This window comes from Anser brachyrhynchus, assembly GCF_964034855.1.
Source record: "Anser brachyrhynchus genome assembly, chromosome: Z".
Lineage (NCBI taxonomy): Eukaryota > Metazoa > Chordata > Aves > Anseriformes > Anatidae > Anser > Anser brachyrhynchus.
The window spans coordinates 38808795-38952973 of NC_137697.1; the positions used below are offsets into that span (position 1 = coordinate 38808795).

At 40.4% G+C, this 144179-nt stretch overlaps 2 protein-coding genes across 7 annotated transcripts; both read right to left on the bottom strand.

Annotated features, from left to right (window-relative positions):
- Positions 1-4083: 4083 nt before the first annotated feature.
- Positions 4084-12011, bottom strand: ISCA1 (iron-sulfur cluster assembly 1). Its single transcript, XM_080572632.1, has 4 exons — positions 11851-12011; positions 10834-10887; positions 8842-8947; positions 4084-6577 (listed from the first exon to the last, which is right to left on the bottom strand). The coding sequence occupies exons 1-4, from the start codon at positions 11929-11931 to the stop codon at positions 6429-6431; spliced, it is 390 nt and encodes a 129-aa protein (XP_080428758.1). The 5' UTR covers positions 11932-12011; the 3' UTR covers positions 4084-6428.
- A 3947-nt stretch (positions 12012-15958) lies between these two features.
- Positions 15959-51164, bottom strand: TUT7 (terminal uridylyl transferase 7). 6 transcript variants are annotated; one of them, XM_080572630.1, is made up of 29 exons: positions 50979-51158; positions 48729-49252; positions 43511-43689; positions 42839-42955; positions 41558-41735; positions 41035-41123; positions 39994-40045; positions 37099-37168; positions 36073-36199; positions 35214-35333; positions 34078-34209; positions 31994-32174; positions 30467-31593; positions 30191-30341; positions 29442-29528; positions 28079-28179; positions 27512-27569; positions 26711-26814; positions 25547-25636; positions 25346-25459; positions 25162-25239; positions 24316-24493; positions 23073-23120; positions 22871-22962; positions 22171-22286; positions 20222-20547; positions 18436-18512; positions 18199-18262; positions 15959-17022 (listed from the first exon to the last, which is right to left on the bottom strand). In XM_080572630.1, exons 2-29 carry the CDS (start codon positions 49219-49221, stop codon positions 16955-16957), a joined length of 4617 nt encoding a protein of 1538 aa, XP_080428756.1. In that variant the 5' UTR covers positions 49222-49252; positions 50979-51158; the 3' UTR covers positions 15959-16954. The 6 variants fall into 6 exon arrangements, with proteins under 6 accessions (XP_080428756.1, XP_080428755.1, XP_080428757.1 ...); XM_080572629.1 differs by lacking the exon at positions 15959-17022 and adding an exon at positions 17071-17460 and having other exon boundaries at positions 50979-51161; XM_080572631.1 differs by lacking the exon at positions 15959-17022 and adding an exon at positions 17467-17843 and having other exon boundaries at positions 50979-51160.
- Positions 51165-144179: the final 93015 nt, after the last annotated feature.

Below are 144179 nucleotides of genomic sequence, written 5' to 3' on the forward strand. Positions count from 1 at the left end.
TGACAGTTCCACTATACATACCAAAAAGCATTTTGAACAAATACTAATTTGGTACTGTAGAGGTACCTAGGCAATTGTTTTTGGAAAAACAAAACAAAACAAACCCCACCAACACTGAAGATATAAGGAAGTAGACACAGAAAGCCTACAAATGGGTTTTATACTGTTACAGTTCTTACTTTACAACCAAAAGAGAAAGACTGTTTCTTCTGCTCTGGATCTTCTGGCACTATATCATTCCCAGTTTGATCCATTGTGGCCTCACTCTGCTGAAAAAAATGAAAGACGTTTTAATTAAAATACCTGAAAATGATAGGTTTAAAAGGGGAAAAGTTTAATAGGAAAAATACAAATGCCCAAAAGGGACCCAATTCCACGTTTCTCAGCATCCTGTGAACTAACAGTGGTATTTCTGTATTACGCATCTGTACTGTGTCTGGCTGGGATGTTAACTTTCCCTGCAGCAGCCCATACAGCGCTGGGCGCTGCACTTGCAGCTAGGACAGCACTGGTATCACCCCAGTGTTGTGTCTGCTGCTGAGCAGTGCTGGCACAGCATCAGGACTGCTCCCCAGAGCCAGCAGGCTGGGGGTGGGCAAGAGGGGAGGAAGGGACATCACCAGGGCAGCTGACCTGAACCAGCCAAAGGGATATTGCGTGCCAGGTGATGTCACACTCAGCAATAACGGGTGGGAAAGGAAAAGGCGGAGGGGGCGGTGGAAGCTCTCATTATGAAGACATCTGTTCACCCAAACAACCGCTATGCATATTGAGGCCCTGCGTGCCAGGACATGGCCAAACATTGCTTATTGATGGGAATTAGAGAGTAATTTTTTTTTCCTCTCTCTCTTTCTCTGTGCTTATTCATGACATTGCCTTTTTTTCTTTTTTTTTTTTTTTTTTCTCTTCCTTTTCCCTTTAATTAAATTATCCTTAACTCAACCCGTAAGCTTTTTTCTTTCCAGCACACTTTTTTCTCCCCCCTCTTCTAAGGGAGGGGAGTGAGAGAGCGGAGAGCGGTTGTGGTAGAGTTCAGCTGCCCAGCAGGGTACAGCCACCACAGCATCACAGTACTTTGCCCACCAGTGTATAAAACCCTCTCTAAAATGGCAGGATTTCTCCCTTTCCTTGGGAGACGATTGCCAGTGCCAAAACACCCGAGGGGGCCTCGCCCTTTGGCCTGCTGGGGATCCACCACGGAGGCCACAGCTTGGCCTCCCTTGGCCCTCAGAGAGGCTCAGAGCAGGGAGCGCCAGGGAGTGCTGAGGCACTGCCGGGGGCCGGGGGGGAAGATGGCGGCTGGGGGAAGATGGCGGCTGGGGGAAGATGGCCGCCACCAGTGGGGCCTTGACCTGCTGGTGGTGTTTAATTTTTATTTGGCTAAATTTTACTAAATATTTTACCTGGGGTGAAAAAATTCTCTTTCCTGCCTGCTTTCACTCTCCTCCCACCTCCTGCCCCAAAGGCCGCTTTGGGGAGTGAGAAGTGCCGTGAGCTGTGGCAGGCTTTCTTCAGGCAGCAGGTGACTATGCAGGCAGGTTTCTTGAGCTAGCAGGGCCGGAGGTGTCAGCAGACAGAAAAAAAGCCACTGCCTTTGCAATGCACCAAAACATTCTCTGTTCAAAACTCAGCTCGGGCCGATTCCCACCGGAGTACTATTTTCCAGGAAATATTTTTCAAATTAATAATGAACCAAGGGTTCTGTTTTTAGAATTGCGTGCATGCAAAACCTCTTTATTGAGGCACATGGGCCTAATTATAACACGAGGCTGTTCTAACCAGCTTTGCGACAGCCCTGGCTGCACTGATTTCATTAAGACAAAGGATGGCACATACACAGATTAAATGTGAATAGCTTTCTTTGTAAGGACCCAAACCTGGAATTCATGACAGTTGTTCCGAGTCCAGCATAACTGCTTCACAGTTCTGTTACGGGCAATGCCTGTAAGATGAGAACGGTGAAGATCCTTGTTAAATGTCTAACAGCCTTTGGATTTGTGGATTGCATGAGCATTCTGAAATTCTAAGTTAATTGTAGAAAACAGATTCTTCATGAAAAGAATATTGTGGGAGGCAACTGACAATAACCTTGCGGCAAGTAGTTGAGGCTCCCTAGGACATAGGCATGTGATCTCTAGCTCATCTTAATAGGGTAGTTTAAGTAACATACACTCACTATAGCTATCACTGCACTATGGTTTTTCCGTATTTCAGCAAAAGAAAATAGGTTCCTCTCTTAAAGCATTGAAATGCACAATGCAACATGTTAACATAAACTCAGCTTCACTAGCTTAGATTCAAGCACTTGTTTCACTAATCTGCTTGAATCTTAGTTCATAGCTTGAATAGTAAAGGCAGAAATTCAGAAGATATATCTCAGGGAGAAGCAGTATGATTTCTAAACAAAGCTTCCAAACATCAGATTTACATTATCACTATTTACACCCAAGTATTGGATTTTCTATTTATTTATTTATTTTTGTGGAGGGTGGAATATTCATTAGATATTCACTAGAGAACCAATTTTTACTATACACTTAAACCAAATCTAATTTGCAAACAGGAGGATCACACGCTGTAAATTTCTTGTGAAAATGGAGGTTGACAGGAGGGACTATTTCCCATTCCCTAGTACCTGTGTTCTTCGTAACATCCCACCACATTAATCTTGCCTTTTCTCCTTATTTGAATACTTGCTTGTATTTAAGCTTCTGATGTGAAACAAGTGCAAAGAAGGAAAGAGTGTAATTAACAGCAAAACAATCTAATTTAAATACAGTTTTGCTACCCCATACAACTATTTAGCATTGAATCAGAAGGAATACTGTGCTTAGGAATGAAAGGTCTGCGTGAATGACTCACCATGAACAAATTACAGACTATGGATGAAAAAGGAAGTGGCTGGCTGGAAATCTCTGTGAAATGAATTCTACTATTCCATTTCAAGTTTCAGAGGCTCTCTTATTTCACTAGCCAGTTAAGGGGAACTTATTCCCGCTATCTAGATTTAGTTTCAGTAAGCTATGGAAGGAATTCTTCACTAAAATGTAGTAAAATCACTATGCAGTCAGTAAAAACCCAGATGAGTAAGGTGTAGGGGATGAGAGCATTCATTTGCAGTAATTCAGAGTTAGATACAACATAAATGAAGTACATTATCACACTACTAGTAAGGGGAAAAACAGTGAAAAATCCAATGTTTTAATAGCAAAAGCTGGCAAGCAAGCTATGCTTTGCACTTTGTTACTCTTCGCATCAGGAGGTCTTACAGGGATGTGGCATTTTGCATTTCTGTAGCCATCTGCCATCCTTCAGAAAGAGGCAGAAAGCACAGAACAGAATAAAAGGGCAAACAACACAACAGTTTCGAACAGTATAAGCAAGAGCACTCTGGTATTCATGAAATAAAACAGGAAACAGAACGTGAGAATCAAGGCAGAGGCGGTTCTCATTTTGAAATGAGTGGACTGTAAGCTTGCTGCCATCCTGTGGCAGCAGGTATGCGTTCCCACGAACTAGGAATCTGGGTTGAGTTCATGGAAAAGCAAGACAGGCCTCATCTAGGAAAGCGGGTTCCACAGTTTGAGGATCTTGTGGAGCTCTGCTACCAGTTAAGATGCACACAGGTTAAGAAATGACCCACTGAAAGGGGCTGTAAGAGATGAGGGCAAAGAGCTAGCTTCAAGTCAGCAGATAGACTTCCCTTACTGTATCTCTCTTTAAGAAACATGACAGCTACTGCTTAAAAAATTACAATTCAAATGCTGCTCAAACCCAAATGCATGTGGAACTGTGCTAAATATTTGCATTTTAGCTTTCCTTGTCAAAGCAGCATATTTTGCAAGTGGTAATAAAAATAGAGCAGGACAAACTGCTTGCTGTATGGCCAGTCAATACAGACAAAGAGCATGTATCAGTAATCTCTAGCATTTTCTCCAAAATTTGGTAGTATTTCTAAGAGTTATTAATTCAGGTAACAGTAGCATTGTATCTAGTTTTTAAAGGCACACAAACATAATTCCCTTCCACCCCCTCTGCCCCATCCTCCTTTGTTACTCTTAACAGAATTTCAAGATCAGAATCTTTCATGTTTACGAACAGGCAGTATTTATTGTTATAACTGAGAACTCTACATACAGTATTGCACAAAATTATAATGTATCAACTGACAAAACCATGTTCCTATATAACTGTTAATAGCACTTTACAGAAGCTTACTTTAACACACTGTGCGTTAAGTGTCAGTAAATTGATCATTCTTAGAGGATTATTTCATGGGTGTATGGAAGTGCAAACTCTCATTCAAGGCATATACACAAAACACATGAAAAGGATTGCTGTGAGCACCACAGGTCCAAAAAAAAATATTTAACTACCAACAAAAAAAACAACCCTCCCTCCCAAAACAAAACAAATGCACACTGAAACAAGCTGAGTAAATAACAGCATTCTTAGGAAACACCAGTGCTACTACATTCATAGTCTTATCCCCTAGCAAGAAGCATAGAAATGTAATCTGAAGAGATGCCCTTAACTCAGAGTTTTAGACATACTAATTCAGCTGTATCACATTAACTGGATTTTTGTTTGGCAAGACCAAAGGACATACAGCCCTATAAATTCAGCTAACCAGTGTACTACCAGTTATTCCTGAATTACTGTATAAAATAAAGTAACTGTGTACAATAGTTGACCACTGCAGGGAAAAGTGTTTTTGCATCAAAAGGTGATACAGTATACAACTAAAATTCAAGTACTTAATATTAACTATAGCTGTGGAAATCCTGGCCTTCTTTTCTTACGCAGTACATCTTGAGAATTTTTCATTTTTATTTTTCTCTGTACAACTTTTCTCAAACTGGATCTACCCAGCTGCAATCCCACAACTTCAGCACATTGCTGCTGTAAAGTTGTTCACAGGCACATGGTATGACTCTAAGAGCCTTACTCCTCTTGTCCTCTGCTTCCGATTTCCAGCCTTTTGACTAACTGCTCAGGTCAGTTTCCCAGGCAGACAAGTTACCATCTCTCTTCTACGCAACTAAGTAGCTCAGCTGCACAGTGTCCTCTTTGGACAATCAGGGAAATTAGAGATACATTAGAATGGAACAGTACTTTTTTTCCTACCACCTTTGGGAAGGTCTGGAGAAACATTTACACTTCTGCCTGAGCTCCAGTAGAAGAAGTACTGAAGACAATCGGCTTGAAAAACACTGTCTTAAAAAAGGAATAATCTGATTAAAAGAAAGTACATTAATCCCAAAGAAAAAATAGCATCCTGTAAGTATAATTGTTTTAATTAATGACTAGATTATTTTTAAACAATTATTAAATACAAGTTTTTTGTTTTTAAATCACAAACATTTCCTGTTAGTAAATTGACCTCAACATGGGAATTAAATAGAAGTTACCGTAAAGTTTTGTAAGGGAAGAATCCTAGTACCTACGCAGTCATTACAGAGAATTCAAATTCTAACAAGATTAGTAGCACACATGTCTACAAAAAGAAAAAAGTACTTTTTTTTTTTCCTCTCAAGAAACCCCATGCATATAGCTTTGGTGCACAGACAGCATATGAGAGCATATACATGTTCCGTGACCACTGGAAATCTGAATTCTGAGCAGTGTTATCGACTTTGCAATTTAAGTCAAGAACGATGAGGACAAACAGCAGAAATGTGAGAAACAAGACCTGCTTTACTCCTGCTTTAGCACTCCATTGCCTGAACGTGTTTCAAGTTGTTGAAACACAAACAACATAAGCTCTGCCTTCAACAAGGCAAGGAGCAGGATTAAAATTGGATTAGCATATTTTGAAGTATTTCTACAAACAGTGCTCTAACAGCCTACTACATTAATACATTAACTTCTTTTCGGACTTCCTTGGATTTACAGGAAAATAGGATACCAGAAAACCTACACATAAAAAACATGAAACCATCAGAAATCTAAGAACATAAAGTAAGCATCTACATAATCCGTGAACTTTGAAGCTGAAGACCATAGATGGGTGTATATAAACAAACACCTATAAATGTTGGTTTTCGTTATTTCCTTCCCCCCCAAATCAAATCAGAATATATTTCTGATAATTGCATGGGTTTTGGATGGGGAATTGTGAGTACACTGGACAAAGAAAATGGCAAAGGAAAGGAACAGTGAGGTTTATTTCCTTGGCATGTGAGAGTACAGAGATGTTGCTATAGCACTTACTGTTCTTACCTTTTGGATCCCAACTCATCACAAAAACAGCATGACTATACCAGTGCTGGAATATAACACACAATTTAGAATTTCAACATGCTTTATTTTCCTTAATGGCATCCACACTTGACACAGCTTAAGAACCTGAAGAAAATTCATTTGCTTCTGAAAGAAAAACAGCAAGTGTTTCGTGGTGTTCAAAGTCAAAAAATTAGTCCTAAGTTTCAGATGTTAAAGCTTTCTCCACAGCCACATGTTCCTTTGATGTTTGGGTTATTGAAGACAAATTCACTGGACAGTTTGTCTTCTACATAGTCCATTTCAGTTCCTAGAAGCGTCAGCTGTGCTTTCTTCTCAATAAACACTCTAACCCCTTGAAGACAAAGAAAAAACATTTACATACAGCAAAATCATTCATCACTTACCTTGAAATTCTGTTTCAACTAGAATAGAACTGGATAAACTTTCTGTTTCAACCTTGATAAAAATGGAAGCAAAATTTCAAGACTATCATTAAAACATGTTTTCCCTTGACCAACTTGCAACACTTTGATTTTATTTTTTACCCTACTATAACACTCTAATAACAGCCTAGCACTGTTATTCGTGTGTATATGTGGATGCATACATTTTTTTGTTTGGAATTAGAAACACAATAACCAGGGAAATAAGTTGTAGAATTTGGGAACGAATATCAGCTTTGATACTTCTCATGCATTATAGTTGTTAACCCATTTCCTACCATTCTTAAAAGTCTGACAACATCTGACCAACAAGAGGTCAAAAAAAGTTCTTCTCTCACACGGGAATGTCCTTTGTTCTACCAAAATTATTAGGTCTACATGAACTATTAGCAGTATTGAATCCTATACCAAGCCAAATGTGTGGCCTTTCAAAGATACAGTAACTTTTAAGGACTAAGAATTAGTAGTTCATCTTAGGAATCAGAAAGGGATCACTTTTCTAAAGCACGCAAAGTATCAGCCTGCAAAGATACTGAACTTTAAATCTCCAAGTCCAATACAAAGACACGAGTGAATTGCCTTAGCTATCTACAGACTAGGGAATAACAAAAAGAAAAATTTAAAGTTGCATCAGTAAACAGCAACAAGAACTGGTTAAGTTATACGAGAGATTGATGGAAAGCCGTTCTATCACGGTCAAAATACAAAACATATTGCTAACAACACAAGCCTGGGGGCAACTGAGTTGAATTTGCCCCAAATACATTTTTGGGGAGGGCTAAATCTAATGAAAGAGTTTATGGACTTGATCCATGAAGCAGCCACTTGCTACCTAAATGCCAGAAAATTTGGGCTGGTATCCAAAGCCACCAGCTCACAGAGTATAGAGCTATATAAAAGTCAAAGCCTTCAGTGGAAGTCTGCCTCCAATGGATAAAAGCCTAGCCAAAGAAAACTGCACAGACACATCCAAAATGCTGTTTGGCTTTGGAGTTGCAGGTCTCTGTCTTGACTCAGGGAAACTGCTTTTACCCTCCTCAAGATTGAAATCAGGAAATGCATTCTGAAAAATGCATTTTCATCCCTATAAAGTCAGAGCAGCTCTCTAAGTCAAGCAGAAGATGTAATACCAGAAGCAAGCTAAGTTTGAAATCAAGAGGCATTTGCAGAACAGTGTGGCACTCTCAATCTCATGCGTTCCAGTTCAAACTAATCATTTGCTGAAGCCCCTACTACTTCTTTTTTTTAAAATAATAAAATGTATGGGTTGGTCACAGATATTTCCAAGACAGCTGGAAGAATGGGCTCTGCCTAGCAGCATACCTTTTAAAAGAAAGTAACTGTGATACTGCATTCTTATTCTAATCTCCTACTTCTCTGTTAGATTAAACGTAATTATCCCGAATGCAAATACAAGAGAGTTCAATAAAGCTTAAAAACAAAACAAAGCAAAAACTCCAAACACAAAATAAATATTTTAGGAACTTTTATAAAAGGAGAATTATTATGCTTCTGTAAAAAAAAAAAAAAAAATCCATATTTGACGGGAAGACCAAAAAGAAATTCTTATAAACATGGAAAAAATTAATGGAAGTTTCAGTACTTTAGCAACAGACCTGTGATGGGACACACAATGAAATTATCAGGAATCAAGCTTAAACACCAGCATATGAAAAAAAATAAAAAAATGCTTAATTCAAATTGTAGAAGTGTTGTTACAAAACATTTCAAAGATCAAAAGCATAAACAGGTTAAAAACAAATTACCTATCAATGAAGCATAAGACTAATCAGAGAAAATAGCTGCTAAATCTTTTTGCAAGTAAAATCTTTATTTTGCCAAGCCTTGCTTTAGGCATGCTGATAAAGAATCCCTTTATACACTCATGGTTCTGTATTTTCTCTAAATATCTGCAGTCAGCCACCTCCAAAGACGTGAGTGACAGGCTATATGACTTACGCAGTAGTCTCTGAACCAGAGACTGCAAAGCTGCAGATTTTAACGGTAACTTCAACACAGAAAACAATGCAACAGTAATCCCAGCATCGGAAAGCTAGAACCTCTTGCTGTAACTTGCTACTTCAAGGAATTTCTAACCTGTCCCTTCAAATCTGTAATTAGGTTCTTCTCCCCCATCACCACACAAGTTTGCTGTACTGCATCAGAAACTCACCATCTTGAACTACTTCTTCATCAGAGTCTCCTTTAGACTTTGTATATTCTAATGTGTAAGAGAGTCCATTGCATCCTCTTGTACGAACACCTACTTTCACACCTACCTGAAAAAAACACAACCCAGAAACATAGAAAAAAGTCATTCTTAAGCCTGTTCTGCAGTACCGAGATAAAACATAGAACACAAAATGCTGATATCTGTCCTCCACTACCCCAAAGGCAGTGCTAAACCAGAAGTGCGTTAGTATTATAGATTAAGAGGTAACACTTTTTCCCTTTTACAAAATTGACTACTAAGGTAAGGATAAGTATCAGATGATTACAACTGTGGACCAAGCTCTAAATCATTTTTAAAAAAAGTCTTGAAGTACAATAGAAGTAACAATAAACTATTGCCTCTCCTGTAGGTGCCTCCTCTCATAAAGACGGTGAAATTTTAAACATGTTTTTGTGACTTCAAGTTAAAGATTATTCAGATGCTAATTCAGGCACTATTCTAAGATTATTTACAGTAATTTATTTATGAAGCTGTGAGGCCAGGCCAAGGGCAGTGGCTAGATTTTTACATTCCTCCTCTAATGACCATCAGAAAACTTTTACTTCAATACAAAGTTCTGAAAGAAATTACTTTAATTTCTTCATTACCCCTACTGCCATTCACCTGTAAAGCTCAATCCCTTCCTTACACCAAACACGTCCATTTGTTTCATGCTTTAATCCTTGTTGAAAGCCAACACAGATGGTATATTTGTAACCACTGACAGCTATCCAACACAGCCTTCTATGTCTGACCAAAAGGGTATCTGTGCAGGTAAAAAACTAAGGTAAGGTGGCACGGAACCAGAAAACTACATGTGCACAAGAATCTTTCAAAAGTGGCTGTTCCATTTTCAGCACACAACCGCTTCATAATTAAATTGGAAAAATATGCCGTCTATCCACATATTCAATGTTATGATAAAAATGGATCAAAACATTATCACTCGCCACCAAGCGGGATTTCAGACAAACAGTGTATGATCTGTCCAGACTAAACAGCTCTCTCTGCAGGAGCTACTAGATAAAAATATGCTGGAAAACAGGAACACCATCTGTAACAAGGAGGTGACTGACCAGCTAAGCTGTGGGCTTTGGGCTTCCTCATGATGGTTTAAAGTGTTAGAACAAAGAGTCTAGATAGGTGCAGATGTACAGGAAGCAAGAGAAACAATGGGCCTTGTACCAAAGTTGGAAAAGAAATATACTTCTTGAAATAGTACTTGCTGTGAAGCAGAAAACCTAACGCTTGTTTTTATAACGGTTAGAAAGCAAAACTGTGTTTTTTTCCTATGAAGAAAAAGATGACAAGCTCAGTTACATTGTAAAATGGTGATTATTTATACATAAAGACTCTCTCTCTCTAAAATATATGAATATATATACATATTATATATATATTCACACAAATATATAATATTTATAATATATTACGACATAAATCATACATATACACAATATATATGTTTAAATATAAATAATATATAAAAATATATGTCTATATTTTTTATATATACATATATATAAAGAAAAATGCATTTTCTGTCAAGTTTCTCAAGAATTGTATGTTTTCCAATGGGTATTAATCTAGCTTTGTAATTATTTACTTCATAGTGAGAATTCCTACAAAAACTAATTGGTAACATCCTAATATTAACAGCTGAAGATCTCTGGTTCTACCAGAAGTCATGACTATGCCACATTAGAAAATTTAATTAAAAAATAGCTTAAAAATACTTTGAAGCTTAATCTTTTTCTTCACTTTTATCTATCTCAAAAGTAACTGTACAATGAAATGTCATTATAGTTATTTCCTGCATTTTATAAAAAAAAGACACTGAATAAACAAGCTTACACATTCCCCTCCAAACAAAAGACACCAACATCTCTAAATTCCTTAGCACATTCCTTAATACCTCAGCACTATCTATCGGGTGGCCTTGTTTACACTTACATGCTCAGGTTTATCTTTAAGAAGTTGTTTTATCTTCTGCACGGCTGATGGGGTCTGAAAAAGAAAAATATGCTCATCAATTTGAAATGCTCCTTTTTATTTGTAGTGAACGCCTGCACATACTAAGAAGCATGTAACATACTTACACGTATTGTAAAATTTTCTGACTTTGTGTGCAACCTAATTTTGTCTCACGTTTTAGCTTCTTTTTCTATCTGAGACGTCCACCTTCGGCACCAGCCATCTGTCAGTACTGACTAGCCTATGGGAGCGTGAGATACACTTATGGGAGTGTAGTGATAGGACAAGGGCAATGGCTTCAAACTAAAGGACAGGAGGTTTAGACTAGATATTGGGAGGAAACTCATTACCATGAGGGCGGTGAGGCCCTGGCACAGGCTGCCCGGAGAAGCTGTGGATGCCCCATCCCTGAGGTGTTCAAGACCAGGCTGGATGGGGCTTTGGGCAGCCTGGTCTGGTGAGAGGTGTCCCTGCCCATGGCAGGGGGGTGGGACTAGGGGATCATTAAGGTCCCTTCCAACCCAAACCACCCTGTGCTCTACTTGCACCTGATGCCTGATCCCAAGACGTTTACCCCCCGTAAGGCTGCTGAGCCTACCCCACGCAGCGCACAACGCCTGTTTACTTCCTTCCCCACGCACGCTGCCAGCCAACAGGCACCTCAACAACTTCACCCCGTGACAGCAGCTTGCTGTCCCAAGGTCACTGCTACAACTCACTACGTTAACTCTGCTCGCCCGGAACTTTTACCCAACGCACATTACAGACAAGGATGAACTACGCACAGAAAATTTACGGACCTCTTCCTCCCCCCCCCCCCCCCCCAACCCCTCCAACGCCCGCCGTGCCCGCAGCGGGCCGATCCCAGCCCCCCTTCCCCCCAACCCCCCCCCCCCCCCATGGCCGTTAAGGGCTCGCCCCCCCGGCCGTTAACGGCTGGCCCCCCGCCGCGCCCGCCCCGTACCCCCGCCCCGCCGGCTGCCGCCGGGCACTGACCAGCGTGAGGGCGGCGCGCGTGGCCTGCAGCTTCCTCTTGCTGACGGCGCGCACCGTGGCCCGCACCACCGACGAGGCCATGGCCCCCCCGCGCTGCCCTCGGCCATGGGCACCGCCGACGTCACGCCGTGACGGGGCCGCCGCGCCGCGCCCTGACGGCGGCCGCCCCCATTGGCCGAGGGGCTGTGATGGGCGCGGGGAGGACCCGCCCCTCCGGCCGCGCCCCGCCCTCCGCGGCCGTGCTGCGCCACCGGGGCCTCGCTGAGGCGGTGGGCGGGTGCTGGCGGCGATAGGCGGCGATAGGCGGCGATAGGCGGCGATAGGCGGTGCCCGGCGCTCCCATCCCCCCCCGGGGAGGAGCGCAGTAGCAGGGAGGGCGGCGGCTGAGCGGCTCTTGGTGGAGGCGCAGGGCAGCGTTTCGCGATAGCTCCCGGGCGCTCCGCCAGCCCCGGCAGAGCGGGGACGACACAGCCGTGGCTTTCGGTGCCGTGACGGCTGCCGGCTTCTCGCCTCCGGGACAGCCCTGCGTACCGTCACTGTGCAAAGCCCAGACACAGGCACCGTGCCCCACCGTGCCTCGTCACCACATCTCCTTCAGGCACCTGGCGCTCCGACCGCCAGCTTCAGAAGTTTTAAATGGCTTTAAAATACTTATTTTTTTTAAGTGTATTTATTTATTATTTCATACACGATTGTACCTGTTCTCTCCAACACTAGAACTAAGGCACAGCACTTGCTACCTCAACTACGAAAGCAGATACCAAGTGTAAAAAATTGCATTTTCTTTAGCTACACAAAACTCGGGCACACATCCTCACCTAAAACACACCCACCTGTGGGCGCGGGGGCTCATATTAGTCCATTATTAGGACTTATATTATTATTATTATCATTATTAGTCCAAAGCTTCAGTCAGCAAGACGAGTGCTTCCAAGCTGTAAAGTTGTGTACAAATGCACACCCACCATTACCATCCACCATGCGGGCATAAATTGCTTCGCCTTCTTGTATTTCCCCAGGGAGCTTCCAATCACCATTGAGCAGAAAGGTGACTGAAGTATCTCAGCGTATAAAACTGAGCATAGGCTAGAAAAACAGCCTTTTGTTAAGGTGTTTTTTATCATCAGTACAACGCCAAAAGAAGATAAAGGTAAAATCGGTATTAAAATCTAAGTAGTTCAAGCAAACAATAAGAAATATTATTGATAACTTCATTACGATAGGAAAAAGTATATTCTTCACTAGCAAGGCCATTTTTGATGCAGTTTCTGCAGGTCTTATAAGACTGTGATTGGTTTAAAAAAGGAAGTATTGTGTACTAAAGATGTTTAAATAAAATATTAAATGAATGACAAACCTGTTTTAAATACATCTATAAAGCAACTCTCACAAGAACAACTGGATTGGAAAAGCTGGCTCTGTAGTCTGAACACTTTCTTTTAAAAGGAACTATGAATTAAGGTAGGTATCTAGATAACTATTAAACTAAGATTAAATTGCTGATTTAAGGAAGACAGTTAGCTCTGCTGTATACCTGAGAGAGAACTTCTTCTTTCATCTTTATTCAGCACTTATAACTAAGTAATCATAGCACAAGACATTTTCCAACTGTGGAAACAAGAATGTCAAGAGCACAACAGCACTTTGAAACAAAAAAATCACAGCAAACAGCACAGTGGACAGTGTTCATTGTGTAGTCTTTAGGGAGACTGAATATAACAGAGGTACTGAACATACAAGTGGTAAAGAAGAAATCTTCTAAACTATTAGTTTATTAATATTTATTACATTCTATATTAGTATTCAGCTGTAAACTAATAGTTCAGTTTATTACTATGAGTTTTGATGCTGTTTTTTTTTTTTAGAAGCTTTTTATTGATGCAGTGCATCTCTTTTTTTTTTTTTCTATATATGTGAAAAGTCACTCTCTTGAGAATATACTCCCAATAAGGCAAGAAGGCTCTTGGATAAAAAGAAAGTTATTGAGAACCTAACTTTTATTTTACTTTGATTTCCAGTCATAGAAGGGTTTGGGTGTGAAGGGGCCTTAAAGACCATCCAGTTCCAACCCCCTGCCATGGGCAGGGACACCTCCCACCACACCAGGCTGCCCAAAGCCCCATCCAGCCTGGCCTTGAGCACCTCCAGGGATGGGGCATCCACAGCTTCTCTGGGCAGCCTGTGCCAGTGCCTCGCCACCCTCTGCGTGAAGAATTTCTTCCTTACATCTAGTCTAAACCTACTGTCTTTTAGTTTAAAGCCATTACTCCTTGTCCTGTCACTACACCCCCTGATGAAGAGTCCCTCCCCAGATTTCCTGTAGGCCCCCTTTAGGTACTGGAAGGCCGCTGTAAAGTCTCCCCAGAGCCTTCTCTTCTCCAGGCTGAACAACCCCAACTCCCTCAGCCTGTCTTCATAGGAGAGGTGCTCCAGCCCTCTGATCATTCTTGTGGCCCTCCTCTGGACTTGCTCTAGCAGGTCCACGTCCTTCTTGTGCTGGAGGTCCCAGAGCTGAACACAGTGCTCCAGGCGGGGTCTCACGAGAGCAGAGTAGGGGGGGAGAATCCCCTTCCCTCACCCTGCTGGCCACGCTGCTTTTGATGCAGTCCAGGATGCGGTTGGCTTTCTGGGCTGCAAGTGCACGTTGAGCTTCTGATTAACCAACACCCCCAGGTCCTTGACTGCAGGGCTGGTCTCAGTCCATTCGCTGCCCAGCCTGTATTTGTGCTTGGGACAGCCCCAGCCCAGATGCAGGACCTTGCACTTGGCCTTGTTGAACTTCATGAGGTTCACACAGGCACACCTCTCAGGCCTGTCCAGGTCCCTCTGGATGGCATCCCTTCCCTCGAGTGTGTTGACTGCAACCCACAGCTCAGTGTCATCAGGAAACTTGCTGAGGGTGCACTCCATCCCACTGTCCATGTCACTGACACGAAGTTAAACTGTGCTGGTCCCAGTACCGACCCCTGAGGAACACCACTCATTCCTGAACTCCACGTGGACACTGAGCAATTGACCACAACTCTGAGTGAGATCACCCAACCAATTCCTTACCCACCAAGTGGTCCATCCACCAAATCCATGTCTCTCCCATTTAGAGACAAGGATGGCATGTGGGGACAATGTCAAATGCTTCACTGAAGTCCAGGTAATTACAAATCCCTTCACTAAATTTTACAACATACAAATCCAGTAGATATGCTCATCATCATCGACAGCCTCATCATCTGTGTTTATTCTCTGTAATGCATCATTGTGTTAGTAAGTTATGACTGTGCTCTTTAACTATAGTTTAGGCAAAGACATTTACTAGTCATTTGTGTAATGCCTGTACTGTGCAGCCCAACTTTAGAGGTTTTATTCTAGGGCTGTGCCATTGGTAAGTATACAGACTTAGTAGTCGTGTAAGGAAGCAGCAGCTTCAAAGTGACAAGACTGGTAATCTACGGAACAGTTTGCAATTGGATGTGAGTTTAGAATCTCACATTTTTTAAGTTTTACTGTTAAACTACAAAATATCACAACGGGAAGAGGGTGAGTATGTATAAATATTATTTATTTCATTTTAAAAATACCTTCTATTTGTGAGATTGTGCCTTAGTCTCTTGAAGGTTTATACAGGTAATTCCCATCAGCAAAAAATGGAGTCTCAACAGAGTACTAAAACCATACAGAAGCCATGTCAGCCTTTCTACTTTTTGGGGTATGAATGAAAAAGTACAGAAAAAACATTTTTTTAGAGGAAAAAATGGCTTAATTTTATATGAAGACAGAAGTTACAGAAAAAAAGAAACTATTGTTTGTTGCTGGCTAAGATTGAAAATTTGTCAAGGAAATTTTTTTTTTTTTTGAAAAGTTGCAATCTAGAAGTTTATAAATAGCCAGTTACAGATGGATGCAAATCAAAATAGGATCTCAGCTTCTTGAAGTCACTTTAGAAATTCTAGCTTTCACCTTTAGTTTAAAATTAGATAGGTAGGGAAAAAAGATTTAAACATGACATTTCAAAAAACAGATTATTCTAACAAGTTAATCATTAATCTTACATTTAAGTAAAGGAATACTGAAAACTACAACCTAAGAAGAAATATAGAAACTTAAGTCTGAATTTCTTTTTTTTTTTTTTTAATTTATTTAAAAGTCATAAATAACAGTGGTTTCAACTTTATGACATAACTAATCCTTTCCTGAACAAGATAGAGAGTACATTACCAGCTCTGGAAGGACTTCAAGTAAAGCTCAAGTTGATAATACTACTTAAATTCTTGGCTGGTCCAAGGATTCCATTCACATTTTACGAAAATGGACGTGTTTTCCCCAGTTGCCATATATCATTTCTCTGTTACATAAAGCAGTTATGTCTGTATCCCCAAGGTCATGAAAAAGATTCTTAGCAGCATCAAACAGGACTGACCTGTTTCATAGTCCGTTTTTTTTTTTTTTCTTCTTTTTCCCCTCTTGTACACAAGCACAGCAGCAAATGAATTCCCATAAAATCACAGGAGAAAAAACAAAACAAAAACCTTAATGGCACTGCTTATTTGCAGAGACTTTTACATATGTTTCCTAGTGTCCATGTTTTCAGTTCTGTACATGGGGGAAAAGAAAACACCACAAAAACCTGTTTGCAAACACAGCTGTAGCAGTCTACAAACATTTCATACAATTTTACACAAGGATTCAGTAAACAATCAACATTTATAAATATTTGCTCTTTCAAAAATTAGTTTTTGAAGAAAATACATATTTGGCTTGCACACAATTTTAGTGCATTTTAAAATGGTCAGGCTGAATGACAAAACCTTGGTCCATTTTTAGTACTTGCCCTTATCTATATGATTTACCTAGTAAACAAATACAAAATGTGGTGGCTTTCTGTTAAAATGCTTAAAAACAACCTATTTAAGAGCAGGGGTCCATGGTATGAGACCATATTAAAATCCAGTTTCTTTTACTAGCAATTTGTATTAAATTTAAAGAGATATGGGTATTTTAAGTTGAAGATTGTTTATGCTGCTGTCCTGTGAATCCAGATGCTTTAGCCAAAGTAAGTTTTTAAGTGAATGAAGGGCCTGTATTGCAATTTAACAGTGCTTCATATCCCTCATGATTCTTGTTGGGTCCTCTTCTGTGAGGCTTTTCCCTGAGTCATATATTTATTGGAAAGGCTGCCTGAGATTGGGGGGGAAAAAAAAGCATCACACTTTAAAGGTTTAAAGGTTTCAAATAATATTAAAAAAAAAAAAACACAGACATAAAGCAAATGAAACAACCAGACAGGAGGAAAATACCGTTAAGTCAAACTACAAAGAAATCACACACAGATCAACTTTATAACATCAGCTCCTGGAGAACAGTAGGAAATACTAAAATAGAAACAAGGAAGACTTTTTTTTTTCCAACTAAACACCTAATGTCAAACTGCTTTGTGCTTTAAATCCCCAAACTTAGATTTGAAAGAGTCTTGCAATTCAAACAGGAAGTACTATCCCCACCCCACAAAAAACTGAGACTCTAATGAGGTACTTAATAGCAGTTTAGTCTTCAGAAGTTTGTGAATACTACTCAAATCCCCCTTCAGGTGCCCCAGAAGAGACTTATATATATTTCCTGGAAAAAGAAAACAAACAAGCTGCTAAATGGTTTGCAGTCGCATTCAAAACTCAAGTTAAAAAAAAAAAAAAAAGCAGTTGCTTTTAAAATCTTCATTGTACCAGTTAATAAGTTAAGTGTGTGAAATTACTGTAAGGAAGCTGCAGCGGCAACCATGCATCTAACACAACGCACAAAACATCTCTGATCCAGAGAGAGTACATAAAGGCCTTTATGTCATCATCTGACTGCTACTTGTAAGTGTAATTTTAACTTTCTTGCATTTTGGCAGCTCAGACAAAGGATGTGCTTTCATAGTCTCTCCTAAGTTAGCTGATCATATGGAATTCTAGACGATTACTCTGAGGAAGCCTCACAAGAAAGTGCTCCACATGTCGTCCCTGAAGAGAAACACAGAACCCCATGTATGCCAAAACAGAGGGAGAGAAGAGAAAGATTGATAAAAACACCATATCCTTCTGCAAAATAAATCTATCAGAGTTAAATAAAGAACAAATGGCTGACAGAATTAACATGCCTTATGTGTTCTGCTCCCGAAACACAACTGAGAAAAAATGCACATTTCCAGCTTGAAAAAAAAAAACTGTTTTCACTTCAGAATTATCTAGCAACCTGTCCAGACTACTGCTGCGTTCAGCAAATTGGGCAGAGTTCCCGTTAGGACTGATGGAGAAAGCAAGTTAAAAATGCATGCTTTTACACAGAAGTTCTGAATTGAAATTAAGACATACAAACCTGACTGGGGACTCAAAAATACTTTTCCTTTTTGTTTCTTTTTTTCTTCATGTATAAGCATTCCCTATAAATAACACATATGTATTGATGAACGAACAAAACTGAATTATAACAATAACCCCCCACCCCCAAAGGTTCTCCTCGAAAGCTTAAGTAAAGCTATTTTTAGTTACTTTGCATGGGCTTCAGAATATTTAAAGATAAAAAGATCCAGGAAAAGGAACATATAGTGTTTACCTGATTTAATCGACCACCATGTTTGGCAACAGTTGGTAAAGAAGGGGATCCACACAATGCTTCCAGCTTTGATCCTCCTGAAAAGGTCATCATATAACCAAGATTTACTAATTTGAAACTAGTTTCCATTTCAGGTTTCATAACATAAAAAAAAATACATAGATACTTGCATCTACTTTCATAGCACAGAAAACACGTGACATTGCTATTTTCCTCCATTTCATAATATGGAAAGTGGGCACAATGAAATGAGATGCATCTATAGATAAGCATCTAAGGAATCTTCTCCCAGATCTACAGAGAAAGACTGGGATCTTCAGAGAACAAATGAAGACATGGGGTTAAGAGAATTGTCCAAAGTCCCATAGAATGTTTGTAGCACAGCAAGGAACAAAAATCAGATCTTCTGGGTCTGCTCCTTCTTAGTCTTCTACTCAACTACAGAGAACACTTCAGGCACTAAGCAAGCAAAAAACAAAAGCCCAACCTAGATCAATTCTCCTCCTCTTCAAATTCAAATATAGTAATTCACAAAATACCCATCATTCCCATCAGTGACTACAGAACAGTCAGACATACTGACTTTCACCACAGCAAAACTCAACATGATGGCAAATTAAATGGTAGCAAGAAATGCTCAAAGATAAAGAAACTCAAAAGTTAAGTTTAAACTTGACATGCACCTTCAAAACATCAGAAGCTGGATGGCCTTACTTTATAAACATCTTTTTTGTCCACCTAATACTTCTAGTGGTTTATCAAATGAAGAATACTTCCAAATACCCTGAAAGTTCTGGATATATTTGCAACCATTTTCCTCCCACTTCCAGTATTTTGCTAGTACAGTCTTATGCCCTCTTCTGCTAAATACAGCTGATTAAGAAGAGTCTCCTTATCTGAGCTAGAAGGAACATTTTTGCTAATAGAGAAAAGCTGGTTTGAAATTATGTTTATGCAACAGATTCCTGTTTTTTACTTTAAAATGTCAAGGACTGAGCAATCGGTAGAGCATTTTTTCTATAGTATGAATTTAAATGCTCTTAGGTTTACGTAAGGGAAAACTGTAATACTGTGTTCCTTTGGAAGCTAGCTGAAAGTACCATTCATCATCTTAAAAAGTTTCATTTTTATTACAGAGTGATTTTCATTTCAACACAGATGATAAGAAATCTGTCTAATCTGAAGGATGACTTAGATACTGCTTAGCAGTTCACTGTTTTGTTCAAGTCTGTCGGTAAAGATCTCGGTGTGGGGCCCTTTTGTAATTTTTTTTTTTTTTAACTCAAAGTTACAATTTCACTCCAGGAAAAAAGACAGATTAAAGAGGAACATTCTTTATTTTATTTCATTCACAGTATTTTATCTGAGCAATTTCTTTTATTTAGTGACCTTATGGTCACTAAATATTTTGTGTATGGGAAGATGATGGGAAGAGCTATAGGCTACCTTTTACTGATATTTCAGTGCACCAAAATAGAAGCTGTAATTTGAAATGTTAGCAAACTCTTATGTAGAGAGGACAATGAAAGCAATTTCAACACACACTCTACTCTTTCTTCTACTTCCATCTTACCTGCTAAGAGAAACCATGTCACATCTCAGGATACGGCAGAGTTTTGAAACGTGAGGAAGAGAAAACTGACCAAGTGTGACTACATTTTTAAAACCTGAGACAGCATTAATGTGATGTCATTCAAAGCAAAAATCTTTATCCATTAGTCAACACTGCTAAAAATTCCCAAACAATAAGTTGTGCTTAAGCTACTCAGGTTGATCAGCTTCATACCTGCAGCTGCTTTATACTGTGGGCACTCCTTTTTGATATGACCTTCTCTTCCACAGATGAAACAACGTTTTTCTCTTAACTCTCTGTCTTCCAGACGCTTCCACTTCTCTGCTGATTGCCTGGGACTCTTTTCTCTTCCAGTTTCCACTATTCCCCTTGTTGGTTTGCTCTTTGGAGGTGTAAATGGATGCAACTTTCCCTCTTTCACTGAGCTCTCTTTTTCTGTTGTTTTATTCTGGGTTTCTTTGTCCTCTTTGCTTTTTTTCTCTTTGTTTTCTGGGTACCTCTGGTTTTTGCTATCTTCATAATCACGTCGCCGCCTTACTCTGCAAGAGGAAAAGGCTACAGAGTTCATACACCTTATATACATACATGGAGGAAAAAAACCACAAGCATTGCATATGGACAATAAATGTATTTAATATATTTCCTCAGACGGTCAAATAAGGTTAACTCCTTTGACTCTCCTAACAAACAGTCCTATACTGATATAAAATACATTTAATGATTTAACTTTGCGATTAGATTACAGTACAGGTGAAAAGCTAATAATTATATCTCAAAAACATAAAAATGTCTGTAGGAAGATCTGCGTGCTGCAGCTTTAAAGACAGTGGAAGAAACACCAAGCAAAATGCTAACAGATAAAAATAGGGTATCAATTTCTTACTTGTACAATTTTATCAGAAATCTAGCTTCCTTCCTTCCCAAACTGTCTACATTCACAGTATCTCTAAAAATCTGGGAGAAGATTCTAATGTTCAAAGTGACTTAAAGTGTCGCCTATTAGTGAGGACCCAGGTATCGTTACTGGGTTTATTTAACTTTTTATCTATGACATGGAGAAAGAGCAATCAGTGAAACTTCTGGGTCTGAAGATGACAATAAGCTCATTTGTTCCCACAGATGCAGCACTAATGGCAAGCAACTGGAAGAAACTAAAAAAACTGAATGACTCAAAATGATGGCAGACAAGTGTCAACATAGATAAATTGTGAATAATGCATCCTGGTAAAAATACTCTAAATCATGTCCATACAATGTTGAACTTGGAGCTGGCAATTAGAGCTAAGAAAAGACATCTTGGAAAAATTTTAAAGAAATCTCTCAAAAAAAAATAATCAACTAACTGACAAACAGTACTGGCCAAAAAGGTTAATGTTTATCATCAGATGAAACACTAAGAACAAGGGAAAGGGGACTTTTTTTTTTCTTTTTTTTTTTTAAACTACGTAAAACCATGGTGTACCAATATCTGAGTACTGCATGTTGATCTGGTCTCAATCCTTTAAGAAGGAAGTAGTGGAGTTAGAGAAGGCACAGAGAAAGGCAGCTAAAATGAACGGAGCAACTGTCTAAAGAGGAAATATTAAAAAAGGCCATGGCGCAAACTTGGAAAGAAGCTAGAAGGAAAGAAGCACAATCATGGCTTACAAACCCATGAAGGCAGTATCATTACTGAATAAACCCTACAATGCTATGCCTATGAAATGTTCATGAAACTAAAATGAGTTTGGTTTAAAAGAGGTAAAAGAAGGTAGTACAAGTTTACACAGCATTTAGCATACTTCTGGAACTAGTTAGCAACGAAGGTAAACAGGAGAATCAGGTTCAGAAAAAACACTTAAAAAGATAAAATTGTAAATAACTCCAGTCCACAAATGAGGACTACCAGAGCAGGTGCATGCTGTATCATCTCTTATTCAGCAACTGGAGATGATGGTGGAATATAAGAGAAGAGATTCCAGAAGACAGCCAACTAGAGTGCCTTCTGTAAACAGCACGTCCTATTTGAAGTGTCTGGACAGAGGACTCAGAGATGTATTGACTTTTGCTCTAATGCTGTATAGAATATATCAGCATGTGTGCAGCTTTAGCATTCCTATTCTAATCTTCCTTCTAAACAAACCTAAGGAAATGTTGCACACAGATCCCAGAACTACACTCACTTTCTTCTCAAGGGACAATCTTTCATGAAGTGGCCAATTTTACCACAAATTCTGCAGCATCTGTCATTTGGTGCCAATTCTCCTTCTGTGAGTACTTCTGGATCAAAGAAGTACTCCTGAAAAAAAAAAAAATAAAAAAAGATGCATTTAAATTGCAAATCCATACACTTGGCGATCAAAACAGATAAGCAAATGTTGAACTACAGTAGGAGTTATGGAAAAGTATAAACCTTTTGTGTGCAGCTGAACTCCTGAAAAACCTGGTGAGATTAACTGTCCACTGCTGCCTCTTCTTCACAGGCAGCCTGCCAACTACCAAGTCTGCAAGTTCTTTTTAAAAACGCAGTCTTAAAGAAAGGTAAGCTGTTTTTGACAGAGACTAAAATGTTGAAAAATCTGCACAATGAATATCTGTTTATTAGTATTCTGCATGCATCCACATTTTATACAACATGAAAGCAGTATATAATAATGCTTTTTAATGCATTATTATGCTTAATGATTTATTATATTTATAATAAATAATATTTATTAATATTATTATTAATGTTTTATTATTATGATCTATTATAATGCTTAATGATTTATTAGAGAACTGTAGACATTTAGAAGAGAAAATAAGGAGACTGTAACCATGTTCCCACAAGCGATAATTTATACATCCAAGAGCATGTACATACTTCTCTTAGAAGCAGCTTACCATTTTTGATGGATATTCTTTAGGAAATATTTTTACAGGAGTACCAAATACCCTTCTGCCATTAATAAAAGCCTTCATTATAAAATTTGTCACTAGGGAAACAAAAAAGAGAAAACATTGTGAAAACACCAAGCAAGCCAGTAAAATAAGATTTAAGACAAGATCGTCACTTTGTACACAAACTTGTCAACAGGAAACTCACTTTTTCTAGATAATCCAGCTCCAAGATTGTGGTTCAAATCAAAGGGATCTGTATAGAGAGTATTATAGACATTATTGAAGTCCAGGGCAAGATCAGCAATATATGTATACACACATGGATAAGCCAAGGCAGCTATTTCCCAATAAAAAGAATTTTTTTTCCCAATGAAAAGAAAAAGTTCATGGACACAGGATCACAGCAGTCCATCTCTAAAGTGACTTAAGTATCCTGGAGTGCATTAAGCACAGTACAGCTAGACAGTCAAGGAAAGTGATTATCCTGCTCTGCTCTGCACTGGTGCAGCCTCACCTTAAGTGACGCACCCAGTTTTGGGTGCACAATACAAGAGGGCATAAAACTATTAGAGAGTGTTCGAAGGAGGGCAACAAAGATGGTGAAGGACCTAGAGGAAATGACATATGAGGAGCAGCCGAGGTGCCTTGGTTTGTTCAGCCCAGAGCAGAGCAGGCTGAGGGGAGGCCTCATGGCAGCCTGCAGCTCCCTCACGAGGGGAGCGGAGGGGCAGGCGCTGAGCTCCGCTCTCTGGGGACAGCGACAGGACCCGAGGGGACGGCATGGAGCTGGGACAGGGGAGGGTCAGGCTGGGTGTGAGGGAAAGGTTCTGCACCCAGAGGTGGTCGGGTACTGGGACAGGCTCCCCAGTACAGTAGTCATGGCACCAAGCCTGCCAAAGTTCAAGAAGCATTTGGATACTGTCAGACGTATGGTTTGACTTTGGGGTGGTCGTGTGTGGAGCCATGAATTTGACTTGATCCTTGTGGGTTTCTTCCAACTTGGGATATTCTACAATACTATGAAAGAGTAAGTTGTATGTGGGGGTAAGACAGAAGTTCTTATCATGAAAGTCATATAGGCCAGAAAATGGCTTAGGGAACACTTCTGAAATGTATCACTTTATTTTCTTGATCGAGACCTTGGTATTAGCAGTGTAATACATAAACAGCATTAAATCAGTTATTCAAATATGGACTCTGCAAAAATTAGTGTTAGTGAGAAAATCTCCAGGCATGAAGTCTGCTTTGTAGCTTCTTTGCAGATAGAAAAAAAGAAAAACTTTTAGCAATACTGAAACTCAATGGGAATTTTTATACAAAGACTTTAAAACATGAAGAAACAGCAACTTGCAATCTAGTAACAGAAAAATAAGCAAGCCATGTGGAAAGATCATTTTTTTCATGTGGACATGAAAGCAATTCCACATGTGTACATTATGTGCTTTTACCTTCAATTACAATGTATTTGGAGGTCCACTGCTTCTTGAAAGTTGTAAGCAGATTCTTTCTCCTAATGCAGATGACATGCTCTTTAAAATCAAATTCTTCGGTGTAAAAACGGAGAAGTCCCAGCCAAAGCTGCCCAACAGATTCAGTGTTTTTGCCAAAGTCAGGCCAAACGTCTGGCTGAAAACGACAGGAATATTTTCAATACTTACATTAGGCAGAATAACATTGTAAATTGGAAACTCCAACAATGCAAGCTTTGTTCTATAAAGAAACATGATTCAGTTACTCCAGAATACTTCCCTTCCCTTCACAGTTGGTATTAATAGACAAATATTGATTTTAAAGTGGTGTGTTTTTTAAACATTAACAATTAAAGTGTAGAATTAATAATATTTCTAACATTAGATTTTGCCTGTTTTCCAAAAGAAGTATTAATTCACTTTAAGTGCTCACTTAATACAAAACTATTCAACAGATTTAACCAACTATTGCCAAATATGTAGCTTATACTTGAAGGAATTCTCTACCCAGTAATACAGCACATCCAGCAACTAATCATGATTAACACCTTAAAGTAATTTCTTTTAAATCTATTTTTTCAGAATATGCAGGGTTGTTTTTTTTTTGGTGTTTTTGCTGTTGTTGTATAGATGCTTGCATTACTGAGTTGAATACAATTGACCACATTCCTAAAGCTTCACGTTGGGATTTTCAAAGGAATAGCTACTCCAGTTACATTTCTTTATTCAACCACCATATTTGAGGATGTTTCTTAAACTGAATTCTTTTTCATGTGCAGAGCTACAGGTAGCACCATTTCAAATTCACCTTTCTGATTTACTCACCAACTCTTCTATCTTATCAAAGAAATAAACGTTCCAACCATCAACTAAAATTTCAGGCTTTTTTGGTTCTTTGTAGATCTGAAAAGATAGTATTAAACTCATTAGAAGAGCCCTTAAGATTCAGCACTGACATTCTTCTGGTCAATACTGTGTACAGATACTCATTTCTTTTGATACACTATACCTCTTGAAGAACAGGGATGACTGGTGGATTTCTCTGTTGAAGAAAATAAAGCACCATAAGAGTATACGCATAAGAAGAAAGGCTACCTCGAGATGCATCTCCTATGTCACACATCTAGAAAAAGAAACAAATTACATCTTTTGTGATTGTTATCTCTTGCTGCAGGCATTACTGCTTCTAGAATGTCAGAAACAAACTCACCTTTGTGAAGACTTTCATTGTGTAACACAAAAATTTTACTCTAGGATCAATGGCTGAATATGATGACAGGAGTCTCGTATTATGTAAGGCCTATGAAAATAATAAAGTCATGTAAAAAATACAGAAGCTCTGAAGAAATGAGGGAATAAGCTGAGAACACAAAATTTTTTTAAGTCAAGAGAGTAAAAGTCAATGAACGATTCAGAGCACTGCAGACTGAGTTCACATGTGTATATGCATACTTCTTCCATTCTAATTTATTTAAAAATAATCAGTTTGTCCACAAAAAGTCTACAGAGTAGCGTGTTCAACAAACACAGATGAAGCCCTGTGTAGTAAAGTGTATATTGAGAAAGGAAGCATACGACAATGAGGTTATCACCTGATCTGTTAAAAAGCTGACAAACCACCTTCATCTGCTCTGAAGTGGTATAAAGCAGCATTCACAGAACAGTATTACAGAAAGGGAAGAATTCATCTACTACTCCATTTTCCAACTATTTGGTAAAAAGTACGATCATGAACTAAAAGATTTCATTTCAGACTGTGAGAGCGATCAACTGACCCATCTGGACGTGTAACTTCAAAAACAGACTTGCAGACTTACTTATGGGTTGAAGTATCCTCCTCAAGACTCCCCTTGGGCTCAAACAGAAGCTTCATAAAGTTTAATGTTTCACTCTAAAACTTACTTTCCTTTGATGCTGCAAGGAACTGGCTACTGAAGTACAGAGATATTGAAATAAACAAGACTTGTTTAAAATATTCAGCCAAGGTCTTTTTTTCTGAAGCTGGATTCTAAATCACTGTCCCAGGTCTTAAAGGTTAGGCAAGAGCTGCGATGGGAAGTGAGGGATGGGGAAGCTGAAGTTGTATTAATTTGTCTTTCTGATTTACGGAAAGAATTAAACACCTAAAACTCTACTGCTTATTCTTACTGAGTAACTAATATATTGTCTTATAGATGTCACAATTCTAAAGTCTCAGTTGTGCAATTGACTGCACTCAGTTAAAACAAAACAAAACAAAAAAAATCCCTTGGCTTATCAATCTAAAACAGAAATAGGTAACTGGAAACAGTTGACTATTGAACCTCAACAAAGCTATCATTCTATTGTCAAGAAGCAGCCCCACATTTTACTGTTAAAAAGCAGATCACCTTACCAGAGTGTTATATAAACTGATGTCTACTTCAAGACCACTTCTGACATGGAAAAATTTGACAATTGGGACTTTAGCTGTTGTTATAGGCAAGACATTTCTGAGACCTAGGAAGAAATGTTTAATTACTACATGGCTGCAATACAGTCATAACAGTATGGAATGCTTTACAACTAAGCCCAGCTATAGTAAGAATGCTACAAAATCAAATCTTACTTGATACCAAAATTTGTATTACTTACATTTTAACAATGACTTTAGGCATTTGTTAAACACTATGAATATACTATATACATTATATCCAAATACACATATGCCCCCCAATAAAACAAAGATCAGTCTAAATGTAACAAAAATAAACTTAAGAGATCAGAGTTACAGTTTACTCCACTTATATTAAAGTCCTTTAAGATAAATCAAAACAAGCAAAACAAAATAGTATTTTCTTGTAGATTGAGCAGAATATCTTGTGTAAGCTTGTATTAGACTACCTTTTACCATTACCTTGTTAGGCACTGAACATACAACATAACTGCTAGCTTGAAGTCTCAAACTTAAGGCTTGTTCTTATGCATTTAAGTTATGAATCTAATATCTGTCCAATTCAGATGCAGTTTTAAAACACTGTAACCTTAAAACCTGCATGTGCAAATAAATCCAAATAGCTACAATATATACTCTTACTAATACTAACTTCATCGGTACAGTTTTATACTAACGATTTTCCATCTACAGTGCTGCAGAACTTTATCACATCAATTGAAGTCACAAACAGAACCGCTTATTTTAATATTCAAGAGTTACCTGACTGTTTCTTGAGAACTTTTGCTAAATCTTCAATGATTCTGATGCAATCAAGTCCCTAAGACATTAAAAAAAGAAAAAGTCAAAACGGAAATATCTGCTACAAGTATTTCAGACGAGCCTTTTATTACTTGCTATTTAAGCTTAAAGCTGCTTAAGATAAAGTTGCTTAAGTTTAAATGAGCTTAAACGATAATTGAGTTCCGTATCTCAACACTAGACAGTAACCCAACACAGGCTTTTTTAAAGTTTTTGTTAGGCATGAAAGGAGATTTATGTCCTTTTCCATTGTCTTCCATTTCTAGTTGTTCATGCTACAAAGCGTGTTATTTGCACAGCAAAGTTTTGCTAGTGCATAATTCAGAAGAAAACTGACTACCAAGAGAAGTTCTTGAACTCATGCCTAGACCAATACCAAAAAAATGAATCATCTACTTTTGTGCCACCTACTAGTGTTCTATTCTAATCTGAAAAACTTTCACAAAACCATAAATTTGCTACAATATATGTACAATATAAACAAAGTTGTGCATTTATTAGAAAAACAGCAAAATCTTGTCAAGCTACCTCAGCTGTTTCCAGCCCATCCATTGTCATACAGATATCAAGGTCACTTTGTTTGAAGCCAAAGCCATTTTTTGAGGAACCAAACAAATTCAGCTTTGTTCCTGTAAAAGATATGATGGATTATAATCACGTTGACACAGAATCTCAAACTATATATAGCCTTCAAACCACTGTATGCTTTTTAATATGTTTTAATACACTGTTTTTCTATGGCACTTCAAAATTTATTTCTTATCAACCTGGAAAAAAATATCAATTTTTATTGGTTCAAAAGAGAAGTCTGACAGATTCAGAAACAAATTAGGTGGTCCTGGAGCTATATGATCAGCATGCAGGCATAGGCTGAAATCTTACTAAAATATGCAAGATTGCTCTCTGTAAGAAAACTTCATAATAAGGGACCCGTCTGTCAACATATTAGGCTCCAGCAAAAAAAAAAAAAAAAAAAATTCTGTGAATTTTTAAAGACTATGAACTGAATTCCAAGGTGCTAAATAAAAAAATCCAGAAACAAAATAATAGTTTCAAGCAAATATGGTCTGAAGACAGGTCAGAATTTTAAAATATTTCAAAATCAATAACTTTTGGTAGGGACAATATGGATCAGACTCTCTTGGCCCTGTATATAATTTTTAAATATATTTATACACACTCACAGACTAATATATATATATGTATGTAAGTGCATATAGATAGATAGATATACGCAGTGTTTGAGGTATTACCATCTTTTCCATGTCTTAGTAATCAAAATATAAAAAAATATAAAATCAAAGAGAAGTGCTGAAACAAACGGAAACACGTTCATAAACTAAAATATTGTTTTTTAGCCTTGGAATTAGGAATCCTAAGAGGGTTCTTAAAGACTATAAAAAGCTTATTGTTGTTGTATAAATAAGAAGCCTAGTTAATGAATGCAGCTAAACCACCTATCATAAAACTGTTCTACTATTACTTTGATTTTCTCCTTAGCTTGTCATTGTTCGTTGCTACTGTTGTATTTATGACTCAGTCCAAGAAGGCTTAAAACAAAACCTGTGTGGTCTTGTTTTTCTTTAATAAAAAATAAACAAGAACTGACATAGTTTGAGCCTGTCTTGTTTGTTCAAAGAAATAAAATTCGTGTTAACAGGAAGGGAGTCCAGGGCATGATAGACAACACTGAGATATTAAGCTGCACTAGTTAATGGCTATTTTAATGAAAAATAACAGAAATTAATGTAATGACATATAGTAGTGCTAAGCAGCAATACAGATGTTCAATACTAAAATGTTTATTATGATGGTATGATAGGTTTTCTTGGAAAACACTCAATTATGAACTTACCAAAGTATGAATATAAAGCTTGAACTACCTAATTACCTGGGAATTCCAGTCTAATGAAGTTTTCCAAGTTTTGTCGTATATATTCCCGAGCCTGATCCTCTACAGTATTTGGTGCAAAATCCTCTTAAAAATAAACAAACAAAAAACAGTTAAGGTAAACTGATCTGTAGAAAGTGTCAATGGCAAAGATTCAAATGAAAAAGTGAGGGGCACACAGCAGGGAGGAGAGAAGAGCAAGAGAAGATTCAAGTGTGAAGGAAAAAGCGAGGATGAAGAAGAAGAGAAATACCTGTTCAAAGAAAAACATTAATTAGACAAATAATGCATTTTGTCAGGTCAGAAATGGTGAGAGAGAAAGGAGGAAAGTTGGGTCACTCTGAAAAGAATAGAAGTGGAGAAGTGTTATAAAACAGTATACTTCTAGACCATTGAAGAAGACCACTGAAGACTTCTAGAACATTGAAGTCTTTGCTTGCTAAGAACCATTACTTGAATGGTTTATTTGGAAGCATCAGACAAAAGATTCCACCCCAAACTAAACTCTTAGATTTATATTAAGATGCCTGAGTAATTAGACAGTGTGTGGAAGTATTTTGTATTTCTCCAGATACACACTCTAGATACAGTCCTATTGTAGCCTTACAAATCTTACGAAGTATATCCGTAAGAGTTGGATGCAGTGTGGCAAATAAACTGGTCTCCATAATAACAACATTAGCCTGTGGTTATTACATTGGTTTTTACAATTCTTTTCTTCCCCACAATATGCAAAGGAAAAAACTTACGATAACATTGGACACAAACTTGATCTAGAATAACTGAAAATTTGGGTGTCAGCGGTGGCAGTGGGTCTAGCTCAATTTTCTTGAAGTCTTCTGGACAATCCCTCTTTAAGTGACCTTCCCGTTTGCACAAGCTACACACTACTGTAGGAGACTGCATGAACAGAAAGCAAGATTGGTTTTAAAAAGTATAACCCTTCAATGAATTCGAGTAGTACTTTCATATATCTGATAATAGAACACTAGCAATATGCTTATGTTCTGTTAAAGCTTGCTTACCTTGCCCTTTGTAAAAGCTGTTTTACTAAATTTATAAAAGAGTTCAGATTCTAAACACTGTTCTATTGCTGTGTTCTCTTCAAAAAGACTTCCCTTTTCAGTAAGATCCTCTTGACTCAAATTGATTCTCAGAGATCCGTCCACATTTTCTTTGAAATGTTTGTCTTCATATTTATTGGTGATGGACAAATCATCATCTTCCTCTGACAGTGCATCCTCATCTCCAGATCCAGGGAATGTGTTATCTAGTTCACCTTCAGCTCTCATGATGCCACCACACACTGCTTGGCTTAGAAGACTTGATTCTTCCTCCTCTTCCTCCTCATCATCAGTGTTAATCATCTCAGATAACTGACTTTGTGTTGAACACATGAATTTTTGTGGGGATTCATCCAGTTCATCAGTACCTTCAGTGCTCTCCTCATCAACATCAATCTTGTCATCAATTATACCACTGCACTCTAAGCCGAACTCATCACTCTCTGTAAGTGCTGTGTTTTGAAAACCTTCCAAGTCTGAATTACAGCATGGCTCTATATCATGCTCAATCACTGTAACAGGAAGATCTCCACTATCGCTGTCTTCATCTATTCCCTGCTCAGTAGTCAAGATATTCCATCTTCTTCCTTGTTCTTCTTCCTCCTCCTCTTCTTCATTTCCACTCTCTGTCTCCTCACAACTTGGTTTAAACCCCTCATTATCTCCAGAAATAACTTCCTCAACTATGCAGTCTGAATCTTCATGGGCAATTCCCAAATGACTTATATCATCAGCTAATTCTTCTTCTGTCAAGCTTTCTGAGCCATCACACACCTTTGAAGAATCAGTTCTATGCGCCTGGGGAATATCTGTGGTTTCAATTACATAATCTTCCACTACTGCTGTGTTCATTCTATCATCCAAGGTTTGCAAGTCAGAATTTTCGTGCTTTATGGCATCATTTCCATGGTCCAGATTTTGGGATTTCTCCTCATTGGCATTTGGAGAGGACTTTTTGCTCAATTTTACATCCTTCTTGTGAGGCAAGGCAAAATACTTGTAAGTTGCTCTCAGGCAGTGAAGAATATACTCATACATTAGCTGGCTGTTCAAAGTTCTTGCTACATTCCTCTTGACTGAGTATGGGTCTAGCAGAAAGAAACAGTGAACCAGCAGTGTAGAATTTAACCTATTTTTTTTTAAATTATAACTTATATCCTTAAAAAATTAACCCTACTACTGTTAATTACTTTAAAAATTTGTATAAGCACATAAAGTCTGTGAATTGTGCTGAAGACTCCCTCTCCCCATTATCCCCCTCTCCTTTTTTTTAAAATCCACTTACACTACTTTTGGTAATACTAAAAAATAGCCAAATGAAATACTAAACCGATTATACCAAAACATGTTGTACTGTATTATTGGGAATCACTGTTCGGTGCTAAAGAATTCTAAGTTACTGCGCATGATGTCAATAGCCAAGAAAGTACACTGCAAAATTAAAGGTAACAGTTCTATAAAGTCTATTGATACAGTTTGATAACATACCTTCCACAGCAATCCGCTTTTTAGGCCAGTCCTTTAATTCACGAGACACTGTTTCTTTGAGTCGTATGCTAATAACCAAATCAGCCATATTGAACTCCAAGGCATAGAAACGAAGCAGTTCTACCCAGAGCTGCCCAGCAGGTGCTGAACACCGCTGTCCCGAATCAAATACTAAGGGAACCTGTCAATTACAGAAGAAAAGCTTAAATAATATAATGCATACATAGGTATTTAGCTCTTAAAAGATCTGCTAATCTAGAATATGCATTTGTAAATAACGTCAGATAGCTCAATTTCCTTGTATTCTATCTGAAATGTAATATTACAAAATTTATAGTGGCTTCTATATTCCTGCAATTGCAATAGAAATTGCAAAAAAAAAAAAAAAGAAATGGTAGCATAAGCTTGTATTGTAATACTTCAGAACAAAAGACTGCAGCAATGGTTAAAGGTGTCAATTATTAACAATTGCTTATTTAAGTGTCTGTGTCATAATTTATAAATTTCAAAAAACCCCACATCTAATCTCATTTGACAGAATAGATTATAGAGCCTATACTTTATTGCTCAATGTTGTAACATGCAACTACATAGTAACACTGTTGCCTACACAATTATTATAAAATAAATGATTTCTAAGAATAGTTACAAAACTAATCATAGAATCATAGAATGGCTTGGGTTGAAAGGGACCTTAAAGATCATCTAACTCAAACCCCCCTGCCATAGGCAGAGACACCACTGGATCAGGTTGCCCAGGGACTCATCTAACCTGGCCTTGAACACTTTCAGGGATGGGGCATCAACAGCTTCTCCTGGTAACCTGTTCCACTGCCTCACTACCCTTACAGTGAAAAATTTCCTCCTAACCTCTAATGTAAATCTCCCCTCTTTAAAAATGTCCCCCCTTGTCCTATCCCTATCTGCCCATGTAAAAAATTGCTCTCCATCTTTTTTATAAGCCCCCTTTAAGTACTGAAAGATTACAATGTGGTCTCCTCAGAGCCTTCTTTTCTCCAGGCTGAACGTCCCCAGCTCTCATTTTTTTGTCATAGGAGAGGTGCTCTGGCCCTCTGATTCATGGCCCTCCTCTGTATCTGTTCTAACAGATCCACATCTTTCCTGTGCTGGGGGCCCCAGCCCTGGATGCAGCACTCCAGGTGGGGCCTCAAAAGGGCAGAGCAGAGGGGGACAATCACCTTCACCTCCCTCCACCTGCTGCCCACTCCTCTGTTGATGCAGCCCAGGATGCAGTTGGCCTTCTGGACTGCAAGCACACACTGCTGGCTCATGTTGAGCTTATCGTCCACCAGAACCCCTAAGTCCTTCTCTGTAGGTCTGCTCTCAATGAGTTCTCTCAGTCCATGCTCATGTCAGGGTGCAGAGCACCTTGCACTTATTCTTGTTGAACCTCATTAGGTTCACATGGGCCCACTTCTACAGCTTGTCCAGGTCCCTTTGGATGGCATCCCTTCTGTTATATCAGCTGCACCACTCAGCTTGGTGTCTTCTGCAAACTTGCTGAGGGTGCACTCGATCCCACTATGCCATTGATACAGACATTACACTGCACTGGTGCCATGACAGACCGACCATTTAGGGACACCACTCATTACCAGCCTCCACCTGGACATGGAACCGTTGACCACTGGGTGCGGTCATCCAGCCCACTCCTTATCCACTGGATGGTCCACCATTCAAATCCATTTCTCCAATTTGGAGATCAGGACTTTATGTGTGACCATGTCAACGGCCTTACAGAAGTCCAGGTAGATGACATCAGTAAGAGAAAACAGCATTCATATGCTTAACCTAATTCTGAAATGAAATTGCTTCATTTTCCTACCCGACAGATTAAAACCCAGGGTCTTATCAAAGAGATTGAATTAACACCTGCCGGCTTCTAAGCAGCAAGAGATAAGCATAGTAAGCCTTGTACTTGTACTAGTCAGCTATGCAACCTTCCAGTTCATCTTATGGTTTTGCAACACAAAAACAAAGCAAAAATAGAAAGCTCTTCTTTTCTTCCCCCAAAGCAGCAAAGACTACTAGACTACTACAGAAGTAAATTAAACGGTTCACACCTTGTCCCTTTTAGGGGAAGTTTCTTGTGGCACATCAGCGTCATCAGGAGGGTTATGCTCCCAAACCACAGCATCATTCTCCACTTCTTTAATATGAAAATTAGTTAATTTGTTTAATGAGAACCCTTCAATCTAGAAGAAATAGGAAAAGCAACACAAGTTAACATTATCTGAATTTAAACCATTTCCCATATAGTAGTAAGCCAAAACAGAACAAAGTTTAAAAATAGCTGTTTCAGGCCCTAGAAAGTATCCCAGCCTGCTTCTCTCTTCTCCCTAAACTTCTCTACAAAAAGCTCTCAAGGACACAGTGCTTTTGGAAGGGTATCCGTATTTCACCGAACCTTGTCTTGGCACACTGTACAATAAATACATGTATTTTAATTGTATGGTCATATAGTATAGGGCTTTTTTCTCCCAGTGCACAGTGTGGAGAAACTTTGGGAATGAGTCAATCACATAGCAAAAGAAATCATTAACTGCAAGGCCCATGTAATTGCTTATGGAAACTAGAACATGCACACTAAATATTAACAGGTGACTGTACAAATAAAAATGCATGCCATGGGTACAAACAGCTGAATGATGTCCTGGAAAACCGGATGTTGTCGCTAACAGCACTCCTAATATTAAGATGCATCTCAGGCTTCTAAAGTCAAGAAATACATGTTTTAAACCCCTAGTCTGATCCCATGGACTAATACTAAACTGATGTGCTCCCTAACTGTGGTCTACGTATTCTTCACTGGAAATGAAGCATTAGATGTTAAAGTCCAAGACACTGTTTTGGGGTATAGCTATATGTATTCAGAGTTCTCAAGAGTATGGAAGAAAGACTGAATAAATGAGGAAGTAGGTTGTTACAAATTGCATTATTCAATGGCCTACTCTCCTTACTCACTAAAGGGTCAACAGTAATACTTAATTCAGTGACTATGATTGTGAACTGCATCCTTACAGCCAAGTACATAAAGGTTAAGTGTAGCATGGCTGAAATCACATTCTTTCTGAATTCCAGCAGAAATGATTGGTGTATGGCTTGCTCAGTATAGCAAAAAGCTGACAGGTTACACCACCACCAAAAGTTAAAAGGATTGTCCTCTCACTCACAATATTCAGTTTATTAATATACATACCCATGATCCCAAGTAGACAGGTAGAAAAGGCTCTTTCCTCTGTTGCAGGAAGAAGACGACCATTAATGCAAACACGTAAGGTGACAAACCTCCTTCTTCGGGACGATCAACACAGCACAACTGTAAAAATATATTGGATAGTCATTAATGTTTCAAGAGACAACTTGCAAAATATCATTTTAATTCCTGTTCAGAAGCATGTCACAGTACACATACTGAGAGAAACTCAGGTATCTTTGACCACCTCTTGTGAGACATGAACATTCACATCTTCCACTCAAGGCATGAATGTTTACTGGAGTCATAACATTAATACAAACTTTTCAGCGTTAAGAGTCCTGGTCTGCAAATATACTGCACAGACAGAGTACATAGACTGGCAAAACAGCACACTGAACATTTTCAAAACGATGACTTGTTTTCCATAGATATACTGAGTTCAAATGATTTTCTATGCTTTTATAAGTCATATTTTAACTGCATACACAAAATCTTGAAAAAGAAAGGTTTTAATCTACATATGGAAACAATCAGTTTTTCTTTCATTTTTTTTTCATGATGGATTACATTTATAGGAAACTGCCAATTCCATTTCATATACATTCTGACTTTGGTAACGAAAAAGAGCAGGACACTTATAGCCTTGCATGCCAGTAACTGAATCTGAAAATTCCACTTCTGAAATTTACTGGAACATTATAAAACAACTAGAGATAACTTATAACAAAAAGAATATCCCTTTTCCAACTCTAAGAACAGTTTCAACAACTGTTTTCTAAACCATATGTATTGTCTCACCAGCATAGTACCAATGTTCATTCAATATTTTCACAGATGGGGGAATAAAAATAACTCTTACCTTTGCCCAGTATCTGAAGGCAATCACTAAAGATACAACAGTGGGTTCTAGTTTTCCAAGCGTAGCCAAATGGTTTGTTGTCAGATAAGCGTTCTCATTCCCTGCACTTACTTTACAAATAAGGCCACTAAAAAACAAAGAGAAAAAAAGTAAAGATATTGAAGGAGTTGTAAGAATGGTGGTAGGTTAGAAGACATCTCACAAAACATTGTAGAACGTGGCTGCCAGGAAAGATTTAAAAGCCTTTCCAAGACAGCTTATCTACATTAAAAGAAGCACAGAAAACCAATTTGATTTATGATTAGATTGAAAATACATGCATTGTAACTTTCTGTGAAAGTGTGTTCAAGTACAATTCAAACTTAAGTATGTTTCTAGTGACATCAACTCTAATTATATTAATTCACTGAACTAAAAAAAACCCACAAAGTTAACAAACAAAACTTAAAGTACCAATTTCATTTATGAATCAAAAACATTTTCCCCACATGACACCCATCATAAAACAGTTTCTACACTGTTTCCACAGAACGAGAAACATTTTCAAGCAGTGAGAGATCAAAGTAGCAGCAAATAACTGATAATATACCTGTACCAGCAAGTATTTACAGAACGTTGGGTGAATCTTAAGTGATATCCAGTAAATGGGCAAAATAAAATTTGTGAAATACTAGTGAGGTTAAGCAAGCTGATCTTGCCCTTAAAGAAAACCTTAATTTAATATAGTTTCTAAGTTATCTAGAAGGCAGCAAAGGAACTCCTGTTAAGCAGTTATCCCAAATGGAGCGGTAAAGGCATATGCTGGAAACCATAAAGGTTGAAAGGACCGGGCAACATGCAGCTGGGGCCCGAACAACCCTTAGACTCTTATTCTAGACTAGGAATGACTTGCCCGTGAGTGTTAGTTTATGTTTCAAGATCAACAGAATTGTAATAATTTAGTACTGGAATGTCACTTGTCAGATGTTGGTACACACAATTTACATAGCTATATACTATTAGAACACACAAAGTGACAACAGACACCTTTGCTTTTCTCTGCACACCACCACTGGTATTCTAGTATGGAAATCCGCATCAACTTCAATAAATGATTCTAGGGAGGAAAAAAAGAGAAAAAGCCACATTAACTATGGTACTGACAGAAAATATCATTGAATCGTAGAATGATTTGGATTGGAAGGGATGTTAAAGATCATCCAGTTCCAACCCCCTGCCATGGGCAGGGACACTTCCCACCAGACCAGGCTGCCCAAAACCCCATCCAGCCTGGCCTTGAACAGCCCCAGGGATGGGGCATCCACAGCTTCTCCAGGAAACGTGTTCCACTTCGTCATCATACTCTGAGTAAAGAATTTTTTCCTTACTTCTAATCTAAATCTACCCTTTTTTAGTTTAAAGCCTTCACTCTTTGTATCAATACAATCGCCGACAAGGAGTCCCTCCCCAGCTTTCCTGTAGGCCCCCTTTAGGTACTGGAAGGCTGCAATGAGGTTTTCCTGGAGCCTTCTCTTCTCCAGGCTGAACAAACCCAACTCCCTCAGCCTGTTTTCACAGGGAAGGTGCCCCAGCCCTCTGATCATTCTTGCGGCCCTCCTCTGAACTTGCTCTAACAGGTCCATGCCCTTCTTGTGCTGGGGGCCCTAGAGCTGAATGCAGTGCTCCAGGTGGCGTCTCACGAGAGCAGAGCAGAGGGGGACAATCACCTCCCTCGCCCTGCTGGCCACCCTGCTTTTGATGCAGCCCAGGATGCGGTTGGCTTTCTGGGCTGCAAGCGCACGTTGCCAGCTCACATTGAGCTTCTCATCAACCAACACTCCCCCAGGTCCCTGACAGCAGGGCTGCTCTCAATCCATTCTCTACCCAGCCTATGTTTGTGGAAATATGTTGACCTGGACACAACTAGAGACGTGCAGCTATTTTCTGACATTCAATTTCTTTATTATCTCAACATTCGTGATTTTATTAACTCAGCCAAGAATGCAGTATATCAGATCTGATAATCATTCACTATTTTAAAGCAAGTTTTTCAAATGCAATAGGAAGAGTGTGGTCTATGCTCTAATAAGCATTTTCTTAAGTAACAACTCTTAAGAAAAAATTAACTTTTCAAAATCCATACATATGGTAGGTATAGTTAAGCAGGTATACTTTGATTAAGTGCTAGCTGAAGCGTAGGCAGATTAAACTCTTGAACAACTTCAGTACTACAGGCATATAGACAGACCAATGGTATCTGTAAACAACGTTAGTGCGAAAGATGAAAGAAATAGTGTTACCTTAGTATTAGGTGGAAAGAAAGCAATGAATCCTATTTTCCCTGGTAATCCAGCGTTGCTTTAAGCAAGTATTAGAACAGGCTTGCTGTCACGTCTCCCTGCTATGCTTCTACCCCTTTCACTCCCCATATTCTTTACATAGCTTTACAAATATAATTCAGCTTCATTTTTTTTCTTAACACCAAGAACTACAAATGCAACTGCAGTCCTTCTTCCAGTTGGAGAAGTATTGATCCAAACTAGACTTATTACTTGATAGCTCACTGTTTCACTGGGTCAAGTGCAGAAGCAACAACAAAAATTTTAGGTACCCAACTTAAGAACTGTGAAACGGAAATCTTCTTGTTCCCACCTAGCCACTAGGACTCATGATCTCTCTGAGAATACCTTGCTTTTGCCACTGAGGTACCTCAAATGCCTAATACTCTGTCCCAGTATCTCTTGACTTACAGAAAAAGGCTTTGCACAAGATACTAAAGAAAACATTGTGTGCTTTCAAAACACGTTACAGATTGTAAGTTCCTCTATTCTTCCACCCTGGTTGAGGAATAAGTAACCCCATCCTCAACGACTGTAACAGTCTACTCAGTAGAGAAGAACATGCACATACAATGGCTGGGGAGGGAGGTTATGAGGAATGAAAAAATCTAGGTCAGAAAATACATGCGTGTTTAATGTACTTGTTTGGAACCATAAAGTCTGATTTCTCATCTGTGGACACAAAGCAAGGCAAAAAAGTCAAAAAGTTACTTGTCATAATCTGTATTTAAAAGGACAAAATTTCTTTCCCATCTTTTGATTTTTTGCTTGGGTATGTTCTAATTGGTTTGAGTACATTTTTTAAGATCTTAAATGTTACTTGGCTGTATTAGTACATACAGTTGTATTCATTACCTGAAAAAACACGTGTACATTAGCTCACTGCATTAAGAGTCATGCAGTTAAAAGAAAACAGACCGCAATCAACGTGGTCTGATGACAAGTTAGAAGAGCCTAGGCTACTTTTGGTAGTATATATAGTTAATAGAGCTGTCTCGGGAAAGAGATGCAGCACATTCCACCTTCTTCCCTTGTAATACAGAATAAAATGTCTCATTAGGCATTTCTGGTATGAACAGAAATGATGGTACTCCAGAAGTCATAAAACTGACTATAAACACAAGCGTAAGTTTTGCTTAGGACAATGTAGTATTTTCTGCAATATTTTTCAGTTTCAAATTATTTATAAAGACCCTCACAGTCACGTGGTTAACCTGTTCAAGCAGGAAAGGGTCTTTGTCAGGGAGCGTAGTGACAGGACAAGGAAAAATAGTTTTAAATTAAAAAACGGTAGATTTACATTAGACATTAGGAAAAAATTCTTTACTATAAGGATGGTGAGGCAGTGGATCAGGTTGTCCAGAGAAGCTGTGGATGCCCCATGCGTGGACGTGTATAAGGCCGGACTGGATGGGGCTTTGGGCAGCCTGGTCTAGTGGCAGGTGTCCCTGCCCATGGCAGGAGGGTAATGGAATGAGATGATCTTTAATGTCCCTTCCAGTACAAAACATTCTATGATTCCATCTTTAGATGGAGATGACATTCAACACTACTAAGCAATAATAGTTTAATTGAATTGAAAAGGAAGCATTTTTTTTCTTACCACTGTTCTGCAGACTTTCTTGAACAAGTAAGAGAACATCTGGTTGACTCATCTGTGAATAAAAGTAATAAAGCTGTTTTCACTGCTGTGAAAAAGGTGATTTTCTACAATTCAAAAAGAATTTTAAAACACTGCCTCTAGGACAGTTTCCTTTTTCTTCCAGAGAGGGAAGCAAGGGGGAAACAGTAAGAGCAACTGAGAAGAACCTAATCTTAATTCTTAGCTATCATCAAAGTATATCAGAAAGAAGACAGATGTAAAACATCCTGGAGTAGCTCTAAGTAAATCTATTCTGATCTCTATCAAAGATTCGGTTGTGGAAAAAAAAAACCAATGAAAATACTGTTTCATTGTGCTTAAATACAATTGCCTTCTGACAGTAGTGGACCTCATGTAAGAGATTGAAATCACAGCTTTTATATGTATTTTATGAACATCGATCATTCTTTTCTCCATTACATTTCAATGTTTGCTTCTCTGAAGAAATGCAAGATTTTAGCTACTTGGCTGTCAAACCAGAAATGAGTTTAAGCATGGAAGTCTAAGGTTTTCACCAGCCTGAATTTCTTTCAAAGTTTCAAGCACAAAAATGTACAGAAACAACGAGCATAAAAAATCAAGACTTTACATTAGCTCACAAACAAATGATGTAAGATAGTTTCATGGCTCAAAAATAATGTAGCAATCGAATTCCAATGCATGTAATATATAGTACAGAAGCAAGATCATCCATTTAATTCAGCTTTAAGAGAAGACAGTTAACTTGACCTGTCGCACAGGACTGCTAGGAGTCCAGATGTTTTAGCTGTTTTCAGATTTTTAGAAGGAAGATTTGATAAAGCACAAAGTCATGTTACATTACCTGACCATTACTGGCCCTATGAAGCAAGGGATGTTTTTTTAAGACCGTATTAATGTGGTAGCTCTGTTTTTCCCAATGCTTTTTCATAAAAAGTGCTATTAACACTTTGTAATTTATATTTAAACTACACTTACAGGTGCAAACGACTCCGACAGATTTAATGAAATAGTCTTACTTACACTGGCAGGAAACTGAATATCTATGTTTATGTCTGAAGTTTTGAAACCAAATCCGCTACAGGAGGAGCCGTACAATCTTAATGAGCACTCTGCAATGAAAAGATTTATAATGCATTTATTCTACACCCAATTTTAAGTCCGTAGCTACTTTACAACATTACCAATAGATCTTACACCTATTTCTAGTTTTAATAATCACAAGAACTCAAGAAGAATCTTCCAATAGAACAGAGGTCAGTTAATAAATCGTATCTCTCATTCTGCAGCTAGTAAAGGCCTACCACGAAGATCAAATGCTCCCCACATCCTGCTCATCTTTACTTTTTACTACAGGTCTATTTGGGTCATGAGCACCACTGTAACTTAATTCTGGTATGAGACTATATTGCCACTTCATATCGGTTAACAGATTAGAAACCAAATATAGCGTTTCAAATAGTCAAGGCTTTTAATTAAGTTTTCGCCTTTATGTTTTTTTTTAGAATTGACATAGCTAGCATTTAGAACAAATCACAAACAATACCTGGCAATTTTTGATGCAGCACACCTTCCATCACTGTTTTAATGTTGAGCCTTTCTTCTAAATCTTCATTACTTAAGCCAAACTCCTGTACTACATTTTCAATCGCAACACCAATAGCTTTAATCTGTGAAGCTGTTGGAGGAGGCAGGGTGCTCAGCATCTGTTCCTCTTGCTTTTCCTTTAAAGATAATAAGACTAATGTTTTAATGATTCTGGTCATTAGCTAAATGCACTAGAATGAATGCATGCAACTCATCTCAATTAACACTAACACAGGTTTTCAATACAGTGGAAATAACTGAAAGCAAGAATAACAAAAGAGAAAATGAAGCAGGTATAAAAAATACATATTCCAGAAGGCTTCAGTAATATACAGTGTGTGTGTGTGTACATATATGTAGTTATTTGAAATGTAAAAAAGATCATCAACCCTTTCATCACCGATGAAGTAAGAAAGAGTAGAAGTTAATGAGGAAGAAGCAGTAAACCTGAAAAAGATAATTGTCTACTCCAACCGAGAAAGTAAAATGAACATCAGATATTTAATTTAAAAACAGTAAAATGGAGAGTATGCTGGAAGTTGCTTTGATGCTTGATTGTGCTCAAAACAAACCTATTTCCTTCAGATATAAATATGCCTACAATATTCCACAAGCTCTTAATTTCATATACAGTATTCTGAATAGCAGTCTTCATCCAGACATGTAGGTTATAATTTTTAATTCAGCCATACCAACTATATTTGCTTATTGCTACTCCTCATCGCTCTGGACTTGATCAAAACATGTAATCATTGAAATATGTCAGTGAAATAAACATTAGGAGGAATCACAGAATCACAGAATGCTTTGGGCTGGAAGGGACCTTAAGGATCATCTTGTTGCAAACCCCCTGCCATGGGCAGGGACATCTCCCACTGAATCAGGTGAATAAACATAACTAATCCGCAAGTAAAGTAAGAGAATGGCAGAAGAGCTAGTTGTTACAGATGTTTACTATATTTAAACCACCAGTACCCAACACTACTGAGTGACACTTTAAATGAGAACTTTCTTTAATAATGGACATGGAAAAAGTACAAATTAAATTTCAAAGGTGAAGGTGGAAGCAAAGTCCAGGTTCCATATTTACTCTTTTTACCAGCATCACTAAACGCTTTCAAGGAGCTTCAAATACATAAAAAAATGAGGATTGATTTTAGATAATGTAGTTTCACTGTTATTAGCAGAGTGATGACAGTTTCACAGATCTGCATTTATGCTTCTACTGTCCTTAACTCACCTTTATGCTTTTCTTGTGCCTCTTCTCCTTAATATGCTTATGAGCAAAAGCCACTGACTCAATCAAAACATCACACAATTTGCAGGCATATTTTGCTGATGGATAGTTTCGAGGTTGCTAAAATAAAGACGGTAAAAAAAAAAAACATTAAAATATAGATTAACATTACCCTCATTTCATTCAATACCCTTGCTAAGACGAGTGATTGTAACAATGAAATCCATGAACACTCTAGCTGTTCCAACTCTGTTGTTACAATCATAAAGTTTGAATATCTAATACAAGGCCAGAAGAACAGCGCTACTGGGTCAAAGAAGTCCAACATCTTGCTTTTGTGTTTAGAAAAAAAATCAAACACATGGCAGAATATAGAATATACAATTATTTTCTTCTGATACACTGCCCCAGTCTCTAGTGAACTAATGTTAATTGATGAACTAAAGAAGCAGCCTTTTTTGTGCTTAACTTGCTGCCAAATCACAACTTAATTAGTAAAAAACACAGGATAACTTGCCTTCTCGACAGTTCATTAACAGTATCCATTTTGTCAGTTACATCAATTATATAATGACTCTCTAGCTATAGTCAGATAAATTGCTCAAAGTGTATCCTCTACATCTTAATTCAAAGATTAAAAAATTAGGAAACAACAATAGGTAAAGACAGTGATACCTTCTTCAGTCTGTAAATGCAGTCTCGCTTCAAACGTTCTTCAGCTTGTTGCAACCCTAGAAGCTCTTTTGCTGACAGCTGAGATTCATCTATAACTGGGCCATCCACTTCATCATCATGATCATACTCATCTTTTCTAGTTCTTCTTGATCTCCTTGTTTTCTTGAGTTTCTTCACTTCTTAGAAAGAGTTATGAGAGTAAACACGTCAAATAACTTCAAAATAAAACATTTTAGGTTTTGTTTAATTTTCACTCTATCTCTGTGAGAGTCAAAGAAGATATAAATCATCTACCCTGCATGGTACCACAATCTGTTCTGTGCATGTCTAGTATTGCTAGCAAGACTGTATAGCTATGTCAGAATCTACAGTATCTTTGTTTTGAGCTACTATGAAACACTAGTTTGTTTCACTGAAAATGGTCAGCAACCTTATTTATATTGTTTTGTTAAAACTGGCAAAGAAAAAAAATTAAATGCAATAGATTTCACTGCCTACTTGGGGCGTATCTGTATGTCATTATACAAAAAAAAGATAGAATATGTCCAAGGGCTTCAGGATGCCTTGTGAGGCTTAGGTACACGTATAAACTATAAAATGAAGCAACCCATAGGCTACCAAGGCTATCACAGAATTAGTGACTGTAGGCCAATATGAATAATTTCTAAGAGCTAACTGCACTATGATATAGCAGTAATGGGTTAGCTGACAATTTGTTATCGCCAGTAGTACCTGTCTCTTAATGTGTACTTGCCTTTCAATTAAACCAACACATTGATCGCTATTGCCTTCACATTATTAAGTAGACAAATGAAAAAAAAATAAACAGTAATAATACTTTTTGGCTACACATCAATAAATAATGAACTGGCTAAGTATTTATACCCGTTGCTTAATAAAACCACACAACTTGGCCAACAGACATGGTTAGAAAGCTTATGTTTACAGCAAAAGTTCTGTATCTAACGTCTGCAAATACCACTTCTTTTAAGCTTTGTCATTATTTTGAAGCAGAAGTTGCTACTAAAACTCAGGAATGAATATGTATAGGCTGGACTTTCATGGATATTCATTTTAGATTGCATCTTAACTTTCATTTGAACAGCTAGCTACACAGGATGTCCAGATGCATGGAATTTCAAAAGTTCCCTGCTTCAGAGAAAGTTTATGTAACTTCCCTAAACTCTAAAACCCTTGTTATACCATGAGGTTTTCATTTGTAATAATTAGAAAAGTAAATGACAAAACACAACCAGTCTACCAAATGTATTTGGAGTTCTTCCCTGTGACCACAATTTTTATCTCTTAATAACTGGCAGAAGTGAAACACCGCAGTTGTGAATCTTCAACCAGTTTTTTGATTCAGTTCACTGAACAGCATGTGTGCGTTACTGTTGTAAACAGGAACGGGGCAAGAACAGTAATATAATTCCTTTTGGCAGCAGAAGCTTATGCTGGAATAAATATGTCATGGGGATAGTACTCTCCAAAGCAAATTCCAAAGAACAGAAAAAGAAGTTGGTCTTAATTTTATACATCCCTTTCATTTTCTGTACTGACTCTTGCTAAAACTCCTCTGACCCACAACATTTGTTTGACTACTTTTTTTCTGATCGATTCAGACAGAACTTGTAGAAAAGAGTGTATTAAATAAACATCTTTGCAGGAGTGCGTGACAACTACCTACTTATCATTTTCCTCTGTAAGCACTAAGTAACTTTAAAAAATTACAAAGAGAAGGAATACTTCTAGTATTATTTGTTAGTTACTGTAGTGACAATCCAGTTATACACTAATCAATAGAGAAGGTACTAAAGGCAGGCTAAAGATCATGTAGCAAAATCAGTGCCACAGACTGGGCAAACTTCTCCGTGTGAGCTACAGTAAAGAGGCATAAAGATAAAGGAAAGACCGGATCAAAGATGTCAAGTAAGTGGAAATGCGGAAAGGAAAATTTCTAGCAACTGTTTGCTACTTGACAGAGAGTAAGAGTTTTTCAGGGGACCTCGAGAGGTGAGCTATGCCATGCCTGTGCTTCACAGCAGGATGAAATGAACTTTGTCTACGCCTAGTGATGCTCACCTAACCAGTTTTTAAAGGTCTTCAAGTAGAGACTGCATGAGTTGCCCTGACAATACCTCCTAAATTCTAGGCCCACTGCTTTTTGTTCTATCAGAAAAATACCAACCAGATTCATAGAATCATAGATGTTGGAAAAGACCTCCAAGATCCTCTGGTCCAACCAAGCCCCTATGCACTAAACCATGTCTCTGAGCACCACACCCAACCTTTCCTTGAACACCCCCAGGGACGGTGACTCCACCACCTCCCGGGGCAAACCATTCCAATGCCTGACTGCTCTTTCTGAGAAGAAATGTCTCCTCATTTCCAACCTGAACCTCCCCTGACCCAACTTGAGGCCATTCCCTCTGGTCTTATCACTAGTTACCCGTGAGAAGAGGCCGACCCCCAGCTCCCCACAACTTCCTTTCAGGTAGCTGCAGAGAGCGATGAGGTCTGCCCTGAGCCTCCTCTTCTCCAGACTAAACAACCCCAGTTCCCTCAGCCGCTCCTCACAGGACTTGTGCTCCAGGCCCCTCACCAGCTTCGTAGCCCTTCTCTGGACATGCTCCAGGGTCTCGATGTCCTCCCTGTAGTGAGGGGCCCAAAACTGAACACAGTACTCGAGGTGCAGCCTCACCAGAGCAGAGTACAGGGGGATGATCACCTCCCTGGTCCTGCTGGCTGCACTATTCCTGATACAAGCCAGGATGCCGTTGGCCTTCTTGGCCACCTGGGCACACTGCCGGCTCATGTTCAGGTGAGCATTGACCAACACCCCCAGATCCTTTTCCTCTGCACAGCTTTCTAGCCACTCTGCCCCAAGCCTGTAGCGCTGCATGGGGTTGTTGTAGCTAAATGCAGGACCCGGCACTCAGCCATGTTGAACCTCATCCCACTGGCCTCTGCCCACCGACCCAACCTGTCCAGGTCCCTCTGCAGGGCCTTCCTAACCTCCAGCAGATTGACACTTCCCCCCAGCTTGGTGTCATCTGCAAACTTACTGAGGGTGCACTCAATTCCATCATCTAAATCATCAATAAAGAGATTACTACTATCTTGTTAATGCCTTTCTAGATAGCTGAAAACGGTTATCTTTTCCATCTGTCTGCCTGCCCTCCCGCTCCCCGCTCCCTCCTCCCCCCCACGCTAACTTTCTACAGTAGGTCTGGGGACTGCTTAACCTTTGTTTAGTGTGTGTTTTCTAGGTGTCCTGACATTCCCATTGATTTTCTTTGGGCTGTTTCTATTTAATTCATGCAAATGGGGTGCCAAACCTAGACAAAGTACTGCAACTGAGTTTACTTTTAAGAAAAGGAGGGCTTCAGACTGCAATTGACTTCATGCCTCACAACACCTTGACATTGACTGCTCTTTTCCCATCTTCCTATTCATTATGATTCTTATCCGAAAAAAATGCTACTTAACAGCTTTTTCTCATTCACTTGTGCAGTTGACATTTGTACTTAAGTAATTGTGCTTGGACGTATTTATTTTGTATTTAATCCTATACGCAGGTCATTCCTTCAGTTCTGCAAAAATAATTTTTTTAATTCCTCCTGCTTTTCCACATTCAGATCATACCAGCTCTACAGCATATTCAAATTAATACGCATCTTGTTTTCATTCATCATCAGATTACTGTAAAAAAACATTCAACAAAAGAGAGCCCTTGTAGAGCTTTGATCAATGCTTCCTATTATTTTGAAAGCATCATTGGTATTTTCTGAGTAGTTATTTGATCATCTCTGCAACTTTCTTGTATTAATTTTGTCTAGAGAATTTTCTCCTGGTTTACTTATACGACTGTCACACAATCAGACAAGAGTGTTGAGAGTACTACTAGCAGTACCTACCAACTGCTTTTCCCATGACTGCAGGAACTGATCACCATTTTTAATAAATAAATTAGGAGGACTTTCTTCTCAACAAATCCATGTTTACTGCTACTCATTTCTTTGCTACCCTCCAAATACTTACAGTAGGTAACAATATTTGTTGCACAATGGATTCCCAAAATTAAAGTTGCATACCATTTTTAATTCAATTTTTAAGAGATGCTTGCCCTTTCCTACTTGCCAGTAACCCACTTATTCTGAGTAAAGTCTTAGGTGTGACTGTCACATTCCAAAAATCTATTTCAGCAAGTTCCTGAAGTTTCAAGCGAAAATAGCTCAATAAACACAACAAAATTGAAAATAGACTTGAGAAAGTATTCTACTCTGCTCTTTCCATCTAAGGTTGACAAGTATACAATTAATTTCTAACAATGAAAGACACTGGGCACCAGCTCACAGGTTTGGTTTTTTTTGTTTGTTTGTTCTTTTTACAACTGATATCAAGGGAAAGGACAATTAATTCCCAGACATCTTTGCATCAACCAGCAATACTTCTCCTTCTCAGGAGGAGGGCAGATCAATATTTGTTTTGACCCTTAGACTTCACCAAAATAAGAGAGATTTCTTTTTAACAGGAAGTTGTCCCCTATTAATAGCACCTCTGGTGTACTAGTCTGTCATTCTTCTCACTGCTCTGGTCCACTTACACTTCCTTCTGATACTCATGTTCAGTGCAGATGTGATGCTATCGATTACTTTAACCCTGATCCAGGCTGCCCTCCTCTTCATTTCAGTATTTAGAGTTTGTACTCCCAATATTTGTATCAATTACCCCAGCTAAGTTTAATATACACAGAGTTATTGTTTTTGTTCTTGATGTACCACTGTTTCTTGCTCACATCAACACCTATGCTGCATTGTTTTCAGTCTTCATTAAGATGTACATTTATGGACCTCCTTGGTAGCACCAAAATCTTATCCTGCAGCAACTTAACTGAAAAATCCCTTATGGGCCTTGACAGGTTCAATCAAATTTTAACAGAAAATCTGCAAACAGGGATAACACACAGATGCTGCAATCTAGCTCCTACCATTTAAAAACTAATTTAACAAGTCAACACAATTTATAAAACAAGTTCTGTATCATACACTGTGTCAATTCATTTAAAGTGCTCCAGTACACTTTAGTCAATTTGCAATATATGACAGAACAGAAATAATTTTTGTCTTAAGGGTGATTCTTGACATTTTACTTTTTCAGTAACACACACAAAAAGCTACTGTACAGCTATGTAAAAATAAACAAATATGTTGATTACCAGCGTTTCCTTTCTGCATCTCTGGAACGTCTTCATTTGTTAGGTCTTTCTGAAGTTGTCGTCTTACGTTTCTGTTTCCTGCACCTTCAACCTCATGAAGAGAGTCCTTTCTTGTCCTGCTATGCATGGGGATCCATGCTACAGATCTGTACTCTCTCCAACTGTCAGAAGTACCACGGTGGTCATCAGATATCCACTTCTTTATCTGGTCTTTTTGGATATCACTGAACTTCAATCCTTGACTGTGAGTCGTGTTTTTAAGTGAATGGGGGCTACTCAAAACATTACGTGGCCCTCGCCTAGGACTATTTCCATAATGACCTGGCGTTCCCCTCTTCTTTTGCATGCTGACATCCATGTTATTGCTATGGCCATTCCCATATTCATCCATGGCTTGGCAGTCTTTCTGTAATGGACTTCCTCTTAATTCTTCTTCATACATTTCTGGTTCTTTATTTTGTTTGGCAAAAGGGGGTTTTGCAGCATCTCCCATGGTTATTGCTATTCAATTTAGTGATTCACACCTAGAAATTAAAAAGTTAAAAATAGTATTTTAAAAATAATCAACCAATAAATGTAAGTGCACTGGTTATTATTTGGTATTAACAATCAAAGCCATGGTTCTGTAATACCATAAACGCAAGCAAGTCTTGGTGGAAAGCAAAATTTGTTCCAATCAAAAGAGTTCAAAATCACATAGGTTTCTGCTCTTAACATGTTTAAAACCAGTGGGTGGTTGTCTCTCACCGCAGGGACAGCCCGTGACTTTTTTGCATAGGAAGCTCTAGATGCCTTTTGGACAGATAAACACTTTTCAGAGTCCACACCAGACTCATCTCAGTACAGCAACACTTTGAAAGAACCACTGAAAAGGCTTTGCCATGTATAGAATATATGTAGAAGGCAATAAAGAGGATGCCCCAATGGCCAGTTTACACCAACAAATATTCCCCTTCCCCTGTTGTCGATACTATTCGCCTTGTTAAGGATGAAAATTGTGATCAGAGGTGTTGCTTAACTCCTGCTACCTGCCTGCGAGGCAAAGATCACATGATGATTAAGAGCCAATCCTGCACTGCCCAATGCACTTTGCACTTTTTAGCTAGCTGGCCATTCAGAGATTTCACATTACTGGGTACTAAGTATACTTATTTCATAGTAATGTGGTATTATCTAAAAAAATAACCTGCGTTACCAATTAGCTCTCCAGACTTGGTCATGTCTGCATTCTTACTGTAAAATACTTACAGAGAGCTGCAACTCAAGCAATAGTTTAAATCGTTTTAGTTTTTAAATAGTCAATAGTTTAAACCTGCATGGACTGTGAAAGTGGGCACTACCTGGAAGAGATCAGTCAAACACACGAAGCAGTGCTTACAACTACACTGAATATTCGGTTGTTTAACTACTGCCACATAGAACCAAACAAGAAAAAATTTCGAAAAAAGATATATGAGGTTAAGGTGCAGAGAAAGCTAGGGAAGCACTTAAGTAGGAAACATACTTCTGTTGTCTTTAATATGGAAGTATAGTGCTTGATGTTCTTGACTTTTTTTCTTTTTTTTTTTAAATTCTGCAGGCCCCAAAGGCGCCCTCAGGCACATCAGTGTCTGCTTTCTACAGGCTTGAAGCTTTTAGAGTTTATATGGCTTGTACGCAGAAGAACTTTGCTCTCACATGTGTTGACAAAATAAGCTGTACACCTGTCCTAAGGGGGCTGAACTCACAGTCTGCTGTGCGTTATCAGGGAGATGCAGCCATTCTAGCCAGGAGCAAAAACGAAAAAGAAAAAAAAAAAACAAACCACAAAGTCCAGCTCGCACAAAGCGAACTTGCTACCTGTTTCACGAAAGACACGTCCGCCGAACCTGTGCTCCGGTGACCTACGAACGGCTCACCCCGGAGTCATCCCGGGGTGCAAACCCACGCCCAGGCAGCAGGCCGGCGACGAGGCACGCCCGGCGCCGCCAGGAGCCGCGTCCCCGAGGGGGGCAGCGGGGAGGAAGGCGGCCGGGCCGGTTACCGGCGGGGGGTCACCACCACCACCACCGCTACCACCACCTCCACCTCCACCTCCACCTCCTCCTCCTCCTCCTCCCTCCGCCCCCGGCACCGGCGCGGGGCGCAGCCGGCCCGACCCGGAGCGGCTCAACGGCCGCAACCCGGCAGCCCGCGGCGGAGGGGCCCCGTCCCGTCCCGTCCCGTTCCGTCCCCGGTCAGCGCCCACGGAGAGAAGCGAAGCGCACTCACCCGCCGCCGGCCAGCCCGACCCCTACGGCCGGCCCGCCATTACGTCGCGGCGGAAGAGCCGCCGGTCCCTCACCGCCGCCGTCCGCGCGGCCCTTCCGGCAGCACGGCCCCGCCTCCCGCCCAGCACGGGCACGGGGCCGGTGGCGGTGCCGGTCCCGCCGCCGGGGAGCGCTGCTCGCGGCCGTGCCGTGCCGTGCCGTGCCGTGCCGTGTCGGGGCGGGGCGGGCTGTCCGCCATTACGGGGCCCGGCCGCTTGTCGCCGCCCTGAGCGGGGGGGGGGGGGGTCGCGGTGCGGTGGTGGCTGAGCCGGGCTTGGTGTTGGTGAGGGGAGCAGGAATGGCATCGCCCGGCTCGTGTGAGCGCCCTGCTTACACGGTGGTTGTTCCTCCTTGGTTTATAGGTGTACAAGCTGGTGCCCGTGGAAGCTGGGCTGCATCGATTTTGAACGACACGCTTACTAAACGCGCGAGAGCTTCATTTGTAGGTTAAATTTAAATGTAACCCGCACAGCTCTCCAAAACATCTAGCAATGCAAACACTCCAGCACGCTCCTCTGCGGCTGTGACTAGAGCAGCTTGCTACCAGCTGCAGCACGGGGATCGCGGCTTTCAAATGTAGGTCACCAAACAGGCTCCAGATTGCAAACACACGGTGTCACAGCCCGCCTTGCCAGCTGGGAGCCCTGCTAATCTCAGAAGATTGTTTTTGCTGTGCCTTGGTCCTGGTAATAGAAGAGTAAATGCGTTGGCATGAACAATCACGGTGGCTATTGAAGAACAGCCACTGTGTACAGTGCTGTTCACACGTGTAGCGGGGGCATTTCCACACCACTGGGAACCAAATCCAATCCCCTATAATCTGTATGCCTCATCAGACTAGCCACCCCGGCAAAAATATCTGACATGCAAAACAAATTACTCATGAAAAATAAAAACAAATTACAGGAAGTGGGGAAAAAAGCTGGTATGGTGCGGCTTTCCTACTGGTATCTAAATGGTTTACCTTAAAAAGGAGAAGAGAAATGGCAAGCAGTCCTTCTGCTTACACCTGGGATAGGTGGGGAAGAGGCCGTATACCTGCTTTCCTGTGGAAGAAAAACTGGCACTTGCTTTACCACTGAATTATCCGTCTCGCTGAATAAAGTGACTTGTTTGTTTTGTGCATATTGCTTGTGCTTGCTCAGACTCTTCGTCTTACTGCTTCCTGCTGTTTCTGCATGCCCCCTTTATTCTCTAATAACTTAAGAGGATCTCTTCCTACTGCTGTTTTGCATCCATATTAAAGGAACAGAGATGTTCTTATCCCACCCTAGTAGTCCTCGTAATAATTCACCTTCCCGTTCCAATCCAGTTTTCCCTTGCAAAATATGTCCATACGTACACATTTTAAAGTAGTTTAATAGTAGAGTACTATCAAAATTAAGGATGGTAGCGTCCAAAAATATGACATTATAGCCTTATAGCTGTACAGCCCAGTGCTTTGCAACCCATTTCTGGTGCCAGCTACAGAACTTGGAAGTTATTTTTGTCTTCTACTATGGCCCCTTCAAAATAAGAAAATTCTTCTGGTGAGATACTCTCTGGAGAGGACCTAGCATACTAGCATAGCTTAAATAACAAAACCATTGCTGTAAGCAAATGTGGCAGGTATGCCAAACACAGAAACATTTCTAAGCCTTGCCCTGCCTCCTTCCATAAAATTGTTTGTGTCTGCAATCTCAGCATATTTAATGTCATATTGACTACGGTGGATCAAACAGTGCTTGGTCATGTGGGAGCTTGTCACTAGCGCACCCATGCAGGATTGCCTCAAATTCCTGTTTTTTTTTTTTTTTTTTTTTTATGAAACTCAGATTCCTGAAGTTCTTATAAAATTCACAAATTCTGTTTTAGATTTCCATTAGACAGATAATTGCATGTTCAAATCCTACCATTTTCTATGATTGCCAGACAAATAAGGATCTTCTGGTCAAACTTGGGCAAAAGAAGGAAATGCACACATGATGGAAATGGTGTAAACAGGGCCATGTGCCCTGGGAAGAGTACAGAAATGCTGTGCTGTTGTGCAGGGATGGGATCAGGAAAACCAAGGCACTGACAGAACTAAATTTGGCAAGGGATGCAAAGAATAATAATAAGGGGTTCTACAGGTACGTTGGCTGCAAATGACTAGGGAGAGTGTAGCGCCTCTTGACAAATGAAGATGGAGAAGAGTTAATGACTGATGAGGAGAAGGCAGAGGTACGTAACTTCTTTTCCGTGGTCTTCACTGATGGTCAGGCTTCCCACATCTTTTGTTCCTGAACCTCTAGGTGGGGGTTGGGGGAGCGGAGTCCCTCCCACTGTAAGTGAAGAGCAAGTTCGGGACATCCTGTTGCCACTTAACAACTGCAAGTCTATGGGCCCTGATGACATGCATCAAAGGGTCCTGAGGGAGTTGGCTGATGTAGTCGCCAAGCCACTCTCCATCGTATTTGAAAAATCATGGCAGTTGGGTGAAGTCCCCAGTGACTGGAAAAAGGGAAACATCACTCCCATTTTTAAAAAGGGTAGAAAGCAAGACCCAAGGAACTATAGACTGGTAAGCCTCAACTCTGTGTCAGATCCTCCTGGAGGCAGTGTTAAGGCACATGCAGGACAAGGGGGTGATCTGAGACAGCCAGCATGGCTTCACCAAGGGCAAATCATGCCTGACCAATCTGGTGGCCTTCTATGATGGAGTGACTGCATCAGTTGACAAGGGAAAACTGACTGATGTGATCTACTTGGACTTCTGTAAGGCCTTTGACACAGTCCCACATGATATCCTAATCTCTAAATTGGAAAGATATGGATTTGAAGGGTAGACCATCCAGTGGATAAGGAATTGGCTCGATGGCCACACCCAGAGAATGGTGGTCAATGGCTCTATGTCCAGGTGGACACTGGTGATGAGCGGTGTCCCACAGGGGTCTGTCTTGGCACCAGTGCTTTTTAGTATCTTCATCAATGACATAGACAATGGGATTGAATGCACCCTCAGCAAATTTGCAGATGACACCAAGCTGAGTGGTGCAGTTGATACCAACGAAAAAAGAGGTGCCATTCAAACCTGGACAGGCTGGAGAAGAGGTCCCACATGAACCGCATGAGGTTCAACAAGTCCAAGTGCAGGGTGCTAAACCTGGGTTGGGGCAATCCCAGACAGGAGTACAGACTGGGAGAAGAACTTGGGAGCCCTGCAGAGAAGGACTTGGGAGTTCTGGTGGATGTGAAGCTCGACATGAGCCAGCAGCGTGTGCTTGCAGCCCAGAAGGCCAACTGCATCCTGGGCTGCATCAACAGAGGAGTGGCCAGCAGAGAGAGGGAGGGGATTGTCACCCTCTGCTCTGTCCTTGTGAGGCCCTACCTGGAGTGCTGCATTCATCTCTGGGGTCCCCAGGACAAGAAAGATGTGAACCTGTTCGAGCAGGTCCAGACGAGGGCTACAAAGATGATCAGAGGGCTCTCTTGTGAAGAAAGGCTGAGAGAGCTGGGGATGTTCAGCCTGGGGAAAAGAAGGCTTCAGGAGACCACATTGCGACCTTTCCATACTTAAAGGGGTCTTATAAAAAAGATGGAGAAGAACTCTTTACTTGGGTACATAATTGTCCTGGTTTCAGTTAGGACAGAGTTAATTTTCCTCCTAGTAGCTGGTAGGGTGCTATGTTTTGGATTAGGATGAGAAGAGCGCTGATAACATGCTGATGTTTTAATTGTTGCAGAGCAGTGTTTACACCAGGCCAAGGACTTTTCGGCTTCTCGCTCTGTCCTGCCAGCGGGCAGGCTGGCGGTGCAGCAGGAGCTGGGAGGGGACAGACCCAGGACAGCTGACCCAAACTGGCCAAAGGGCTATTCCATACCATCTGATGTCATGCTAAACAATATATAGGGGTGGCTGGCCGGGGTGGGGGGCCGGCTGCTCGGGGATAGGCTGGGCATCGGTCAGCGGGTGGTCAGCAATTGCATTGTGCATCACTTGTTTTCTTACACATTATTATTATTAATACTATTATCATTATCACTATTATTATTATTATTGTTATTATTATATTCCTGTCTTAATAAACTGTCTTTAACTCAACTCACCGGCTTCACTTTCCCATTTCTCTCCCCCATCCCAGAGAGGGAGGGGGGAGGGTGAGCGAACAGCTGTGTGGTGTTTAGCTGCCAGCCGGGTTAAACCACAACAATAATGATAGGACAAGGGGGAATGGTATTAACCTAAAAGAGGATAGATTTAGACTAGATACTAGGAGGAAATTCTTCACTCAGAAGGTGGTGAGGCACTGGAACAGGTTGCCAGGAGAAGCTGTGGATGCCCCATCCTCAACTGCTTCCCTGGGTAGCCCATTCAAATGCCTAACAACCCTTTCGGTAAAGAAGTTCTTCCTAATATCCAAACTAAACCATCCCTGGCACAACTTTAGCCCATTCCCCCTTGTCCTGTCACCAGACACATGGGAGAATAGACCAACCCCCACCTCGCTACAGCCTCCTTTAAGGTACCTGTAGAGAGCGATAAGGTCGCCCCTGAGCCTCCTCTTCTCCAGGCTGAACTATCCCAGCTCCCTCAGCCGCTCCTCATAAGACTTGTTCTCCAGACCCCTCACCAGCTTCGTTGCCCTTCTCTGGACTCGCTCGAGCACCTCCATGTCCTTCTTTTAGTGAAAGGCCCAAAGCTAAACACAGCACTCAAGGTGTGGCCTCACCGGAGCCGAGTACAGGGGGACAATCACTTCCCTAGCCCTGCTAGTCCTGCTGGCCACACTGATGTATTAATTGTTGCAGAGCAGTGCCTATACTAAGCCAAGGACTTTTCAGCTCCCCACACCGCCCTGCCAGTGAGGAGGCTGGGGGTGCAGCAGGAGCTGGGAGGGGGCCGAACCAGGACGGCCAAAGGGATGTTCCGTACCATATGGCATTGTGCTGAGCAATTACCATGGGGGGGCTGGCCGGGGCGGGGGGACCGCTGCTTGGGACTGGGCTGGACATTGGTCAGCGGGTGGTGAGCAATTGCATTGCACAACACTTGTTTTGTACATGTTATTATCATTATTACTATTATTCTTTCTTTTCTGTCCTAATAAACTGTTTTTATCTCAGCCCACAAGCTTTTACTTTTTCCAGTTCTCTCTTCCGTCCCACTGTGGGGGGAGGTTAAGCGAACGGCTGTGTGTTGCTTAGCTGCTGGCTGGGTTAAACCACAAAAAATGGGAAAGAGAATTAGTAGAGCTTGTTAAATTTACCTAGAGAAAATGAAAAATACTAAAAGAGTATATCTCACTAAATCAAGATGAGCCAGATACTTATAAATGGTAAAAATGAACAAAAAGAACAAGTCAGACTGTTGGGTGTCATGGAAACATATCTTATTTTTGAAGACATTTCATCTCTGGAGTTTCCTTAGCACTGATCTTGAATCTGCCACAGGCTTTTTGCTTCAGCTTAAGCCACTCATTACATTCCCAGTGTCTTCATAACTGCATATACTTAGCTCAGTGTTGTGGTTTAACCCAGCAGGCACCTAAGCACCATGTAGCCAGCCATTCATTCACTGCACCCTCCCAGTGGGATAGGGGAGAGAATTGAAAAGAAAGTGCAAGAAGTCATAGGTTGAGGTAGGGACAGTATAATAAGAAGGCAAGGAAAACAAACAAACAAAGAAACAAAACAGAAAGAAAAAAAAAATAAGGAAAAAAAAAACCAACAAATTAAAGCAATGCAGAATACAATTGCTCACTACTAGCGGAGTGATGCCCAGCCAGTCCTCAAGTAACAGCCACCCCTTCTGGCCAGCCCGCCCTAGTCTTTTTTCGTTCAGCGTGGTGCCGCATGGTATGGGACATCCCTTTGGTCAGCCTGGGCCAGCTGTGCTGGCTGTGTTCTCTCCCAGCTCCTGGTGCACCCCCAGCCTCGTCACTGGCAGGGCAGGACAAAAAGCAGAGGAGATCTTGCTCTGTGCAAGCACTGCTCTGCATCAACTAAAATATCATGAGTTAGCACCACTATTTTCATTCTAAACGCAAAACACAACACCATACCAGCTGCTATGAAGAAAATTAACTCTATCCCAGCCTAAGCCAGGATACCCAGGCAAGTACATTTTTGAGTTGTAGTTGTGAATCAGATACTATTTTCTATTAGGAAAGCTTGCCCAGCGAGGGAAAAAAAATCTTACTCTGTTTTTGTAAGCTAAACTGAAACAATTCAGGGTCAGAAACCTGCCATACTGGTGCTAATGGAGATGGAGTTGCCCAGGAATAGGAGTGGCAGGAAGCAGAGGTGGAGTGCCTGTTTTGACTGTGACTCAGCCATCTCTTGGAGCCTCACCCTTCATCTGTTGTCTTTGTCACCCCTACATCTCACTGTTGCAACACTCTCCAGCTTGAAAAGCTACTAAGAAGTATTGAAAATGTTGCTACTTGTCTATATGAATGGAAGACTGCACCACTTCCAAATAAGTCAGAAACCTGTCTGCCAGATATTTTACAGTAAGATTTTCCTGAAGACACTGGAGCCATCTGATTTATACCAGTAAAAAGAGCTTGCCCCAAAGTTCTGGATGTTCATTACTTTTCAGAATTATTTCATTTTGATTGAGATGTTCAAATACGGATTTATCTGTGGAGAGATGAAATAATGAAAATCTCCATGTGTTAAAAATGAAGTGATTTAGAATGGCCAGAGAAGGTATAAGGTACAAGGTATAAGTTACGAGGTATAAGGTACACGGTATAAGGTACACGGTATAAGGTATAAGGTATAAGGTATAAGGTATAAGGTATAAGGTATAAGGTATAAGGTATAAGGTATAAGGTATAAGGCAGAGATGGCCTTGTATCAATTATACCTTTACATCTGGGAGCCTGCTAGGAAAATGCATGCAAACTCTACCACACTGTAAACTGCACCTTGAAGTGGATGGAGAGTGGGACAAAATCCCAAACGTCTTAGAAGGTCAAAACAACAACAACAAGAAAACAAGACCCCCAAAAAACAAACAAACAAACAAACCCCAAACCCCAAACCAAACTAACCAACCAACCAAACAAAAAAGCCACTGCTCACTGCTGGCCACAAAAACCATAAATTACAGCTAGATTTGTATTCACTAGATGGCAGCAGATTCAAAAGAATTGCTGAAAAACTATAGCTCAAATAAACTGCCTGTGAAAACAAGGTTTAACGACATGCCTATGCAGTGAAATAAAAGTGCAATAACAAAATGTGATTACAAATTTAGCCAGTCTGGTTAAAGACAGCATGGGGGGAAAAAGGCAGCACAGGCTTCAGCTTGGTCTGGCAAGTAGAGACTTCTGCCACAGTTTCCATACAACTTGTGCTTTGCCTGTTCTCCCAGGCTGGTGTTCCTGCCAGCCCTTTTGCCATTCCCCAGGCTCACTAGGTTAAAGCCAGTGGGTTTGTGCCTTCCTGTGCCACCTCCAATCTTTTTTTTTCTGTGTCAACAATATCTAAGGGAATATTTAGAATAGACCCCCCACGCACTGAAAGACTTTCTTATTCTAGTTCACTTTCACCTGAATGCTTTCTTTGCTCTGAAACACAGAGGCTGTAAAAGAGAGACAAGCAGAATGTGTTTAGTTACTTTCAGCATTATCTTAAAAATCTCTAGATGACCACCATATATGATCATCTCTTGAAAATGGGCTCAGTAGGGCTCAGACATCCAACATGCCTATACCTCTTCTAAAACTGGTAACTTGAGAAATAAGGGAAAAAGAATCATAAATGGGAAGAGAAGCCATTTCCACTGGCACAGATGGTTAGAAGAAGGTGTCTGTCCACGGACTCAGATCTGTAAACATCACAGTTTATAGGTCCTGAAGATTTGTCAGTACCACTGTCAGGGAATCACAGGATGACAGAATGACTAAGGTTGGAAGGGACCTCATGAGATCCCCTTGTCAATGCCCCTCTCTCAAGTAGGGTATCCTAAAGCAAGTTACGTAGGACTATGTCCAGTTGGGTTTTGAATATCTCCAAGGATGGAGATGCTGCAGCCTCTTTGGGCAACCTGTACCAGTTTGACCACCTTCATGGTAAATCAGTGTTTTCTCATGATCAGATGGCATTTAATATGCTTTAATTTGTGCCTACTTCCTCTTGTCCTGTCAGTGAGCACCACTGAGAAGAGCCTGCCTCCCTCATCTTTGTGCCCTCCCATCACATATTTATACACACTGGTAAGATCCCCTACTGAGCTTTCATTTCTCCAGGCTGAACAGTCACAGCTCTCTCAGCCTCCCCTGGTAGGAAAAATGCTGCAGTCCATAAATCATCTTCACGTTCCTTCATAGGAGTTGCTTCAGTATGTCCATGTCTCTTTTGTATTGCGGAGCTCAGAACAGGGCCCCGCTCTCCAGATGTGTCTCACCAGTGCTGAGCAGAGATGAGGGATCTCCTCCATCAACCTGCTGGCAATGCATGTTCCAGGAAGCCTTCTTTGGCAGGAGGGCACATTGCAAGCTCATTGTCAATTTGTCGTCCATGGGTACCACACATCAGTTTCTCTGCATAGCTGCTTCTCAGCCCCTTCAGCCTCCAGCATGTACTGGTACATGGGGTTGTTCCTCCACAGGTTCAGGACTTTCCCTTTGTTGACCTTCACAAGGTTCCTCTAGGCCTCATCCAGCCTGTCCATATCCCTCTGGATGACACCACAGTAACTGCTGTATCAGCCTTTCCTCCCAGTTTTGTATTTTCTGCAGGCTTGGTGAGGATGCATCCAAGTTACTTGTGAAGATGTTAAATAGTATTGGCCCCAGTGTCAAACCTTAGGGAACACCACTAGGGAACAGCCTCCAACCAGACTTTGTGCCACTTAGAGCTAAAAGTTAAAGAGACAGCTATACAGGTAAATCCTCCTAGCAGAATCTTACATGGCAAACCTGCAGTGCCGTGTAAGTTGCAAAACAGTGTGTGTGCTGGCACAGCCTGCAGTCATTCCCAGCATGAACTATATGACAGTGGCAAGAGGATTTTTTTAATCTGCAGAACTGTATCTACAATGAGGCTTTTGCTAGCATAAGTGTGTCAATGAAAGGTGTGATTTTTCCATGGCACTGTGAAGCGTAAACCAGGCTTAGTGTGTGAAGGGATAATGAAGCCTGGCTGTGACGCTATTTCATGGCAGACATTCCAGGATATGTGCTCACCCCATAAAGCAGACGTCTCCTACTCTCAGAGCAACCAGGGGATTTTGACAAGATTGCTGATGTTACGGAAAATATTAAGCAATAATCCCTTCCATCAACCTAATTCCCAGTTCCTCAGCTAGCTAAAAATGTTGCAACTGTTTTATTACAGTGGATAGTTTTACAACCCCCACATGTTTTTTCGTTCCCAGGTTAACTGATTTTCTGAACATTATCATAAATTAGAAGTACAGAACTTGACAAGTTGTTCATTGTGAGAATTTCTTGTTGTAAGAAGTATATAAATAGTATTGACTTTACTGATTTACTGCTTATAAGAAATATTACTTTGTAAAAAGAAATGAAATGTTTTCATTAAATACAGCCTATGTACACACAGCTAAACATACATATCTGTGTGTATGTGAATGTGTAAATATGAAGGACTGGACACTCAGTTAATAGGAACTGATATATTTTTGATGACTTCAGAAACAGAAAATAATCACAATGCAGAAAACAGCATGGACCAAATATCCTCTTGTCAAGATTTTCTCAAGTTGGGTGTCTATAACAACCAGGCTGTAGAATTCAAAGTTGTACACTGAATGCAGCCAGAGGTACTGGTCTTCCTCAGAATCAGCTCCTCCTCTATTCGTATTCAGTTGTGTGCTTGATACCTCTAAAAATCAGACTAGTTATGGAAGATCCATCATTAGGCATTTAAATTGAAAATGTTTGATTATGTTTTTTAAAAGAAACTTTTGCTATCGGCTGTGCTTTTGTACCACAGGTTGTTACAAGTGCGGTGCTACAGGCGGATGAAGAGGAATTACATTGTGTATTATTGTTCATTTTTTTCATCACTTCCCAGGTGCTTCCTCCAAACACCACCTCTGGAGCATTAACAATCCACATCTACACAACAGGACATGACTCAGAAAATCATTCAATTCCCAAATAGTATGTCCTGTGTCAACACAGTGCCGGAGTAGATGAACAGAGCTGTGTTGGACATGGTCTCCACAGGCTTGTGTGAAGACCTGCATTTTGGCCTATGGCACCAGCCCCTGCAGTACAACAGTGAAGGTCCACCGTGTCCCTGCAGCTGCAGTTTCTTTCTTCAGCAGCTCACAATAAAAGGGGAAGCATGGGCTTTCTGCTGGAAGTGTCTTTGAGGCCAGAAGCCTAACGATCTGCTTGTTCCTTATGGGAATGTGTAGGGTTTTCATGTGCCTTGAAATGCATTTTGAACAAATGCTGTTCCTCTGCCAAGGCTGTTGGATCTAACCAAATTGATATCCAAAGTCCTGAGAAACTCCCCAGGAAATGTTTCAGTCTAGAAAAGAGGACTTAGCTGGAAAATCAAAGAATAGCTCTGTTTGGAGGCAACAAAAAGAAATAAAGAGAACTACTGGATGCAAACACTTTTTGGACTAGTTTTGTCGTGCTATTTTTCTACGTATTCTTAAGAGATCAGCTGAAATGAGAAAATTTGGGTTTAGCTCCAGTCAGCTTTAGCTACACAGTGCTTGCAGTTAGGGAATTATTAGCATTGTTATGCATTGTTTTCCAAGTAGTGGAGACACATTATCTCTGGATGGAAAAGATCTGCTTTTCTACTGAAGGAAGCAGGAGAAGAGTTATGCATAAGAAGCAAACAAAGTCTGCTGTGTTTTTTGCTCTCATATCCCCATATACCTTGTAGAAGATCTAGTGTTAGAAATATGTTGTATTATCTTCTCACATGTATCAGGTTATTTGCATTTAGGCAAGTTTAAAAAGCCCCTTGAGTATATGAGGAATGTAGGAAGATGTAAATATTTCTGAAATGGGGAAACTAGGAAAGTGGGCAGTCTTAAACCAAAAGCTTTAAGATTGCCTTCCTGATATTGTGTCATTAGATATGTGGATTATAGGATTATTTGGAAAGAAACAATGAGGTTTCGCCTGGACATTTTGATATATATTGTTATTTATAGTTTCCAAGAAAGTGTGTAGGCAGTTTAGTTGCCAAAACTGGAGATGTAAGTTGTTACACACAACACTGCCAGTTTGTTTGATATATGTACTAGTACATTTGCCCTTAGTCTCGAACAAATCATTCTGCCTTTGCCAATTCCTTTGTGACAAGTAACAGCGAGCCAACATTGTAAATAAACTCAGAGTGGCTTAAAGCTACTCCATAGCATAGATGAAATAGAATTTTTCTTCCCCATTTGCTGAGAGCAAAATAGCTGTCTGGGGACAGAAATGTGTGATTTTGTGGTAGTGGTAGAGCTGGTGCTGAGGTGGAGGATTCAGGTAAGGGACGAAAGCTGGGAGGGATCAGCAGGAGGTAGGAGAAAGGGGCACAGAGGAGTCTCTCGCAGTTTCAGGGACCTCTTGGAGGGGGAAGGTGGGATGAACAGCATTTCAATAAAAATTCTTGAGGAACATGGCAACTTATTCAGTTTTGTCGGGGAGAGTTACGAGATCTCCAAGGCCTTGTGATGACAGGCACTCAGGCAGTAGGAAGGAGATGAAGGTAGCCAGAAGGCTCTGGTTAGCAGCAGTGAGTGTGGTCATGGCCAGTGTTGGCAGCTGGATGACAGTGAAGTCAGAGCTGCAAGAAATAGCCTTTTTGTCTGATGAGCCTCCCTCATTGGCACTTACTCCCATAAATGTGGCTGTTTTTGCAGTTTTGGATGCTTCACAGATGTGTATGCAAAGGTGTTGCTTCATAACCCTTCAACTCTTTCATGACCGATGTGCATCTGCAGCAGTGGTGAGAGCAGCTAGATGGAGGGGAGAGCATGACTGTCACCCTTGAAACACCTGGCCCACAGGATCCAGCACATGCTGGCACAGCACATGGTTTTCCTGCATCAGCTCTTACTGCTTGGATGTAGACAGGTACCAAAAGCACGTTGGTGCTTTGTCCACAGCCACCTATTTTTAAGGCTGTTTTGCCAGTCCTCCATATTCTTCCTGTCTTCTCCAAATCTGCATTTTCAAGCTAATGCCTACTTGCCTGAAGTTGGTTCTGAGGTTGTTAGCTTGTAAACAAGTTTGAGCTCAAAGAAAGCAGATATAGTTATTTATATTTCAGACAATAGCCAAGAGTCCTCCCACAAAAACAAATATATATTGCCCCAAACAAACTTGCTTTGTAGTAATTCAAGTGACTGTGCTCAAGAAGACGACTGCCTTCAAAATCTTGACCATACAACACACAAGTCTGGAATACACAAAAATCTTGAATGTACATGTATTCAAAATCTTGAATATAACAACCTTGAATATGTATCTGGAAGTTATGTGAAATACAATCATGTCCTAATACACTTTAAGCACGTTGGATAGTAATATGCAGTAGTTTCATTACGTTTGTATGACAGTGTGGAATAAAATAGGCTTTAACATGAAAATGGAGTAGCGTGATTTGGCTCCACGTAGTATTCCCCTGGAGTTTCAACAGTTGTAGGATTAATGAGAAACCGGCTTGGACCAGCTCTCACGCAGATTACCAGCAGGTCTGTCCTTCCTTTTTCTCTGCAAATGTCCGAGTGTTGGTGTTTTGGGGGTCCATGCAAGGTACGTGAGTGGCAGCAGCTCGTTGCTACCAGACCACAAGGGGGACCCAAAGACCCAAAGACGTAGCTTTTTCACGGACCCTATGGACTTGAAGGGTCTTTAGCTTCTAGCTTGGATTTTTAGAAAGCAGTTTATTTCTCCTAGTTTTAGTTTTCAGGAATTTTGTATACTCACCTATAAGCTTTCCGAGGGAAAATCTGTGAAAGGCTCTCACAAAACAAACTGTTGTAGGTAATAGATGATTTTAAACAACTGCGTCATGAACGCCGAGTGCACTGAGAAAGGCACTCGTGTAGACACTCGTGTGTGTGTATCTTCTAGGCTGGTAGTTATAAATCATGTGAAAACATGAGGAGGAAAGCATCTGTGCTGATGTATTATGCTATGGGTGCATACAAGAAAAATATTTTTTAAAAAACAGCATCTGGAACTTTCCCTTTATTAGTATTTTTGAACATTTAGCCAAGCAGGCAACTGCAGATGTGATGAGACAGTTCCATAAATTAGAGGAAAACCTTATTAAAAGTAAAGTTGCTCCATAAATATAATAAATTGGAGACACTCCGTAATATTCAGCTTTGCTGTCGCAGTAACTCACTGTTCCTCCAACAGCTGTGCTGTCTCTAAAATGTACACTGCGTGTGGAACCAGGGCATTTCTTCTGTGGCAAGGAAAAACATCTTTGGTATCTACTGGTTTGATTTGGAAAGAACAGCTCTACATGGTTTTGGACTTGGTGGCTTCATTGAGGAGTCCTGAGAAATGCCTTCCCCACTGAAGAGATCTCAAATGCCTTCCCCCTTGCTGCTGGTACCCTTCTTTCTATTGCACATGGTAATCAGGAGACATGAGGCAGGGTTGTGTCCATTGGACTGACTCTGCCGTTCTCCTGATGGCAATTTATGCTGTTTTAGTCAATGTAAATAATAGATATGTTTTTCTCTTTACAAAAATTATTTCCACACGGTTGGGGAGCTAGTGATATTTTACTGCAATGACAGTTTGTTGCTTTTCAATGGAAAATTGAATGTAGGTGACTAGCAATGTGGTCATTTGGCCAAAGAACTGAATTTAGCATTACTGTGCTGCATCTGTGTAGCACCCTCAGTCAAGATTAATTTTGATCAAGATTAATTGTAATCACATTTAAACCTACATGATTTGTTCTTGGAGGAGTTAATACAGCGTCACCCGTAATTTACTGACAGGGAAGGCAGGCCCAGGGAGCAATTTCCTTGGGGGATGAGGGTGAGTCAAGAGCAGGACCGAGAGCAGTCCTATACCTGGCCTAGGAGAGCAGGTGGTCCCCTCCATGGTCTCGCTCTTCTCCTGCTGCCATCACCCCACAGGTCACCTCCGCAGGCCCCATGGAGCCTGCGTACAAACCCACACGCGCTCTGGTTACACACCCGCCACAGAGGTACTGCGGGGACGTTTCGGTGTCCTGTACGCAGGGTAGGCCATGCCAAAATCTGCCCACATTGTGAAGTTGATTCGTATTTTCACCTCTGCGTTGTGTACAGGGAGTATACAGTATAAAGTGCAATGACAGGCTGACATTAAAGACGGTTCCCTTCCCTCTCTGCTTTTTCTGGCAGCAGTTGAACGTGCACTGACAACACACCTTCCATTACTAATATTTTGAAACCCAGAGCAGTGGAGTGCCTCAAACCACAGCCTTATAACGTAATGAAGAATACACACAGCTGCAGTAACAACCACATAATTATTTAATTAGTTTTTGACAGCTTCAAATTGCACAGGCAAAGGAATGCATGAACCGCACGTGGAAACATGCCAGCAAAGGTTTTACACGTACGCAGATGGTTTTAGCTATTGTAAGCGCAAAGCCAGGTTGCTGTACTTTTACTGCAAAACCTAATAGCACATCGTGTGCTGCAGAAGTTATATCAAGGGAATAAAAACGGCATATGTAATTATTTCTTCCCTGTATGCTATAGAGTTGCTTTCATTGTATTTAACTTCCCATTACTGAGTCCCATGAGACTGAAGATGGGAATATTTTAGCACTAACTTAAGTAATCTGTGAAGTAACAGCTTCTTTGGGCTTTTGGAATAAGCAATTATAATACCACTAATTAACATTATACATCAGTTTCTATTTTAATGTCCTCTTATGGATATGAATTAATTAACACCTCTGTTGGGAGGTTAACTATTGGTATCTTAATTTTGAAAAAAAGAAAGAAGACTGAAGCTCAGAGAAGTGTAATAATTTGCCAGAAGCCAAAGTGTGATTCAGGGACAAAAGAGTCATCAAATTCAGAATTTCTTCAATTTTCATTTAGCTCTGTGGAGAGTTAGATCAAGAATTTTCAATATAGAAATGAAGGAAAAAGAATTGCTTGCCACAAAACTGAGGAGGAGGGGACTAGCATTAGTAGCAATCTGTCTTTGGAAAATAGATTATTCCAAAGGGGAAGATAATAATTTAGAAGTGAAGCAAAGCCTAATGTACTGTAAATATTTGCTCTTCTGCTGCTGCAGAGCCAACACCCATCTCTCAATTCACTCCAAAGTGTTTATAATTTCCATGTGTCGTGAGCTCCATGATTTTGTGTTAGAGGGGAAATGATTTCTCCTGAGTGCACCTAATTAAGGCTAACAGTTAAAATAAAACACAAATTAATTCAAAACTTCACTCTGAGCTCTAAATGAACACAAACTTTGTCTGAGGTTTAAAAAGTTAAGTCCCCTTTTTCCACATAATTGTAGTTTTCATATTTTCCAGCCTTTGCTTTTTATGGTTCTGGCTGGGATAGGAAATGCTAAAAGCCCACAAGAAAAGGTTATTCCCATAGAGCTGTGTAAGACATTCACAACAAAAACCTAAACCATGTGGAACACATGTGGTTTCAAGTTTCACAAGAAAGTCAAAACCCAGACTCTGTTGAAGTTTCTAACATGGTTTGAATGAAACTGGGCCCATTTTCAAGCAAATCTGGTCAGATTCCTGGTTTTGAGATGAACCCATTCAAAATTTGCAGTTTGGAAAGGTCTGAGGAGTCTCGGTCCTGGCCCTACCTCTGGTTGGAGGGGTCTGGCTGTGGACGAGCAGTCGGTGGAGGGGACAGCAGAGTCGTGGTGTCCAGCAGGTGGGAGGTGGGCAAGGGCTTCAGGAGAGGCTTTGGGGCTGTGAAAGTCAACATAGAGCTGGTGGGTCTCCTGATATGGAGGACCATAGTCAGGAGAAGTTGTATGGAAGTCTTGTGGGGGACACAACCTCTGAAACATGGCTGGCATCCAGCGCCAGAGATGCTGGGGAGCTGCCATCATAGATCCTGGAGAGCATCCCGCTACACACTTATGGGTACTCCCAGCACAAGCTGGAGAATAAAGGTTGGGAGAACAAAAATACTTCAGTACTGCATCTACCACTGTGTTGTGTTCTGCAGGATTTATGTTGATATCCTTGCAACCAGAGGGAAAACGCAGCTTTGTTTTACTTACAGAGATCTCTGTAAGAATGTGCAGGATGGTTAGGAAATACCTAACATATGTGATGAAACTGAAACTTTGAAAAAGCTAATTCCAGTGAAGAATATTTGCTTCACTGCCCTGCAGTAACACACTGGAAATTAGCATTTACAGGTATAGATATTTTTAAGGTTTGTATTTAGGAAACTTGTTGATTCTGCAGCCTCTATCTCTAGAGATGCTATCAAAATGAAAATCATGAGTTATATTCTGGGATTGAAGGAATGGATACAAGAGCGAAATTTTACCTTGTGTTCTCCTAGAAACATCTTTATCTGAGCTATGAATACTGTCACAGGTTATTGAAACTGGAAAGTTTTAAAATCAACCTTACCTTTAATGGTCTTTCCTGCTAATTGTTTTTAAAGCTTCTGTCACTGCAAGGAATGAAAATAAGCCAGAAAACTTACAGGTTTTAATATACAAAGAGATTTTAATAATACAGCTAGAATAAAATATTATCATTAAAGATGGGTTGATTTCTTGGTTTTGTACTCATAGACAGCATCATATTCTCCCCCATACATCTATGTTTGGGAGTATTTAACTGAGAAAATAAAAGCTGTTTTCTCCCAAGGCCAAAATTTAAGCAAAGAACCGAACAGATGGTTCGTGGGTACATGGAAAAACAGCATATGTCTGTGTTTAAGGTAATAGCTCCGTATCAGACTTCTGAATACAGTGTATAGTTTCTCTGCTTTCTCTAATGATGAATATTTTGTATGTACAGTTTTGTGACACCAGCACAGTCAGGGCAATAGTTATGCTCACAAATGAAATACAGCTTATTAAGGTTCCAGTGCTTCCATCCGCACTCACTTTGATTAAGCATAGGTCAGTCCTGTGTGTGAAAATGATCTATTATCCTGTCATTACCTTTTTTTTTTTTTAACATGCCTTTGTTTGAGCTTCAGATGACATGATAATGTCCCCGTTGCTAACAAATCTTCTAATGAAGCATGACTTTGCTCTGAATCATAACAAATGTCTGTAGTGTGCAACTTTCATTATTCATGTCTGCTGTTGTTCCTCTTAATAAAAACACTAAAGGAAGTTGTTACCATCATCCAACAACCTTCTTCCCCAAGATCCAGTCCTACCACACAATTGTCTTGTCCAGACTAGCTGAAAATTTCCTGGATGACTAGGACTTCACCGCTTTTCCTAAGTGACCAACAAGTGCCTTCGTGGTTTCTCTTCTGATGCCACTCTCTTATTCAAGAAGAAATTGTGGGAAACACCCCCAAAACATCCTTGTTTTCTTTCAAGACCATCTTTTTCCCTGGTGCCTCCAAGAAGCAGACAGCAGTTGTGCTTCTTGGACATTGAGACCTCTAGCAAATTATTCCTGCCCTGCACTCACCATTTGTCTGCATCCTCTTTAGCCTCTTTCCTTGGTTGCACACACTTCTAGTCAGAGACCTCTTGGGCAACAGTGTCCCCACTGCGATGGGTTGTGCAGGTATATCTACTCACTTATGGCATCTTCTCTGACATCTCACTCCTCTTCATGCTGCCTTCTCGTAGGGCTGGCTCTGCACTGGGCATCTACCGGGTGCATGTCTGCTTACCATGACATAAGTGGGCACGTTACGGTGTGCTGCAGGGAAGTCTTTTGGGGGCTGAACAGGGCTGATGAGTGAGAACTGTGGGTGCACATCTGGGCTCTGCTACCAGGGACAGTAGCCTGAGAAAGTTGCAGAGTGAGAAATGTTTCTTTTGTTTGTGTGACAGTAATCGTCTTAAATATTTTTAGGAAGAGAAACAGAAAATGTAAGAGAGTCCAATTCAGTTCAACCAAGGCAGAGTGGAAGTGGAAAATTCCATCTGTTCTGTTTCACCACCAAAATTTATTTTATACTTATGCTGCAATATTTGTCAACATAATTATAACAAATAGAGAAGAATAATTCAATAACTGATTACAAAGACACAGGAGGGGCACATTGTGTTTAAAAATCATATTAATTTATAATGATTGCATTGCAGAATGGCAATATTTTAGTTTGGAAAGTGTCTTACATAATTGTAAAGCTGAGTTATACTGAATTGTTAGTATTTAACAACAAAATCAGTAGACATTTAAAAAAATAGTGGAAAAAAAATAGAGAAAGCAGAAGCTGCTATGGATACTGCCAAACCACTTCTCAGCTTTGTAAAATCAAGCACTCAGGCAAGTTTCCCACCACAAAATCAGCATAAATACCTCTTCAGGCTGCTTAATGTTTTTTGGCAGTTTCCCCCCAGTATTCTGATGGCAATTTGATAACCTATCAAAAAATCTTAAAATAAATTTTGTTTCAAAAGGAGATTAAAAACTATTTGTTGCTTATTTGCATATTCTATCCTTTGTATTGCCTGATGTTGTTTTAAAGATCTTGACACAGTTCTAACATTCTCTTGCCTCTAGGAAGCCTGATTCTGCCTCTGTTCCCCAAGCAGAGCAGCTTTGTCCTCCACAAATAGCTTCATTCACTTCAGCTGCTCAGTGGAATTAAACATAGCACAGTCTTACCTTTAACAATTAGCACTTATTATGTTGTCTGTTTTTGCCCAACAAAAATGAGATACCAGTATGTCACAGATTGTTCCAGTGGGAATTGGAGTGAGTGCCGAGCTCTACATTTATTAGCACTTTGTGCTTGAAAACTATTTGCTGCACTTACTTTGGATTACAACTAAATGGCAAGTTTTGATTAAAAGAATGGCTGCAACCCATTTGTTAACTACCAAACACATCAATTTGAAATGATGGAAATAATTGCCATTGACAGTTTTACTCCGTGGAAGCCTATTTTCCTCGCTTTAGAAACTTTTTTATCTTGGTATACTGGAAAAAGTGAACAAACACAAGGAAATGCTTTCAAAATTATCAGCTTCTAAAGAACACCAGTAATCACTTTGCATAATCCACATCTGGGCTCAATCCAGTTTTCCTTAATTAGCTACAAATGCAATGCCTGCTGCTATGTCTCAGATTTTCTCTGCATGTACCTATTAAAGTGGAAAATGAATTGGATTCTCAAGTTAAAGAATATTGCTTAGGTGGTTAAGTAGATTTGGAAACTATGGCATTACTTGTACTTTAAAAAATACAAAGGTGATTTTTTTTTCCCCCAGCTTTTAGAACAAGGGCATTTCATTGTGTAAAGATCACAATTGCTGCATGTCCTAGCAACAGATATTTAACAGGTCAATAGTCAGTAAATCACACAGATGCTCAGGCCTTCTGTTCCTCCTGTAAATACAAATATTATTATAAAACAGGGAGTAACTATAACTTCCGTGTGTCTGAGGTCTGTAAGACTGCTTTTATCGTCTCCCTCACTTAGTCTGGATGTGGCATTCACATCCACCTAAAAGCCCACACTGTGTGAATATCAAGGCTCTCCAGTTAGCTGGACTCCAAGGGTGCAGCTGTTGTCCTAGGGATAGGAAGATCAAGCAGGTAACTTACCCCAGATTATTGCATTGATCTGAGATATGGGACACGTGAGGATGCATACTTCATCTATGCTGGGAGAAGACAACAGCTCTCCTGCAAACTTGTGCAGAACTTGTCAAAGGAAAATGTGCTCTGCTAAACATGTGAGGGGCAGAGGAATAGTGCAGGTAGGCAAATAGCCTCTTCCAACCCTATGCCATTACTAGTTTTCATTTCTCACAATGTCATTCATACATATATTCATCACAGTCTAGTCAAAACATCCAGTTTTAACCAAAGGATGAGTTCCCTTGGCATCCTGTTGTCTAGAGAAGGATTTTGAAGTGTATGCACCACCTGAGTGGGAACCCTGGGATTGGTGTTGCCATTTCCAACTAGAGCTCTGTGCCTAACCTTAGATTAGGAAAGGAAAAAAAAGTATCCCTTATTTTATTTTTATTTTTCTAAATACAAATTTGCAAGAAAAAAAAAAAGTAAAAATTTTCAGTTTCTGCCTCTGCTTTCTTTTTGCCCCCAGTTTTTCTTTACAGATGAGTTAATAAAGGCAAACCTTAGCAAAACCAACAGAAGCCTTTCCAAGAGCTTGAGAATATGATAGATCACAGTATCTAAATGTAAATGTTAAAATGGCTTAAAAACTGATTTTGCAAAAGGAAAACAATGAAAAAACATTTGGTGCTTGGACCAAGAAACATGTTTTTTAGATTTCACCTTGATTTCTAAATCCCTGGAAATGAATCTGGCGGCCCCTGGGGTTGCTCCGTGCTCCTTTGGCTCCTGGCTGCGGCCAGCAGGGAGGAAGCAGAGACCTCATGTTCAGGTCTGCGTGGGGATCTCCTGTGCTGACCTGCCCCTCCCAACCCGCAGGCCTTATGTACCTCTTTGTGCAGCAAGACTCAATAACTCAGTCCCTTAGTACAGAAATTGCTTATTTGAAAGAGAATTTAAAAATATATATTCAAATAAAATGAGCCATTATTTGACTCTTCCCCTCCCTCCCACTCTAAGCTTGTGTAAACCTGAAGTAGCCCTTTGAAAGCCATCACAGTTGCGTTGCTGTAGCTATGGGACAGTGCTGCAGGGAACAGCTAGCCCCTTCCTCGTAATCCATCACGCAGAGGCAGCAAAGTGGCCCCAGGAGGCTTCTGCGGAAGCAGCACTGACACGGCTGCCTCCGTCCCGCTTACATGGGGCAGGCGCACGCTGTGGAAGTCCAGCCTGGAGGAGAGATGCTTAAACCTGAGCTTTTTCAAGATGTTTCTATCCGTTTCTACAATATTATTATTATTATTACTATTACTATTATTGTTATTATTATTATCATTATTATTATTAAAGATGCTCTTCTCCGTCAAAGCACAGAACAACCTCACACTTGAAATATATGCTTGTGATGTACCAGATCTTTTCTTGGGTGTCATGGGACAGCTTTGCTGATTTGACTGGAACCGGTCTGATTTATACAAGTGGAGGCTCTGGTTGACCGTGTCTGCTCAGAGCTTGGCCCATGGCTGCAAAAGTGTGCAGAAAAATCTGTCCCAAAATATGTTGTCCAGCTGTTTCATACCCCATTTATCAGTGACAGCAGTTGGGGATTATGTGTTTCTGCTTTCTAAAATGCACAACCAAGGAACTGAAGATTGAAATAATTTATTCTTCTGTTCACATTTTCAGCTGGTCGTCTTAGGTAAGATGTTCTCTTGGAAATGTTACTTAGTACTACCCACAGCTATTTCCAAATTAACTAAATTTGTTTTCTAAAGAAGGATTTTAAAAAAAATTAACAACAAATTGAAACCTTATGGACTATTAAAACTCTCTGCTAGAAAGAGATGTCAGCATGATTGATACGTAGAAATTCTCTTTTTAAAGCCTTTAAAAAACTGTGCTCCGATCTTTGAGCTCTTGGGACAAACCAAGCTAAATTGCTTCCTGTTGTCTAATTTCTGGAAATATCCTGACCAGAAGCAAAACGGCAGCAGAAACCGTATCAGGAATACAAACACCAGGTGAGCCACATGCATCCATAACTGTGGGGAAAATAGCTTAGCTTGTTTGTTATTCAAACATTTTGTTACGTAAGAAGGAGAGAAAACAGTAGCTGGAAGCTGCAGATGCTCTGCGTAAACCACTCACGTCAATAACATTACTGCAGCAAGAACACTAAGTCTTGCATGACCTTGACAACTCAGAATACACCTGACTGAACTAAAAGTAGAAAAGAAAAATATATTCAAAATTTAGTTTGTCAGGAGACAGGTCAGCACACTGGAGTCACCTGGTGATATTATTCCAATTTTTGATGAAAACCTTTACCCTGAAACAAGCACAGGAATGTCTCCTACAGATTCCATGCTAAGATGATGCACCTTTTTTTTCCAGATGAAAATCTAAGCCTAATTCAGCAAACAAACCAAGGGCTGCGAGGAAGTTTTGCTGAAGGCCTCGACACTGTCGGGCTCAATTTGCTCTTGAGACATCAACATGAATTGTGCGTGCTTGTTGCTGCCTGCGATCCGGTCGGGGCAGAGGGCAGGCTGCGAGCATCGCGGTGCCAGCCTGGCGGCGTGACAGCAGCAGCAGGCAGCTGCCTCGCTCTCCGGCTCCCAGCAGTACGTGGGTGAGGAAAAATAATGTTAGCGTTTGGCTAGCATCACACGCTGGCTTCCAAAATATCAGTTCAGCAGACTTCTCTCATCCAACAAAAATGGGCTCTCGCTGGGTATTAGCAGTAACACACACACACACGCCCACACCCACAATCAGTGGGTGTAAAATGTGAAAGGGACGCTTGCCAGGGAGCTTTCAGATCCAGAGCTGTGAATGGGAACTGCATGCTTGGAACGGAGGCATGAGAACGCGCTCCCTGTTTGCGTCCTTTTGTTCCTCTGACATTTTGGGATTTTACGTGGGTGTGATGACAAATTCCCCCAAAGCCTGCAGAACCGAGTCACGGGTTTCAGTGCCGGCTACCAGAGGAGGATGGCTCCTCCGAAATGTGGCTGCAGGGAAGCAGAAAGCAAGCCCAGTGAACTCGCAGCCCTGGCACGCGCTGGAAGGACTGAGCTGTGCCCGGGCCCTCCCATTTGGTTGTGCTGGGAAGAAAGGCAGAGGGTGAGGCGCTTCAGCCTGCTGCCTGCCTCCCACTGCCGCTGCCGGCTGCTGCCCAGCCGAGAGCCTCCCAGAGGATGCAGGAGGCCCACGCAGATAAACCCATTAGCACAGCTCGCAGCACTGAGCCATAGTGCAAATGAGAACCGCCTCCGAAACACTTGGAAATGTCAGACCAGGAGGATTTGTTTTGAATGAGCCCCCCGGCAGCAGTGTTAGGACGTGCGTGCAGCTTCACGGACAACCCATGACATGGAGGGAGCGGGGAGACTGCAAGGCTGGGTGGACATGCAGTACTTCAGCTGGGCTGGGGTCTGGGGCGAGGTTTGGTGATAGCAAGTCTGAGGGCCCGATGCGGAGCATTGTCCTGAGGAAGGTCCTGCAGCAGAGCACAGAGAAGGGCGAACAACACGCCACAAACTGTTGCATGAATCGTGTGTGAGCTGGAGCGCTTAGTGAATCCAGGCAAGGACACTGGGAGCAGGACGTTTTATCAATTATCTATTTATTACTGTACCAGACTTTGCAGAGGGGAAAAAAATGGTCTTAGCTATGGAAACATTTCCTGCTCTAACTGAACTTCAATTTAATACCATCAAAAACTGAGCTAGGGGATTTGGGTGAGACTCACTCACCAAGTGAGGAACTTCACATCTGAGTTTGTCATCTGTCAATACTAGATAGACTACAGATTTGCATGAGAAGAAGGAAAAATGTTGTCTGTTGACTATAGATGGAAAAAGAGTAAAATTCGGTTGCAGGAACCCAGGCTGCTGTGCTTTACATTTGAAATCTATTTTCTTTAAGCCATTTCTTAGTCCAATGGAAAGAGAGGCATGAATCCTTTTCTTTCACAATGAAAAAGGAATTACTTTGAATTTAAAACCTCAAAACATGTGAAGGGAAAAGATTACAGTGTTATTTTTGTATAAACTGTCAGAAAACTGAATCTGTTATGATACAAATTTATGACTGAAAGTTTTATTAATCTCAGAACTCTTCGGTAGCATACAATTCCAGGGTATGCATTATAATGCTAATATCCAGGTTTTAAAATCTATAGCCTCAAGCGTATTAAAATAAACAGGGATCTCCCTATGTTTTAGGTCTTTTTTTTTTTTTTTTTTTTTTTTTTTGCATGGGCTGGCAGGGAAGACAGAACGGCAGAAAGAGGAAAATGGAGATTTATATATATATATATACATATATATGTATATATATACACACACATATATAAAAGGAAAGTAAAAGACTAAGTAAATAAAAAATAAAATTGCTAGAGCTTACAGAAGAGTTGAGAGTGGTGGGAGGGTGGGAAGATCTTAGTACAAAAATGATGGAATCCAAAGGTGCAGAGGACAGTCCTCCACAAGTTTGCGATCTCTGATAATTTTAAGCTGAAATGCCCTTTGTTTTCCTTCAGGAGGATGAAGAGGAGACTCAAAGATTGAGCCTCCACCAGTGCCCTGGGTTGGGTGAGGGGCTCCAGGAACACTCAGCCTCCGTAAGGTCATCGCGTCACACCCATAAATCAGGTAGCATTGAGAAGAAATCCAGACGCGGGCTTTTAAATGCACAGAGAAGGAAGCAAACCATCTCGTCTGTGCTAGTACTGATATAACGCAAATGTTTATGACTAGGATTAAGTTACTTCGTTATTTATGGCCTAGATACTGATACATTATGTACTCTCCAGCCTTTTGGGCAGTAACTGTTGTTTTTGTTACCTGTTTAACTGCTTTATTGCTGATGTTCATAAACCTCAGATATATGTCATCTAGGGGTGTTTACATGATAAATTCACTTCCGTTGTAAATTTTCTTCTGACTCCTGTCTGTGCTGACACTTCATGGTTATTGCTGAGATACTGTGCCAATATCTTTAGCAGTGAAGATTAATACAAGGAAATTGCACAGCTTCTCATCAATATCTTTATCTCCCTTAATTACTCTTTATAGCCTGTCTAATCATCACTCGTCTCCCATTTCTTTCACAAGTTCCCCAGTTCAGATACACCTAGGTGATCTGGTGGTGTTTGTTTTTAAACTTTATGCTATTTGCTTTGCAAAATCCAGCTTAATCCTTTTCCCTCCTAGATCTTGCTCCAATTTATGTTCTTGTTTATTGACTGGACCTGTGTCAAATTTCTGAATTCTGGAGACTTTCTCTTTGTGTCAAAAAAACCCACTGCTGTTTGGTTATATTGATACTTCTCTTGCCTTTCTGGCTTCTTTTCTTATTTACTAGTGCATACATTTCACGGGACTCAGTAGCCATATTGCAGCTCTATAACACTTTTGGGGTTTTTACACCCTTTAAGCTACCAGCCCTGTGCAAATAACCTCATCCTTTTAATGAAGTCCCTCCTTTATACAATAATGTTCCTTTTCTAGTCCCTTCCTGAATGTCGAACCCAACTGTATCAGCTGCTGCTAGTCAATGGCACAAATCCTGCCCTGAGGTGAATAAGCTCCTGGGTATTACTGAAGACTAAATCAAGACTAGCTTCACTCTTTGCTTGCTTCATATCTCCTCCAAATAGCACATACTTAAAGTGTTAAGAAACAGGTCTTTACCTTTGGGGCCACTTGTGGAGACTAACAGCAGACCACGGAACTCCGTTTGAAGCAAAAAACTCCTTCTGGTTGAAAGGCCTACTCCCCTAAGTGTTTGAAAACCCCTCCCCGCCGTGCCAACAAAGCAACCGCTGGCAGCCTCAGGTTGTCCTCCCCCATGTGGACCCCATGTGGGAGGACGATGAAATCCAGCTGAGAGAAGAGGAGCTGTGGGACGAGAAGACACGGGGTTATCCTCTGGGCTGTGAAGCCAGCATCCACACCCTCCTGCCTCTGCAGCTGTGAGCCTCCCCTCAGCTTCGCACCATCTCTGTCCCCACTCCCTCTGACCAGCAGGTTTGTGGGTGCAGGAGGTGCGTGGCGGCTGTGGGTGCCACAGCTCCCTGCTCTGCTGGCAGGAGAAGGGTCTGCTAGGGTGCTTACCTGCCGCCGTGGGAAGGAGGAGCCTTTCCTCACCCTGCCCATGAGTTCAATGTATGCTCAGTTTTCCTTAGTCCTCTTTTATCCTCACGCCCACCTCTGCCTTCTTGCCCAGCCGAACCCTGCCCTGGTCCCAGCCCCTGCCCCAGCTAGCCCATGGGCTGCCCCTAATCCATGTGCTCAGTCTCCTCGCCTGCATAGCTCTAGTTCCTTCCTGAGCCCCTTGGCGCTGGCTCAGACTTCTGGTTGTGCCCCATCCTACACGGCCAAACATCGCCCTCTTCTCCCTCCCAGGCACGCAGCCTCAGTGCCCGCTGCCAGCCCCTCACCCCGCCGCCTGGTTATCTCAGTTCAAACACCCGTGTGCTTGACATGCCAGGACTCAGCTGGCACTCTAATTAAATGCAGCAGTGAATTACAGCTGGCCATTACAATTGCAGATGAGCACACCCTTTCTGCAGAGGCTCTGCCTTCCGCAGGCGGTGTTGGACGGGTTTAAATCCTCCTTGTCACCACCTTCTCGTCTAGAAGGGAGGAGGCCCTGACACATCTTCCACCATGGTGGATACGCATGTAGGTCTGGAAATGTGTCAGGAAGATTGCAGAGGCCCTGGAGCTAATGCTCCTGTTAACTAGCAGGAAACCTAGCTCCCAGCTCCTCTCTCGAGCTTTTTAGCTTTTGCTGCTGAGTGTGAGCAATGAGCTTGGGTTCCTCCCCAGAAACCCATCTAGGTGCCTGCTGAAACCGGGTCCAGGTTTTCTCTACTTGTGAACTGTCGATCAGGTTTGGCAGTACATGGGAAAAGAGCAGGTGCATTCAAGCTGGCATGCAGATTTTGAAGTTACACAGCTAGCTCAGTTTGAATTGGGGACCTCCTGGGGACAGGAGCATGAATGAATCTGTCCATGAGCCTTGCCTGCTGCGCTTACACATCCCCGCGTGGGCTGCGTATCTCTTGTACATGTTATTGTCTGGGATTAGGGCCTCAACCCAGGCACCACTGGCGATGTTAGAAATTATTTGGTGATGGCAAAGCCCCTGCTGCCTGCCTGGGGAGCGCCGCCCGCAGGGGTCCGGCACTGCCGCTGGAAGGAGAGGCCCCTCGACGACCGACGTGCCTTTTTAAGGGGAAGGAGCCGTGGTGAATTCAGAGCAAAAACCGGCGGTCTGCCGGCAGCCGGGAGGTGCGGGGATCCCGCTAGGTGGCAGGAGGCGCTTGCCCTAACGCTGGGCGCCGCGGAGCGCCGAGCTGCTGCTGCCCTTATCCGCAGGGTTTTATGGACTCGTAACGGCATAAGTGCGGGCTGTTCCGGGACGGGAATTACATCTTAAGGGCTGATTGTCCACCAGGAATGTGACTGACAGACCCCGACCACTGAGCTTGTTTGCTCTGTACCGCAGGCTGTCAGTTTCATGCTAGGGTTAGCCACTAAGCCCTTCCCTTCCCCTCACCCTGGGTAATATCGTCCAGGGTTTGCTTACCTATGTACCAAGAAGAGGTTTACATGTTTTCAGAGCAATAAAATAAGGCTGTAGCAGGCAGATATAATGAACACCACATAAAACAGCTGGAACCCCAGTGCCCCCTCCACTGGCGTGCTAAAAAAAACGTTGGTATGAGCTTTATTGGATTGGATTTTAAGGCACATGTCAAAAGAGTGGATTTTTTACCCCTGGCTGTGAGCTCTTGGTTTCTCTTTATGGTTTATCCCTTTTATGGATGTGGATGATGACCACCAGAATGTATCCTAGAAATGGCCCTGAGTGCTATTTTGGAGAGTGCCAGTGCAGAGGGGTAGTTCTGCGCTGTACTGCCAGCAGTAGGTCTGGCCGCTGGGACCAGCAGGGAAGACAAGTCAGCCCCAAACCCCAGCCAGCCCTCACGTAGGCAGGGGACGACTCAAACCCTTTGCTAATGTAGAGCCCTCTCTTGCTGCCTCTGTTCTGGGCCCACTAGCAGTCTCCCCAGGACAGCTCTCTTCCCTGGGCACCCTGCACATGGTCTCAGACCGGACTCCAGCTTCTGCCACAACACCTTTATTCTCCCTGGCCTTGCACGAAATAGCAAGCAGATGGTGGAAAGCTAAGTGCTCCTGAGGAAATCTGCTTTATCAGAAGCATGGAAAAGACCCATCAGGCATCAGCTTTAAGGTCTCCTTTCTCCGCAGAGCACAATGAAGAGGACCTCGGCAGAGCTCTGGCTCTGGGTGTTTGCTGTGGACCAAGTTATGCAATGGGCTGCTGTGACATCTGGAGACTCATTTTTGGCCCATTTCTCAGGACTGTACTGAACATTCACACAGGGAATTCTTGTTTTTTAGAACAACAAGAACTTTTCTAATTTCTAGTTGTAATGTGACCTTATTCAATCTGAATCATGTCCAATATGCCTCTAGCTGCATCATTTACAAGAATGGAGAAACTGTTCTTTTTGTTTTGTTTTGTTTTTTTTTGATGGTGGCACAGGTTGTTTAGGTGAATGATGTGTTGGTAACACGCAAAATCTTCCCAGTGAGTAAATCAGCACCAGAAACTTAAGAACAGTAAGTGCTGCCTGTTTGGTTTAGTTAGAATTTTTGTTCTTTTCGTTGCACCTGTCATTTAAATGCTATGATTATTTCTCAAAGTGCTATTATAGAGATTTGTAGTTAAAATCATTTTGGATGGGATCAATAGTAGTATTGTGCACCTGCAGAGTGATCGTCATCCAAAGAGCTTTGCCAGCATTAATTTGGCCTCTCAGCACCACTGTCCCAAGCAAAACCTAGATGAGCTAATTCCAGTTTTTAAATTGTTCTCAAGTCTGCAAAGAACTGAATGCTAATGATCCTGCTCAGTTTACCTCCAATCTTTACCCATGAGGCAATCATCTATTCATTCCAATAAGCTTGAAATAAAAGGTGCTGTCTTTGAATCGGAGGGGAAAGCAATGCCTGTGTTTTCCTGTGCACATCTGTGTGTAACTAATGAATTCAGACCTAATTCAATACCAGGTCTGATATATAACTCAGTAGTGGTCAGACATTCATGCTGCCAGAAACCAAGCCCCAAACCACCTGCAGCTCACTGTGTCCTGTCACCTTTATTCCCCCTCCTCTGCTGTCATTAGTCAAAACACGCCTCTCTGATAGGTCGTGAACTTGCAAATAACACAAAAATGTTGCAAGTTGTATATTTTTTAATGGCTTCATTGGTATTCTCAGGGGTGTGTCCCTAGTTTTTGGAGGAACATTTCAAAAGCATTAATAATTTCAAAGCCCAAATAACACGGGCTGTAACTTTGTCATTAACAAGCCCAGTGTGCGATGCTAGTGAGTCAGCTGCAGTGCAGCAAAGCAAGTTCCATATTGTGGCTTCTATCACATTTCATAGGTGCATTTCATTTATAGTAGATTAATGTCCTAACCTCTTAGCTTATTAGTGTGAAACACAATCAACCTTATGTAATAAGATTAGACAGTAGGAGCTTAACCCAGTGCTAATTTTTAATCAATTTTCCACCAGTTAGAACATAGAATGAGAACTAGCAGACTGGAAACTTAGTATCTGCTCACACACAGTAGGAAAGTCATCATTACTTTTCACAAAACTGACCAGTCATGAAGAAATATTTGTTATGCTTTACATATTTGTGCTGCTCCACCCAGATCTGGGCTCTTAGCTTTAAGAGGATAATAAAGCTCAAATGGTTGGATGACATTACAGAGCAGGACTCAGTGAGATTCTGGGAGAGGGAAGGTCTGATCTGATTACCCTGCATACAGGATTAAGAAATGATCGGCAGGTAACTTCAATTTCTGCTGGAGACAGTATTTCACGTCACCAGTTGTTGTCATCTATAGTCCTTTGTAATGAATGAAAAAATGCCCTACGACTTCCGCCGGCTATTCCTGAAGCCCTGGAGTGGTGATTGGAAATTGTCACCATTGCTTAGTGCTGCACACGATCGGATTTTTGCTGCTTGCCGTGGTTGTCCCAGAAGTGCTGTTACAGAGTCAGGATTTCAGCTCATTGCTTGCAATGCCTTTTGCAGCTTGCTCCGTGCTGTCTTCAGTGGGATGTGTTGCTCTGTTGGAAGCCCAGTGTAACCTGGTTATCAGGAGGGAGGAAGTCATTTTCTAAGAGGTGCAGGAGGGATGAAAAGCTAAATTCCTTGCGCATAATTGAAAGCTCCCCTTTGTAGCTCTGAGAGCAGGGCTTGCTTACCATTAGGGTTCACAGTTCCAGGAAGACAGGAAGTTGGCTCTGCGTAGTGGGAAACCACTATGGCCACATAATAGCCCCTTTAAAGAGGATTGCATGTTCCCTTGAATTTTAATATAAAAAAATCATCTCAATAACAAATCTATAATTTTTCCCTGTGGCCAAGTTTTAGCAAAGCCTTCAGTATAACAAGGTACTTTTCAACAATAGGAAAGTCATTTTGTCAGTTGAACATGCTATATAATTAAAGGATTAGCTTTTTCTCCGAAATGGAATTAAGAAACAGAAACAGGCCTGACGTTAACTCCTTCATGGTTAGATGATTGCCCAGGGACTTAAAGGTGTAAAATTTCACTGCGAAATGTGCATTTTGGCTAGAGCTGTGCAAAATAGTCCTGCGAACATATTTTGGCTTGAAATATTTGGAAAATTTTCTGTCAGAATTTTGATGGAAAGAGACTATTAGAGAAAGAATGATGTGAAAAGCTGGAAGTAGGACAAAGAAATCTGTATTTTCCAATCCAGCAACCATTCAGTCTCCTATTCCAGACAGTGATCTCAATCCCATACACATACTTGCTGGCATACAATTTTACCTAAGTTTGAAAATATGCAAATGCAAACTTTGAGCAAATACACCTTTTCAGTTTTTACATATTCGGTATGGCAAGTCTCCAGCACTTCATAATAATTCTGTATAACTTGTTTCTGGGGCAACATGTTTGTCTGAGCATCACCCACTCGAAAATGAGTTTCTGGGCCTGCCCAGAGCACCTGGAAGTCTCTGAGTCCTAGCAACTCCATGTGTTTACTTTGTGACTCCCTTAGTTATATGCTGTAAATACTATTTTTTTCTTTGTTTTTATAGGAAGTTAAATCTCTTGAAATTATTATTGCTGTTTTAGAGAAACGTATGGCACTGAAGTGCATGTATTTTTAAGGTGAGGAGTTTCTCATAAAGATTTCAAAAGATGTATTATTATTATTTTTTTTTTTTTTTACACCTGGTTAACTAGCATCTTCTCATAGCTTATTGGGTCCTCTAATAATCTGCAAGATTAACCAGTGAGCTGCTATTAAGAGAAGACTGCATGCATGTTCCTGCCCAGATTACTGCGAATAATTTGTGTCCTCTGGCCTTTGACTACTAGGATGGTGCAGTTTCCTTGCCACTGGACTAAGGACACTGACAGGTCACATAATCTGCACGGAGACCTCATGATATCACTTTTTTTCTCATCTTGTCCTTGGCCACTGCTGGCGTCACCACCATTTCTTTGCCACCAAAGTTCATGACTTAAGTGATATCTTGACACCACCTTCCGCTTTGCTTATTGCTTTACTTTCTGCATGATTTAAAGCCCTTGGGGCTATACCTCAGCTCCTGCAGCTTTCCTCACATCAGAAGAGGCATATTTTTTCTGTTTCCCTCTCCACAGTAATAGCAGTATTTAGGGCCTTCTCTAGCTCCAGCTGTGTTCATTTCTGCCCCCTTAACTCCCAGCCATACAATCCCTGGGTGCAGACCTTGGCGATGCTGTGGCTCTGCTCTTTGCCCGCCACTCTCATCACACCATGTCTGCCCTTGAATGTCTTTGATAGTCTCCTGTGTGTCACCACAAGACCACCATGGGTTTCTGAATGTGACAGGGTCCAAAATAGCTCAGAATGGGTTGGTTTGGAGTTGAGAAGCTGTGTAGTCACAACAGCTGTCCCTGCTCCACTTGGACCAGGCAGAGTTTGTGCTTTCTTTGCAGCTGCCTTCGCGTGTCTTTGCATGACACTTCATTTTGTTGTGCTGACACACCTTGCACTCGGGTGTGCGGTTTTCTCATGGAAGGTCTGGGAGTTCACCTTTCTGCTTGTTTCGTGGTGTCTTCCGCTGTTGTATCTCTCCCATTTGATTATCTCTTGAATTTGTGATTGATATAAAAAATCTGAAAAAAAATTTCTGTCAACTGCAAACATTTTTACGATTTTCATGAAACTGGAAAGGTGAAAAAATACATGCATTTTGTAGAATGAGATGTTTCATTCTGACGGAGCACTGGAACAGGCTGCCCAGATAGGTTGTGGAGTCTCCTTCTCTGGAGATTTTCAGGGCCCGTCTGGACGCCTACCTGGGCAGCCTGCTCTAGGGAACCTGCTTTGGCAGGGGGTTTGGACCCGATGATCTCTCGAGGTCCCTTCCAACCCCTACAATTCTGTGATTCTGTGATTCATCTGATCTCTTTTTAAAAATTTCAGTGTCATGAAATAAAATTAAAACCGAAGTATATTTTAAAACTGAAAGTTATTTCAAGAAGAACAATTGAAACACTTTATTTTTATATCATTAAAATGCTTTAATTCCATCTGCTGTCTTTGCACTAAAATGTGGTCCAGGCAAAAATAAAAAAACCCTTCAGTCAGCCCTATCCAGTAGAAGAGCTTTCACATTGATTTGTGTGTCTGTTTGTCACAGAGATGTCTCTGTACTATCCCAGGCAGCAGGCATAAAACACCCCCAACTCTGTTTCAAATGGCCTTCTCTTTCCCTCAAGCTCATACTGGCTTCTGCCACAATGTCTTATGTTAAAAAATGATAGCTTAATGAACAGTCATTTCAGGAACATTTTATTTGTAACATTTTTCTTGACACAATGTACTTTGTATTCTCCATCAGTCCTTTGTATGTGTCTTGTTCCATAGTAATGCTTTGAAGCACGGAAGGAGTCTTCGGGCAGAGCTTATTGGCACTGTGATGTTATTTAGATGGAAATATTGGAATTATTTATTAATCTTTCAATTCCGTATAACGAAGACAAATGTAGTCTCAACAGGGATGGAAATCTCTGTCCTGCTGCTGTGCATCATGCCATACACTGCAGAAAGGGACAGGTATTTGCATACATTCAGAGCCATGGGCAGATGGTCTGCGGCTGTGCCATGCTGTGCACTTTTCTCCAGGTCTCTGCAAAGCAGATGCAAGTATGCACTAAGGAGATGAGAACATAGGAGCTGCCCATGCTCATACAGAAGGCATTTAATAGTGTAAATTTGTTTTAGAAGAACTAACACTGCTGGGAGAAGTGTGATCTACCTTTTCGTAAACCTAGGCCTTTTACTTCAATAAAAAATGAGGAGCATTCTCTCCATTTTGAGAAAGAAATCTACATTCTTATGAGAAAACTATAGGCTTCTGCTGCCTTCTTTCTCTTCAGTAAGGAGTTCTAGTTGTTTCAAAACTGTTAAAGAAAACTCAGCAGTGAAACAGACCTCACTTATTTGTTTGGAATACCTAGTTTAACATAGAAGACTTTGTGTATGAGGAAGAGAAAACTGACTAACAAAGTGTTGTGAAAGTTTAGCTAATGATTGTGCCCTGATCCATAATTTTGGATCAGAACCATGTGTCTGCTCACTTCTAAATCCAAGAGAGCCTAGGGGTTTAGAGGATAGGTAGTCATTCCACTTGACTGTCTCCAGACAGATGCAGACAAGAAAGATTACCTGTGCAGAACTAATGCCCTCTAGATAGGTGATTAACGTGGTGCAAGATAATTATTTCTGACATCTCTCATTCCTACTTCAAGAAAAGCAGAGAGATGGTCTGGTGCAGTTGTGCATAGGTCATGATCATGTGGCTCCTGACACGGCTGAAACGATCCCTTTGCTCTGACTCAGCTCACGTTAAAGCCAATCGAAAACTTTCTGCTGGCTCTAGAGGCAGTGAAACAGGACTGATGTAGACAAGGCTTGAGAGGAGTTGTGATAGAAGGAATAAATCAGAACTAGCACCCTTGATGTCAACAGCACAAAATCTACTTCCCCCTCCCCCTCCCTTTATGCTTGTGATGGATAGATGCAATTTCCAGTGCACTGCTCTGCTATTCTGAGCAGCTTCCAGGAAGGGATAGTTCCCTTCCACCCTGCCTCCCTGTCTCCCTGTCTCCCTGCCTCCCTGCCTCCCTGCCTCCCTGCCTCCCTCCCTTCCTCCCTTCCTCCCTTCCTCCCTTCCTCCCTTCCTCCCTCCCTCCCTCCCTTCCTTCCTTCCTTCCTTCCTTCCTTCCCTCCTTCCTTCCTTCCTTCCTTCCTTCCTTCCTTCCTTCCTTCCTTCCTTCCTTCCTTCCTTCCTTCCTTCCTTCCTTCCTTCCTTCCTTCCTTCCTTCCTTCCTTCCTTCCTTCCTTCCTTCCTTCCTTCCTTCCTTCCTTCCTTCCTTCCTTCCTTCCTTCCTTCCTTCCTTCCTTCCTTCCTTCCTTCTTTCTTCCCTCCCTCCCTCCTTTCCGCTTACTATATACACACATTAAATAAAATACCCAGAGCTCAAATTCTTTTCTCACCCACTTTATGGCTTGCAGTAGTGCATATCATCCCAAGTTTGAGCTGTGATAGTGCAGCTGTGCAAAGTGCAGCCATACTGCCAAAAATCCCAGCTTGGATGAGACCTCTGATGACCAAAGAAGGTGTCTGGGGATCGGCGGTCAGTGTCAGGGCCCTGGGCATGTCTCCACCACCCAGGCTGAGGCTCTCCACCTGGGAAGGGCTGCAGGAGGGAGGTAGGGAGGATGGAGGTGAAGGCTGTCCTGCTTTCCCTGCCAGCTGCATCTCAGCAGGATCTGTGGATCAGCACCTCTTGGTCCTGGTCCTGATCCTCACCCCGGCAGAGATCTGAAGTGGCTGTGGCAGAAGAAGGAGATTCTCCTTTCTTGACAGGCCTAAAACACCCTGCCTGGGTGCGCTGCAATGAAAATCTTGGTGTGGGGCTTGTGGACCATTTCTGGCAGTCTGAAACCATTCCAGTGAAACAGAATATGGAAAATACTGTGTTTTTTTTTTTTGTTTATTTGTTTGTTGTTGTTGTTGTTTTTTCCCCACCATTTTTGGAACAGTACAGATATAGATCATGCATCTTTAACAGCAGTTTTCCACTGTTATATATATTAGAGAAAACTTTTGGCTTTCTCATCACCATGAAACTCCTGAGCTATAACCATACTGGTCCAAAAGCTGTTTTTCTGAATGTTCAAATACACTGTAATTTAGGGCTACTTCAGAATAAAATAGTTTAAAAGTGGATGAACTGGCCAGGATTGATGGAACCAAACTGTTAGTACACACGTACTGGTAAACTATATTGACCCATTTTAGGCTGGAGTAATTCTTTCAGTGTTTTGAGCCATTGCAGCTTCAACAATTTTAGAACAAACGTAGATTTGATTTTAAAAAGTGAATTCTTCAGAACTAGGATTTTTCAGCCATTGAAACCTCTTTATGAAGGAAGCTATTCTTTGATGAAATTAATTAAAACATATAAAGTATTTGCTTTCTGCAAAGTGAAAATTTGAGCCTGGGAGGGTGGGGTGGATGCTGATCCAGTTCTTTCACTTTGGAAATATCCTTAACACTTTTAATCAAAATGATTTTTTTCCTACACCCCCAATGGGAAATGTTACCTCTTTGCTCCATCCAAAATTTAAAAAAATATCTACATTGATGTGACTTTTCACGGAAATTGTAGTTCAGCTGCCACACATGCCCTCCCTTCTGCATGGATATTTTGGTGAAATGCACAATGGATAAAATCCCTCCTGTGATACAACATGAAAGGTCAGTCAGATTACAAAGTATAATAGGTAATGCAGCACAGTCATGTAGTTGTCATGTGGGAGCAAATGTATCATAGAACCAAAATACAATTTTCTGAAAGCTGCAGTATGGTCACAGTTTATTGTCAGACCGCTCCCAAATGAAACATTTCTCTCTGGTTCAACATACTGAAATATTTTATGTAAGTTTTCCCAAGAGAAATTTTTGATTTTCAGTTCTGTTCAATGTTTTCAAAATCATGTAATCAGCTTGGTATTTGGAAAGAAGAGGAAACTATTGCCTGAAACTAGTTCTTAAATCTTAACCTATTTAGGAAAATGACAAACAATTGTTTTGCTTACTTCTCCTTGATTCTTACAAGAAGTTCTTCTTTAATCTAACAAATTAAACTTATGCTTTATAGCATATTATCCTTCCAGTAATGCATCATTCATCTAGACACAGTACTTACCTTTGGAATGAGGGTAGTGTGCAGAAAGAGGTACGGTGAACTCTGTACTGCATTATACTGGGATATTGGCTTGAGACTGGGAAGATTTGTTAACTAACATCAAGAACAGATTCTTTGCAAAACTTAAAATTATTGTATACTTATCAACAACTGCCATTTTGTCTGTGTAGAAGAGGTACAGTTACATCACAGATGGGTGATTTTAATAAGCTGCACAGTGGAATTTCTCCATAATATTTTATGTGCTAAACTTAAACTGGTGACATTTGCTGAAGAATAATATTCTTGAACATCACTCCTAATTATTAATATAATATGCATAACCTAATGCCACCAAATTATGTTGTAACTTAAATATTTTTACTATATTTATATTAATCTGTCTTTGTATTTTTTACTTGAGTTGATATAAGTGAATCTCCTCTAGAATATCTAACCAAAGCAACTAATATATTCATTGAACCATTCGAGAAGTGCAGTGTATTAAGGATAAAGTCAACTTTGCTGAACCCTCTTCCATGTGTTTGATCTACTGTCCATCTTTGAAGGGATTTGACAGTCTCTGTGGGTGACGGAGTACCAAGCTGAGCTACAAAATCATGCAGTTTTCTGAGGTGGTTTGCTTGGACTGCACGTTAGGTATGTTATCTGTCCCTTCTGTTTCTGTTTCAAGGTTACTGTAGACATCAACTTCCAAGATTCAGCTGAAGCTATGATTTAAAGGTACAACTAGTGCTTTAATATCAATGGACCAACTAAAAATCAAAACTATGTAAACAGTTTTATGTATTTATTACGCAAATAAGCAAAGTGGCTCGAACAGAATTAATTCATGCCATTTAGGGTTTCTGCTTATGCCTCCCCACCTCGTTCCCTGTTGTTCTCCCCTTGCTGGTAGTTTTTGCCTGAACACAGGCACAGCATGGCTGAAATCCCGCTTTGATGGCATTTCTGTTGTGGCTGGAGGACGAGTGGATCTGTGGCACATCGTTCCTTCAGCCTGGTGCAGGTGGGTACTGTTTCATGTGAACTGGGTTAGATAAGCACCTGGATTGCAGTGTGTTTATCCAAAGCGAGCGAAGCCCCGAAGCTTAGATTATGGCTGGTATGAGATAAGAATGTCTGACGCCAACAACGCCTGCAGGAAGGGACATGCCTGAGAGACAAGATATGCCTACAGCTCCGTGCTGAGGCCCTCCCTCTGCCTGACGCAGGAGACCTGTGGCACGTGGGACATGCCATGCCATCCCCTCGCTCCTCGTCACCAGGTTTATCCGGAGTGGTGTCAGGGTTCTTGCACTGATGCTTCTGGCATGCTTTTAGGATGAGGGTGTTGATTTTCTGGGATTGCAGGAGCTTGCTCACTGTGTCTTACTGGTAGCTTTTAACTGAAACAAACACTTTGTTGTTGTTAGACAGATATTTAGACAATAAAAATAAATAAATAATCCTGTGCAAACAAAAAAATATATAGAAATCACCTGTGACGTTCATGGGTAATCAGAACTTGGAGGCAGAAATACCTGTTAAGGAAGGCTAAAAGAGTTAGATAAAAAAATTCTCTGAGTAATAGGGTTGGGTTAAAGGGAGGAATTAAAAAAAAATTCTCACAGCTCTTGTGAAATGGTCACCTAGAACACACAGAATGGAAGAAGTTAACACAGTTCTCTTGCTGGAGAGAACTCTTCAGTCATTAATTTAATTTTCTTTGAAAAAGGGCCTGAGATAGTAGCAGGGGAATGAAAATTCTGATTTTGTGTCAATATTTGAAGAAGAGAACAGGATGATTACAGTAAGTCTGTCACTGGGTAGCCTGGCATAGGTGTTGAGTGAAGTTGCCGAAAGGTTGTTGCAGCAAATAATTTAAGATAGCTTTTAGATAATAGACCTCATTACATAACCTGGGTGTCTTTTCTGAGGAAATTTGATGTTTGATAAAGATAACAGTGCTGCCAGATTATCATCATCATCATCATTGTCTTTCACCATCTTTGCCCAAAACAGCCCTAGGGACTGCTCTGTGCTCTGCTATGACATCTGTACGTGAAATGTGTGGGAACTGGCAATAGCTGTTTAAAGTTCGGTAGCACATCAACCAGTTTATGTTCCGTAGTCTTTCAGTGCAGAAACCAATGGCACCCAGTAAAGTGATCAGAGCCCAGGAGGGATAAATCTGTTTGTGTCCTATAGTCAGAACAGTTAGGATACCGCAGAGTCTACACGAGCTTTTAATCTTTAGTGTTATAGAGATAGCAAAAAGAAAACAACAAAATATTTGACTTAGTCCTATTTCATGTGCAGATATAAGAAAGACATTTCAGACTTAACATTGTGTCAAGAGTAGAGAGTATAATAAACATACATCAAAAGTTGTTCAAATATAACTGAAAATAAAGGAAGACTGTGCTAGAAGATATTTCCCAATGTACTTCTTAGAAGCCTGTTTTTGGCCAAATGATACTCAATAAATTTTTCAGTGTACAGCACAAACATATGAAATCACTGCTAATGAACTTGGAAAAGAGTACAAACAAGTGGAATTGTAAATTACTGCATGGTTAGATCATCTATATGCACTGAAGGGAGTTAGGTAGTAAAGACAGCAATATGCTAGTGCTGGACCTTAATGCTAGTGAAACAGTAAGATTGCAATATGTTTATAAAATATGGAAGTTAGTGGATCATCCTGAAAAAACATGTAAAAAATCATGAAGCAGCCTACAAAGCATATGGTCCTGTGGCAGCATGGCACATACATTTGTGAGTTCCATCTTTGACTGCAGAAGGAAGAGGCAATCGGAACAGGAAAGAGGGGTATTCTCTCTGTCTCCAACATGAATATGAGCATTACCAGAGTGTAGACCTTGTGTTCTTACTTCAAAAAGGCATTGAGAAACTGGAGTGCATTTGGAAAAAGTTTATAAGCACAACTCAATGTCTATAAAACATACCTGACAGATTAAGATTTAAGAAACTTAGTCTATTTTATTTATCTAGGAGAAGATTTAGAAGTGAATTAAGTCAAGCCCACAAATGCTTACATGGAAAAATACTTCTGATCGTGGCAGACTCTGATTTACCAGAAAAAGTCATATTGAGATCAAATGGTTGAAAGCTGGAATGAGGCAAACAGATGAAAAATGAGGAACAAATCTTTAAAAAGGGAAACTAGCTAAGATTTGGAGCAATTTGGATATGGATGTGGTGCATTTCCCACACCTAATGCTTTTAAGTCATAAATGGGTATTTATTCTGAAATATGTGCATTAAACGCAAATAGAAATTATAATCTCAGTGCAGAAAATATTGGGCAAGGTTTTCCTGTCTTACAAAATGTAAGACTGTATGATCCTGACAGTCCTTTTAGGTGTCTGGCTCTTTCTGTTGGCCACATGAACATGGCAGAAATATAGCTAAAGGGGATCTATGGTAAATTGTGAAGCTTAATGGATATTCTAGGTAAAGTTATTCTAAAATTCCATCTATGTTGCATATATGAAAGCATTTTACAAAACTTTAAAAAACCAGCTGCTCCATATATCCAGAGCAGGACCAGCTGAAACTCATCAGAAACAAGATATGACCCTAACATCAGTTATGATGACTACTCTAACCTCATGTGATCGTGTTTCCAACGACTCAGCATGTGTGACAAGCCCTTTGTCCTGCAGCTCCCCTCAGACTAAAATGGGATTCACATGCTTCATGCATGAACTGTGAACTTTAACATCCTGAACTCATAGGAGCCCCCCAAATGTTTCTAATGTCCTTGAATTCAAGACATCTCAATATAACCCAGTACTAATCCCTAGAAACTAAATGCAAGTATAAAGTGCTCTAAGCACTTTCAGGGAATGGATGATAAAGTACTCTGCAAGGCTATGTATTGATGGGTGTATACATTAGGCACAAACATATTGAGTGAGGGAATAGAAGTTATATGCTTGTAGATTCAAAGCTATGATTTTATGGTTAAAATATAGTAAATCTGCACATCTCTGCAAATCCCTAAATTTTCCTGCACTTTTGTTTTTCCTGTATTATTAGACAGGTGGCCTACAGCAATCACTTATCACTAAGAAAAAAATAAAGAAACCTTTGAATGATTCCGATCTCAGTAATTTATCATGCTGTCGGTGCACTCAAAAGTTCCTGTTGGTGTTACCCTGTCCTCCACCCCATACACTGTACCTCTCCTTGGCAGCCCCCCTGCTTTCTGTCTATTAGTAGTGGATTGATTTCATTTAAGTTCATTCTGCCTCGCTGAAGGGTGATGGGTGAGATGGTAGCAGATGATCTGAAGGGGCAGAGGTAACCCAAAAGCTATGCGGAGCTGTTGCTGAAAGAGTGAAGGGGTGAATGGGCAGTCTCAAGGACAGGGCTGCTGTGGGCCATGGACATTTAGTGCAGCTCTGCTGATTGCCCTTCTCTAACCTCTTACCTTCTCTGGAAAGGCCGTTGTTTCCTTTCTCTCTCTCTCACTCTTTTTTTTTTTTTTTTTTTTTCCCATGGCAGTTGCAAGCTTGCCTTAGTTTTTGCCCTTCTGGTATACACATACTCCCTGGGGGTCAAGGTGCTGTCAGCTCCAGCCACAGTGTGGCACGTCCTAGTATCTGGCCAGCACACACCAACCTGTGCTGCAATGCCAGCCGTCTTCAAGATAAACTTTCACAGGGAAGCCACGATACTTCAGGTATTACCCACCACAATTTTAGATTTCTAAACAGAACTCTCTTCACTTGCTCTTTTATCAGGTGAAACTGTTCATTTGAAGGAAAAAAAGGTTTAGGGTGTTTTCTACTATTTTCCATTCTTAATGTTTGTTAGGGCTGTGAGTGATGGCTTGTTCACTCTTGCTGCCCTACGCCAGGTTAGGCCATTTCTTCCAAAGCAGCAGTAAACTACTCACATGGGATATAAATCTTTGAGAAGGGCTGCTTTTCTGCTGACCCCGTAACTGCAGGTTGTGACATACCTTAACTGTTTTTTCAATTTTCCTTCTCTGCAAGGGGACACTTACTATTGTTCTCTTGGCAGCCTCATGAAGCAGATTTGACTTGCATATTCCCTAATTACCTATCACTGTACACAGAGACTCTTCACAACAGGGAATAAGAAACTCTTTTAAAATCCAGCACAAGCTATTCCTCTTCTGCTTTTTTTTTTTTTCTTTTCCAGTGTGTCTTTTCTTCTTTTTGTATTTTATTTCTGTCTCTAAGAAAATAGAGTTTAATAATTTGACTTCCAAAAAAATAACAGCAAAGTAAGGAGGGGGCTGGCCTGGTCTAGTCTTGGCAATAAACCTGCTTTGAAATGGAGGTTGGACACAATGACATCCAGACATATCAGGCTAAAATACATCAGTGGAAAAATTCAGTCATTTTTAGTGAGGGATGATACTTCTGAGCCAACCCGGCTTAAAATTAATCTATATTTTAGTCACCTTTCAAGGTGCAGAAAAGACAATGAAAATTTTATTTTCTAGGGTGAAAAAGTAGGGTTTTATTGTGGACCTATGTGAGCCATTCTTATTTTTATTAGAATAGGTTTGCCAGCTTTGTGTCAGAAACCATTTTCATGGATTTGCAGGTCCTAAAGTGTGGAAATGTATGGATTTGAGCAAATCCAGCTTCCCCTCACCCAAAGAATCCAAGGCAAGGTTCAAGAATCAGTAGTTCTATGGATGTTTGCATAAGTTCATTTTACACAGGATATGGCCCATAATGAATAGTGTAGTTTGGAGAAGAAGGATTATGGAAGGTTATGGTGGGAAAGACTTCAAAGAACCACTAATTTCAGCCACGAACTCCTGTTGATTAGTTTCATAAAGCTAAGTTGCCCATACTATATTTGGATGATTGGTGTGGCAAAAGCTATTGGTAACTTTCTCGTACGTTCTCTACCCCTTCTCAAAGGCTTATGTTACATTACTTGGCACTTTTGCATTTATTGATCAGTCAAGTAACAGGTTTTTGGTTTTTTTTAAACACTTAAAATATGCTCCTTTTTTATCCATTTAAATTGAAGTGTAGGATCAAAGTCAATTAACATGTCATATTAGGACACAACAAAATAAGTCTTGCATTTGCTCTACTTTTTCTGCAAAACAATTTTAAAGGTGTGGTACTGAGAGTTAGTGGGAAAAGCTGTGCTCCCTTAGTTATCTTGTAGAAGAATCAGCAATTGGTAGTGTTTAATGCATTTGGTTGCTAGTGTCCATGCAAAGAAGCTAGCAAGAAAATAAATCATCCATTGTTGATGTATAAAAGCATAACTTGATAGAAGAAGAGGGAGGTGAGAATCAAGCCTATACAACTTCCTCTTTGGATTCATCTTGATGAGATCTCAAATGCCCACACACTTAGGCATGATTTTCCTCAAGCTGATGTTTTGTGCAACTCTGTTTGTCCAGCTCCATATTTAGCAGATATTGGAAACACTCCACTGAAGTCCTATGGAGAAAGCGAGATGATCAGAGCTCCATAACACAAAAGAAAGTTCAACACTTGTTGGAATGTATCAAGAGAAATCTTCCATCCCTCCCCAAACTCACATTGAAAACTGGAAACAGTGCTAAGGATTTAATTTAGCAAGTTTCTTTCACAATAGCACACTCCACACGAAGACAATGGTGTCTTCCTACTATCATTTCATTCAAAAACCACTCTTTTTTTGTTGTTGTTGCAAGAAACAATAACAGCTATGCAAATTCATTCTCTAGCACAAAATTTGCTAATAAGAACTTTGCTACTGATGTCGAAGGCAGAATTTTAGGGACTGTGCATGTGCACATGCATGTGGATAAGGGCTTAATTCAGTAATCCACACCTTTGGTTCTTCCTTTTGCTCAGACAAAGCATGTACCTTCTGATAGAGATCCAGTTATTCTCTGTAGTGGAATGTCTTTTCAGACTACAAATTCAAAATTCCCCTAGAAAAGTTTGCAGAAAAAGGACCTGTAAAGAGACCTGAGTTATATCCCCAGCTCCCTATGTACACATGCTGTATGGCATACCATTATATCATTTTCCCTGAGTCTGCCATAAAAGGCAAGAACTTGAGTGTAGAAGTCAAGGGGCTGATGAATGTGTGTAATGTACTGAAACTATTGGGCTAATCCCCTTCCCCCCACCCTCTTGGCTGAGCCATGAGAGCCATAGGCCAGCTGGACGAGCTCTCTGAAAGGAGGAACAGATACCAGCGGTCTGATAAGAAACAGAGCATTCACTTGTCCTAGTTACAGTCAGAGAACAATCAGCACCAGATTTGCTCTCTTGCAGAAAGGATGACTTGCACGAAAGATGTGACCGGTGCAGTATCCAGCAGCAGGGCCGGATCCTTTTAAACATATGAAAGGACCTCTAGTGGAATGTTATTGTTGTTTGTTATTTTAGAAAAAAGGCTTTGCATGTAGTGGCTGTAGTTTTTAAAAAAGTCATTTGGATCCTGCGTTACCCAAGCATTTCTTTGTTTTTCTTAGGTATCATTTCTTAGGTAGGAAAAAAAGTTTGATAGAGGAAATTCAGAAACACAGAACATATTAACACCCTGTTTAAGTGCTTATTTACATCCAAGTGCATCTCCCTGTTGGTAGCAGGAACAGAAAACAGCACATCTCAGACCATATCAAAATGGATTTTAGTGTCTAAGGTGACCTTTCCAAAGCTGCGACCCTGAGGCTTCCTGAAAGCTACAGGACACCTTGCCATTCCTAAAAATATTTTGCCTTTGATATTGTTGTAGTGCCCACAGTACATAACATGTACATCATGTATTGATAAATGTCCATGGGCACTTGAAACATGACAGCGCTAAACAGCTTTCATTGCAAACAGCAAACTCCACTAAACGGGGGCTTTTAAAAGCCCCTAAGGTTCCCAAAGGCATGTGAAATTTTGTTAAGCATTTATAGGAAAATACCCGTCCTTCCAGAATGGAGCCTGGAAAAAAGACAGTGGCAGAGATGGTTTTATATTAAAATATTAGTGTTTAAGTGTTAAATTGGGAAATGAAGGACAGTGCTCGTTTCCTTTTATCGAATTGCCTGCCTAGATTACTTCTCAAGAGATGGGAGACTTGGAAGTAAATTATATTTTCTTCCTGAGGGTTTTAAAGACTTATCATTAAAGACACTATGTTTTTCTTACTCCACGGCAGGCAGTATTTCTGTGGAGACACTTTTCAGTCTCCTAGATATAGCTGAGCAACTAGTCAGGAAGTAGTTGAAAATGTCCAGGACAGACAACCCATGAGAAGCATACAGAATGGAGGTTAGAATAAAATTTGTGATCATCCACAGAAACTGAATTGAACTTGGGAAATTATATTGACTTGACATACCACGTAATAAAAATCATAAAGCACAGGAAGTATCTGGATCCTCTGAGCAATCTAGTAAAGGTCTTTATCATCTTCTTATCTGACAATTTTAGATTTCTCTTATACAATTTGTTGATTCAACAAGTTTCTGCTTATCTTTCAATGAACTATAGTCTGGTATCTGACTATTAATGTTATTAAATAATTAGTTATTAATTAATTAATCTTAATGTAAATAGTTAACCTGATTTACAAATATATTAGGGGCATGAAGATGACTGGGAGTAGTCAACTTGGACTTAGTAAGGGGAAATACCTCCCCACCAAACACACAGCTTACTATGGTTAAGTGACTATCTCATTGGGCAAAGGGGTAGTTTGTTGGAAGTATGTGTTGCTTATTTTGTCTTCAGCAAGACTTTCAGTGCTGTCTCCCATAACATTTATTTAGGGTATTTGATCAAGAATGGGCTAGATAATCAGACATTGAAGTAGCTTGAAACCTGGCTGAACTTCTGGGCTCAAAGTGTGATCAGTGGCACAAAATCCAGCTGCAGTTCTTCCCCTTGTAGTGCCCTGTATGCCAGGCACTGATACTGAACCAGTGCTGATAAATGTCTTCACTAATAACGTGGACACTGGGACAGAGTGCACCCTCACCTAGTTTAAAGATGGGACACAACTGGGAGGAGGCAAACAATATGGTTGTGCTGCTGTTCAGAGGGTCTCAGGCAGGCTGGAGAAATGGGCCAAGAGGAGTCTCACAAAGTTCAGCAAAGTGAAATGCAAAATCCTGTCCCTGGGGAGGAATAACCCCAGGCACACACTGAGGGTCTACTGGCTGGAAAGCAACTCTGCAGAGAAGGACCTTGAGGGGGGACACCAAACTGAGCATAAGCCAATGATGCATCCTCATGACAAAGAAGGCCAACAGCTTCATTGGAAGCACATTGACAGCAGGCTGAGGTAGGTATTCCTTCCCTTCTGCTCAGCATTAGTGAGACACATCTGGAGAGCTGGACCCTGTTCTCAGCTCCCCAGTACAAAAGAGATGTGGACATAGTGGAGCAACTCCTATGAAAGGCCATGAAGATGATTTACGGACTGCAACCCTTCATACCAGGAGAGGCTGAGAGAGCTGTGACTGTTCAGCCTGAAGAAGAGAAGGCTCAGTAGGGGGTTAGGATCTTACCCATGTCTATGAATGGAAGAGTGCAAAGAACATGGAAGCCAGGCTCTTAGGTGTGTACAGCGACAGGACAATTCAAGAGCAAGAGATTCCATTTAAACACAGAAGAAAATCTTTTTTGGCTGAAAGTGGCTGAACAATGGCACAGGTTACCCAGAGAAGTTGTGGTGTCTCCATTCTTGCAGATATTCAATGTACGTCAGATACAGACCTGATCAACCTGCTCTAGGTGAGCCTCCAGAAGGTCAGTTTTTGTCTCAGTCATGCTGTGCCTGTGCGATTCTGTAATGTTCAATTGCCACATGATGTTTGGGAGGCATTTATGTCCATGGCAACCTTTTCTTCCTCATTAATATCATGAAGACAGATAACTGAAATATAATTATTTGGAAAAATGTCTTTAATATCAAGGAAATATCTTTGATAAATAATTATTTTCAGATGAGGGGTGGACATGAGGTTCTTTTTCAGTGGTGTGCCAAGTGGCTCCATGGCTCCCTGTTAGTAAATAATAATGAATCACGTGGACTGAGGAAAGAAAAACTGGAGATGATTTTGGCAACTGAAAGATTGGAGGAGAGAGGAGAGAGAGTAGAAGTAAAATAGAATAAATGAGTCATCATGGCTGACCCAGTATTACCATTTCTTTAACTGCATCTACACTGGCTTCCCAATACCCTGTTTCCTCTCTTTCATAATCCAGTCTGTCTTTACACCAGAAACACTTAGTGGCACAGACTTTGTTCAGACAGTTAAAATGAAACTAAAATTGATAGTAAAATACTCATCTGGACCAAAACCAAATTCTATGTTCACTCTTGTTTTTTAATCCATTTGCAGTAAACACTGCTTTGTTTTTTACAAAACACCCCCAAAATACCCTTTGCATCCCAGAGAAGCAGTCTTAGCTAATCCATCACTGCACCATTTCCACATGATAAACATCAACATCAGAAGTTGAAATGCCTCAGATAGAACTTGCTTATGAGTTTTAGCATAAAGTTTTGGTCCCTGCCTCCAACCAAGTTCCACAGAGCATTAATACTCACTATCAGTCTTTAAGAGTAGCTCATGAGCATTCAGCGATCTCCCCTTCTACCTCACAAAAATGAAACTAGTGTCTGTACCCACCAAATGTCAAGTTTGCATCCTCTTTGTGGAGCTTTCCACCTTTCACCCAGAGGAATGTGAGACCCAGCTGGCAGTGATGAGCTGCCCATGTGTACTGAGCCCTGGATCTAAGACCACGCCTGGGCAGAGGAGCATCCCACTGCCCCAGCATGATGCTGGAGACATGGCTGGGAAGGTGACTCCTGTTTCAAAACAGCCCTCAAACTTTGCTAGATTTTGCTGTCATTCTCTGCTTGTACAGTTACTCAGTGTAGAAACTTAGTAGAACGTTCCTATCCCAAGCCTTTAGTAATTGAAATGATTTAAAAATGACAAGTAGGGTAAATTGCCAGTAATATATGCACCCATTACCCAACCAACAACTACAAATAGAATTATTTCCCCTCCTTTTGTAAGTCAAAAGACAGCCAGGAGTTGTCTTTTTTTTTCCTGTCCAGGCTGTTTTAACTCTCTTTGTCATTTCTAGATGACAATCTCCTGTTAGTCATCTGCTATTCTCTTAGAGTTGAAAAAAGTCTAAGAGTTCAAAAAGTTGAATTTTGAAGACGATTTCTTCCTTCAGTCACGACAAGGGGCTGAGGAAGACCTGCCAGCTGCACATACTTCACACAACTGAATCGGTCCCTGCAACTATTGAGGGTGATCATGCAGCTGCTGCTCGGAGAGAGAAAGGATTCACTCAGGTAAAAAACACATCCAAATGCAAAAAAACGTTTGTATTGCAATACCATATTGCTCTAGGTGATTCTGCTTAGCAGTGGGGTTGGACTAGATGATCTTCAGAGATCCCTTCCAACCTTAGCCATTCTGTGATTCTGTGATACCAGCTAGCAGCTTGGAGGTTGCTTTTGGTGTATTTTGTACAAAACAACCATCATAGGTATTCTGAAACCAGGGAAAGGGATGAAATAATCTCCTTGAATGGAAGGAAGCCAGTGCTTCTTTGGAAGACTTTTCACCCAGGGAAGAGTCTCCATCATTTTCTGCTCTACGTCCTAAGCCTCCTGACAAATCTCCTTCAGTGTGGCCAGACATTTCCCATCTGCCAAGGCAAAAGTCCTTTTAAATACCTCAGGTGAACAGAAACCTTTTTTGTACTAGCAGATATTTTCTTTCACTACTTAAACTGGCCTCCAACAAGAGCAAACTATGCTGACTTACTGACTGAAAAGTTTTATTCCTGTTGTTTTTATTTATTTATTTTTATTTATTTATTTACTTATTTTGGTCAACATAACAGCATCTTTTTAGGCACTGTGGTGTCTACTTATCTGCCGGTGTCAGGGAAGCGGTTCCATAGTTCCTCTCCTGAGAAAATAAAGCAAGAGAGAGACAGGCCTTGCTGTGAAGTTGACTGTTTAGGGTAAGCTATACCAACATACTGGCAACTCCTTCAGACTACTGATGGGATCTGTTTGGCATGAAGTGTTTCTGTACCACTGGGGCTACATGAGAGAGCTTACAGGCATCATGGAAACCCTAGAGAGCTGCCATGCCCACTTTGGGTGGTGGTGCTGGAACAATGTTCCCAGTATTACTAGTGAGGAGCTGAAACAGAAATGAAACCCCACTCCTGTAAGCACCAGCCTCTCAAGTTTCCCATTGGCTAAGACCCTTGGCACAGGAGGATGGGTTGAGACCAAATCTGGCACGCCATGCAACAGGACGAGGAAGCAGCAGAGTCTGCAATCCAAGAAGCTGTTTGCTATTACAGTTGCTGGGGGACTGAGCTCCTGCTAGGTGGCATGTCTGAGGTCGAGGGCTATGTAGCAATCTCTCTGAAAATGCCTGAGACAGACTGCAAGGGGGACTGTGGCAGGGGTGGTTTTATCTACCTTGTGGTTAGTGTGTCAGGTATGAGTACCCAAAGTCCTGTTTTAAGCCCTTGTGAATAGGAGTCACGAAGTACACATGACAGTGTTGTGAGTCTGGGAAGAAATATGGAGTTGAATCCAAATCTCATGTGTTTGTCAAAAGTGACACCATTTCCAGTGCATAGTGCTGTTGGAGAAATATATGTGCATATATTTACATGGATGAGAGCTACTGTAGCTGCTCCAATAAGAAAAATGTTTTAAATTAAGGGTTGCCTGTTTATTTCATGAGAGTGTTGTGTGGTGCAAATAATAAACATATTGAAGACTTAAAGTGCTTTTTAACAGAGTACTTGGAGCCCTGACTATTTTTGGTATTCTCATCCTGCTGCTGCTCTGGAATCCACTCATAAAACTGTTTCATGGGAGCCTCTTTTCATTTTATATGCCTTTAGAAGTACAATTAGTTCTTAGAAGAAACTATTCTGTATTCAGATGCAAATTCACAAGTCCAAGCTTATTTCTGCCCTTTTAACAGATTAAATCATCTATCTGCATGCCTGCTTTTAGTGGGACAGTGCAAACCATTTTTAGGTCATGCGAAATATATTTTTATGGACCTCATTTACTGGAAAGATGCCAGAACCTCTTGTCCCATTTGAGTATGATGTTGTGGGAAACAAACACAAGCAAGAGAAGCTGGGGAAGATGAGATATTGATAGAGCTGCTAGGAGATTATGGGTAAAATTAGACTGTTTTACAGAACATTCTAGACAGGTTTTTAGCTCTGGATATAACATGCCTCTGCTAATGGGAGGTTACACAGCACACAATGAAAAATATTTTCCTGACTAGAAGTTTTCATTTATATCTGTGCCAAAAATAAAATAGTCTCTGATTTACAGTTCTGCTGGCTGAACAAATTGTTTGGTGTGGAAACTTTGACAAACTTTTCTGGCCTTACTTTTCTCATTAGGCGTCTTTCTCTGTCCCCTGAAAACATACTTCATACTGAATTCAACCCTCTTCATTCCTCCTTTCCTTTTGCTCTTGCTGAATTTGATCTTTTCAACATGGTGCTTTAGACTTTCAGCCATTATATCTGCTTTTGTCGCCAAAATCTTCTTTCCAAGAGTAATACTTTACCTCTGTGCTCTAAATTCTGTTCTTTTTTTTCCCTTTCTTTTCTTCTTTTTTCTTTTTTCTTTTTTTTCTTTTTTCTCTTTTCTTTTTTCTTTTTTCTTTTTTCTTTTTTTTTCCCTTCTTATTTATTTATTTATTTATTTAACACATCTCTTGGAAATTCTTTTCTTTTGGGCATCTCCATCTGATTAAGGTCCTGCTAGTGCATCTTCCTATATAAGTTCATCTACTTTTTGTGACTACATCAGCCTGATCATATCTGCCTCTGGACCATTGGTACCATTTAATGTTCAGGTGAGATTTCAGGTGGTCTCCTAGTTTCACTCTGTCTCTACCAATTACTTTCCTCTTTCTGGGCTCTAACATGGATGTTACTTGTTGGGACATATGCACTGCTGCATATGACACAGGTGTGAGCGCTGTCTATCCAATCCAAATCATCACAGGACCCAATGCAGAGCCCTAGTGAAGTTCTTCCAAACATGATTGAACCTTGTACTGTCTTGCATGCAGTATTAATACCTTATCACAGTCTGACACCCAAGCTAAACAGTAAAACCTTATAGCAGGGTTGAGGAGCGCAGGCATGGCTTTAAGTTGGCACAACTATGCTCTTCCTGAGTCTGGGGTATCAAAACACCAAAAGTACTTCAGGGATCTCTGTGTTGATCTCTGTTGTACAGTGTGGGCATATTCATGAACTTCCAGTCCATGCTTCACTCACACATACATACACACGTGAGCATTTGAATGATTTTCTTTGGTCACAAAGATTTGGCTTGTCATTTAAAATTGAATCTATGTTTCTCAGGATCCTGACCTGGCAAGATATTTAAGAATATGCTTAACTCACCAAATTGCAATTTATAGCACTTGTAGCATCTACATAAGGCAACTGTTTCTCTTTCCATGAAGAAGAATGAACACCTGAATAAATACAATCATGACAAGTAACATAGCTCTCCAAGAAATATAAAATGTCATTAATATGTGGCTTCATCTTCCATAGCGTGGGTCATGTTTCTGGGCCTATCCTTAAATTTCTGCTGTATTGCAGATCTGGTAGGTATGAACAATATATCTTGTAATTTGTCATCCCAGTTTCTCTTGCCAAATTGTGTAAATAGATGCACATACATGTGGAACTGTGGGAACCATGCAACCTACATTCTCTCATCTCTTCCACTAAAGGACCTTTGTGGATGTCCCAAGAGACAGTAAAACTGTGTGGGTTTTAATGACGCTCTTCTTCTTTGTTATAGATGGCTGGAGTCACTGGCAGTGGGAAGGTGCTGCCCAGAACTTGTCTCTTAGGTACAGCAGGGTTCTGTGGCACCTCTGACACTTTTATGTTGACTTCTGCGGTAGTACAGTCACAAGCCAGACTGATTTCAGTAAAATTCCTCTTTCTGAGGTCTGATTTACTAGGCCTTTACAAACACAGTAGTGGTTGGAAAATGGAAAAATGATGTGCTGGAAAGCCAGATTAGTCTATAATTGCTCCTGTGTATCAAAATGAAGTCAACATTTATTTTTTATTTTTTATTTTTTTGCCATGGGGAAAGTATGTTTTACTGTTTTGATTAGTCCTTTGTATGACTGTGCTATCAAGATGATTTAGATGTCTGTAAAAGACACTCAGAGAGGAGTTCATCTTTGCTGGAATCCTGGATGGGAACATGAGACATTAACCTTAATAAGAACCCATCACCGCTAACTAGACACAGTTTGTGCTACTGGCAGCACCACTTGTATTCCTCTGCAGGGCTGGAGGCAGAGTGCTTATCACCCTGCAGGACCGAGCCCACAGATACCTTTTCCTTTATTTTCATTTAGTTGCCACCCACATCTGGCCAACCCTGAGACCCTCTCCATTGTGGCAGGACAATGTGTGCTATCTTCAGTTCATGAGTCACAATAAATACATTTGATAATAAGTAAAGCAAAACTAACGCTAAAACAAAGGGCCTGTCTATTGGTTTTTCTTCTATTGGAATTGTTTGATGTTTAAGTTCAATGGCAAAGAAATCCTTTTCCATTGCTCTGCTTTGCCCTCAGTCTCAATAATGAGGACATAGTGATTTTGGGCTGCACTCTGGGATACTTTGGCTGTTGTTGTTTGCATATGCCTCCGTCCCCCTCCCTCTCCAGCAGCACACTAAATGCACTAAGAAGGGACCTTTCAGTGCTTCTTGCCTGATTTAAAACAGCAGAAAGTGCCTTTTCCAGCTCCTTTTTGCTCTCTGTGTTGGGTCACTGGGGAACTGTCCAGCAAATGAGCGCCTTCTAAAATTAGGATGGCTTGGAGATTTCTTTTGTGCTGTTATGTCTGAGACCCGTCAGGGAGAGAAGAGAAATACTTGCAATTTTCAGCCTAGGACAAAGCTCAGTAATTCAGGACTGAACAATAATGAAAAGAAGAGGGGAATCACAAAAGAGAAAGCTGGCCACAATCACCATTACAGCCCCTGCAGCTGTTCACACCATGTTCAGTGCCAGAGATAAAGAGAATGTCCCAAAGAACGGAGTATTAGCACTGGGTATAAACCTTTTAAGGTCATTTGTACTTGTCAGCAAAAATTCTTGTAGTCTGAATGTGAGAGGCACAAAACACTTAAAATCATGACATGAAAATTAAGAAAATTAAGGAATTTTTAATTTGTATCTACCTCCTGCCTCTGGCAGCACAGGCGATTAAGTGCTGGTGAAAATTGTGTGAAGACAACTGTCTCCATCCATTATCATCTGTCTAGCACTGGACTTTGGCTCAAGCTCTGTTTTCCTCCTTCCAGTGTCCCGTGCTGGTCCTTGTCATGCCAACTGCCTTGGGAGGGCAGTTGCAAAAGCACCAAGATATGTCACTCCTCCTCTCTGCTTTGGAGCAAATTGTTAAAAAGATTGAGGACAAGACCCAGTGTCTGTTTGAGCTCTGAGTGAGTAGCATCTTAAGAATCTGTTGTTTGAGAGGTGCTAAAATCTGCTGAAGGCCCAGTTGGAATCACTGGGGATTGATGAACTTTGGTCAGGCACAGATCACTCCTTGGCCAGACTGTTTAGACCAGGATAATTCTGTATGGTATGGGGTTGCTGTGGACATTTTCGTCAGGGACTGTCCTTTGTCCTGCCAATTTCCATGAGTAATTCCTTGATTCTGCCTTCTTAACAAGTGCAACAGTAAAAAAGTAATCTGTAAGACTGAACTATAGGCAGACTGTATTATCACAAGCTCCTTACATTCTGCTTGCTTGAGAGATTGTAAAGGTCTTAAAAGTTCATCTATAATAATGAAGAAAGGCTGTTACATTATGCAGAAAACGTTACTTTTGTTTACTTCAAAATCAGTGAAGATTAATTATGTCTCAGAGTGGTTGAGGTATTGATCTCTTTTCTCAGTTTGGAGGCAAAGGTAAGCATCTTTTCCAAAAAGTGTGAGAGTGCATGTGTGCCTATACCTGCTTTTCTGATCCATTTGTTCATTGACAGAATTTGGGGCAAGAAGTTTTTCTCACTCCATTTTCACATGAGCTAGTCATTTTGCCCTTGCTTGACTCAGGGATGCTGTTCTGCCCTGAATGGTTTGCAAAGCACCAGTGCGTTGCTCACCCAAAGTGGCAAAACCCGGTTTGTTGAGTTGGATCAGCCTCTGTCTCGGACTAGCGTTTGTGGCAGGACCAAGACACACTTTAGCACTGGTTCCTATTGAAAACAAAGACACAGGCGCTCACTACAAGGGTGTATTATATCATCATCAGATGGTTCATATTATTCCCTGACAAAATAATGCATCAGTATTTATTATGAAAACTAACTGATTTGGTCCTGTGTCAATTTTATTTGCCATCAATACTGTTTTAGTTTTTGGTGGAACTCTGCCAACTTTTCCTGTTCCCCTTGCTCCAACCAAGCCCCTGAAAGCTGACTTTCACAGGCTGTCTGTGATTAGACAGTGGGGGCTCTGTAAGTGTGGTCTCATATGAGCAGCTGTATGTTTTTTCTGTAGAGGGAACTTGTCATTAAAGAACTGAGAAGATGAGTGGGTGGTACCTTGGGCTGTTTTTCTTTTAATTTGGCCCTCGTTTACTTTAGACACTACGAAGGAGTCCGCATTAGTTGATGGTGCCCACAATTCACTTGTACTGATGAAGGCAGCTTGACAGCTGCATAAATCACTGCTAGATACCACTAATAGATTGCTGCATACGAATTTGTAGAGGACCACCCAAGCACAGCTCGGGGGCGGCCTGCAGTCACACTAGGCTTGCACATAAGTACAGTAATGCAAATTTGCTTAACTCTTTGTTGTCGGTTTGTATAGTTTTCCTTTTAAGGAATTATTGTTGTTTCTCTGCTTGCTCTTACACTCATTTGCTAGACAGGTGAAGAAAGTTGCCAATGTCCAGTGCCTCCCACCATCAATAGCTGCAGGCTTGAATTAAGTTTTATTTGTTTGTTCGTGGAGGGATAACAGCTTGCTTCCTCATCTTAAATTGTGCAATCTGGTGGGAGTGAGAGGAGAGTAAAAGGGGTGGAAAGGGAGAAATGAGCTTCTGGCTCAGTGTAGGTACCTCTTGTGTGCTAGAGTGAAAAGCCTGGGCAGGGCAAAGTGATCATTAAAGAGCTACAGTATGCTGCCTGTCTAACAGCAAGGAATTGTATCCTGCCATCTGTAATTAAAGACACAATGGAGGTCAGGACTTGGTAACATACCCGTCAAAAGGAATAATACAAGAGCACAGGAACAGGAACTTGTTTCTAGTGGCTCTATGTGCAAATCCTGAGGAGGAGTTTAGCTGCCACATTAAAAGCTAGAAAGCTATTGATCCATTGCCACCTGACATGAGACAAGCCCTGGCAAGCATTAATCAATAGCAAAGTTATGTTACCCATCATGGGAGGTGGGATTAGAAGCTGCAAAGCCTGCTTCTTACCAGATGCTCTGTGCTATTTACAGGGCTCTCCAGGGTTGCTGTACCCACAGCTACCAGCCCTGCAGCTTTCTGCAGTGGCAGCTGCTGATGGATCCTTGACCTTTTGTCTAATGACTATGGTATCAGCATCTTTATTGTTGCCATATGTTTTATTAGGGACTGCTCTTCTTACTTTAAAGAAGTACGGACTTGTGCTAACTGTCCTCTGGCATTCCCATCTCTACCTATTGTGGTGCTACCATGCCAAAAAATTCCTGATCTTTCTTCCCAGTACAACACTAATCAGAATGTCAGCATAACACCATCTGAAACATTTCTTCCTTACCAGTTGTTACTAGAGACAAGAGTGTCCTAAATCAGAATTTCCGTATTCCACCATCACAGCCTGATCTCTAAGTGAAGTATGGAGAGTCGAAATTTCATAAATGTGCATTTCTGTAATTTGCACGTAATTGCCATAAGTGTGTGCAAAATTACAACTCACAGATGTCTTTTCAATACAAGCCATCATTTGTATGGGTGATTGCTAGGGGTGGATGCACAGACAGAGTAACAGCCGTGTGTGTGTGCGCGTGCTCACATGTCTGCATAGAGACTGCGTGACCTGTCCTGCAGAAAGGAAGAACAAATCACAAACAAGTATTATATAACTCTTATGGAGTACTCGGCAATGGAACTACTCTGCTTTTTTCTTTTTTCTTTTTTTTTTTTTCTTTTTTTTTTTTTCTTTAGCAGAGCTATACCTGCTTCTGTGCAACCATCTTACCATCTGGAAATTCCCTCTTTCTGTCATGTGGTCCAATTTGACCAGTCTCTGGCTGCCTGAAATTCAACTAAAGTCTCCTCTGGGAAAAGCACTCTCAGCATCACAGTACCCTACTCTCAAAGCCTGTCTGAAGGAGGTAAGTAGCAAGGAACGAGGACAACCTGCAAGAGCTGACATGCTTGTTAACATCTGTGGGAAAAAAGGAATTTGCACAAAATTCACACTTACCTAAAACTTTTTCCTGTTTAAAAGAAGTCTTTGTTTTCCAATCAGGGAGCAGCAATAATACTTTCTGAAGAGCTGAATGAATATGAATGAATATGTCATTCATATTTCTGTACTGCATGTGATCGAGCAGTATGTGTAATGGCATTGACCATTAGAACACGAGATCTGTCAATCAGGAGTTTTAATTCCAGGTAAAAACACTGCAGAAGTGTCTACTGGCAGTGAGCTGAGAAGACAGAGGGCTTTCAATGTAAAGTACTTTTAGCATATGTTTCTTGGCAATAGTCTAATGAGTTATGTGTACCGTCAGCTATTTTTCATAATATGCCAAAGCTCAACATCACACCTTGCACAATCATGAAAGCACAAGTGGTTTTGATAAGTCTAAAAGGCCTTCATCAATTTTAAGTATTTGCTACATTCGTACACTCAGTTATATGTTCTGAGAAACTGGCAAATGGGGCAGTGACAAAGGACAGAAGGGTTGCTAAACAGGGAGGTAATAAATGCCATGCCAGCTCTCAAATCACATTTATTAACATGGTACTTCTAAAGTAAAGAAAAATCTTTATTGGAAATGAACAAACAAACAAACAACGACAACAACAAAACAGAAAACATTCACTTGTGCACATCTGGTTTGATTTTATTTCTTTAAAATTAGATTTGTTTTCCTCCTCCACTCACAGGAAATATATTTAGGAACAATGTTCATCTTGGAATGGCATGCAGTGGTATGGCATGCTGACACTTTTTGAAATCTGTTTACTCTCTACCAGTCAACAGTTGCTAAAATGTTCCTGGAATGAATAGTGTGTTTTATCCCCTGAGTGTTCGGACCTTTGCATCCAATTAAAGTACTTTCTTACACTTATAATTAACCTCCACACTGCCTTGATGGCTGGGACAGTCGTTAGCGAGGGAATGAAAAAATAGCTTAAATGATCTCATGCATTGAAATGTTGTGTTCTTCAAGATCTCCTCAGCACTTTCCAGCCTGTGAGATGCATGCCTCCCTGGCGCTGAGCTCAGAGGGGCTGTGCTGCCCCTGAGAAGAGTGGTGATGGGCTGTCCCCATAAGGCACCAGGTCCCTGTCCTGTCCATAGCTGTTGGCAGATATAAATGTTCTGGCACCATCCCAGGGAGGCATTTCTTATCTTTAACCACAAAGATACTTGTTAGCTAGTAATGGTTGAGGGTACTCACCCAGATGGTCCAGAGGGTAATTTTACATAGTTTTTGTTCTGTCATTTCTTGCCTAACATAAAAGATCGAGAGAGCAGTAAGTTTTTGGTCCTCTCCACTGCAGCATCTGTGCAGAAACATTTTGCCTCTCATCTGCAAAGTAGTTGTTCTTTGGGTTCAGAGGTTTGGAGCCTTTCCTTTTTGGTGTGGTGGTCTCAGTTACATATTAGACACTATTGTGCTTGACTGGGAGCTCCCCTCCCACAAAAGGCCACAGCAGAGCCTCAGTGGGGCAGTCCTGTCAGTAAGGGATAAGGAGGTGCAACTCTGGGAGCCCATGGACCGGGGCAAACCACAGGGCTGGTTTCTGCAGCTACTGCAGTGGCTATGCAGTCTGGATGAGCTTATGGCCTTGGGGTTTCACCAGTGCCCCTGATCAGGCCCCTGTCTTCCTGTGGGTACCCTTCCCACTGCTTGAGATGGCTTGCTGGGAAATTATGACCCCAGAGGACCATCTGTGCAGTGGCATGCACACGGATGGGTGAGACACATGGGAGCCTTTTTATGCCATGCTCCTCAGGCTGCCCACCTCAAAGAAGCTTTGGGAGTTAACCTTCCCCACTAGTCACTCCAGAAATGGCTTAAGCGTGCAGAGACAGGCTTTGCCAGCCACAAAAGGAAGCCAGTTAAATTCACAACAACTGGAAGTTTGCATTGTGACTTGTGTGAGTGTCAGATGGTCTTCTGGAGCTGTGAAGTGCTCCAGAAACTCTGGGTGTCACACCTGTGCTGTGGAAAGTCTGCCTCTGCTGGTAGATGGGGAAAGCGGCTCTTCAGTTTCTAAGGGCTCCTTCAGGGCTTCCCTCAACTATCTGTTACTGTATGGGGCATACGACCTTTATGTCATATCTAAGCTGGATGATGATCAGGAAAGCAATTTTTCAGGAAGAATGGTGTAAGAGACAGCCAACAAATGCTGAGGAAGAGTAATGAATACTTAACTGTTTATATGCATTCTGAGTCTTGATAATTAGTTATTAGTACTACTTAACTGATAACTCATATGGATGATTCTTACACTCACGATTTGGAAAATACTTCCAGGGTTTTTTTAATGTTTGAAATCTGTGTTTTCCCTTTTTTAAAAAAAAGAAAAATATTTTTTATTTTTGAAAGAGAACATGTGGTAATGCCTAATCATGTCATATTGTATGAATCTTTTCCCTGACTGGACAATGGCATTTAAATCGATGGAGTCATTTGTGTTTACTAGCTCAGGTTTCAGAGTCCACAAGCATTTCCTAACGTTCACGCACAGTTTGGAGATATCACTGGCATTCCCCCAGGACAACTCAGCAACCTATCTGAGACCATCAAACAGCATGGCACTTGTTCTAAGGTGACTTCTGCTTCTTAACGTAATGTTCCTGGAAGGTTTCTGAGCTCTAGTCCTATTGCTATGCAAAGCTCCCACTGCTGCCAGGGTGAGTGCTAGGATCCGGCTGGCTGCTTCCCATCAAATGGCTGTTTAATGAGGCAGCCCGGCAGCTGCTCCGAGCTGCTGCCTTTCCAGATGCATTGTTTTGGTGTGAGAATTACTGGGTTCCAGTAATTTAAATTATGCAGTGATCAGAAACACTACCTGATCTCTGTGAGCACGAAAGCGACAGCCTGATTAACTGAGTAATAGCTGGAAATTTTAACTCTAGTTATCTTTACAAATGTTTGCTGACTGCAGTGAGCTAGCTGCAGTCCAATGCTGTTACCTCACGGTTCATCCTTGAAAAAGTGGAGAGAGAAAACAGGAACAACTTGTCTCTGACATCTTATTTTAGCTATCAAGAAACCAGTGGTTTTTAAAACACTTTTGAGAAGCTAATAATAAGGTTGCAAATGTTGAAAAGTGACTAAAAGAACAACAGACTGTATCCACTCAATAGCCTCTTTAGTACAAGTTTTTAAAAGGTTGGTTTGTAACAAAAATGAAGAAATGAGAAAATTAATATCCATGTGATCTGGGTAAAAGCTCTTGTTTTCTTTTAATTCTTTCTGGTTTGTGTTTCTTTGTCATTAAAGCTCGGTTAATCTCTTGTATCTTGGAGCCAATTCCTACTGACAGGGTGGAAGGAATAAAAAACTCCCACTGTCCTGGTGATAAGTTATCTAAAGAAAGATCACCAGTTACACAAACTTTCTCTGTTCATCCTTCTCGGATGTTTTGAGCTTTGGGAAGGATTAAAAGAAAAAAAGAAAAAAAAAAAAAGAAGAAAACTCTAAAACTTAAAGTGTCCTTTGGGAAGGTATGTAGCTAAGTAAATTAGCCTTATTCTATTCTCACTTACACTAATGTAACCCCTAAAGAACTACACTGAATTCAAGGGAACAGCATCAATGTAAAACCAGGATAAGGGAGAGAAAAATCAGTCCCAAGCTGCTTTTAAATATGTTGGATTTGCACTTAAATGGCTCAGGCTTTTCACAGATTGTTTTATATGACTCCTTCTGCACACTGTGCAACCTGAGTACATAGAAACATTGAAATTGTAAGATGGAGCCAAACTCCAGCTCTACACCTTGTGAATGCTGCAGAAGTACAAATCTGAGGTTTGCTGCTGGACCACAGTTTTATCATGGCATTAGCCAAATTTCAAGGTCCAAACACATTTATATTTTAAGGAGGCTGCAATGAAAGGAGAGATCAAACTTTGTGGCTTGGACATATTTCTCTTTAACATGTAATTTTACTGGCGAACTTTCCAAATCATGTGTTGATATTTCAGCTGGAACAAATTGGTGTAGTGCTACTGAAATCATTGGAAGTTCATCAGTTAACCCAGATTCACATACCCAAATTGTAACTGCTTCCCAAATCAGTATTTTACTTGGGCAAATTGACAACTTTGAAATAATCTATGAAGAAATAACTAGGTATGTCTAAAAGATGAGAAGGGTTCAGTTTGTCAAATATTTTGGATCATGTTTACAGCTTTTGTGTCTTGTAAATTTGTATCAAATTCACTGAAATTCCACTGAAAACATCTGTCAGTTGGTTATGATCCTAAACTTCCTGGCATTATCCAAACTTTCTTCAAATAAGGGTCCAAATACATTGCAAATTCTAGAAAGTCCAGAGCATTCTAACAGAACATAGGACATCTTCTTGGTGTTAGCAGAATTTCACTCTGCTAGGGAAAGAGGGTGTAGAATTGAAAATAGTTCTAAGACATTGTGTGTGTTGGTAAACACACAGTAACAGGATGAATTGTACAGCCAGCATGCCGAACTGTATGCAGGCATTTCTGAGAAAAGGTGAATCTTGGAGAGTATCTTGGAGAGATACTACAGAAAAGTGGTTTGAATTTTGTACACAAGTCCTGGAACCTGCACAGACCTCCCTCAGTGGAGTCCCTGTTACTGAGAACTGCATGGAAAACTTTTCTTGGACTCTATTTTCCTCCAGTGCTGCATAGAGGGTGGTGTCTAATATCTTCCAAATTAAATAATATTTGGTGTCCAAATCTTAGGTCCAAATCCCATGTCCAATGCAATCCAGAGGAAGCTGGATCTTCAGAAGTGGTTAAAGGGATGAAGCCAAAGCTGACAACATCAAAGCCATGCTCCGAGTCTCTTGCTTATCTGCGTGACAGGATGATATCACTTACTGGGAACTCTCTTTTTCTTGAGGATACATTCTCATGCCCTCCTGCAAAAATTTGATACTTATGCCTTAGCTGAGGAGCAAATCCACTGCAAGGGGTCAGATAGCCACCAAAGAGCTCACTTAAGAGTTGGAATCTTCTGTCTTGTGGTAAGAAAGGAACATACTGTTATCATTAGATTATTTTAACAAAGGGAACATCTGACTTCCCCTCAAACTGGTGTTACTTGTATTTACTGCTTCTTTGTCCTTATTGACCTCTGAATTTCAGGAAGCAGCAGGAAAAGTAAAATGAGTCATTACAGAATAAGTACTGTAACTTACACTTTTAAGCAAATTATGTCCAGGAATCAAGAGTTTGGTTGGAATAAGGGTGATGGTGGGACTGAAGGAGACCTGAAAAAATCATGAAAATTGAATATCAGAAGGGATGACCAGCAGTTAAGGCTAAAATTCAAAATGATAATAATAGAAAGCTGAGAGGTACCTGATATTGCTTGAAAGACCCTTTCCTGTCATTCTGGACATGAATGCTAAAACCAGAAAATAAATTAACATTTATTACCAAAGTTATGCCACAAGGCAGTTGACCACACAGGGGCAGTTAATCCCAGGCAATACTGCAGGAAGACATTCCTGGAAATCTGGACCACGGAATTCCCCACAGCAAGAAGTATAAGATGAACCTTCTGGTGAGAAAACAAATGTCTTTCTGTGCTTCCACATGGCATGCAGCATCAGGATTGTGTGGTTGATTGCTAGCTCTCTATGCATGGAGAAAGCAGCTGTGGGGTTTCTGACCTTTCTTTGTGCACTCATAGGAGTGTCTGCACGTGGACTGCTGCAATATGACGGAGGGGATGCCAGCTGGGTTACCACGGTACTTGGCACTGGAAAGAGAAAGGACTTCTTTAGCAAATGGCACCATACCTTCCTTTTTTTTTATTTATTTTTTTTTTTTTCCTGACCACAGAACCATCTCAACTTTGTAAATAGATTAAGAGATAATATAGCTGGCTCTGGTGCACCCTAATCCTCTACATCTCAGTGCTAATTGTGACTTTCAGAAACACTGAAGCTCCATCACCTTCCTGCCTAGTTCAGACTTGGATCACACTAGTGGAGCTTTTGCAACGCCCGGACTCTGCCTTGCTGCCTTATGCACACCAGAATGTCTTGAAGACCAGCACAGACCAAACCCATCCTCTTCCCTGCACTTCTTGAGAATTTGTCCTTTTGGTGTGGCTGCCCATGGAAAGCAGAGGTGACTATGCCCAGCTGTTCCACGTGACTTCATAAGTGAGTAGTAAGTAAGTAAGTAGTAAGTAGGTAGTGAGTATCAGTCACCTCAGCCAGATGAGTGCCCTTGGTCAATCACCTCAGTTCAATAATGCACAGCAGAGATGCCATGACTCTGACGGACCTTGTATTCAAACTGACCACTGAAAGACATTTTATTTGTGTACAGAGAAGGTGTTAAGATTCCATTTTTTTCTATTTTCCTTTCATTATCGAAAACATGACCTTTTAATATTTAACAGGCATAATTATTTATGCTTTTTATCAAGCATGAACTTTACTATGAGCACTCTGTGGGTGTATTTTAGTAGCGTTTTAACTGCAATGAATAGCCTTGATTTAATTTGTTGCTTGAAAAATGCTCCCTGCTGTATGTACCATGCTACTTCCTGGAAACAACACCATGCTTGGACAGTGGTTAAGTGGTGACTGAGAAGGATGAGTGCTGAATCATACCCTCAAACTGTATTGTCTTTCTGATCCATAAAATACCAGATCATAGTTTTGTAAAAACAAAATCTCACATGTAAAAAAAAAACAATAAAAAACACTCACTTTTAAAAAAAAGAAACACTGACATAATATAGCATTTAGCTAAATTCCTTATCAAATTCCAACTCCTCTCTGATGCAGCTGCCAGAAGAGAAGGAGGACACAGGATATTCTATCAGCCCTTTTCATCTGAAAGGGTAAGGCATCCTTTGATTAAAAACAGATTTAAGAGCAAAACGTACACTTTCTCCTTACACAGGATTTCATTATTCCTAAGTGGATCTATACCAGAGTCGTGTACTTTCTTCCCATGCCAAGCTGCAAATGTATCTTTAATACTTGTACACCTGAAGAAGAGAAAGATTTGGGGAGCTTCATATTTTCACCAAGTGCCATTCCTGACAGCAGAAAAGAGTCATCTTCCTGAAGCCAGAGAACATGGATCACACAGGGGTGAAACAAAGCTACGTTTGGAAACTGCTGACTCAGAAATGCATTATAACAGACTAACGCCACTAAAATTGTCTTGTCCAGTGACAAAAGCAAAAAAAAACCTAACTCTGTGAAGCTTAAGCAAAGCCTAAGGCACCCTTGGATTCAAAATGCCCAGTATTAGATCTGTCGGCTTCACTGTCATTAGGATCCCAGTTGACTGAGATTGAGATTTGGGATTAATGAGTGGCCTGCTTCCTCCGAGGCTACAGCCCAGGGGGCTGGGCTGACAACTGGCAGCAAGGTGTCTACACAATTCTGTAACACAACCTCATGCTGACTGTCCTTATGGATGTAAATTTTTGTGTTTATTTTCTTTTAACCATACTAGAGCATTTTTTTTTTTATTCCATGGAGGGGAAAAAAGGAGAGAAGAAAGCTCATAGGTAAACAGGTAGTGGGCACAGCCTTCTGAGATTGCTGTAATTAGAAAAGCCTAAATGATCCTAATCAGATTTAAGAAAATTACATGCAACAAGAAGCTTAGCTAAGTAAGCCAACTCTCTTGTTTTCCATTGGCAAGAACGATGAGTGGCAGCACAAGACTTCATTTCCTTTCCACTTGTTCCTAATCCTTTGTTTAGGAAGCCTTCAGTGTTGTGAGAAAGGTTTATTTATCCCCATCAAAGCCAAACTGCTCTTCAGCATGATTCCACCTGTTTGATACAGTGGGTGTGGGAATGAAAGTTGCCAAATGAGACACACTACAAGGTGTTAGGGAATCAGACATTTTTTGCAAGGCTTTTTTTCTATCGTGTCATTGTGAGATATAGGTTGCTTGGGTGTCAGAGCCAAGTGAATATAAGACTTCTTCTGCAGTTCTTTAGCATAGGAACCAGAGAATTCACTGACCTGTTTGACAGAAAAATTAAAAAATCTAGTCAGATATTTTACATATATTGCTGCTAAGAAATTACAGAAAGAGAACTAGTGTGGCAAAGAAGAATCCTTGTATCTGCAAAACTGTGTTGTGAAGGTATTGCTAATTCTTTTTATGCACACTATAATGAAATACATATAAAGGCTGCATTTTTTTTCAATCACATTCCTCTTTTGCACACAAGGTGTAATACTTCCTTGACAGTTATTTATTTTGGAACCTCTCCTTTGAACAAGTAATCACTTTTAAGCCATGCCTGTAGTCTGCTAATGGCTATTTAACACCACCTGTGCAATCATTCCAGGAATCTGCCTCTGTCACTCTTGACACTAGAAAGTACAAAACAATAAGATCATAAAACTTCCTCAGGCATAAGTCCCGTGCTGTTCCCAGTCTCACCCTTAGAAATCTGGACTGGGGTTATAGATAACAACGGGACTCTTATGAACTGACCTCAGTGTAATTGAGAGCAAGGGCTATAAGGCATAATAAAGTTCCCCCATATTTCACACCAGGATAAAGGTGCAGTGAGGCTGATCAGCTTGCAAGAGCAGCATTGTTCTGAGTTCCCTTGTGTGAGGACTATCCAGGTGCAGATAGCTTGACTTCACTTTGTATAGTTAGGTCTAAATGAACTCACTTTCTTTTGAAAAGTGATTACCAGTACATCCACATTTTTATACCAATTTCAGATCCTTCTGAAGGCAAGGGAACTTTCCATTTTACTTTCCTGTTGCTTGCTGCTGTGAGATGCTGAACACCTCTTCTGAATTGTGCAAATGTTATTGAACAGCTGTCAGGAGGCGTTTAGCGCTTTGGGGAGACTGAGCCGACACGCATCTCCTACCCCAGTTAATGGGCTCCGGGTTCAGGTAACTGTACACTGCACTACTGGATGGACAAAGGATCCAGTGTTCAGTCCACCTCCTCAGGTGATCAACTCCTTGAAAACAGCACTTGATTTAAAGCGTACAATCCTCTCCAACTAGTAAATGGCTAGAACTGCATTATGAACCTGTGCAAATTTCAGCTTGTCTCACATTCATGAAAACATTTTTATTTTTGAAGGAGAAGCTCCATAATTGCCAGGAGTTTGCCACTCACGTGGCACAATACTGACTCTTCCCTGTAAAACAGCCTGATGGCCTAATGTCTGGAATGTGCCTGTAGACAACGAATGCCTCACTACTGCCCATGGGTACAGGTTATGTTTTAAAAGGCCATGAATTGTGCTCACAACTGATATTTCCGGGCTTAGTTGAACACTTACTGACCGGTCTTTCATGCCAATGTAAATTGCAGACATATGGGAGGCTGCAGAGATGAGTGTGAAATCAGTGTAACTCAAGAAGGGGACAGTGTTTCCTAGCTAACGTCCCCGTTTCAAGTTAGATTCAAATAATCGTTTCAGCTTGAAATGTTCTTCAAATTGCAGTGCCAGATTGCAACAAATGTTGCTACTTAAATTGATAATTCAAATTGGATACTGAAATATATTTTTATTATTATTTGTTTATTAGTATAATTATAAATTTATCATATTCAGACAGTTTTTCCTAGATGATATTTCTGAGCCATGTTGTTTTTTTTTTTTTCCCCAAACATTTGGCCTCAGGATACACATTGGTGTTTGGCTTTATTTGGTGCTACTTCATGAGGAAGACTTAGACTGAAATAGTATGGGCTTTTCCAAAAGTTGGGAATTCAGTTTCCTAGGCCAACAGAGCCCATCTATTGAAGCAGACTGGGGATATAGCAGTGCTGTGGTGGCTCAGTGTGTCTGTTATGCACAATCCTTGCAAAGTGAGTAAAAGGCAGAAGAGACACAACATATATTAGGCACAAGACAAATGTTTTGAGCCATTCTGTCCTCTGCACAGAGTTTTTATCCTATTACCGTCCTCTTAGTCCTTCCAATGCCTAAAATAATGATATCATTAGGCTGACTTTCCACATCCTCTTCTGAAGTTACTAACAAGATTATATTTGTCCAGCAATGCAAGTCTTGAGTCTTTCAATCTTTCAACTTCTGGACATCATATGCTTTCCCGTAACACCTTGCTCTGTGCTCTATAATAATCTTTCTGTCTCCTTTACCTTCGTTCACCTATACCCATGTTTCACTGGTTCACCCATTCAACAGACATCTCCATGTTTTCTTCTTTGTGGCCCCCGTGCATCATGAAGCCTTCCCAAACCTAATTCTTGCTTGTACAAAGTCACCATCCACTCACTTTTGGCTGTCTCTTGGAATCATTTAGTGCTTTGCCATAAACTTTGTTGTACTGTACAGACTTTCCCTTCACTGCTCACAGATGACCTCTCTCCATCTCTGAATTGTGAGCTCTTGGAGCAGGAGCTAAAATTTTATTCAGTAAAGAAGCCGACATTGCAGCTTGAATCATTGTTTCCAAAAGATACGTGGTGTTTCAGTTCTAAATGCTGTTCTCAGATAACAAAGTCAAAGCTGATCCACTTCCATGGACAAAACTCTCTTTAGGAGAGCCATATTTCCCAATATCCTATTTTATCCAAGTTTTATCAGACTTTTGTTAACATTCGTCACCATAGTGAGGAAAAACAAGGCTTTTCTTCTAAAAATGACTTCCTCATGTGTTCTTTAGGGCTTTATGCTTTGCAGAAGTGAGGTAAAAGAAGGTTGTGGGGTTACAACCAGCTGACAGACTGATTTCAGGAGCAAACTGGAGCAAATTAGTGATACTGCAAGTTGATGAAACAGAGGAGAAAAAGACAAAAATGTGAACTTGAGAAGGCACAAGCCCCCAAACCATTGTTGACTATTTTGATTTTGATAGACCATACTTACAGCTTACAAAAGAAACTATGGTTTTGTTGGATTACCAAATGAGTTTATCCTGTGAGGAAAATCATCTTTGTTCAATGGACTTTTACCTTGACTTATTGATCTATGCCAAAGGAAGGACTGGTGATTGTAACACAATACCACAGCAATTGAGAAGAAAGAATAAACTACAAACATTTGTTCCTTAAATTAAATGTCACTGCTAATTTTGAAAATGCCCTTCTAACTGAAATATAGCTTGTTTTATGCATAATAGCTTGTGTAAAACCTAGTTTTCTCCCTCAGGGAGTTCATGGCATTCTTGGTGTTTAGCAGTTTGTTGAGTTCCAAATTCTGTGTGGACATCAAGTGAATCTCACTTGGAGTAGGGGCTATTTGCAGGTACAACCTGCAATGTTCAACCACTCCATGCTCCTGTAATAACTGATTTTTGAGCCTGTGTTGTGAAGTCCTCGTGGACTGAATGGGCCAGATAGTCCTCTGGCTTCACTGGGATGCTGAATAAATAGAATTCAGAATAGCATGGGAGGAGTAACACAGGAGCCTGTGCTTCTGAACTGATAACTGGATTGTTTTATGAGAAGTAGTAAAATCAAACAAATAAGCAAAACAGCAGCCCAATTAGTAAATCAAACTTAGACCGTGTTAAAATATTAAAGGCAAAATAAACTCCAAAAGAGCAGGAAATGCAGGGTTAAGGTGCCATTCCACCTAATGCTAGCCCAGCTATGTGTAGGGCACTTCACATGGGAAGTGACCATTGTAAAAGGGTCTTTGGCATAGAGTTTCAACTTTAACTCTTGCTTTCCTGGCTCATGTCATTTTAAAGCCAGTGTATGTGACATTTTGGAATCCTGCTTTTTTCTCCTGGTTTTCAAATGTGAGTCTAGAATTATTTATGCAGCTTTTCCTTACAAATCCTGACAGATGCAAACTGTGCCATACACTGAGCATCTAAATCAAGTTCAGTACACACTAGCCCAACAGTGTTTATGCTGCCAATTAAAGGCATCACTTTTTTGAATTATATAGGGAGTGAAATGATCTCTGACAGCTGTGAATTGCAGAAAAAGGGCTCTATTGTTCAAAGAACTGCCTTTAATATAGAGAAACCCTTGCTAAACTTTTGATTCCCAAGTATGGCAAACATTAATTGGCCATAAACTTAACAAGAGTCGGTTCACTCATTCTAAAATTTTTGCTCAGCTCCCCCACTTTCCTTCTCATTACTTCCCATTAGCCTCTCCTAGCAAGTGCTTAACTCAGAAACACCCCACCCCCCACATTCCCATGTTTCCATCTTTATGCCTTCAGTGTTCTCATACTATTTTATTTAGCCCTTTCAGCAGTGCTTACTCTGCCAGATGACTTCTACAAAAAACAGGCTGGCTGAGCACAGGCAGCCTGGCAAACTCTCATGGTTTTGTCCTAAGTCTTGTTCTCTACTGATGTTTCTTAAAATCCAAATCCCAGAGATGTTTTAAGAGGCGAGAAGCTCAGATTTCACTCTTTTGAGTATAGCTTTCTGGCCTTTACAGTTTCAGAGAAAAGATTAAAAATGTTACCTGAGCACTTCTTAGAAAAAAAAAAAAAAAAAGTGAAAGTGCACCAAAATGTATTGCTTTCTTTAAGCCTCATATTTTTTAAACCAATCTCATGATTTATTGGATTCAGATTTCTTAAAGAAATAGTATTCTTGCACTAGAATGAAACTACACATGTAAATCTTTATCACCTAGTACTTACCCTAGGATGCTACACAAGAGAGGACATCACAGACAATCTAATTCAGCATTCTCCTTATTCTAATAAACATTGAATTTTACAGGCAAAAAATAAAAAGACTTTAAAAGCTGGGGTGGAGGTGTTGGGGGTATACATATATCTTCCTAAAAATATCAACAGTACCTTTTTTTTGCTGTTGTTATTATTATTTATTTTAAATATGGACTTTTCTTTTTTAAAGTTGTGTAAAGGTCTAGGAAGTATATAGAGAAATCTAGAATGAAAATTGGAACTGAGGAGAACAAATATCAGAATGTCTCATGTATGGTTATTTTGAGTAGAGATGTGAGCATTATGATAATTTTATGAGTGATAAAACATTTTGAATTCATCCTGGGCACGTGGGTAGGAAAACCCACAATATGCTCTGGACTGGTTCTTGATATAGATGCACAATTTAGATGTATCTTAAGATGATTAAGTGAAATCAGGGCCATTTGTGATAGCTGCTGTGCAGACTCATGCTACTTACTGGGCCTCTCCTGGGTGAACTATCCCGCAGAGAAGTAGGAGGGATTAAATTACATGCCTGAGGCCAGAGAGATGGGGACAGATCTCCATCTCTGGTTTCTCAGCCTCTTTTGTAACAGCTGAATCAAGTTGACCATCTGTTTCTCTCCCATTTTTGTCATTTTATTTTTATTTTTATTTTTTCGTGTCACCTTCCTGTCTTGTAGATAGTTTGCTGTCCTGCATTTTTAAGCATTTAATACCTTCTGTAGCTGGGACTGAGCTTCTACAATGTCTGCCCTGTGGACAGAGGAAGCGCTGCTCTTGACATCTCTAAGTTGATGAGAAGAGTGTATATATCCCACCTAAAGCTTTCCTTTCCGTATAGCTTCAGGGCTGGAGGCATCTAACAGCAAGTGATTTTGACAAGAAAAAAAAGAAAAAAAAAAGAAAAACAGAGGTAAATTGCAAATCACCTAGGGGCAGGTATGTGCAAAAGACAGATGATACTAACCAATACTGCACCTCTTTGTTAGATCAGAACTGAGGTATTATTTTAACCTATTGCCCAGTGTTTGTGACTCATTACCAGCTTGTCTGTGAAGAGTTCATGTGATGTTATGTCTGCCCAGAACAAACACGGAGCACTTTGACTGATATCAAATTACTTTTAATTAATAATTAGGTACCAGACCATTGCTCTGATCCATGGCTGTTCAGCATACCAACATGAACAATGCAAGTGTGATAGTTAACATGATGCCGTGGGTTAGAATTTCACAGCTCTTTTTATTTATGACCCCTGAGGTAAGAAAATAAACAGTTTATTTTAGTAATTTCCTTGTACAATGACTGACTTAAACTTGACATGAAGGACATTACTAATACCTATTACTTTTATACTCATAAATTTTTGGATTTATTGAATGTGTTGTATTTATCGAAATACTACACTTCATGTTAATTTGTCAAAGAAATTACTATGGTGTAGCAAGCAAACATTAAATACTGGTATACCCAGATATTTATCATGCTGAGTAAGGAATGAATGGTCAGGCAGCAGATATAAAGGTAGATTTTTTTTTTCTTTTTTTCTTTTTTTTCTTTTTTTTTTTCCCTATTCCATGTTTAGGAAATTCAAGTACATGGGAAGAAAGGTATGGCAGACATCACTTTACGCAATTGTTAACAAAAATTCCTAACTAGTGAAGTGAAAGATGTAATGATGAAAGAATGGTTACAGAGATTCATCATGCCTGAAAGTCAGTGTGATCATATATGTTCCTCATATATAAACTACGTCAGGCTTATGGCCTAGTGCGTTCTTGTTTTCCAAGAAAAAAAAATCTCTCTTTCACAATGTTAAATTTAAAAATAACATTGATATGAAAAACAGGAAACTTTTCATCTCCCCAGTTCTGTGACATACACTGTGGTATGGGAAGTATTCCATCTTTGGGCTGAAAAATAAGATAAATCAAATAAAATACAGACAGTCTCCTACTACGTACCACATAAGTTGCATGTCTAGTTAATGCAAGTTATGGTGGGTCCAATCAGTTGTCTGCCTGTTCAACAGATTGTGCAGAAGTGACTTTGTATTATTAAACGTGGTATTTCTCACACCAACTTAATTTACATCCATGAAGAGTGAGTAGCTTTCCTTGTTAAGAGTGGAAGTCCAGCTCAAACACCAGCATAAATTCTTCATCTAATGCCAATGAGATGTGTAAAATAAAAACAAAACAACAAAAAAAGAAACATCAACAACAAAACAAACACAACAAAACCCTTCCTAGGCCAGGAGAGGTGAAGACTCACTGATGCCTGTACGTCTATCTGTCTCTGCAAAGTGAAATCCAAGGAGGGCCTTCATCTAGAAGCAGAGCTACCTGGGGTGGCAGGTTTACTGCTCCTCCATCCCTTCACCTCCTCATTCAGGGTTACGTCACTGGCTAAAGTTAGATGTCATACAAAAAAAACCATTTGCTGGCATTACACTCTTCCAAAGGCAGCTCAACAGCCCTTCCTAAAAATGTGTTGATTCTTTAATATTCACAGTCTTCTTGGCCTAGCAGAACAAGGTGAGATTACTGACATTTTAGGGTATCATCTTAGGGAAAGATTTCAAGAACTGCTCCTCAGTTGTCTTTTTTTTTTTTTTTAAACCCCGATAAAATAATTTAAATCTACAGCTATGTATTGTCTGTTGTCCAATAACACATCTGGAATACCTTACTACTGCAGTAAGCGGGAATCCATTTACATAATTCCATTACTATCAGTATTACTATGATTGCAGTGATCTTACAAACATCTGACCATATTTCTTGGAAAAAGAACAGCATGACCTCCCCAGTGCCTTTTTTACTAATCCTCAGTATTTGGTTTAAACATATTTCACTGTAACAAACAATGTACCCTAATACTTTCTTGCATTATTGCCTAAGTAGCAACAACCAAATACTCATTTTTATGTCAAATCAATGATATATATCACATCCTATTGTCCTTTTCTATTTCACCAATTAGACAGGAACGTTCTATTTAGTTTTGCTTTTCAGACATTCCTGTCCATTTTGTAGATACTGCAATAAGTACAGAAAGACCTAGAATGGTCAAAAAAATTCTACTCATCTTTTAGAGCCAGGCAGTCTTTAACCTCCCTGGTGAGTCTATCAATATGAATAAAAATAAAACGACAAACTGGATGATATTTTTGTAATATAACCTCTTATTATTTTTTGTCATTTCAAATAGGTCACTGTGCAGAAATATCACGATAATAATTGCCAGTTGCTACTGACCTGACATTAGTTTCATGTATGTGTAGATTCATCATTAACTTGTTTGGCTCAACTACTTTCTTACTATTCTCTCTCTCTAGGAGCATTTCTTTCTCTACATTAACTGTAAGAGGAATCAAAGGAGATTAGCTGGTAAACTGCATGGTCATGCACTTAGCACCTTCTCAGCAGGGAACTTCAAGGAGATGCTTCCCATGGTTATCCAGACTTGAAAATTCCAATTCTAATGGAACAAAAGAAAAACTATTTCTGGGGTATTTCCAGACTAGGTAGAGGAAACCATTTTCAAAAACACACTAAATTTATTAAACAGCAATACTGGGAAATTTTTAGTTGTTGGGAAAGTGTTTTCTAACAATTCTTTTAGTAAAATCTGGAAGAAATCTGGGAATTGGTCATCCATGGTTACAAATAGGAAAGTCTGAAATGGCCTAGAGGAAAACAACTTTACAGTCCATTAGCAGTCCTTTAGGAGATCCAGTCTATGCTCCAAACCTTGCTGTAGCCTGTGTTACTGACTGTTACTGTGAATTGTAGCCTGTCTTACTGACACGGACTCAAGTGTACATGTAGTGATAAAAGCAGCTCTTCCAGTCAATGCTTCCCCTTTCCCCTTTCCAGCTATATGTGTGAAGATTAAGCTGCGCATCTCATTTTCTTGTCTTGATTTCTCTCTCTAGTCTCTTTGGATGTTTTTTGCAATGAATTGTGTGCTTGCCTTGGCCAGAGTGAGATGATATTGAGCTTTCCATGCTTGACATCTGCAAAGCAACATCTGTGAGAGCCTTTTGCGCTTAACCTGCGTTGCTTAGGCAGCAGAGGGGATAGAGAAGGATGAGTGGACGGGGCCTGTTCTTTCTTTCTCCTGTGTGAAAAAACTGGATGAAGCAAGGGACACAACCTGGCAAGGCTACCCATGCTATAGAAGTATTGCTTGGTTGGCACGGGCTGCTTTGCTAGGACCGAGGAAAATCCTTCTGCTTAAGCAATTGTCCTTGCACAATCCCACTTACCTTGGAGACCATGCAGACCTTTGAGGCCTTCATGGATTTGCACACTTTATCTGAGTAGCTGCTGGCTGTGACCCATGCCTACACCAAAAACAACCTGGGAGTCTGACAGACGGATGTGCCACAAAGGTAAGGCCAGTGCAACAATGGAGAGTGAGGAAAGAAGGGAAAAAGAGGGAAGAAGCGGCTTCAGAAGGATCTAGTAAAAGTCTTCCAATACCTGCTTTGAGCAGAAAGTTAAACTTCCAACACGAATAATCCTATAATCCTATGAAGTACTATACATAAATGAAAGGTGACTAAAGAAGTTCAGAAGACTCTTCAGAAATCCTATGTGATAAAGATCTCTTTGATTTGTCATCACATGGCACATGGTCATGGACAGAAAACCAAAAAGGGCATGAATGTGTCTCTCTCTTTTTTTTTTCTTTATAGATACACTTACAGTATAATAACACTTCACTTTATTTTTCCCCTTGAGTAGAGAAGCAAGCCCCAAGAAGCCACAGATTTACCTCCAAGTGAAAGACAACGCCTAGTAATTAACTTTATTGCATCCTTGTGTAGATTTCACTCAGAGTTGTAAAGGAGCATAATAACTTGGCACTTCCTGCTGCACATCCTCGCAGAGACTTGCAGGATAAAGCCTGTGTCTGGGACGGATGCTGACCTGGATTAGTAGAAGAACCTGAGCTACCAGATCCGTTTGCATACTGCCCTGGGGCTGCATATTTGGGCAGTGGGATATGACTTCTGTCCAAAGAACATGCAAGACGGAAAGAAGAGAAATAAAATAACACAGATTTGCTAATTTAAGTGCCACATTGAAACATGCTCATATTCTGTATGGCTTAGGTTATTAGTGAAATAAAATACCAGGTGATAAAATGAGATACATATATATATAACTGTACACATTACAACTAATTTAATTTTTTATGCTTTATTTGTAGAATTTTGGTTATGTCCCAGTAGCTTAATATATTGAATTCAGTGTTATAGTTCTGATAAATGTTGACCAAGAGGCTGACTTTGTAAACTGAGAAAATCCAAGGCAAGTAGCAGCAAAGGCATCTCTTGTAATTGAGGCAAGAATTTCCAGACCAATAGTTTCTTTGCCCAAATTTCCCATAAGATTTCTGTGCACTAACAGAGAGGTTATCTCTATACAATCCGCAGAGGGAGCTGATCATAAGGGTAAATACTCAGTATTTGATGCAGATTAATGTAAGAAAGACAAAACAAAAAAAAGTTTCTTCTGCTTGCTAGTGATTGTTGTGTCTGATCTGTCTTTAATGAGTTTTAAGCTAACTGCATGCTAAGAGATAATATGTGTTGGATAAGCAGATAAAATTTATGCCTGCAGTTCCATTGACTTCACTGCAGCTACCCCTGTTCTCCCCAGCTGAGTATGTGACCCCTTGAAGTTCTGGGAGGAAGTACATTACATTTTTCAGCTGGAAAAGTGGACCCAAATCTTTCAGTCCTGGGCTCTGAGCCAAACAGCATAGCTTTAGTCTTTCCCACATTCAGCAACTACTTGCATTTCAATAGCAAAGTCTGGAAACTGTCAAAAACTGCTCTGGAGGTGGATCTGGTCCTTGTCTACAGCTACATTACTGACACGTATATCAGTGCTTTCAATACACTTACAGTCAAATGGCTTTAAAGACTGTGGAAACTTGTATATACATCTTTTAACAAGAGTAAAACAGATGTCCTTATAGTCAGTAATATGGGAGTCAGTGTACTCTATCTGTGTACACCCTTAGCTGCAGGTCTTTTGAAAAGTGGTCTGAAAGAAAGGGCTGTTTTTTTCATGACACATGTAAATGTTTTGCAAACAAAGAACAACAGCAAAGTTAAAATGCACTGTATCTTCACAAGCTGAAAATACCCTGACTTTAGATGGGGTTCAGACAGATCGGCCTCAGATGCTGCTCAGGCCCACTTATGATGCTGCAGTGAGTTAGGTTTTCCTGTTATTGATCATGTGGAAGGCACAGAGTAACTGTGATTCCAGCAGTGAGCAAGGGCAGATTTTATTTTATTTTTTTTTTCCTGAGTGAGAAATAGACGCTCATATGAAAAGTTTAAGTGAGAGAACATCCCTTTCAGTCTAAAATTCCAAGCTTTTTAAAGTCAGAGGTAATTTTGCCATTGGCATTGCTGGAGACTCCATCATCACTGAGGTTCCTCATCCATTTTCATGCCTGCTAAAACCCTGGTAAACAAGGCAGATTTGCCTTCTTCCTACACCCATACTACGGGCCTTTGAGTAGGTATCTGTTTTATGAGATAGAATCAGCTCATTTTAAGAAGATAAAAATTGCTACTTAAACAGTTAATATTAATTGTGATTGCTATTTTTCTGGTAAAATCACATTCCAGGATTGAAGTACCATGGTCTCAGCACCTAATGCTCTTGGCCAGTATGTATCTGCATCTATCTCATATTTGCACAACCCAGAGGATAATCCTTGAATTTGGAGAATTCACTTCTGTAGGTTGCCAGCAGAAGCCTGTGTTGGCTCAAGCAGGTAATTCCGACTTTTTGGGGGTGTCTGAGTTTCATGCATCCTCTTTCACAGCAATGGAGTTTCACTAACGCTTTTGTGTCCTGGCTGTTTGCTTTCCACATAGGCATGACATTCACAGTAATTTCTGTCTCTTAGAGGACATTAATAAGAAGTAAAATTGAGCTAGGCCAAGCAATACCTAGGAACACACGAAATACCAATATGCAAATGGCACTTGCAATTAAAAGCTGCACAATGCTCCCAGCATGCTGCCTAGAGCCTGCAGTTTTCTATGAAGCAGCAGTAACTGGCATGAGAGGGTGTTTTGGGTGTCAGTTTCTTCGCAGAAATGTGCTTTCACATCTTGCAGATTCAGAGAGGAATGCCGCACCTGGGCCCAGCAAGAATGGATCAGGCGAACAATGATGGCCTCTGTCTGAGGCGGGAGCCAAACCAAGCGGCTGCCAGGGCCTGCAGGGCACTGGTGAGCCTCCCCGCCCCTGCCTTGACAGTGACAACGAGTGGTTCCTGAAGGACTTGCCTTGTCTGTCACCGGTTCTGCCTGTGACAAAGTCTGTTTTGAGCGTGTATGGGAGAGAGATGAGTGGGAGGCTGAAGGTGGGGGGAAGGTCATTTCTTTCCTTTAAGCATGCAGCTGCAGATCCATCTCCACCTCACCTTCAGGAACACAGGGAAAGCAGAGGCTGAGAGAAATGCAGAACTCACACAAATCCCCATTCCAGCCTCTCTTTGCCTTAGTTCACTTTGAAGTAGCTTTTGGAGTTTGGTGTCTGGCCATTGCTGAAACATCAAGGGAGAGCACACACAGGTCTGTATGACCCTCTCATGATAGTGAAAAGCAAGGTTTGTCTGTGCCATATAAAGCTCCTGAACTACAAGTTCATACAATGGATAAGAGTGTTTTATTTTTTATTCTCCTGAGTCAAAGGTGGAAGCCTCTTTTTTTTTTTTTTTTTTTTTCCCAAATCACAACTTCTGCTGCATTTATTTTGTCCAATTCTGAAGTCCTTCCACTGTCTTCATTCATCTTTACCTGACTCTACTCCCACAGAAGTTAAAGTCCTTTTTTTCAGCAAATCTTTTTATCAGATAAGCTGGACTGCTAAAATAATGGCAGAATATATTTGGCTGAAATGGTATTTACTGTCATTTGATTTCAGTGAGTCTGCCTGAGGGAATGCTTTTATTCGTGCTCTGCAGCTGGAGAATTGAGGGATAGATTACAAGTGCTGTCCAAAATCACACAGTATGTTTGTGACTGAACTGGAACAAAGGCTTTCCAATTGAATTATCGGACAGAAATAAAATGAGCAAATAAAAAGGCAACACTTTTTTTTTTTTTTTTTTTAGATGACACAATTAAACAGTGGAATTCATTGTCAAAGGGTGTTACAAAGGCCAAAATTATAAATGGATTCAAAGAGGGATCTGATAGCTTCTTGGTGGAAAAAAAATTATCAGGGTCTATAAAACATCAAAATGCATATACAGACTCCAGTTTAGAAACTTCCTAAACTGCAGGAAGCTGAGAGCTAGGTTTTGGCAGGGAAATTACTACTGTGTTGTTGGGCTGTTCTCATCTAATGGCTAGTGTCAGATCCAGGATTCTGGGCTACACGAATGCATATGAATGTATACTCTTATCAATACACTTACCTTATAGTTATATATGTATATTGCTTCTTTCTTATACAATGTCTTTCCTGTATCTTATATGTCTTCTGAGGTACTGCCCAAGGTTAATAAATTGCCCACTGGTGGCTCAAGTATTTGATACAGAGTCCAATGCATTCAACTAGAGAAGCCACACAAGGACTGAAACAAAGACCGAAACCTCCCCACCCAGCAGCTCATCTTTGGGTTGTACTTGCTAGAGTTAGAGATGAATACGGCTCTGGGTCCTCAGCCCAGCACTGCTTCTGCAGCCTGAGCACTGCAGTCTGAGGGAGCTAGTGAGTCTACAGCCAGCCTGCTGAGGAGGTAGAAGACACAAGAGCAGGTCCACACTAGCACAGATGAAACAAACCTCACCCTGTGGGGCAGCAATGCTGGACAGAGATAAGGCACTGACATTTTGAAAATTTCTGTTTGGAGGCCTCATGGTAAATATCTGAGGAGCTCGGTAGAGCCCTCTTGAGTTGAGACAGGAGTTCTGCAGTTTGGGCTGATTGTGCTATTGACACACAGTATGTTTTTGTACAAGCACTTCTAGCCCCCATGGTTGTTAATATTCTTGCTTTCCCTGTGCAGTGTCCTAACACAATCACCCACCTGGTGGTTGCTTACTGCTTGGGAATGTTAGGAAAAAAAATGTTCACGTTGAGCAAACTGAAGCCTATGGGTATATCTATTGTTTCAGCTACAATTTGGCCTGGAATATTTAAAAGAGAGGCGGTGTTTCTGCTCCTGGCAATGGGAATATAATTTTAAATTGAATCTATGTCATAGGATGCAAATGGGGGAGGTTTATGTAGCTGGTTGAATTCAAGACAGCACATATTTGTCTAGCCATGAATCTTTTTGCTTATGTGCTATGCTTTATTTTAGAGATATCCAGGTTTGTCTAGTCTCTCTCTGATGCTGTGTTATTTTCACTGTGCTCAAGTGGTTATGCCCTCTCAGTGTAATAGCTGCACAGTTCCTGGCTTCAGGATTAGAAGCCTGCACTTAATGGGAAACTGCAATCCTCACCAGATATTTATTGGAGAGTACTCTATGAAATGCCACGTTAATGGAGCATAACTTTTTCTGTGAACAGAGCCTAAAGAATTCTCTGTATAAACTCAGCTTGTTTTAAACTGTTTTTCTGTGGCTGTCAAAACTCTGTCATGTTTTTCTTTTGATTGTAGTTTTTTCAGCTGTCCCTTTTTGCAGTGTGAAGCTAGTAGATGATTACATAAGGAAAGAAATAGGCATCCTAGGAGAAGTGTCAGAAAGAAACTTTTTTTTTTTTCATTTGTTCTGGTTTAGTTCAAGCTACCCTTTGGCGTGTGATTTTTGCCTGATCACTCTTGCTCACTGCCTCCCTTTTCCCTACAACATTTTGATGCTCACTGCATGCCGCAGGACATAAAAGGAGCTGGCAGACAGAATAGATAGGATACTGTGAGCTTGGTCTGGTAGAGTTTTCATTGCATTGTGATTTCAAAGAAAAGGGAAATCTCTTTCAAAATTAATGTTTCACGTAAAAGCTTAACACAGTCTAAGATCAGCATAATTCTTTCTCCCACCCAAATGAAATGCAATGAAAACAGATATTAAAAAAAAAAACAAAAAATCAAGGTGCAGATTTGCAGATTTTGCTGTGTTGTACAGATTATTTCTGATCATGCTATTACAGAACTCCAAATATATACCAATACCAAAACTGGGTAACTGGGTAGTAAAATAATAAAATGGCAAGATACAACTGGAATGGTGAACACTAAATACACATAACAAAAAAAGTTAAATGTAAGTTGGTTCATTTGAATAATTTGAAACATTTGTGCTACTTTGGGGAGGAAATGTATTTTTCATACTGTTTTTAGAATAAGGTGAAATTATAACTGGAGATATGCCTTTAAATGACTGCAAAATATAAGACTAAATTTCACAACAAAACATCTATTCAGTCTTGCTGACTTAACTGGAATTGTTAAGACTTAGTGCTTCTCAAAATCAGTCTAAATATCTAACTGCTCTTGGCCTTGGGCACTTTTGTATTTGGGGAATAAAAGCTGATGGTAAAACTCTGAAAACTTAAATCAAAATATGGCCTATTTAATTTTAATTACCTATCCAAATTGCATAAAAAATTGTAAAAGGTGCATTTTCTCATTCTATTTTCTTAAATGAGCAGGTTCTCACTCTTAAAAAATTTATTATTCAAGGTCTACTAACTCATGATATCATACCGTGCTTGGAAAGATTTCAGTCTGTAAAGATGGTAAAGACTTTACAAAAAGTTGTGATTTCAAGATATTTCCACTAACCTGGCCAAAATCTTTTCATATATCTAAACTAATTTGATAATTCCAAAAGAAGAGGTGAACCCCTGTCCTCATGAATTCATGTAACCTGTCCTAGAAAATAATCAACCTTTCCATACCATGTAATTTATCCCTTCTCTGTTTGGTAATTCTTGTCTTTGATTTTACAGGCAGAAATGAGCAATTTTGCTAGCATGTGTACCCTTTCATACTTCAGATTTTCCCTAATATTTCCCAGATCTACTATGACCTGGCAAACTGGTTAATGAATTAAGGTACAGTTGCTCACGTTTAAAAATTAAAGCCTATATCAAATGTGGGTGAAATTTTGTATGTGAACACAGAACATGATGAATAGAGCACACGTGGTATCACTGCATGTGCTTACCTTTGCCTCCGTGTGTCATAGCTACTAAAGTCAGAGTTTCATATCAAAAGGGACTGTAAAATTGTCAGACTGGATGTTGGCAGATGACGTACTCTTCTGTGTGCTGATTCAGAGAGTCTGCTGGGTACAAGAGGGAGAACACTAAATAAGTAAGAAATATTAAAAAATATTCTACCTAACAGGGCCGTAAATAGGCACTTTTATTTCTGTTTTCATATTTTTTGAAACAGGCTTCTGACTGGATGTGTGCAAGGATCATTTGGTACAGACAGCCTGATTCTAGAAGCTAAAAGGAAACCACTGAAAAAATGATGATTCTGTCAGCAAACTGATGCTACCTGTGCTATAGGCTGAGCTCTGACACCTCATATTCTCTGTGTGGGTAGGAACAAGATGATCACTCTGCTGTTAGGTATGTACCAAAATTAGGAACTGAGACTCCTAAGTGAAAGCAGGGAGAGAGCAACTGTCTTGCCCTAAGCACATACTGAATCCTTCAGAGGCCAGGAACTTTGAGCATGCTCAACTCCAGTCACTGGATGCACCATCTCCCTTGCCAAACTCATGGCTGATGCTTGTGAACTCTTTTTAGCAGGAGAAGATATGAGAAACAGCTCTCATCTGGTAGTTCTTAGTTTGTCACATTACACTTGATTAAAATCTGAACTTGGCAAATCCTTGAAGATCTTATTCTTTAAGGAATGCTTCATGCAGTGCAAAACTTTTGGTGGACTAATTATTATTATTATTATTATTATTATTATTATTATTATTTTAACATGGCAAAGGGGCTGTAAAGCTTACTCTAGGTTCACAAAGGAAACTTGGATGGTCATTGGACTGCAAACCAGGATCATGTAGGTGGTCTGTACTGTTGGTTGAGAAAAAGAGTATGCCAAATACATACAGTCCGCCCCGTTCTTCTCAGTGTTTTGGAAAGCTAAAGCTTTTCCAAGTTATAATAGCTCATAGTAGCGTCGTGTAGTTTTCTGTCGAGGGAAACCTGAGAATGGAGTCAGGTCCTTCTGAGATAGGTGCACCACAGGACAGCTCAGCGTTTTGGAGCAGCCTTTCTTCAGCCTAGAGACCACTGATATTCAAGCAGCCGCACACACTGACATTGCACGCACTGCCCTGCATTTTCAGAAAGCAATTCAGTGGAAATTTCCTGTTACTTGATTGTGCCTGTGAACATCTTGTGTTTTATTCAGATTGACGATTTTACTTGTCTGGAAACCAGTCTGAGTCTCAGGAAAGGATGCTTGTGTCCCTACTCTACCGTTTATAGCTATTAACTGCAGGCAAGCGTGCAGCTCTCCAGGGATTTTACCACTTGCTGTTAGAAACAAAGAAAGCACATTAGAAAACAAGCTGCTGCTATTCCCAGTGCTCACCTAAAGGTGATAAGGGCAGGAAACTGCCTTTAACCTCAGGCTCTTCTCGTGCCATTGTTATTCCATTAGGCAAGAGAAACAAAGAGTGACACCACGCTCTGGTGGCTAGATCCCTGCCTGGAGAGACAGACATTTTTCATATAGTCATTGAGGGAATCCAATATTAGAATAGGCTGCAGCTTATTTTTGAAAACTATGTACTGCTTGCGAATCAAAGAGGAGAGATCTGAATCACCTTCTGTGAGCATGCAGTAAGTGGCTTCCCTTCTGCAGAGTTGTGTTTGTTCTCTTTCTCCATGTGAACTCCCAAACTGAAATGTTTTTGATATTTGAAATAACCGTTTCCATTTTCTTTCTTTCCCTTTTTTTTTTTTTAATTTTCATTTTTTAATTTTCTCAAGGGTCAAACTCATTCAGCATAAACCGCTCTGCTGCAGAGCTAGAAGAAGTGCTGCTCTTTTTCAGATAACCACTCCTTTCATGCTTGGCTTGCAGGTCTATTAGGCGCCTCTTTCTTTAAGGCCCTGGAGTCTGAAAAGAGTTCAGGATCATATCCTAGCTGCAGTCTCTACAAATGTTTGTGAACACAAGTCACACAACATAGCATAACACAATTTCCTGGGAACTGTGATGTACAGTGTAGCTTGCTGTCTTCCTGAGACTAATGCTGAATACTCAAACTTGGAGGCAGTGTGAACACACCCTTTCCAAAATCCTCTATCACGTTTTACAAACTTGTTTAAGCCCTGAGAGATGCATACGAACACATAAGTGCATACACACAGGTTTTGCAAAGCACTTCTGAAAACATTATTCTAAATGTCATAAAATGTGTACAGATGCATACTTACATGATATAAACTTCTCCTGCTTTTCCCTTTTCAGTTCCCTTGCTGTTATAAAACAGTATTTGTGATGGGGTCAAACTGCAGTCTTCAGCACAGCTCATGTCATGCTTTCTGAAACACAATTTGTCTTGTTTAGCTTTCTTTTGCTCTTCCCACTGCAAAGCCATTCCCAGAGCCTATCCATTCTTTTTTTCTTGCCAGAAACATCTTGCATGTATGTGTGAGACCTGTCTGTATTTCCTTAGCATAGCTTGCGCTTCATGGTTTTCCTTATGTAAAATCATTCCTCTGTCCAGAAATGAGATCACTTCTTCTCTCTTTCCTCTCCCTCTGTTTTTCTGTTAGTCCAGTGGATCTCCACTGTACCTGTTCTGGGAGTGGTGTAATGTATACTGCAAAGTGCTTGACAGAGGCACTAAGAAAACCCCAGCAATTCCATAACTGCATTACATTCAACAGCAACTGAAAAAGTATACAAATCCAACAAATCATCACAAGAACTAAGTCGTGATTAGTTGCCATGCTCCCAAACTGCATTTTCAACAAATAAATGTTTTGCTGCATTTTTTTAACTTAGCTCTACATATGTCAAGCTTATGTGCAATTGGCCATGTCATACTACGTATCCATATGATATCTTTTCTCATACAGCCTTGATAAGTAAAGTGTGCTATGACTATATATGTATCTTACGTAAAGCACATTATAGTTATAAATTTAAGTATATATTTCAAAAACCCTGTACTTGTATCTAAAAAGATTTAAGCATCTGACTGACGTAACTTTTTTGGTTCCCTCAGGCAGGACACACACACAATGCAATACAAACCACATCTCCACTTACCTGTCACAACCATGCTTTCTTTTCCCTTCTGGCCTACTGAATGTGGGCTTTTGGAAGACCAGAACTGCAAGGTGTGTCACACCTGTCCCCTCACTATTTTTTTAAACAAGGCCTAGGTTGTATACAAATCTGCACACACTTCAGAGTACGACACTTCTTAATGCTGTGAGTGTAATATTGTCAGGTGCAGAGACTGATAATGCAAACAAGGTGTTTTTGATGAATCAGGCTGCTGACGCATCAGTGTTTCTTCCTTCCTATTGTCTGGGTCACTGCTGTCTCCTTCTTTAGCTTTCGTCTTTCTGTCTCCCTCTCCCTCCCACTTTCTCAGGTGGAAAATAGGATGTGGCCCCCTCAGTGTGTCTGTCAAACACTTTGGCTCCTCAGCTAATCTTTGACTGAAGCTGACTGTGTCCTATTCAGTAAAGCAGACGATTGGTTTCCAGCTAAACCTTTGGGATCCTAGGGCTCAGGAAGAATAACTCCGAGCATTGCATTTGGGAAAGCTTTATTAACAAGTTAAAAGTGAAAGAAAGGTAATAATTGCATTTAAACAATCAACCAAAGCAAAGCTCACCTCTGGGTTTATAAATTTGTAGGGAAGCCATAATTACAAGGGGCCTGTGTTGCTACATTGCATTTGCTTTGAAAACCAGACTGCCACCCCTCTCCCACTGGATGCATAATTGGGTCCTCATAGGCCTCTTGAATCAAAGTAGTGTTGCAGTAAAAGTTTATTTATCCACTGCTCGTTAAAAGAGAAGCTGAATGGAAAACTCCCACTTTGGGGACAGGATTAGATAGCCCTAGAGTATTCCTCCTCCCATGCCCTTTCAAGGTTTTTTGTTTCTAAATCTGCTCAGCAAGAAAAAGTAAATTGCCAGAAGTGAGATTAGTGAAGAATATTGTCCTAAGGACAATAACGCTTTATTGCCAAGCTCGTATGAGATCTCTGCTTCAAAAAAACTACAAGACCTGGAGGTGTGTGAGCTCTTAATTGCCTACCTCTGATAAACTGGCAGTGAAAAAAATAAAAGAAAAATTCCTTTCACCCATGAATTAGCCTGGATCAAGTCCACTTGCTAATCAGAGTTTAATGAGGATGCTGCCGGCCTTAACATATTCAAAATGTTCAAAACTGCCTTGGCTTCGTGTTTGTGCAGTTAGTATTTCCTCTCTGCTGTCACTTCTGCACACAGGCCCTTGTGAATCTGTAGAGAAGATAATTACGTCTGGGACAGGCATGGTAGGGAGAGTGGGAGAATATGTTCCTCAGAAGGAGTGAAAATGTGAGGCTGAGAGTTACTCAGCTAATTCATTCCCATATCATCCAAATTGTCTATGCCTCAGCTGCTGGAATAAATACCCTGATTTGCTCATTGTTAGTCAGACCCAGAGAGCCTGTATATATAGCAGGATTTCTAATACTGTATCACAGTCAGCCTTTATCTGCCCTTGCTCTCAGGGGAGTCCGCAGGGTATCTGTATGTGCCAGCCCCAGGGTTCAAGAATCATGGGTCACACCACTGGCAGCCACCACTGCCCTTTGCTGTTTATACAGCCCCCAGTAAAGACTGGGATCCACGCAAGCACAGCCACTGTGCCAGAGAACTCAGTCTGTAAAATCAAGAGGTGCTTTGACTTTTGCTGGCTGGAGTGAAGTTAGCGCAGCAGCTATGTGGCTGAAAGCCTTTGTACACCCAATATGTTCAAGGACACTGGCAGGAGCAGGCATAGGCAGGGACCACTTGATCCCTGTTCCTCATTGCCCATCCTACTGCTCTAAACTAGATGTTATGAGAGCACCAAATTAAAATATATACATAAATATCTGAACAAAGAGCAAGAAGTCAGGATTTTGATACCTTGTAGTTCTGAGTCTGATTTGTGGTGTGCTACTCACTGCACAAGGCTATAAAAGCTTTCCACACATGTTTTTGGCTATCCAGAGCAGCAAACAGTCATGCTGTGAGAGAAGGGGAAAGATAGAGAAAAAAATACTGCATCTTCTGTTGGCCAACATGATTAAGGCTGTGTGTTTCGTTCAGAGACTGCTGATAGCAGCAAAGGTGCTAGTGAGTACAGTTACAGTAGGTCAAGTACAAGCTGTCATATGCTCAAAGCTTAGTCTGTCTGTAGCCTACCCCTCTAAGACTAATATCTTTTACATACAGGTTATGAGGCTGTGAACACTGTATACTGCAAAGCATGTGTCACTTACAGCCTGATTTACCTTGCCATGATTTTTTACTGATACTGAGTTCAGTGGTGCAGTTCTTGATTCGCAGTAATGTGAAACAGAGGAAAATCAACTGTGAAAGACCAGAATTTGCCTTCTAACACTCAGCTTTCCTTGAGTATTGCATAAAAATGGCATTAACCAAGCTTCCTGTCTTTCTTTGAAGCACAGCTCTTCAAGATGGCAGGGAAGTAATAATTTGTTTTGGTTTGCCATGAATAATTCTTGATGACTTTTTATCTTATTTTTATTTATTTATTTATTTATTGCTTAGACAGGATATTTTCATGATTTTTGCTAGTGTGTGGCCTCACAAAATCCAGCACTGCTATTGCTTTTGGTTGAATAATGTATTGTGGCCGGATATTATTCATTTAGGGTTGGAACTACGTGTAAAACCCAAACTAAGTGCAGCTGATTCCAGGCTTACTCATACTTAATATTCATATAATCCATCATTCAAATAGATTTTTTTTTTTACAATAGTATCACATAGAGATATCAATAAACCAATTAAATCTCTGTTTTTTCCTCTGAAAACCAGAGGAATAATAGCAAGCAGTTAGTTTATAGTCTTAAATCACTCTATCTGGGGCTAAAGAAGGCAGTGCTTGTGTCGACAAATAATATTTGGACAATTAACAATTGATCAGTAATTAATAATTGCCTTAGTTAAATTATTTTTATAGACATTGATATTTTTAATGAAAAGCTTTAATTGAAAGATTGTTGTCCAAAAGAGACCTTCAAGTGAATGTCTTAATAGATTGTCCTATGTACAGAGAGTTAGCCTGCCCATGGACAGCTTTTGGAAGACGTTGCAATATCTGAGAAAAAGTCTTCAATGAATATTTATGTAAGCATGGCCCACTACTACAGAAACATAATATAAATAAAATTTAATTAATCTGACTCCATCACAAGTAATGTCTTAGAGCAGCAAGGAAACTGAGAAGAGGAAAGGCAGCAGGGGTTTATACTGTATAGATATACATCTGCATATATTTTATGCTTTGAAGAATAATGTTTTCTGAAATGCTTTGCAAAACCTGTGTAAAACCTGGATGGTTCCCTGAAAAGCTTCTTCTTTACTGGCTGTAACTATCATCTATAATCATTGTCATGTTGGAATCCAACCACATCTAAAATAGTATGCATAAGTAAACAAAAACCAGCTACAGACACATTTTGGAGTTTTCACATAGTTAATGATTCAGTTTTCCGTCTCTTGTTTACCAGGAGGCACACGTTATCTGAGAACAATAGAAACATTTTGTGACTAGATAGTGAAAGAAAATATGTTCGTGTAATCTAAGTATAAACAGGATCTTTTTAAAACAGTGCATTTTTCATGCACTATGTAGAGGCAATAGCTTTCTTTCCAGCAAGTAAAGTGATCATATTTGATAATGCAGCTTTGATACAAAAAGGCCAAGGTAAACCTAGCCAGATATGTAATATTTGGGTTTAAGAACGCTGAAATGTTCCATCTGGGTGGAAAATTCTTAAATGAAGCATTTAGACATTTCCAGAACATTTTTTTTGACATTTTCAAAATGAAATGTTTTGATATTTCTGAATCAATCTTTTCTCTGCTTTTCATTCTGTACATTGTTTTGCCATTTTGACATTTTGTCTCAGTTCAGGACAAAACCAAATGTTAAAATATCCCCATAGAAAGAAATTCCACTTTTGGACCAGGTCTGCTTCTGATAATGAACCATATGTAAAGTTGTTCAAGATGTTATGAATCTCAAAGAAATTTTGGTCCAGGTTTGAACTGTAGCTGAAGGTTCTGCACTGTTCTTATTTTATCCAAATTACAAGGGAAAACTTGCCAATGACTTTAAAAGTCCTTTGCAAGATATAGAATCCTTTTGTTCCAGAGTAATCTGCCAAAATTGAAAATATATAATAAATTTCTGGAAGCTTTAAGAAACAGCCATAAAATAAGATTTATAAGACAAACTATTCAGGCAGTGCAAGGTCATAATGAAACTCACTGCTTGCATTATAGTTAAAAAAGATTAATAATATTTGTAGAAGGTCAGAGTGTAGTTCAAGATCTAAATCACTCTCACGTAAATCCAGTTATAAAAGGCTCAAACTTTTATGTGAGTGCTGAGAAGACTGAGTTCGGGCTTGATTTTTATCTGTTTCTGCAGACACCCTGTTTAGTTTGAAACAGATACATGAGGAAGATGGATGCAGATGATACAAAGCCATCCTTAGAGGCATTGGACCCGACTGCTTTTTCACTTATGTCGGGATCCAGAAGTAACTTCCACTGGAGCCAGTGAACTGCATGGCTTTCTGTGTCCCTCCGGTGCGTGGAGGCTGCCATAGCACTCCTAGCTGGGCACCGGCGGTGTATGGCCAAAGATCCTGCCATTGCAGGAAGGGGGATAGCTGGGCCACGTGCTGCTTTAGCTCTTCAGATCTGCAGGCTGGAACATATTGAGTTGTAGCAAAAAGCTGTATATCAAGGCAGCATGAGATCAGAGCAGCCTGGAATCTGCAACATGAAAAAGGTAGCGTAAATAAAGCTGGGGCTCCTGGGAAGCACAGGAGGAAATTTAATATCATCCCATTGGCATAAAATAAATGTGAGTGAGAGAGAAAAGGGGCCCACGGTTTACAATAGGTTCAGTTATAATGCCTGTATTTCGGGGAGGCGTGAAAGAACAGCGCAACAAATGTTTCTAGAAGTTTCCTAAAAAGCAGCCTTTCTGCTTAGATAATTTTTTAAGGGCTTGCTATGTAGGAATGAAACAATATTTTAAAAAGAAAATTTCCAAGTCACGAACTTCTTCTTTGAAGGAGTTCCCAGCTCCTTCAAAACTCAGAAAGGGTTTGTGTTCATTTCAAGTTTTGGGTGAAAATTTGGGTCAAGTTTCAAGATGGTTTCTCGACCTCTAATTACTATTATTAGCACTCCTAAATGGACTCTTTAGAAAATCCCTTGACTAAGGAGGGCTGGAGTGAGCTAATGAGTATGAGAGGGAGAAGAAGGTCCTTGTTTGAATTTTAAATACTGCAGCTCACTAATTGGGGACCAACGGAGAATGCTTCTCTTGGAGTGGAGAGAGTTCAGGGGCAGGTGGGAGCAAGAACAATATTTTTTAGACCTGTCACTTTAAAATATACCTACTGCTGCTTTGACGTGGCACCAAATGAATTTTTAAGCAACAATAAGTAACCTTATCCTCCCTTAAGGCATTTGCAGGGCTTATTTGTTTTTGTTTTTAAAAAATGAGCTGGGCAGGTTTTTCCAAGGTCTCATGGCTTTAATGAAGAATAACAATCTCTGATGATCCTGGCAACAGGCATCTTTTCTTTTTCAAATAAAAATGAAGAGGCAGAGAGTCCTGTGCCTACAGCTCTGTTATGTGTTAGACCAGCAGAATCCCCACTCACAGTGCTGTTCCAGTTGGACACTCTTCCTCTCTTCCTATATTTTTGCCTCCCCTTTTTCTGGTAAATATATTTTTGGATGATGTTCACTCCACTGCATGTAGCATTCCCACCCTCAGTACCCACCCTAATTTTCATCCCCAGAGGACCTACAGCTGCAATAGTTTTACCCAGCATGGAGATATTCAGTACTTTTTGTGGTAGAAATCTATTTCAGGGATCACCACCTGAATGCAGCTGACACAAACTCTTTTTTTTTTTTTTTCCCCCTATGGGACTTGTGAAAGCCGTTGTACGTGCTAATGAACAACATTATGAGTCTTGTTTGAACTTAGAAATGCTGTGGACTCATACATCAGACATATGAAAGCTCTGCAGATTGGGCTTTAACCAATATTTTCAGAAGGCACTTCTAAGTCATGAACAACAGAGAATCAAAGTGACTCCCTGTTTCCAAGAACATATTCTTCTTTCTATAAGCCAAAGAATCCAATGACCTGAGAAAATCATTTTGACTGACTTTTTATCCAATTGTTTTTTGTTTCGCAATTACACATATGTCGTCAATTCCATTCGTATGAAACTATGCAAAGCTTAAGGATCACTTAGGGTCAACCCAGATTTTCATTGGTGTATACTGTTTGCACTCTCTGGCTGTACAGAGATCTGAGTCTCACACTTCAGTGGTGACAAGCTCGCCGGGGTTCAGTGACTGACTTGAAGTATATTGTACTCTCATTCCCCACCTGACACTTGCACGTCAATAGACCTATTTGTTCTGCTGCTGCCCAAAACAAAGAAAGCCTCATATTAGTGTAAAAAATTTGCTTCTTTTTGTGAGAGTATCTTAACATTGATGCAAGGCAGCCTTGCACATCCTTCTGTATTTGTAAACTGCTTTACTGTTAATGAGGTGAGAGAGCTGATGAAAATCTGTCAGAAGTAAAGCAGCCTGATCTTACAAAATTGTATTGACAGTGAGAATGGGAGCTTAGTTCACCTGGTCTCACAGTGGGCTGATGTGTTGTGACCCAGTCCTGCAATATGGTGAAGCCCTTTTTTCAGGGCTTTCCAAGAGACCTTGGAACAGGCTGACAGATTTCATAAAACTGAAGAAGTGGCATATTGCCTTCCTCTCCTTCTGGCAATGAAAATTCAGTTAAATGCACAGCTTTGCTGACCATTTTCCTGATATTTTGACTCCCATAATGAAAAATAAGGGTATAGATGATAGGACTGAGAGGACAGATTGATTCTTTTATTTGCCCTTACAAAAAAATTTTATAAGACACTACGCAGAGTATTCCTTAATTTTTTGCCATGGACATTTACACTGCAGTGGAAGAAACATCTTAGTAGAGAAAAAATAGGACCGGATGTGTGCTTTTTAATGCATTATTGGCGTCTACTCTCACTCAAGCTATCAGCTCCATATTGATTTTGGTGCTTACTTTTCCCATTTGCTGGGCAGTCTCTTACTGGAGCTCTGCTCCACTTCTTAGGCAGAGGTACGCAGATGTTTTCAATATCAGTTCCAAAAGACAAACCCTGAAAGAAATGCAAGGTGCCATCTTTGCATTCAAGCCATGGATTGTGAAAAGATTTGATCAGAGAAAAAAAAAAAAAAACCAGCAAAGAAAGAAATGTTGGCAGCTGTTTGCTGCACAAGTCAACCTCTTGGAATGAACTTAAACGTCTTCAGAATAGGTCACCTAAATGTATTCTCTCTTTTAAGTATATTTAAGTAAAAGCAGATTTCTGATCTCTTTCCCTGTTCCCTTGACATCCCAAGGCAATGCTGCCTGTGTGAAGCCAGGCACATAACAAGGGGGATGGATGTGACATATGGAAACGGTTTTCCTCGGTGATAGACATGTGACTGTTCTCCTTAGGCCTACCAGGACTTCAGTAGCTCATGAATAAGCTGGACACCAGAAATGGACCGTGGAGTAATTGAAGGATTCTTCCCAGAATACATTGAAATATAAGCAGCCACTGCACTTGATGTCACTGTAAAGTCTTGGTTATTATGCTCATATGTCACAGATCCTCAATGTTTCTTAGCACTGCTGAAGGGAGCCAAGACCCAGTGAAATCAAGGACAGGAACTGAAGAGGAGATTGATAGTCAAAGTTCGGCTCTGAAAATCTGACCTGGAATTGTTCTCACTAAAAAAAACATATGATCATCCCAAAACATGGGTGCTTACACCCCTGCCTTTGTAGGCAGTCATTCTACCAGGCACAGCTGCTAACTGACTGTAGGGTAAAAAGCAGTCCACACGCAACCATATATCTGTACACCCTATGACAAAAGTTGAATGTTTTTCTGGCCTGTTTGGCCCATCATCTGCACCCATCAGCTAAAAGACTGGGCTGTATGAAATGCTGAAGCAGTTTTCCTCATAAGTACGGTTGTTCAGCTTGTGCCATCTGCTTCCCAAGCAACAGCAGGGCCATGCAGCTTGCCAGCCTCTTAGTAGAGCAGTCCAAAGTCTCAGGCTATGCATGTAAGGAATATGCCTATGCACCTGTTGCTGGGCATCTGTATGCATACATGCCCTAATTGCCTGTGCAGATGATTATGTAGAAGCTCTGTTATTACCCTGTTACATGCAAATCCATCCTTCAGGGGCTTTGGCATGCACATTTGCAGACACGATGTGGTAGAAAAAAACACACTATAAACTTCAATTCAGAAAGTAGCTTTTTAGAACAAAGCTGCAAAACATTCACAGAAACTTACATAAGAAAGAATGCAGAAAAGCAAAAGAAGAGAAAGAGAGGAAAAATGAGAGAAGAAGTCTGGAGTATGTGGAAGTTGCTTTCATAAACGAGAGACATCTGTTTGGGAAATGAAATCTGTCCAAAAAAATTAGGAGGGGGCAGGGGAAAAGGTGAAACATTGCCAGTGAAATAAAAGAAAATCTCAAACTTTCCCACAGAAATCTTAGTCAAACCAACACAGAAACAGAGAAGCTTAGAACAAAGGATTTATTTCCAAAAGTGAGCCAAGGAAAAGATTGCCAGACAGAAAAAAAGTGTCCATGGAATCATTAACACCACAGGAGTCAGGAATGATGGTAACCAATATCATCCAGCAGGTCTGGATACATTTCTGTTTGCTTTTCACTTTTAATGTGGAAAGCTCTGGCAGACTCCAAGTGTGGAAGTCATCTTTTCCCCAGAACATCTTCTGTGGTTGCTCCTCCTGTAAAGCAGGTCCTGCCCTCCCTTCGCTTTCTTTATGCAGCTCCCAATGCACAAAACCAGTGGACAAACAGCAGATCTGACCTCAAGATTTGATCCTTCCACAGTACTGCCACCACAGCAGCCCTTCCCAGTCACCCACAGTGGGAACGTGTCAGAGAAGTGGGCATTTTTCAGCTTCTATTCATCCTGAGCAAACCCAGGCTGTCAGACCAGCCCCTCGGAAAGCTGTCAGCCAGCATAAAATTGATCAACCTCCAGTTAATCTGTGTGGTGTGAGTCAGACCGGTGGCTGTGTTGGCGTGGGAGCAGGGCGCTTTGACAGCACCCTTATCTCCAGCTGCTCATGCACTGTCAGATCCAGCCTGGCCTCAGAGTCAGAGCCCACTGGTAATACCACGATACATAGTGTAAACTGGAAGTGTGGTGCCTCACAGGCATCCTCTGGACTTTTGTTTCTGTTATGTAGCTGATTCCCTGTTGTATTGACAGAAAGCTGACTGCCATAACAAATCTCCAGTGCTGGGCAATTTGGGTATCCTGTTGTTGCTTTCAGTAGTGAGGATTTTATAAGCATTCCTGTGAAAACCCCACCTGCTGTGGGGTTGCTTTCTTCTTCATAGATCCACAATCTGGCTCCTTTTTTTGATTGAATTACCAGGCTTCAAAGAAGAAATGCGCAGTAGAGTATAGAGAGCCAGGAATCTTAGTGACAAAGAAAACAATTGGCATTACGGATGCATTGTAATACCTTTCTTTATTAGTAGTAATGCTTAGAAGAACAAAATTGTTTTTAAGTACAGGCTGGTTTTTAATATCCTTCCTAAAATGACCTTAGAAGTAGGAAAAGACTCCATAACTTTAGCCTTATATTCTGTATAATTTGAGGAACCTAACAAATCAAAATAGACATTGTCATCATCACAAAGCATAGAAAACGTGGGTGGTGAAAATTGCAGAGAATTCTTGATCCTGTCTGAGATTCTGTTGTCCATAACAGAATCTGGCAGGAATAAAAACTTTCAGAACTTGTTGGAAAATGAAAGTTTAAGTTAGAAGTAACGCAGGGAAAAAAAAAAACAAAAAAAAAACCAACAATGGTAAATGAGAAAAATATGGGAAAAATTCCAGTGTCTGTCCCTGCTCATGGCATTCCCACTTGCAAAACAGTTTTTCATTCCTTTCATCAGGAAAGCATTTATAGTTTACAAAGATGACATTAGTAATGAAAACCACCTTAAGGCAAAAAGAAAAAAAAAAGGAGAAAAAAAAAGTGAAAATAACTAAGGTACAGAAAACACAACTGGAAAAAATACTTCTGTACAAATTTTTCCTCAAAGAGATCTGAGCAAAAATCAAGCCAGAATTTCAAAATCTGACCCTACAAAGATAAACAATTATTATTATTTCTTTATTAACATTCGTCCAAACAAGTAACATAATCTAGTGTTCTGGTTTAACTCACGTCAAGGCAGTACCAGGCTGACCTTCAGGATCAAGGACCCAATACTAATTCCTGACACTTTGCAACACTTGCAGAGCACAGCCTGACTGCCAGAGGGAACCAGATCTGGCATCTACTTTTAACATGATCCATATTAGGAGCATCTCTGCTCTGGAGTGCTGGTAATCATAACAATACCTAGGTTCAACGTAGCACTTTTCTTCCTTTGAAGACCTTTGAAAGGGGCCGCATGTGTCTGGGTATGAAGCATATTCAGTGCTTTTTATTCAACTTTTACATGTATGAATATGTCAAGCAAGCACGTGTATTGAGTTACTGGTCGGAAGTTCATATATTTTCAGTTTTGCATCAATAGTAGCCAAACTGCTGTTAGTTTCTCACGCTGCAGTGTTTACCCTGCATGTTCTCCTTTTTTTCCATTTGAGATATAGGATGATTATA

What these genes read in the sequence shown, in the direction of transcription:
- ISCA1 (XM_080572632.1), bottom strand. Translation starts at nt 11,931, where the DNA reads ATGGCCTCGTCGGTGGTGCGGGCCACGGTGCGCGCCGTCAGCAAGAGG. An exon ending in CGCGCGCCGCCCTCACGCTG is followed by an intron (nt 10,888 to 11,850) that starts GTCAGTGCCCGG and finishes TTTCTTTTTCAG; the next exon opens with ACCCCATCAGCCGTGCAGAA. An exon ending in TGAAGAAGTAGTTCAAGATG is followed by an intron (nt 6,578 to 8,841) that starts GTGAGTTTCTGA and finishes TTTGTCTTCAAG; the next exon opens with GGGTTAGAGTGTTTATTGAG.
- TUT7 (XM_080572626.1), bottom strand. Translation starts at nt 49,221, where the DNA reads ATGGGAGATGCTGCAAAACCCCCTTTTGCCAAACAAAATAAAGAACCA. An exon ending in CTTCCCCTAAAAGGGACAAG is followed by an intron (nt 32,175 to 34,077) that starts GTGTGAACCGTT and finishes TGTAATTGACAG; the next exon opens with GTTCCCTTAGTATTTGATTC. An exon ending in AGCTGGATTATCTAGAAAAA is followed by an intron (nt 22,963 to 23,072) that starts GTGAGTTTCCTG and finishes TTGTTTCCCTAG; the next exon opens with TGACAAATTTTATAATGAAG.